We start from the raw sequence: 144,179 nt of genomic DNA, 5'->3' as shown, positions 1-144,179 counted from the left end.
GTCACCGCTTGCCCCCAACCTGGGCGCGCCCGGCGCAGCCGGGGAGGTCCCAAAGCCGCTGCCTTCGCTGCTGAGGGAGAGGCCGGCACGGTGCGCGTTTTAGCGGGCATGGATTTCGCGGGACAGATCCCGAGAAGCCGGTGGCACAGCTCCGCCCGGTTGCAGCCGGCCGGCCCTGCGTGGCTCTCGGGCCGGTGGCTCCGTCCCCGCTGTCACGCCGGCCGGTGGCGGCGGCCCCGGGCGCCCGAGCTGCGTGTCCGGAGAGAGCAGGGACCCCGGGGAGGATTGAGGTCGGTGTTGAAGCGCTTTCTCGGGCGGAAAATCCTCATGGTGTGGACACGTGCCGGTGAGGACATCATTCCCACTGGCACCGGGGAGGGGGCTTGGTGAGTGCTACCCGTGTCCCTAAGCCCTGGCGGGGAATGCTCCAGGACGGCTGCTCGCTCTCGTGTCTTTTGTGCGTGAGAGCACCGTGAGGAGAAGCAAAACTGGCCCTGATTTTAATCATACATCATTGCCCCTGTCTGCTGGGTCCATAAACTTCGCCTGCAGGCTGAAATAGCATTGACTCATCCTGAACTCTCTTCCAGTGGCTGGCTACTGAAGTGGAATCTGTCTGATCGACTTAATAAGAATGTACCACTGCACTAAATGACAAAAATTTGTTTTTTGCATGGCTGGGTTTTTGCAGTTGATGGCGTTTTGAGCTCTCCCTCCTGGAGGCAAATAAACCCCATAAATACTCTTATTCCTGACCTCATTAGTCAGATCCAGAGCGAACACAGCTTCGAACTGGTGTCTAGAGAGCTGCTTTAGATATTTCTAAACATGTTGGGAAGTGAGAAAACTCTGACCTGTGCACCTTGCAATAACAATGTAGGGTTCCTGCAAAGGACCAACAGTCTGGAAGACAAGGGCCGGATCGTGAGCTCCCTGAAGGAAAGGCGGTCCTCCAAGAGCCTGCTGGCATGTGAGAACAGCGAGAAGGAGTCCAGGTTCCGGCGCACCGAGACAGACTTCTCCAATTTGTATGCCAGAGGTAAACGCTCTTTGCAGCTTCTGTGTGCTCCAGCCCGGTCACGTCCCCTAGCAGTCTGCCCTTGCCTCCCCTGCAAGTGCAGCCGCCTTCAGACCGTGCTTTTGCTTGGCTGCTTTTGAGGGGAGCCGTGAGCGTGTTTGCTGAGGGCCGCACTGGCGATGTTTAAAAGTTTCCTGAAATGCACGTTTATATTCCTTGGGCTGATCCGCAGCTCAGCTCCAGCTGTTCCTCCGGGGTCACTCCAGAGCCAGCTCCCAGGAGGAGAGCAATTTCGTATTTTATTTCCTCCTCAATAGATCAGCAATGAAACGGTCTGTGATTTCTAGCTACGGGGAGGGTGGGGAAGAGAAATCAATCTTTTATTTTCTTTCTTTTTTTTTTTTTTTAATTTTTTTTCGGGGGAGGAAGCGGGCCAGGTGAAGGGCAGCTGCGGGGCTTTTGGCTCCCGGGGCTGCGCGCCCCGCCGTTCCCGCAGGTGACCGGGCTCGCCCTTCCCCACCTGGCGAGGGGCCCCGGGGCAGCGGCCGGTTTCGCCGTGCCCCGTCCCTCCCTTGGGAGGCTGAGTCCAGGTGCCGGGAGGGCTGCGGGCGGCCGGGGCTGCTTCATCTCTGCCTGTCGCTCCCAAAGCAGGCGCTGACGGCTGGTTTGCCCCGCAGATTTGCTGCCCGCCAAGAACGGCGAGGAGCAGACCATGCAGTTCCTGCTGGAGGTCGTGGACATCCTCCTCAACTACGTGAGGAAGACGTTTGACAGGTCCACCAAAGTGCTGGACTTCCACCACCCGCACCAGCTCCTGGAGGGCATGGAGGGCTTCAACCTGGAGCTCTCGGACAACCCCGAGTCCCTGGAGCAGATCCTGGTGGACTGCAGGGACACGCTCAAGTACGGGGTGAGGACAGGTAGGTTCTCGCACGGCTCCGGGGAGCCTCTGGGTGAGGAGAGCGGGCCCCGGGGGCTCGGCTCCAGCCGTGCGCCGCCCGGCCCCGGCGGCAGGGCTCGGTGCTGTTTGCAGAGCCCAGAAACAAGTTTTTAAGACGTAATCTTTTTCACTTGATGAAATGCGAGCTGTCTGTATCTCCGGGGAGCAATATCATTAGGTAAATGAGGGCATAAATGACGCCGAATTTGCAGTTTTTCTTCTTTATGTTCGCCAGACGTTTAATGAAAAAGAGACTGAAATCCTAGGAATCATCAATAAAGGAACCCTGTGGATTTCAGCCCATTACCCCGGGGCCCCGCCTATCCAGGCTCTTCCCAAGCAGCCGCCGATGGCCGCCTACAGCCGCGTCCCCTCAGGGCCGGGGCCGCTTCATGTCGGGCTCAGTGAGGGGCTTCGGCGGCAACAGCCCCGTGTGGGGCCGCCATGGCGGGAGGGCTGCCAGAGGGAGCTCGTTGCGGGGTGTGCGGGGGGGCCGATATAATCGACGGCGCCTGGCCGCGTTTGGGCTCCGCGCCCGTAGCGAAGGGACGCCTGTTTGCAGGCTGAGGCCAGCCGGGCGAAGCTCGCCCTGCCGGCAGCGGGGCCGCAGCCCGGCCCGCTCCGTGAGGGCGGTGAAATGGCGGATGAGCTGACGGGCCGGCAGGGCCCCAGCCGCAGCGAGGCCGTGGGCGAAGTCTGGGCCTCCTCGGCCCCCCGAGCCGAGGGGCGCTGCTGGGTTGGAAGGGGAGCTTTGGGGACAGCCGTGGGGTCGTGCTGAGCCGCTCTCAATTGTCTTTCAGGTCATCCGCGCTTTTTCAATCAGCTCTCCACAGGGCTGGACATCATTGGCTTGGCCGGGGAGTGGCTGACATCGACTGCTAACACAAACATGTAAGCGGTGTCTTGCCAGCTTCTGTGCCTCGTGCTGTGGTTAAAGGGGTTGTCATCTGTCACGATAGACATGCATTGTGATAGATCCGTAGTTATCAGCTTTAAATGCTGATTGGTGTATCTTCAATAAAAGTGTCACCCGTGACAGTAATACAGACCAAATAGTTACGTGAAGCTGAACAGTTTAATATTTCTGATAAATACAATGCAAATATCCGAGCACATGGTGAGTAAAATATGCTGATTCTAATATGCTATTAATATTCTGATTCTAATAGAAAGGATTTCTCTTCTCTTGGACTAGTCTTTATCTTTTCCATACATTTTTTTAAAGATTTGTCTATAGACTGAGTAATTCTGCATTTAGTAACAGTAGAATACAACATAAACAAAACTACTGCATTTTTTCCCGTTGGCTTCAGAGGTAAGACTTGGACCACCACCTTTTCCTGTGTATGTGCTGGTAAAGAAGTTACTTCTGTGTGGCTTCAAAAGGGTTAAAAATGTAATACTGGAAATTAGTTTAATGGTAATGAAGGAATTACCTACTCTAAGATTTGTTAAAGTAGTGTATAAAAAATAGTCAGAAAAAGTAAAAAATTACTTCTAGAACCTGTCAGTGAGAAAACTTCATTTTTTTTTTTACATCAGTAAATGATAGTAAAATGAAATGCTTCAGAAAAGTGAAAGATGTTATGCTGATTTTTTTGCAACTAAGTGTCATTTGTGAAGAAAACTTTTTCATGGTTTTTGTGTATTGATCTGCATATGTTCCAAAATGTGCTGGGACTCTAAATATTTGGCAGGTAACTGACTGCCTTCTGTTTTAGCCCTGTATTGGATGTGTTTTAACTGTAAAGCTACCTCTAGTCTGAGTAGTTTGTTGCTAATTGGCAGAACACAGGAAATGTATCTGCAGATCTGAAAATGAACAGTTTCTCCTGGTCCATCCATGAATAAATGGTTCATTAAGTATAGCTGATCGCTAGCAGCTCTGTGTAGATTAGGAGCTGTGCCTGTTTTGTGACATTAGCAGTAAAGAAAATTGCATAAGGTGCTCCAGCCAAAACCAACCCGCTCTTTACAATTATCATCTTTCCAATTAGTTTTGTTTGCTAAAAAATGCTGTAAGAGATTCAGATCTAAAAGCTGACTGGAAGAACAAACAAACAAACAAACAAAAAACCACAACAAACAGTAGCAGCATACATTTTAATGGTAAAACTAGTAGTGCAGGGTGCTTTTTTATTCCTTCCTAGGACCATAAATAAAAGCTAAAACAGTTCTGATTACATTTCTAAAATAAAATCTTGATTAAATGTTGGTCCTCTGTGACAAAAACATACTTTAAAGAGTGTCACTTTTTTGCAGGCTTCATTTCCGTTGACTGACTTAGTTATCCTAGCTTAGCTATCCTTTCATAATCAATGAAATTGCACAAATATAATAAGGCAAATCAGAATTCAACTCTGTGGCAGACTTTGATAATCTTATGAAATGTTACCATCATTATTAGAAACATCACACTTAGTTCTGTAAGAGTAACTCTTTTATGAAGTTGCTTTTGTCTTTCTTATTTTGGTTTTAAAGTTATATTTTTAAATAGCTAGTTCTGTAAAGCTAGTTTCTGATTCATTTGTACTTTAAACGTGAAGCTATCTTGAAAACACTTTTCTGCAAGTGTTAAAATTGAATCTGTTTGATGTTTATCAAATGCAAAATGGTATGTAGCTCTTTTTTCAGCAAACCAAGGTCAACATGATTTGCTTTAAAAGTAACACAGTAATTGCAAGTATAGTTGAAGCAAGATGTTTGTAAAATACAATTTAAAGAACTGACAAGGTTATTAACAATAGCCATACTTACTCTTCGAGCTCGGGGGAACATGCCACTTGTTCTGAGCGGTGTTCTGGCATGGAAGAGCAGGTTTTGACCTTTATCTGGAAACTGTTCTAACCTATTTCAGTTACACAACCATGTAACGTGACAGTAACACTGGATTGTGGTAGGGTATGTCTTCGATTTCCCATGTTTCTTTTCCCCCTATAAACACTATTTAAAATATACGCTTAGTGTACAGTTAGAAGAATACATATTTCCTTTCTCAAATGGATTTTGAGAAAACATCTGTATTTTCTAAAAAAAAAAAAATATATATTGTCATTAGGAAACGTTCCTTAAATGTCACTGTGAAGATGCTATATTAAATTAAACATAATAAACTTCCCACGTTGACTTGGAAATAATGTATCAACATGCTATTCATAGCTCCATCACTGAGCTTAAGGCTTTCTGGGTGGAATTTTCAGGAGCTGCTATTACTCACTTAGCTCTAGGGATCAGTAGTATGGGGAGCTCGCTCACCACACGGCAGCCAGCTGAGGTTAGAGAGCAATGATGCTGTCTGGAAGTTTGTTTTATGCCCGCTGTTAGCCAAGATGAGAGAACTATGTTGATAGTATTGGGTTTATGCATTTGTACATAAATATTCATATGCATATTTATGAAAAATTAACATATATAATCTAAAATGCTTTATATTTGTTCTCAGAATGCTTTTTTTTTTTTTTTAAATAAATATTGGCAAATGGGAACAGGGAAAGAACGCTTTGTCCTAATAAAAATGCTTCTGCCTTTAGTTGAGGGCAGAATTAAGCCAGTGCTACCCACTACCAAGATAAAACCATTATTTTATTCTTTTAGAGAAGACCTGAGATTCATGACTGTTTTAGTTAATTCATAGAAATACCTGTACAGGTTGGAACTGTATGGAAAAAAATCTAGTCAGGATTTTTTGTCAGGAGAATGGTTTTAAAGTAGGACAGTTCCTTATGGGCCAAACACATTTTCTACATTTTAGCAAAATTTTCAAAATCATTGAAGTTTAAAACAAGTTGGACTGACCTTGAGCAAGTTGTTATATTCGGAATCTTAGCCATCTTCTAATATAACTACTGTGGTCTTGTCATTTATAATCATCCACAGTTGTTTTTTTGACTTCTTTGTAAGCCTTTGGAGACTCAGAAAATAATTACATAATAAAATAAGTAAATTCTATTTTACTTGTTTTTCAGTAGAATTTAAAATTCCCATGTGATTTTTTTTTTTTTTTGAATACAAAAAAAAAAAAGCTTAATAGTGTATACTTTCTATACAAGCCATTGAGTCTTACAGGAAGTATGTAGGGATCAGTGTGCAAGATCTCAAAATAAAAATAAAAATGCATTTAAACTTCTGGAAAAAAAAATCATATTGACTTAAGTATGTCCTCTCTTAGGCTACACTGTTTTGTACACTGCTGAGTTCCTTTTGGCTTCTGTTGGACTTTCAGCCTAAATAAAGGTTGGAATATGTCTTAGACTTGCAGTATGTAAAAAAAGCACAAATCAAAATGAGCTGTCATGTTTTTGCTACTGAGGAGATTGCAGACACCAGCTAGTTTGTTAATTTTGTGTTTCTCTAATTATTGGAAGCACCCAAAATCCAGATCCATGTTCAGCTATTTCTGACAGTTCTGATGATGATCAAAGCAAAATAAGTAGTATTTTTGCTTCTCAAAATAGCAATGATAATAATAAGAAAAAAAATATGAAAGTTAATATTTTAAACTAAGCAGTGTAGATATAAGTAAAAGACAAGCTTTCAGGCATAGCCTGTCTCCTCAAGGTTTGCCATACCTATTATCAAAGTGTCATTTTAGTATTAAAGAAACAACGTACACATTCGTAAAATTGTACAAGTGGAAGGCATAAATGATCAGTCAGATCCAGTGTCAGGGTGTCATATTCTTGAAGATTCTGTTAAAAATCACAGATTAATTGTTTAGTTCCTTTCTGTTTCTGCCTTCACCTATCCCTCTCACCTCCACCCCCCCACCCCCTTTATTTATTTATTTATTTTTTGGTATACACAGCAAGCAGTTTATTTACAGCAGTAGCAATTTATCCAAAAAATGGTTGTATGGCTGTCACTTTCCATCCACAGAGCTATCTGTGACATCATGGCATACCAGACTATGCAATGTGTTTTGCCCTCATTAAATGGGTACAACAGTTGACTGCTGTCTTGTTTTTTTGTAATTGTTAATTAGAAAATCATCATTTATAATTACTCTTGACAGTTATTGATCACATGGTATTGTAGAAATAAGTTGTCCTTGGAGATCATCAACGGAATAAATCCACATAATTAATTGTATTTAGACTTTGAAGGCCTAGCTCAATACTTCTAATTATGGCTGTGGTTAGCTCAGTAAGTTCACAGTTTTCATAAGGAATTGGCACTTTGGGAGACAAATGTGTGACAGCACAGCAGTCCCTAGCACACTGATGATAAACATTAGGTCTCATGTTGGTTATAATAGAAAAGTTATTGATACTGCAGGTCTTTATTGACCAATATTTCACATTTTGTCTTCCTGAGGATTTGTGCTTGTGTAAAGTTTGCTATATCAGATGCTGCAGATTCCTTTTTTTTTTTTTATATGAATTGAGCATTTTCACATTTCTAGTTTTCAATTTAGACTGAGAATTGATTGTGTGTTTTGAAATCTATATTTATTTATTTATTTTATTTTGTTTGCTTTATCCATGTAGGTTCACATATGAAATTGCCCCTGTTTTTGTCCTCATGGAACAAATAACACTTCGGAAGATGAGAGAGATTATTGGATGGTCAAATAAAGATGGCGATGGAATATTCTCACCTGGTGGGTTTTTCTCGTGTTTTTGTTGGTTTACTAAAACTTAAAATATTCAAATAAACAGAAGCTGTGTCTGAATGTCCACGTTTTGCTTGAAATGTTTTCAAGACAAAATGACGGCAGAGTTTTAGAAGTATGAATTTCTCACCTGAAGTACATGCTTTGTTCAAACATCCCACAAAAAGAAGTTGAAAAAAAATATTTTTTATCTTTGGGCATGTCTGTCTATGATGGCTGACATTTTTAAAGCTTGATTATGAGCTCTGGCATGTAATTAGGCATTTAGACACCTTCTCTTGTGTGTCATTTCTGGAGGTAATGACCTGCAGAACCACAACTTCTCCTGACCAATTGTTCTTGAGAGCCTTAAGAAAAGGGACTGTTTGTCACTTTCTGGGCCATAATTTTCCCAGAAATCCAACTGGATTTTCAGAAGTATCATTCTGAAGACCAAGCCGAAGCGTCTTCCCATGAAAGCAGTATAAAAGCTGTTAGCAGTGTTAGAAAAGACTGGGAAACCATGTGGAAGCTGGGGCACCCAGCAGAACTCCAGATTTCTGGGTTTGTTGTTCAAGAGAAACCATCATGTTTCACAGGATGAAGGGCAAATTCCAGCTCCTTTTGGAATAGCCTACCTAAAATCCAGAAATGCACTCTTGCTTGGTCTCTAGTCCCACCTGCAAGAAAAATACAGATTTTGCCCAGTGTTCTAGTTGATGAAGAAGTACTATAGGAAGAAATTCCCCTAAACTTTATGGGTAAGATTCTTATTACTAAATCTTGTCTGCATTGTTCAACTGAGCTAGTTGTCCTGAGCTCCTTTTAGAAGAAAAGAAAGGGAAATAGATATTTTCTCTCAATTCACATTCTTTGAAAGTATCAAAATATTCTTTTAACTGACTATAAAGGAAACTTAGGATAACTACTTGAGCTGTAGAAAGCTACCTCTTAGCCATCTAGTTCTACATCTTCAATGAGACAGGATAAATCTATCCAGTATGTGAATTTTCTTCAGACCCAGAGAATTCAGTAACTTCCTGTTTTTCATGCTAACAAGAAGCTGTCATGCAAAAGCAGTGAAATGAAAACCGACCTTTTAGGAATGTGTTTCAAAATATTAGCAATTGAAAGAGATGATAGATTATCAGTATGGCTTTATAGAGCGTCTGTCCCTATGCTGTTTAGACATATGACCACATATTTCAGAGATTTGTTTTTTCATAGTTCACTGCCACTTTCACCGATAATCCAAGTGAGTCTTGTATGTCTTTGGTCTAATAAGATATTTTTTTTTCTCATCATCACTCTGAGTCTTCATTCATTTATTTGTTCATTCACAGGAGGAGCTATTTCCAACATGTACAGCATAATGGCTGCACGCTACAAATATTTCCCTGAAGTCAAAACCAAAGGCATGGCTGCAGTCCCTAAACTGGTTCTCTTTACCTCAGAACATGTGAGCTCAATACTCTGTTAACTAATTGATGTATATTGTGAAGACATTTCATTATTAAATGACTACTCCATTAAATGTGCATGGTTTCCTTCAGAGTCACTACTCAATAAAGAAAGCTGGAGCTGCACTTGGATTTGGAACAGACAACGTGATTTTGATAAAATGCAATGAAAGGTAGGATAGATGCTAATGTTTTGATATATTAAATATGTTCATCTGTTAAATTTCTTTTATTGTACTTAAGGACTGGTTCAATACAGTGTGTCAAGTTGCTAATGGCCTGTTGAGAAAATCCTATTAAATTATTTCAACTGTAGCTAGTATTTCTCTATGCACTCTTTAATTTTCTTTGTCTTTCTGTTTCTACAATAATTACAGAGGCAAAATAATACCAGCTGATTTGGAAGCAAAAATTTTGGAAGCGAAACAAAAGGTTTGCGTTTTAAAAAAACTAGTGCTTAAATATTTAGCTTAGTAAAATATATTACCTCTTCCTTTGAAGGCTGAGGGTTAACATTAAACAAACATATTATAATAATATAAATGCTATAATAACATTTTTTCAGCTGATTAATTATACACTTCTATATTGCTTAGGGAATTATCTTGCCATGGTTTCCATTTACTATTAAAAGTCTCTCTCTTTCTCTCTCTCTCTCTATCTCTCTCTCTATCTAACACACTTTTGACCCACATCTGTATTTTATGAATTTTTAAAATAATTTTCTGTTTGGAAATAGTATGAAAAAATACTAAAACACGAAACTAAAACTACTTTTATCCAAACCTTAAGGTTTAGTTAAAAACATCAAAAATTCTGTTGGATGTTAGTCCTAAAAATTCCTTTAGATTCCATGTGTGAAGCTGCAGGGTTAGTGACTATACCTAGCAAGTTTAATTTTTTGAAGCATTTATTATTATTTCTTAAATCAGAACAATGAAAAATCCATTAATTTTATATAAAACCACCAAAGTTAGAGGTATCAAGATTTTTCTTGATTTCTTATCTTCTTTATACTTGGAATTGTGGTTCACATTTATTTGACCTAACTCGAAATTGTCTCATTTTGATCTTATGGTTCTACATTTAATACTTTTGTTTCGGATGGCTTTGTTTTGCTCTATTCTGTTTGTCAGTAGATAAAGATTAAAGGAATAACTTCAAGCTTTCAAATCACAATTTACCACATTTAATTAATTTTCCTTTATATTTCTATAAAAGTCTAAGCTTTAGTTGACTATTGCTAGTGTGGTACTAGAACTTTTAAATCTCCTCACCAGAAAGAATTAGAGAAAATAATATTCTCTACCTTCTAACTAGTTAATTTTGTGGACTTACAGTGCAATAAAAACAGACAGTTCATTCCTACTTTGCAGTCAGTTTTTCAGTTTCTGTTGGTGCTTGTGTGTACTTTTCACTTGGGAAGAAAAACATTTTCAGACAGGAAAATGGGGTAGCAACATTTCTAAAATGGTTTTCATGGTTTTTGTTTGTTTTTGTTTATCTGAAAGAGGCTGGATTTTATAGTTAATACTGTTATTTTTATTGTAGGGATACATTCCTCTCTTTGTAAATGCAACCGCAGGCACAACAGTATATGGAGCCTTTGATCCAATACAGGAGATTGCAGATATATGTGAAAAATACAACCTCTGGCTCCATGTAGATGTAAGTAGCTTACTCACATGACGTTATTAAAGCAATATAGGATTTTAGTTTACACGTTTTGTCTTGATTTAAAATATTTAATATTAGAACCTGAGTAAATTAAAATATGTTAGGCTTTTCAAAACAACAAGTCTTCTCTTTTTATTCCTATCTCTTCCAGGCTGCTTGGGGAGGTGGACTCTTAATGTCCCGAAAGCATCGTCATAAATTGAATGGAATAGAAAGGTACTACACGCTCCGTATTAGTAATCCTGTTATTTAAGTAATTTTGTAAGGTATATGACACTTTACAAATTCATGAAAAGATTTAGACCTAGGAGTTCCATGTATAGGCTTTGGCATAGATGTTTCCACACCCAGTGTTGACAAGGCTGTAGTTTATAGAAGATGCCATATTCGTAGTACCATGGGTGTGTTTATTTCTAGACTTTCCCTGAAACTACTTTATCATAAAAGGCTGCCCATCTGAATAAAAATCAGAACAGTAATGAAGAACCAGAAACATAAGGTCTTTCCCATCACTGCAGGTATCAACTTCAAGGGAATCAAAAAAGGATTTGAAACAAACTCTACCTCTACTCAAACTCTTCCTTGAGCCAGCTGTGCTGCATGTGGGCACTGTATAAAGGTATAAAATAAGAGCAGTGAACAGAGTTCTTCATTAGATAGACTTTCCCAGTGGTGGTCATTTCATACTGTAAGTAAGAACAAGTACAGGATAAAAAACAATATATGGAAGGACTGGTAGGAAAAGTGCATGGACCTTTATGGCACAAAGTGGGATGTTGTAAGAGAACTCCAAAACAGCAGAACAGTATAAGCCTCTGCCCAGTCCAGTTTGCCACTCACTCATGTTATGTCAACATGTCTAATATGAGGTTAGTATTATAAAACAATTTCCTTAAGCTACACTGGTTTAGTCAAAGTAGTTTGGCACACCTCTTCTGCTGTGAGGTAAACCCAAAGGTGCTAACTCGGGTGGTAAGCTTAGTTAATTAGCAAATATTGAAAACAACAGGCCACGAAGCATGATATTATTTCTTTTCTAACAGCTTGTACTATCTTCAAACGTGCGATGGGGCTCACATGTACCATGTAATTGACTGTCACAGGCCCCAGCTGAGGTCTGTTGCTCACACTCAGGCAGACTTGGACTGCCCAGAGACATGGACATAGGAGGACTGGCATGCTGCCATGGGTACATAGCTTGGATTGCTTGCAGGAGGATAGCCTCTGGCTGTCTGACTGTGCAGAATAGAGAATGATGTTTTCATGTTAAAATAAACCAAATGCTTCTTTGGAATGCTACTTGAAATTGCCTTTGTTTGGAACCCTGAAAATTAAATGAATGTGCAAAACTGAAACCATAGCACTCTCAGAAGGAAACAAGCTGTTATATAAAGTTCCTGTTTCTTGACTACTCCATCTGAACTATTATTGAAGTTTTTAAAAAGATACTTGACTCCCAGAGTGCAATCTCTAAAGTGACACCAGCTGAGCTACTTAACCTGCTGGCTGCACTACCTAAGACTTAGAGGGAGGGTGAGCTGCCTAGGTGCAGCCCAGGCTGCCCTGTTGTTTTGGCCAATATGTGCTACTATCTAACCAAGCGCAGATGAAAATTGGAATTGTATCTGGGGTATTTGTGGAATCAGTCACCCTCAGACTTGGGTGAAGAAGTTGCGTTGAAGAGGAACTGTGGAACAGAGGAACCGTGGTTGTGTCTGTGTCTTCTGAGAGACAGGGGTGGAAGGAGGAAATCCCTTTGAACTTTCTTTAAACCAGATTGTGTTAACATCTGTATAGTCTGTGAAATGTCATTATATGGTTTCTTCTACTGGAACATGCAGTGAATCAAGAGGACGTTTGGTAATTAATAACTTGGGGTGAAGAGGTCAGTGGACATAGAATGGTGGTACATTTATTTTAGCATCATCATTAAACTGTCTAGGATGATATATTAAAATACAGAAAATCTTATCTGTTTGACAAGTAAATTAGGTGATCTTATGCATCCACTTGTGCTTACACATAAGGAGTTTTAACCTTTACGTGCAGAATGATAAGACTGTAAAGTTTTATAGCCTTTTAACAGTCCATAGACTTGACAAGATAGTATAGAAAAGGCCTCTTATGGCTCTACCTGGAGCAGCAGATAAGCATTAGAAGTGTATTTTGCTTTGCTTTATACTTTTCCAGCAGCTGTTTGGCAAAGAACTGAATTTTTTCAGTGCTTCATATTATTTTCCTTAATTCTTTGCCCCATCTGCTTGTTAGTACCTTGAATCAATAATAACCTGTCAGACTGTTTCTGGTAGGTTTGTTAGTGCTATTTCTAGAATTGGACACATCTGGGGATGAAGTTAGTATTTCAGCTACTCAGCATAGTCTGACATTAATTATCTGGTATTAATACTAATAGAAACTAAGCAGAAGTCTGATATTAAAGAGTTAATGCACATAAAATTCCTTTCCTGGATGATACAGCTGGGAAAGGAGACATCTGAGATAGTGTGATCTCCATAGTGAAATAAGCTGGTCAAAATCTCCATGCATTTCCAGCTACAAGCAGAAAACTAAAGAGACCACTCCAGGTTGAATTTTTGTTTTCCATACCTAGCTGAATGTATTTTTGTTTGTTTGTTTGCTTGTTTTGTTTGTAGAGCCAATTCAGTCACTTGGAATCCACACAAGATGATGGGAGTATTGTTGCAATGTTCCGCCATTCTGGTCCGGGAGAAGGTCTGTTTTATATTTAGTGATTATGCAGTTAAAAAAAAATGTAACTATCAAACCCTGATTTTCAAAAGAATATGGCAAAATCCATTTCATTTCAAAACTTCTTTTGGAAGGAATAATCATGTGGATTTATATTGTGTTTAGGAAATTTTTGTTTGTTCATTTTTCTTTTTGTCAAAGCTGTTGACAGTATGGGTCAGATACTCAGCTGCTGGATCTTTGCATATTTTAAGAACAACACTATAGCCATGCCAGTCTATTTCATCTGAGAATCTGTCCCTTTGTTCCCATGATATACTGAACATACAGCCTTGGTGTTAGTAATTGGTCACTGTCTAAACTGCTTACTTGAAAAGCAAGTATTTTACCTTCTGTGGTAATTTAAAAGTTTCTCAATTATGTTAAAAGCAAGCCACACTGCTTTATTAATTTTTAAAAACACATAATCTATATGTGTAAATACATACTATGTATTTTTAGGGCTTCCTTCTAGATTCTCTGTTGCCATCAATGCAAGACTGGTGTCTTATTTCTTTTAAGTTCTAAGTATTTTCTTTAGGTAATCAAAAAAAAGTCATGCCGTCTGTGGATAGGACTACTATTTTTTTTTCCTATTTTCTAACATGTCATTTGCTACTAGAAGATGTTTGTTGAGGAAGTGGTAGCAGTCTGTAGAGCAGAGGTGTAGATGTTGTAGGGTTCAGTTCTAGATCAGCCATTTGTTTTCCAGTTGACCCATCTCTAAACTGAACGTTTCCCATGAAGTGTTATACTCACCTTTATAAGGCATTTTGAGCTCTATTGGAGGGAAGCACTAGCCATTATTTAGTGGCATGCATGCTTATCATGCAAACTGTTGCAGGATTTTGGCAAAATTATTCTCTGTGGGGGAATTTTGATGGGTGTATTTGTGTTCATCAGCTAGAGCTGTGGTCTTTGACATTTTTAAAAGGACCACTAATATATTTTATAGAAGACGCAGACCGCTTTAGAAATGTTGCATATATAAACTCTGTGTAACATACAGGAATTTTCTCCTTTGTGTTTCTTTCAGAGATCCTTTTGTAGCCTGTAGATCTCCATTGGTCTGTAGACAATCATTTTAAAGGCTGCAATGCACTCCTTCCCATTGTTTGCTTATTTTAAAACGTTTCTAAGCAAAAAAATATCCAGTTTAGATTATCTGTGTTTATAGTTATCACTAATGCTAAGTATCATTAAGCTGGAAAATATATGAAGTTGGAGCCATAGATTTTTTTTTCTACAGTTTCTGTAGCTATATGCAGCACTGAGAAACCACAACTTTATTCTAGTGTATTAAGTTAATACATCAAATGTTTAAGTCTTAAAAACACAGCTTTACAATGTGAAGTGTACCAAATTAGTATTGGAAATTAAGAATCCAAATGCAGCTGAGGACGTTTTTTCAGTTGTGGATGTCTGGGTGTGTAAAACCGTATGACTTCTCAGGAACTGCTAAGGAAACCACCCTAGGTTATAAAATTGCATCTGTGGCTCATGTTCATAAAAGAAGGTCAGTATTTCATTATTTGGTTGTTTAAAGAACAATTCTTCTGTACATATTCGATATACAGTATATGTATTATTAATACATACAGATTCACACTTATGACATGTTTCATATATGTCCATGCCTTTCATTACAGGGTATACTTCAAGGCTGCAATCAAATGTGCGCAGGATATCTCTTCCAGCAAGATAAACAGTATGATGTATCCTATGACACTGGAGATAAGGCAATACAGTGTGGTCGACATGTGGACATTTTCAAATTCTGGTTGATGTGGAAAGCAAAGGTAAATAATAAAATCAGAGTTCAAATATCAGTAATTATTTATTTAATTTATAAGATTCATGTAATGGAAGGCTTTTTTAACACTTACATAATCACAGTTTCTAAACATATAGGTATATCTGAGAATTAAGTTAAAAAAAAGAACCATTCAACTTGTAGGACATTAGCCATCAATAGTTTGGATGGAAATAATAGGAAAGTTTTAAGTCACTTGCTCAGTGTAGTTCAGAAATAGTCTAGTTCAGAACTAGTAGTGTAGTTCAGTGTAGTTCAGAAATAGTAAGATAATTTTGATTTTCTTTTACTTATTCATTCATATAAAGGAGTATACTTATAAGAAAAAAGGTTTTTTGTTTAGTTTGTTTTTTTTTTTTTCATATTTTATTTGTTATCAATGCTCATCTACTTTTTCTGGGATTATGATCTTTCAAAAAATCCAATACTACAGAAGACCGGTAGGTAGACAGTGACTTTAAGCAAACAGGCTTTCGTTTTCTGACTTTTTAAAACGAAAAGTTCTAGCAAACTGTTTAGATAAATAAATTACTTCCCAGATCTTACCCTTTCAGTTGTGTTTCTGTTCCATGTTCATGGTCTTCAAGAAGAACTGGGATGCCAAGACACAGTATTTTTATATTTGAAAACTGAAAAAAATACTCTATTAAAAATACCAGAAGTCTTTGTTTTTATCATCATAAATATTCTTAAAAACAGAACAAAAGGAAATAGTGATTACAATTATGATATATTTAACTGCTTCTGTAGTGATTGATTAACTTTACTTTTAAATTACAACAGATAATTCTGCTAAATGATTTGTCCGAAGCCATTTAAGATTGAAGCCTGTCTGCAAAGTTGATTACATCAGGGAATGAAATATTACTATATAATTAATACTTTGTTTTTATAAAGGGTACAGTAGGATTTGAAAATCAGATCAACAAATGCCTGGAACTGGCAGAATATCTCTATACTAAAATCAAAAACAGAGAAGAATTTGAAATGGTTTTTGAAGGAGAGGTAAGTTTTCTTTCATTTAACCTATGTGTAGGAGCTAAATCCATATGGAATTCTGAAAACAGTCTTCACACCTCTCATAGTTCAACCCAGTTACACAGAACTGCTCTTATTTTCCGAAGAATTACATGACTATTGACATCTGGGGAGATTTTTTGGCCAATTACGTGTGGGTTTATATCACAGATGTCAGCTTTACCTCCTCTCTCTCTCCTCTCCAGAGGTCTTTTGAGTTTAGGGCATGAAGACTACCTTAAAGCAATCTATTAATTCTGAGATTCCAGGTGCTGCCATGTACATAACTGCAAATCTGTTTTTGCTGTGTTCTGTGGAAACTCCCAGTACTGTATAAACTCCTGCTTCATAGAATAGCATATCTGTTATCTCTTCATTTACTACAAAAAGGAAAATGGGGTTGACCTTGTAGGGAATTTGAAAAGCAGTTCCCCTTAAAACTGCATGAAGGTAGAAGACATTGACACTTAGCACCCTAAAATGTTGCAAATGGGATGATGTATAGGGATCTAAGATAGTAGATGCAAAAAGCAGTACTGTATTTATTTATTTTTTGGCATCCAAGTCTATGCTATAATATGCTAGCCCATAGAATGTCTGATTGATCTGTATTATTGTGTTTATCGATGTACGTGTTTGGTTATTCTTTTTGCAGCCAGAGCATACAAACGTATGTTTTTGGTATATTCCACCAAGTCTCAGGGGCATGCCAGACTGCGATGAGAGACGAGAAAAGTTACACAGGGTGAGACTTACGTTAAATGCAAAAATATACTCTGCTATTTCAACCCGAAGTATTGTGTTAATTCAAAACAATACGTCCATGTCTTGACATGTGTTCTAGATTCTGGGACATCAGTTTTCCAACTGCTTGTTATGACCTTGATATTTATTCACCTTTGTCTCCTGTTGGGGCTGGTCACATTTTCCCTATAGAACAACTCGGTTATTCATTGTTTTTTATTACTTCTGTGGTCCCAAAAGCATATAACAGTTTTTAAAAAGTAGCTAGGCACAAAAAAGGTCCCCATCCTGTTTGAACACCATATCAGCAAGAGAAAAGAAAGGGTAATTATTTGAAAGGGACAGGTAAAGGACATGAAAATCTGTGAGCTTTTTGTCAAGTTTTTATTTTGATTTTAAATGTTCTTGATTAGTAATGGGTGATTTTGTAATATTTAACTAATTACTGCATTTCAGTGAAAATGAATACCTTCTGAAAGACTTTGGGATTTTTTTTTTAAGAAATGACAAAGGGCAATGAGGGCATAGTACAAGCACCAGAAGAATTTCTCTGTTATATAGGACTTGAGGGAAGTGAAAGACATTAATTTTGTAAAAACATTTTTGACAGATAGAAGTGGAATGAAATAAATTAAGCAGACAAAAGAATGATTTTATAGTTGTAAAAATGAATTGCATTTTTTTTATGTGTGGAAAGGAAGAATGGGCCAAATTGGGAGGTTTTGTAGATACTGTTTTGTCTGCAACACACTGAGAAAGAGAATGGGAGAGAACAAAAATTCCTGGATCAACCCACTGATATGTTAAGTAAAGAAATTGCCAAAAGTGAGAGAAAAAAGGAAGATAGGTGAGATTGGGAATAAAGATGAAATGTTTGACTTGACCATGTTAAAGAACGTTATAAAGCATCCTACAAAACAGTTAAGAACCAGAAATCGGACCTTGGCTGGCAGACAGTAGAGCAGGAGACAGAACTGAACAGCAAAACTGCCCTACTCAATCCCAAATATTAAGATGGTTGGAACAGTATTCCTTATAAATTAAAGCGAGGAAGTCAGACTGAGGTAAATGTGCAGTATTGCAAGAATACTGGAAGATTTCCATGGCTTATGCTAGCAGAAAATATTCTTTATGACAGAGATCTTGTTGAAAAATTTCCACCATCTCCCTTATTGCCCTGCTAGCAAATTGGCCCTGAGAACAAATATATTTTCATGGAAAGTATCCAGGACCCTCAAAAAGTTGGTTCCAGAGTACCGGAGGTTTTTTGTTTGTTTGTTTGTTTGTTGGGGGGAGGGGGTGTGATAAAATTCTTTATGACAAAATCATCCATACCTCTTTTTTTTTTCCAAACACCGTAGCAGAACTGTGCACTTCCAGTACCTGTCATTTGAATATTCGTTGTTTGGGCTATAAGAATAGAAATTAATTAATCAGCATATAGAAATGATATGTACGCTAGATATATAAAAATATTACAGACTGAATACACTAGGATGCTAGTGTCTGTCTCATAATCAAAAGATTCCTTAAAAGGTGGATGTTATTGTTGTTGATTTTCCTTTACGTATCCAATCCTAAACACGCATGTGGTTTTTCAAGCTTTTGCTCTTGTATTGCCTTTTTGATCTGCCCATTTAATTTTTTTGTTTTGTTTTGTTTTCCCTGAATTAAGAAAGGTTGTGATATACAAAGAAAAGACATTAAAAAAAAATTGAAACTCTCTCTCTCTCATTTTAATTTCTAAAGGTGGCACCAAAAATCAAAGCACTGATGATGGAGTCAGGTACTACCATGGTTGGATATCAGCCACAGGGTGATAAAGTCAACTTCTTCCGAATGGTCATCTCAAATCCAGCAGCAACGAAGTCTGACATAGACTTCCTCATTGAGGAAATAGAGAGACTGGGGCAGGAGCTGTAGTGCAATGGTTCAGTTATTTATTTCTCTAATTCACTGTTTTCCAGTACTGGCTATTTTTTTAACCCAGTCCTGCAGAACACGTTTTAAGGAAATTCCCTTTCTGTAAGCTCCAATCTCCTAAGACATCATTAAACAGCAACAACAAGGTATAGGCTACTAAAACATACATGTATTGGTAGATCATTTTACTGAGGGAAAATGTATTATCTTGAAGTTGAAGTACTGTTGACTCTTACATTGGTCTTGTTTATTGTTGTCAGCAGGAAATTAGTAAGTACTAAAATAGAAAATTAAGAACTCTGCACAGTACATATGTACAGTATAAATATATATATAATTATATATATACATATATATACATATATATATATATATATAAAGTGGTTATAAAGTTAGACCTAAGCCACAGCATGTTTTCCACTTTAAGAGAAGTAAGTTTTCCTTCAACATCTAATGACGTGGATAATGTGCTACGGATTTTTTGCCAGGTAAAAATAGACATATAGAAACATTTCTAAAATGTAGATTCGTAGGAGCTAAAGAAAATGTATAACAGTATTAAATCTTATTGTTGGTGCTTCTCTTACATACAAAACAGCAATCTCCAACAGCACCTTTGAGTAAAATAGTTGTATTTCCCCTTTAGTGTCACATCAGGGGATAATCGTAGCAGAGTCATTGTAACAGGTATATTATTGCTGTATTTTTAGAGGTTAATTTGTGTAGATTGTGTATATTATTGTTAATTGACTTTGTGTAAAAGGATTTAAATGTAATAGTTTTACAGCAAGATAACTGTTGAATTGTAGGTATATGAAATATTTGCTTATTTATATGCAGAGATTTACCATGCTAAAGAGTTGTCTTGTATTTTCTTCCATTTGTAATGTATCCTATTTATATATTATTGAAGTTCTAAATAATGTTTATGGTATTTTAGTGTATTTGTGAGCCAAAGAAAAAATACAAAAATATTAGTTGACACTTTCATTTAAATCGTAGTGCCCTTAAAATAATAATTTACAGATAATTTTACTGATTAGAAAGAATTCTAACATTGTATATAGATTGTCAAATAATGAAATCCCCTTAATCTATTAGAATTTTCATTTTTATTTACTGTAATGTCAGAATGTCTGTTCAGTGTTCTGAATGCTTTTCTAGTGAATATTGGCTGCTAACCAAGGCCCCTGGTCTTGAGCTGTATTTCAGAACTGATCTGTATGACCATCCTAACTAAATTCTTTGGGAAGATTCCTGAAGGTCTATAGCATTTATATGGGAGTCTTAACCAGCACCATTCTTTTAGTGAAATTAAATTCACTATATAGTTGGAGCACATAAAATAAATAGAAACAAAATTCATCTCAGAATTTTTAAATACAGCTGGCTTGTTGCAACAATTTAAACTGGCCAGGCTTTTCAAAGTATAGACGCCATCTGCAGCTTGTTCAGTTTTAATCATTAGATAATCAATACTGCAAAGTGGAAAATTCCATACTGGAAGCAGAATAGTGGAACAAAATGAAAATTCAATAGTTCTCTGTCTACAGAATTACTGTCATGGTGATAAATGGAATATGCTGATTTCAAACCTCTTCATATATGATTCTATGTCCATTACCCATGCAAGTCAATTATTAGTTGGGTTTTCTTTTTTTTTGTTTGTTTTATTTTTCTCCAAATCAGTAATAAAATCTAATTATTTTAGAAATATTCAGTGAAATGCAGTCACACTATGCCATATTCACAGCTTCTCTCACCCTCTTCAGTTCTGTGGAAGGACAGACAGCTACAGGCAGCAGATACTTCCATCCTGCAGGTCCCACAGGTTGTCTTCTGAGGATGCTGTCTCCCATCTTCGGCTGGGTCAGAACAGGTAGAAAGAAGAATCTGTAAAATAAATATCACGTTATATAGCACAGCCTTTCCAACTTTTTGTAGGACTATTGTTCATCCCTTTCCCATAACATTCTGCAAAACCTTTTCTTGATATCATCCAAGTTAAATCTAAAATGATTTTAAATTTGTCACTGTCTTCTAAGTTTATGGTTATGACTTTCAAAAGATTATATACATCATTATGTTTAAGCCTTGAAACCCCTACTAATCCCAGCACTACAGTATTTCTTTAGTAGGTTCTATTCATCAAGATAGTGCAGTTGGTATCTTGCTTTTTTAATCTTAAACCATAACCTTCCTTAATTATAAGGCTGTTATCTTACTATGCCTTTACCAGTTAACATTTTTTGATGTAAACAGCTATGCTGTAAGATCTGAGGCCTGCCCCGCAGAAGCAGTGTGAATATTGACTTCAGTACCAACTTCCACAATATTGTTATTCTTTCTAGATATAAGCTATTCATCAAAACCTGAGGGCCTCTCACTTAATCTGTTTTTTAGGATTATAGAATGAAGTTTGTTTTGAAGGGAGAGCATTGTCACATTTCAGTTCAAAGGCTTCTGCCTGAAATCTGGTCTCCATCACAATTTTACTTTATCCAAAGTCCAGCTACAGAAGGTTGAGTCCTTACTTCTTCTGGTTTATGAGAAACAATATGAACTAGGATAATCAATGCAAATGCATTTAACTACTGACCTTACTTCACTAGGGTATTTTGCATCTTCCACACCAGCAGCACCATAATCATTGTGATATCTTCTACAAGTTCCTAGGTGAGAATTTCTAACTTCCTGCACCTCCTTTGTCAGGTTATTTCAGAAACAGTATTACAAAGCTGGAAGATCACAATTTACACTTAATCCTCTAACCTTAACATTTTAACCTCGTGGATTTTGTATCCAGATCATTGTCTTGATATGATAGTAACAATCTATGGTATTTGAAATTTTATATCCCCTAGAAGCATATAAACTAGGTAAAAAGAATTATCTGATATAACTGACTGCAAAACTGTAGGAAAGATTGTGATATGGTTTACTGGCATTCGTACGGCAAGGCTTGGACAGTCTGTTGATGTAGTCAGGAATAGATCTAGATCTCCTCAGCGCATATATTGTGTTTTGCTTACTAGAATTTCAGCTTCCTTATTTAGTGGTGTATCTTGCTTTTTGGAGGTAAGAAGCATCAGAGGTTTTAGCTGTTGCCATTGATGGCTTTTATACAGAGTGAAATAATAGAGCTCCTCCTGCTTGCCTGAGAAATGAGAAAGTTATCACAGAGGTGCTTTCTCTAAAGATTGGAGCTTTAAATCCATCTTCCTACACTCTGAATTTTATCTTGCCTTTCTGCAGTGTTGTCTTGACACAGGTGATACCTACAGGTTATTCTGTTTTTAGTTTAGTTTAGTTTGTTTGTTTCTTTTGGTGTGTGTGAAGTTTTTAATTCTAGTATCAGCTCCAGAGTGCTTCCCTATTACATGTACTGGCTTCCACATGCACAGGGCTCATATTAGTTTCTGACCTGGTTAGCTGATTTTAACAGAGCAATTATGGTCATCAGTAAGAAAACTCATCTGTGTTTGCTTATCAGGTAATTTTCATCTTGGTAATATGTTACAGCTTCTCAAACAAAAGCTTTCCTGGAATATTCCTGTTTTTTAATCCATACGCTATTAACCATGAGAGATCAGGAAGTATGGATATACAGAAGTGTTGACTAATTCAAAGCATTACAATTCCAGGTGAGTAACTTTGCTTTTCTGAGGTTTAAAATATAGCAATTTTATCGTTAAAATCACACTGACAATCACTGTAATTTGGCTGGGTGAATTCAGATCAAAGAAATAATAGACAAGGTTCTAGCTGAACATGTAGCTGCAGAGCTTATTAACTGAAGCAATTTTTATAGAAAAGACTGATCATTAGATGAAAATCAACAGCAGCTGTTGATTTTGAATGAGGAGAATTCTGGTTGTATTACTACAGGTACTTTTCTGGAGAAGATAGATTATATCACAGAATCACAGAATTTCTAGGTTGGAAGAGACCTCAAGATCATCGAGTCCAACCTCTGACCTAACACTAACAGTCCCCACTAAACCATATCCCTAAGCTCTACATCTAAACGTCTTTTGAAGACTTCCAGGGATGGTGACTCCACCACTTCCCTGGGCAGCCTGTTCCAATGCCTCACAACCCTTTCAGTGAAGAAGTTCTTCCTAACATCTAACCTAAAACTCCCCTGGCTCAACTTAAGCCCATTCCCCCTCGTCCTGTCACCAGGCACGTGGGAGAACAGGCCAACCCCCACCTTGCTACAGCCTCCCTTGAGGTACCTATAAAGAGCGATACCTGTATTACTACAGGTACTTTTCTGGAGAAGATAGATTATTTCATTCATTGCAGACAGAAAGAACCAGGGGCCTTGAGAGTAGCCCAGGATTTTAAAATAATTGAACGATGATTCATAATGTTTTTTGAATGGTGACAAATATGAAGAGATTTTTTAAACAGAATCTCTGTTTTGTGGTTAAAGAAATGTCGAAGTTATAAAGAAGATATGCAATGCAGTTTTAATTTTTCAATAAAAGTTGATCTTAAAACTGTCTTATTTGTCTCATATAATTTTTGTGAGCTCTTTTGTTTCCTTAAGAATATGAGACAAAAGCCATACATTATCCTTCACATAAAAAAGGCAAATTCTAAGGCCACTATTTAGTTTTAATTGTGAATTGAATGTCAGCTTGTACCAACACAGACTGAGGAAGAACCCCAAGCTCTGAACATTAATCTTTGAAGATGGTAGTTGAAATGTTAGTAATGTGTAAAAATGCTTTAAAAAGTATCTGTCTGTATGGTGTTTTGTGTGGTTTCTGAAATTCTCATCCAACTTATTCATAGAGAGGATCCAGGAAAGTGAAAAAAGAACTTTGGAATGGGTAAAAAAATGAGATCAAACTGTTCTAGTAAAAATAATGCTATGTAATATGTGATTATATTTATAAAATTTATATTCTTGTAATGCAGGTCTTACTTTCAGGAAGACTTGAATACATAGTTAATTTTGTGTGCTTTGCCATGCCACTGTTTGATCTCGGTGTTTATTTGCTAAGCATATTTAAATCTGCACACACTCAGAACTATGATGTTTTTATGCAATCAAAAAGTCCTCTTGACAGAAATAGGGCTTTTCTGTAATAAATAAATAAATAAATAAATAAATAAATAAATAAATAAGGATGGGACTAGGAGACTAGGATTAAAAGTGTTTTGAAAAGTATGTTTCAGCAGTTAAGTGCTTGTCTGACAAGTTACAGAGATGCCCCCACAAGAGGAGCCCCCACAGCGCCCCATGGCGACAACACTGTGAAATCAGTGCTATGGGATACTGGGTGACTGATTGCAAGTGTTGAAATTTTGCATAGCAGAAAATCTATGATTATTCTTATCATAGTTAGTCAGGCAGTGCAATTAAAACCGTCTTTCTTTGGATGAGGGTTCAGCCACTTTTGTAGTAAGCATTATAATGTGCAGTCTTTTACAGTGGAAATGTTGGCAACTTTACATTTGTGAGTCAAATAAATATGTTGCGTAAGAGTAATTAGGTGTACAAGGGAAGCTTAATCTTACTATCACAGAAGTCCACAGAAGAACTGTTGCTGATTGCATGAATCAATCTTACCCATTCCTGGAACTGAAAGACCATTTCAACAGAATGGAACCCTAAGTTTGAGGTAGAAAAATATACTGAAATTCTTATATTCTCTTAAATAAAAATAAAAAAATAAAATAATAATAATAAAAAAAAAAAACAGGGGTGGGGGATATGCATAATGCAATTGACATCAAACAAGTCCAGTGTGTTTTACATAGAGTCATATGTTTTAAAATACACCAGAAACTGAGTTTGAGCAGAAAATAGTTGAAAGGTAAAGTCTGTAAGAATGCATAACTTCAGGGAAATATTGTTTTGTTTATTTTTTCAAAGTCAGACTTAAATGAAGCATAATAATTACAAACTACAAGTCTTTTCCTGTGTAAACATAGTATGAATTAATGATTTTGTGGCAAAACTTGAATTACATAATACATGTGTATCAATCTATATATGCATGATGCATACATGATGTATGTATCCTGTATAACATGAAAAAGGTAATTAAAAATTTGGTTTCTAGACCATATTTTGGGGTAACCTGCCATTCTACTGTGGGAGTCAAAATATTTTAATTCTGTGTATACTAAATGTATTGGAAAATAAGAATAAATTCTGAATTCATAGAAGTATAAAAAGATTTTCTTTTCATGATGTAGACAAATTTTGTTTAATTACTGCCATGTGCATTTGTGCACTATCCATAGAAATGCCATTGATTTTTAGTAACATGTAACACAGATTTGATTTTGATTACTTTAGGGTAAGATGAGCATCCTGCAGGTGGGATGAGGTTTATTAAGAACTGTTTGTTTTTTTTTCCCAAGTTAAAAAAAATTATGCAGAAAAAAAAAAAAAAAAAAAAAGGGCATGAGAAAATTATATGCTGCAAAGACATTTTTTAAGTCCAGTCTCTTAGTGTAGCATGTAGATAACATAATGTAATGCACTAAAATAAAATAATGGAAAATGAATGTATATCTTTTGTGAGTATTAAGGAGATTTCTGCTTATGCAAAGGTTGTTTAATCAATAAAATAATCAATAAAATGTTAGGACATGAATGAGATTTGGTAGTTAGGTACAGGTCATTGATGTCAATAGAATCATATCTCCCTAAATTTCTTCTTTAGTGTTTTATAATTTGCAGATTGCGACAGTTATGCTTAGGGTGATGACAGATGAATCTGGAGTACTTCATCAAGAACTGGAATTAAGCTAGTGAAGAGGAAATGAGAAGATGAAGTATCAACAGAAAGCAAAGTCTAAAAGGATGGCTGCTCAACATGGAAGGATTGGGGTTTCACTGGAGCATTTGGGAGAACTGGACTTCTAAACAAAGCAGAATTAAATTTATGGTTAGAATAAAAGATAAGATGAAATTTTTAAGTAGACCAGTAAAGAAAGATAAACTTTCTGGTTCTCTGTTTTAATAGATTTATCTACCAAGGAAAAGTGGAGCATCATTTACTAATGTTGATAATAGAAAAATTAAAAGATAAGATAATGCATACCTTGATTTATTTTTGATGTTTATTAGGTAATATGTCCAAAATTCAGCATCTGAATGTAATTCTTTTAAGTTGGATAAGTATACTTTATATGTGTATTTGTGAGTGTATTTATATTCCTTGATATAGGACTTGTGCATGTATATAATATGTATCAGGAAAAAAAAAGTGTTGCATGATGTTGACCATTTTGTGGAACATCTGCAAAGATTCTTTAACATTAAACTAGTATATCATGAAGGAAGTAGTAAATTATTTTCCTTTACCTTTGAAAATGTGTGTGTGTATATGAATGATTAAATCTCTGTCGTGAATTTCTTAAATTATATGCTTTTTAACAGGATATTGTTCCTAGTCAATCTGAGAACAGTTGGTTTGAGCCAGGAACTACTGTGTGAAAATTTTTGACTTTTTTCTGTGCAGAAAACAGTTGTCCCACAGCAGTGTGAGAGAAAATATGTAACAGTATTACAGGTGATAGGAAGTAGAGAAAAACTAAGTTAAATGTTTCAAGAAAGCCTAGAAATGGACAGTAAAAGCAAAATGAACACATGTAAGTGCAATTACTTTAACTTAAACCTACAGAAGCCTTTTATCTGTGACTACAACATAAACTGATTTCAAATCCTATCCACTCAGTGTGATACGAACAATTCTCTGGATAATCCTGGCACATAAAGGAAACATACTTTAAAATAAGAAAAACTTGAATGTTATCTTTGACCTGGACAAATACAAGGTATATGAAAAGCAATGTGAGACAGGCAGAAGATAATTCTCACTCGGGGTCATGTTGGTCAGTTCTTATTAAGTATTCTAAAGATTGCACATATAAATTATGATTGCTGTTCAATATATTGCTTTATTAATTAGTGCTTTTCCTGGTCTCCAGAAAAAAAGCCATTAATCTCAATTGAGCTTCGTGCTTTACATTTGGGAAATCTGCCTGCAGGGTAGGACTGACATTTGTGGGAATAGGGCCAGACTGACCACTAGACTGTATAAAATGAACTTTTTCTTTCCATTACTTTGACTTTTTTATGATTCCCTGTTGCAATGTCTGGCCATAAGCATTCTTTAAAGAAAAGGACCTAAGTGACTGTGTCTGTTTCAGCTAATGCACTTTTCTGCTACACACATAGCGCTGCCAGTCACTAAATGTGGTACCATAGTTCTTGATTTTCCCAAGGAATATTGCTTCACAGGGCAATGGGGTGAGAGCTCCACATTCTGGGTGTGACACTGCTGAACCAAAGAACCATAGCTGCTTGGATTATAGCAGGATCTCCTGTATGTGGAAAATAGGACTTTTATTAATTCATTGTAACAATAACTTTTAATAATCCATGGTTTTATTTTGCTGGTAGGAATGCTGCCGCAATAATTTGGCGCATTTGTCTATATTGGTTGTTATATATACAAGTAATATATATATATTATACATATGTATATATTACAAGGAATATATACATACGCATATATACATATATATGCGTATGTATATATTCCTTGTAATATATACATATGTATAATATACGCATATATACAGATATGCGTATGTATATATTCCTTGTAACTTGTTATGTTATATTTCAGGGGTGTTATATTTCTTTATACTACTTTGCTTCATCTTCAGTTATTGCACATATTTTTCAATAGTTGTTTTTTTTTTTTTCTAATTCACTAGAAAAGAGTCAGATTTAGTTTCCCTGTTCTAAATGCCCCATATCAGTGAATTGTCTTTTTCGTTGTTGTTACTGCTTAGATGTAGTGAAACATAATTACTCTGTTGGTTAATTACCAGTTCTGCTATGTTACAGTATAATGCAATGGATATTCTCTTGTCTTCCAAAGGACATCAGGTCTTCTTTTTTTTTGCAAGATATAATGAGAAGTCAGATTGCTAATTTGTGACCTGGCTCCCTAGCAGTGAGAATTGTAATTGCCATCAGACAGCTCCCTCTGCTTTCCTGAGTGAGTACACACAGACTCTGATTGCAGCATTAGAGCTAGTGTTGCAGTTGAAAGAAAACACAACATTTCTTCCTTTTGAATACATCAACATCACTTTTAAGAGAGTAATCAGGCTAGTTATTTCTACAATTCTCCTTCCCCAAAAATCTATTTTATTTTTAATTTATTCCCAGAAATTCTGTGTCTGTAATGTAAATAATTACACATTGCTATTGTTGAACAACTTTGGAATATATGCTGATTTTCTATATATGATAGTTTTATAGTTGTACAAATACTGGTATACTGGAAGAAGTCCGGGATGTCTGAGGAATTTGGTGACTTTCTTTCACCCTGTAGCTCCATCCAGAGCTATATCCAGTAAGCTGACAAAGTCATCAAAAGAAGAAACTGAGATCACTGGGTTGTGCCATAGAGAGCTGGGTATTCAAGAAAATGTATATGACTCGAACTTAAAACAGGAATGCCTCTTCCTGTCTCATCTTTTAACAAAAACAATTAAAAAAGCTTCAGTGAACAAATGGCCTCTGCTTGGGACCTTTTCCTCACATTAGGGTTTATAAAGTACACTACTAATTCATCTATTTAAGTGAGCATAATTCATGTACAGCTATACATCTCTAGGCTTGCAACAGGTAAAGGTAAATAACGTTTTGTATATCCATCCATCTTCACAGCATTGCACATTGCAGATCCTTCCACTGAAAGGAAGGAGATCCTTACAAGTGCATGTATGAGTGTGCACGCACGTGCAGGGACACCTGTGAGTTTAGTGCAAGAAAGGTTTCTCTGACAGGCTACCAAACCAGCCTCCTATCTATGTTTGAATGGAAGTGGAGATGGGGTGGTTCTCCTGTTGTGAGAAAGCAAAACCAGCTCAGACACCCTGACCTTGGTGGGTGTCTCAGGTACAAATAAAAGGGGAAAGAGAGATAATGTGATCTGTGGTGATATACCAAAGAGTCCTATAGTGCCAAGCTGAGGACAACAGTCACACAGAGCTTTATTTTACTGTATTTTTCAACATAGTAAAATTGCCCAGTAGACAAAAGCAAGCATACAGCACATTTAAGACTGAATAATTTGCAAAGTAGTAAAGCATTAGAAGAAGCCAATAAATTACTTGATAACAGAATCTAGACTCTAAGTGACACTCATTACTTATAGTTTGAAATAAATACCAGTTTAAAGTATGTAGTTTTGTAAGAACACATTGAATGTATGTGAATAATTGCCTGTCACTAATTATTTATTTATATAATTTACTACGCACAGGATTTTTCCAGCAGTAATATTTTTCATTACATTTATAGGTGCTAGAAACACTTTTTAAATTTTTACCATCCACATCGCTCAGCAAAGGGGAACAGAGGAATTGTTCAGAAAGGTAAAGCTTTCTTTTACCCATGTTAAGCTATGTTTAACTATTTTAAATCATGTTCATTTGCTGATAGTGTGTATGCCTATCAAATTATGCTTTAATTTCCTAGGCTAAATAATGCAAGCTTTCTTACTGAAATCATTTGAAATGGCAAAAGGCAAATCAAAACCGTGGAAAACACATGAATAACTGTTGTAATGACTTACAGAAGCAACTGATGTGAGTTAACAGATTATTAGCCTCTCTCTTCTTGCTTTGTATCCAATGTGCAGTCTGAAATGCAGATTCAACAATCTGGGCAGCTGTTGGTCAGTTAAAATAAGCAGTATCAAGGATTCAGAAAAAATTGGGGCCCATTTCCTATCACACTATAAAACCAGGCTGTTATGCCTAGTTGTAAATGGGGTGTGAGATGTGGTAGGTTCTCTTCCACCAAAACCAACTCACACTTCCAATCTCTGTCTCTCACACACACATTTATAATTCAATTACTGTTTGAAAAGACTTTATAGCAAGTTATGCTGAATCTTCTCAAGGAGGATTGTGTGTATATATACATATGTCTCTATATCTGACTTTTTCCTAATACCTGGATTAGATATTCAATAAAAAGCAAATAAAACTACAGAATAGATCTAAAATATACATATATAAAATATATAAAATGTTAGAAAGAATTTAGAAGTCTTTTGGTTTTGCTTTCTTTAGTAATATGGTACAAATAACTTTTTAACTGCTTTATAAAATGAAGGTATTTATCATGCAATTCATACTTATCCATGCTCTAAAAAACACATTGTAATTATAACTAGTACTATGAGGTCTGTTTAATTTGTAGGTCCCTGGTCTCAGTAATGTCTTAGAAGATACAGCAGTTGAATTGCTTTTAGCTGGTTCAGTAATTGTTACAGTTGTTTTGCATTTGACTGTAATTGCTGGGATTTAGTGGGGTTGCTTTAAAAAACAACAAGGAAACCATCAACAAATGATAACGTTAACAATTTATGCAGTTAGGTTGTAATCTGTTGATGGCTGTCTAGCAGACTAAGACCTGACAGCATAAGTAAGGAGATAATACAGAACGTAAAAAAACAAACAAAAAGTAATTTCACCCTCACGTAATTCTGTTGTATTTCAGTGAAATTAAATGAAGAAAAACTAGGGACAAATTTAATGGACTAGGACAAGGTGTGCTATGGTTCCATGAGGAATGTGGTCACAGCAGGATAAACAGACATATGGGGGAGAATGAGCTGAGGGTGGCCACAGGAGATGCTCTGCATCTCTGCATCCCTCTAACTTCAGGTTCATATTTCATGGCTAAACATCCAACAGCTTTAACCTGCCAATCTTTGCTGCTGTGATACAGCTGCGCAGAATGGTAGGAGAATGGACATTTTAAAGTCTCAGCAAGACAGTAGTCAATTGTATTAGAGAGGGTGCAAGGAGTCAAAACAAGGTAAACAAGAAATGAACTAGGAATCTCCCATAAATCTTACAATGCATTTTTAACAGACAAAATTTGCTTATATAAAATGGAGATTTGCAATTTAAGTAATACCACTGCCTTTGATATTTTAATATGAAAAAATACTTTTCTGTAAAGTTTGCATACAGCCCCCACTAAGCAGATTTTGAGTTTCCCACTGGGCTCTCAGTAGTCATTAAAGAGAAGCGATAACTAGAGGGAAGGGCAGAAGGTGGAAAATAGCACACAGGCGCCTGGGTGAGGACAGAGCTCACATCAAGACCTGAATTTGAGAATTGCTCCCTGGCAGGCTATGACTGCCAGCCTGTGACTTCTTCAGCTCCTGCTGGATCAGGGCCTTAGCCTGCAATTTCTGACCCTTGCATTACTCCTTGTTCCTTTTCTAAACAGTTCTGTGGCTTCCCTTGAAACCAGTGGGTAAACTGCCATGTCCCCTTTTGTTTCCTGGCCACAGTAATTTCCTCCAGACTTCTGTTTGCTAGACTGATGTTGACTGCATTTTTCCCCTTCATGGTGACTTAAGTAGGAAAAATCCCAAATGATTATGTCTTTCATTTTCTTCAAGTTGCTTTGCTGTGTCCTTCTTGGAAGTTTCTCAGCCCAGACCCCTGTTCCAGTAGTGCCTGAGCTTAGGGTAACATCCTAGTTTGTGATGGGATCTAAAAGCCACGTGGAAAATCCCGTAGGGCACTGGCCCTGAGACCAAATCAAGGCAAGTTACTCAAAGGAATACACTAGGCAGGTGATGTCTGTGTTCCTGGAAACAGCTGCAAGATCTTCCAGAAACATCTTTGAAAGTCCTAGTTAATGCTTCGTTCATCAGTTACAACATGACAAAATGCTACCCCTACAAGTAGGAAGGAAGAAGCCCTCTAATGGTTAAGATGCAATCATTACTGAATTATCCTCACAATGTGTTGTAGCTTAAAAGCTAGTCAGTGCAGTCAGAGAAGTACTCTGGTCCCTGCAGGACTCAAATACCCCAGCTCTAATGATGATCTACCTTGAACAGCAAGAGAAGAGCCAGTGACCAAAGGAACAAAGGGGTAGCACCAGTCTTTCAGCTGGTACATTACACTAAGTCACCAATTCTGTTGATTTCACTGAAACCTGCAAATCTCATCTCAAAGTAAACAAAACCCATTCCAGCACATCCCAGTGGGACCCAGCTGGACTCACCAGCTCCCATCTCCCAAACTTTGTGTTTGCTGAGAAAAGCATTTGAGCAGGTGGTATTAGCAAGGATCGTTGAATCATTCTTATCAGCAGCATGGAAAAGCATTATTGTTTTGTGTCATTTGGCTTTCACTGTGGTGAATTCAGATGACAAACTACTCATTTGATGCTTAAGCTCAACACGTGTGTGACAGCCTCTGCTGCTGCCTTTAGGACACTGCAGGACATAGAGTGAGCTCCGTCTGTCTGCAGTGAAATGGAAAGCCCACATGAAATAAATGCCTATGCAGGGATATTGCATCTTATTTTGATAAGATGTACTTTGGATAAGTTGTACTTTGGTTTAAAATATTTAGCAGTGACATAGTTCTGACATATTTACTCTTTCTAAAACTCATTGGTTTTACTAATTCTCTCAGGAAGTCCTGTAGCATTTCCTCTTTGGAAACGGTGCCAAGAGCACTCGGGTAGCCTAGCCAGTGAAGGAAGAATTAACCTCAATTTCAGCCTTCAGCCACTTTCATTAGTACATGTGAGATACCACAAAGTCAACCTGCTGAGGAAAAAGGCAGGATAGTACATTGGGATGACACTGCTTTATGGCTAGGCTCATAGGATCTGCTTATATCCCAATACTTTTTTCCTAACCATTTCTTTATTTTTATTGTTTCCTCCAGGGGCAATTCTTAAAAAGAAAGATCCTCTGGCTGGCTTTAATAATTTTACCTGCAGCATATGCTATCAAGTAGCATTTTTATGAGGATTTTAAGGTAATGATTTGAGAAACGTTTGCATACAAGATTGCCACTCCCAGGGCATATATTGTATTATGTTACCAGTTTGTCTGATAGCATTCAAACTTCCAAATCTAATCTCCAAATAAATAAAGTAAGTTCACAAGGTCCCAGCAGAGGCATCCTGCTGTCGCAGTGATGTGATAAATAACAGTGAAAACTTAGTAGATCCTACTCTTGCTTAATGCTTCCCCCTCCTCACCCCCCCTCAAAAAAAAAAAAAAAAAAAAAAAAAAAGACTTGTGGAAGATAAAAGAATCCTTTCCCTTAAGGCTTGAAAGAAAAAAAGTTATCAGCTGCTGTGGCAGAAGAAAATAAATCACAAAAGACTTCCCAGGGCAAGAAAAGATAAAGGAGAAGAAGAAATTAAGATTTTTATTTTTCTGAAGGGAGCTTAAAGATAGCTTAAGAAATACACGGTTGTGGAAGCTTTCATAGAACATGTCAGGGATGAAAATAACTCAAAACATAACAAAGACTAAAAAGATCCTTTCCTGAGGCTAAGGCAGATGGCTTTCTCTGAGTTAGCAATGTATTGTTTCAAGCATGGCTGGAAAGAGGCTAATGGTGTTTAGTTTGTAGCTGTCCAAAAGATGGAGGAATGTGGCCTTCTGTGACTAATGAATGCTCGTAGGAGGGTTGTCAGAGAGCTGGAGCTCCATACTCAGGGAAGAGGAGTATTATGAACAGCACGTGTAGCCTATGTAGTCAAATCATCCCAGTGGTGCTGTCCTAGAGTGCTATTTGTCCTGCATAACCCAAATTCTCTGTGATAACATTTGTTTTCTTCCTTCTTTCTGTAAAGAGGGACCTTCTAGGTCCTACATATTTCTTCTCTCGTACTATTTGCCTGTCCCAGGCACAACAAAGTGGCAGAAGCCCAGCAGCAGCAGTCTGTGGGATATGAGAGCATGTGTATAAGTGGCTGTTGTGGACGATACCAGGTTCTAAAGGACACTGTTCTGCACTCAGGCAAACAGAAGAAAATGTCAGGGTTTCCCAGAGAGGCAACTTTCCTGTAATTGTGCCTCGGTCCATATGCCATTCCTGTTTCTTATGGCTTTTAGAGCTGCTCATGTGGTCTGAGAGCCAAAGCTGTGAAGACCTAATCTATAAAATGGGGATGGAACCATAACAGGGTTGTCTTTTGTTCCTGATACTGAATAATTATATTTGGCACTCCTGGTCAAGTCTGTCAAGCCAAGTGCAATTTATTTTCTTAATGTTTAGCATGTTTGCAATTACTCTTTAAGGCCTATAGTAAAGGTTTGGACTTTCTGCCAAGAAGGGCCTTGTGTTCAACCTTTGTGGCAGGTACAATAAATGGAGCGACATTCAGGATGGGACAGTAAAAGATTTAATACATGGTTCATTTTTGAGACCTCTTTAGCATAAGCCTTTCTCTTGTACTTCTTTCTTCCAGTAGAGTCTTCATCAATAGATGTTTGTAACATCTCTCAGCACAACCTAGCAGTTAAATAATACAATCAAGATGTATGTTAGTGTCTCTGTTCTGCTGCTGTTTTGTCTCGAAGAATAAACCTTGAGCTGGGAGACTCAGAAGTAGGGGTTTTGTTTGTTTATTTGTTTTTGTGCATACCTAAGCTTGTCATTTCTGTTTCATTCTCAACTCTCAATAAGGGTTGTTAGAAGCAAAGTGTGGCAGACTCCTTCATTTAAAATAAAAGAATTTAGAGCCCTTTATAGAACCGTAACTGGAATAGTACATACCACTGCAGAAAGTACTGGACAACCGAGACATACTCTAGAAGGGATTCTAGTGAGAAAAATCACTTCTTTTGTTTGATTTCTTATGTTTAGCAAAACAGGATTTAACTTGTTCTTGGTAAACAAAAAGGATTGCAGCAGCAAATCTTTGACTATCACCCAAGTCTCTTATTGTAAGCTATTTCTAAAACTCCTAATTTTTGGCTAACCACTTGGGTTGAAAATGACTGACAAATAGCCCATGTAAGTATCATGTAATGAAGTGGTTTAAAATTACTTAATTTATCCTCCATTATAATCCCTTCTTACACAACATCTCTAGCTACAGTACCTCTAAAGCCAGCTGCTATCTGCAGCTGAATAGTAGCAGACCTATTAAGCCTCTTAAATACTTGCATTCTAATTCCTAAATTGGGTGGCCAGAACCTTAGTCTGAGCAATTTGCTTCTATAATTAAGATTCTATCAATGTTTCTATTATAAACCCTCTTTTCAGCCCAATATAATTTAGAGAGACTTCTTTTCCGTTTTAACAGTGAAGCAAACCTATTGTCCATGATTTCATGTACACTGTGTTATTTCCTAGGTAATAATCAAGCAAATCTTTGAGACATTCTGACATTTTTCATTAACTCTGTGCCCTCTCTTTACAATTCATCAATGCATCTTTTATTGTAAGTATATGTATTTAAAGATTATTCTTCTCTGTTATGCCTGTTCTTAGTCATACCCTCCTTTGAAATGCTTACTGTTGTCCTTTGGGATAGAAATTGGGATCTGATTTTGCTATATGAAATGGGACAACAAACCAGAGTAAGGATTACAAGTTTAGAGGAATAACTTCTGAAGGCAGAGGACTGAGGGCATTCATTTCACCAAGCCCATTCCGAGATCAAAGCACACATTTTCAAATCTTTGTGGAAGCACAAGATGTCTATTTGGGGATTTCATCTGCTGTCTTCTATTCTTAAGTGAAACCACTGTGTCCACAGGAAGCAAGTAGAGGTTGTCAGACTATAAAAAGCTATTCTGTCAGAAACTGACTACTATAATACATTAATAGTCAAACCCATGCCCCTTACAAATTTATCTGAAAACTACTTGTCATTGTCCAACTCAAAGAAAACAGCTAGGGCTTCAACAGCTTTGGGAAAAAAAAGGCAGAGTTAATCCATATTACAGCCAATCACTTCTACTAGCCAAAGTAATTAAAGTTTTAGTTAATTTCCTGTGGTTTATTAATAGCACCTCTACAAATTAGTTCTGCTGAGTTTCTGGTTTCTGAAATAAAAGTCTCAATTCTGGACTCACTTCAGTTGAGGAAGAAGGCTGTAGATTACCTTTACAATCCCTCTCCCTCTGATCTGTTGATGGCATCTGCCGTCCTCAGAGCAAATTACAGCAGCCAGAGGAGCTGTTCCTGATGATAACCAGAGCATGACAACACTGACTACATCTCTAATATGTCCTCATGCCAGGAGCTCTGGGGGAAAAGCAGAGAGCAATTCTGCCAGCTATCTGCCACCCTACAGAGATGCAGTGTGCAGTCTGATCCTGCTGACACTGTGTCTCTTCCCTCCTCCTGACATAAGGAAGCTGCTGCATGTCACAGCATTTGCAAGTTTGAGTTTTCAGTTGAGGGATTATTAGCTCCAGCTCTTTCTCTGGGGGGGACAAGTCTTTCCTAATTATCTCACACAAACTGCTTCCCCTCCCTTGTGCAATGGTGTAAATCAGCAATAATGCGATGAAAATTGTTGGATTTTTTATAGTGGTAAAAAATGTCAAGAGGTCAAGACTTGGCTTTCTGAGTTCAGAGAGGTCTTCCTGTGCCTTGCTGAGCACAAAGGAGAGCAAGCCCTGCAGCATTGTCCCTGGGAAGACTGTGTCTGAGAGTAACCTGTCCAGCTAGTGCCTTCCTCGCTTGCATTTCATTCTCTTTTCAGCTGCATAGCAATTAACGACCATAAAAACAGCTCTAAAAAGCCCCACATTACTCCTGCATTTAATTAACTTTTAGAGCATCAGACCATAGTATTTAATCACAGCCTGTAAGGGGTTATTTGGACTGAAGCTCACTAACACTTGGCTTCCATTCAAAGGGATTCAATGCTAGTTCTCTTTACATTTCACACATGGTCTGCTCTTTTCACAACTGTCTCCAGTAGCAGGTCAAGCACAGGTTCTTCAGCCTCACGACTCTCACATTTGCACAAATGCTGACCATCCCTAGCTTACCTTTTTATTAGATAACCTCAGTCCCAAAACACCTACGGCTCCTAAACTAAGGCAGTGAATAGTGTATGTGAGTTCTAGTGCAGCCTAATGGATGGGTTTAAGGCTTCTCTGTGTCAGCAGGCTTTTAGCAGCCATTTGTGCAGCCTAGAGCTACTTTTCCAAGGAGCTGAAGGATCTGTGCTTTATGCCCTCTAGTAATGTGAAATTCTAAGCCAGGTGGATGCCTTCCAAGTGGCCATGGTTTGCTCCCTGCACTCTTGCAAAGGATATCAAATCTCCTTGAGCACTGCTAACAGATGAGTTGTTTTTAGACATACATCAGACTGTTTATGGCTCCTTCCTACCCCAGTCCTGCTATGCTGTGACTGGACTCAACAAGCAGATATGCTGACCTGCAGCTCCTTGTGCTGGGCAATACGTTTACAGCAGGAATGAATGAGGTTGATTAAGGGATAAAAGATATTATGACCAAGAGCTTTCTTGTGTCCCATCCTCTTCTCAGTCACTGGACAGATCTGTTTCTGCCTAAAACTGTCTCCTCTTAGTGTTTGATTACTGGGACAATCCCTTTTATTACCTTATCCACTGGAGATGCAGGCCTCCCCATAACTGGCAATATTCACTTAATTTAGTTTTAAAGGCACACATTAATTAAAATGATTTACCGATTCTTAATAATGCTTCAAAAGCTATAGTTCTGGTGTATTTGTGTATGTTTCACTTTAAGGACATTTCTGCAATAAATCATCATTTTCTGCTTGTCTTAGCCCCTGGATGCTTTGGGTCAAACCTGTTGGCTAGTGCTTTTTATTTCAGTAGCTCCCTTCCTGCTTCACATGCACTGGTTTCTCCATCCATCTTTATTCCTGTTTGCCCAGCACCAACAATACAGAAGGGATTAAGGAGGGAAAGTAAGCTGCTTTTCTTCAGCCACTGTATTTCCTGCTCTGCGGAGGGATGCTGGCCTGTGCTGAAAGCATTTGAAATACATCCTCTCCAAAGGTCAGCATGGCTGTCTCATCTGTTGGGAACTGGATTTTAGCCAAGAGCCTTAGCTGACAGTTTCAAGAAGGCCACTTCAACATCCGTCTCATGCAGACAATTGTATGCCGTCTCCAGACTAATAATTCATCATTTGCACATATGTGTTTCTTCTCCTTCATTATTTTACTAGCATATTAGAAGGGCTGTGATTTATTTGTTAAATTCATTATTATTCTTATCAAATGATGACATGTTGTTATCCAGGAAGATGCGCTTGCTATCTCACAACTAATTATGCCAATTAAGTTTTCATGATTCTACCACAAAGCACAGCTCATTAACTTTAATTACTTTTGAAATGCAGCTGCTGAGATACATACAGAAAGGAACAGGTAGCTTATATTGTTAGTTAATTTCTGCAGATGAAGTTTGTTGTCATTAGGTCTTAAGTGATACTTTCAGCCAATTTTGTTCCATATTTCCCATGTAGGCTTTGTGTCTTTTCACTTAAGAGGGTTTTAAATGTTCTTTTTCTTTACAGACTAGCCTTTCACTATAGAACGTTGGACCCAGACCAAAGATACTTCATCAGATAAATCTGTTTCAGTTGGTGTTTCAGTTCAGCCTTTAATGGGAGTCAGTGGACATCGACAAAGAACATCCTTCTTCACCAAAGCGGAACCAGCCCAAATGGAGTGACAGCATTTTGATGGAAACCTGAGATGCTGTGGTAAGGCTAATAATGTTCCTACAAAAAAGCATCTAAGGCCTTGCAGTAATGCATGTGGCTTACATCTCCAGACAGGTGCCAGGTTAATATTTCTCTTAAGGGGTGCACCACATGCAGGCATGAGACATTTACAGATCTCCTGAGGAAGAAGGAAACAGAATTTATTTGTGTCTGTGAGCATAAGACAAACTGACAATTAAAGCAGCAGCACCTACCAGCTCTTGGAGGACGTAGCATCCAAGCAGACTCACAGTCACAAAATCTCTGTTGCCTTGTTTCCCCACTAGCCCTGAGGTTTTACCCATGACACTGTGCCTGTTTTAACTGTGTAGTTTCTGAACTGATACAGCTTGGTGCATTTTTACAGTTTGGTGCATCTGTGCTGAGTGCCCCAGGAGAACTGGTCCAGATGGGACCAGCTGAAGCAAACCAAAAAGCTGATGTGCCATTTGCCTAGCTGTGAAGGGGTGGAGGTGTTGACAACCACTGATATGTAAAACCAGCACATGAAATATCAGCAAAGTCAAAGTCTAAAATAATGTGATAAACCCACAGGTTGAACACCCTGGATGATCAGTGTCAGAGCCAGCAGTTTGGGGCCTGGCTGGATCCAGAGCTCCTTTCAGGTTGCTCTGTGAAGATCACTTCATTACTCAGGCACGTCTGAGTTCCTCTGTCTGGTGAGAGTGTGACAGTGAAATGTGTCCCCAGCCAGTCAGTGCCAGAGCCTGGCTGTGTGACTGATCCATCCCGGGCCGGGAAGTGACTGAAGGAAGCAATAATAAAGGCTGAGAGAAAAGGGAATCAAAGCCTGGGCCTTTAGTGCTGAGAAGTGCAGAAATCTGCCGTGTTACAAATAACGTAACTGCAGAGAGGGCAGGAAAGTCCAGCGGGAGAGAGAACGGGGAGCTAGGATGCCAGCGAGCATGGCCAGCCTCTGCTGAGTGCGAGGCAGCAGCTGTCAACTGTCTGGCCACAGAGACAGCAAAGGAGGGGCTGGCATGGCAGAGGCAGCCGACCGGGAGGGCAGCACCTGCCTAGCATCTGCCTCGCGGGCACGGAACCCCTACGGGCAGTCCTCAAAACTGATGGCACCTGCCTAGCAACATAAGGGGCCGCTCTCCCAGCAGAGCACAGAAGAATGACCATGGGTGGCAGTTGGCCACCAGCTGCGGATCCCGTAGAAGCCTTTGGATAAAGGGAAGCGAACCAAAACCGCTGTGCTGGATGTCCTGTGATGCTGTCCATCATAATCCGCTAATAGCAAAAAAGAAAAGAATATGGCTGGGAACTTCTTCCAGAATTGAAATAGCGTATGTATGGAAGCAGGAAACGTGCTTCAGCTGGTAGCAGTCTTGGCCTCGTTTGGGTGACTTTTCCTTTATTGACTCATGGCGGTGTCACACCGTGCTGCGGTAAGTTTCTCGTTCCCTATGAAGCGCACAGCATTTCTTGTCAGACGCAGTTTAGTTACACATTACTTGCTTTGCCCTTTTGCTTTGTGCTGCTGCCTTTGGTGATCCGCGAGGTTAATTCTTCCTGTAACGAAGGGATTCCATCAGGACCTTCAGGATACCCAGGATCTTCAGCGCCGTGCCCCGGCCCCACGCCCAGCTCCGTGCATCGCTGCGGGCAGCGGCGGCCGCAGCGCTCCCCCCCCGGGCCGCCAGGGGGCGCCAGTGCAGGCGGGCGGCGCGCGGCCCCTCGTGGCCACCGTCCGGCCTCGCCCCCTCCTCCCGCTGCTGCCGCTCCCGGAGGCGGCGGCAGGGGGCGCTGTGGCGCTGTTCTCCCGGCCCCTCCCGGCCTGCCCCGCGCCGCCGGGCCCCGCCCCTGCCGAGGCGGGCGGGAGGAGCGGGTGCCACGTCCGTGGGGGCCTGCCCGGCCCTACCCGGCCCTGCCCGCAGCGCCCCGCACCGCGCGGCTCGGCTCGGCTCGGCTCGGCTCGGCTGCCCGCCCGCCCGCCGCCATGGGCGCCTCGCAGAGCGTCGACATCCCCGGCGGCGGCACCGAGGGCTACCACGTCCTGAGGGTGAGGGCCGCGGCGGGACGGGACGGGACGGGAGGGGAGGGGGCGGCCCGCGGCCGTTAGGGACAGGGCGGCCGTTAGGGCCCCGCCGCCTCGGCCCTGCGCGGGGGGCGCGGCGGCACCAAGGGGCGGCAGCGGCCGGGACCGGGCTCCCGCGGCACGGGGGCTCCCGGCGGGGCGGCGCCGCGGCCTGCGGGCGGCTCCGGGAGCGCCTCAGAGGGCTCTGGGGGGCTGGAGGCCAACGGCCGGCGCGAAGGCAGCGCACGGCGCCCTCGCGGCACCCTCCCGGCGGGGGCCGCTGCGGAGGGGCTGCTCCCGTGTGCGCCTGGTTTGACCGCCCCAGCTCCCGAGCAGGGCCGGCCCCGCGTTCCAGGCGTGTGGAGGAGCTGCAGAGCCGTGCCCGGCTGGGGCTGTTGGCGGAGAGCTGCAGCTGCGTGTGGGAGAGCAGAGGTCGTCTCCTAGGTGTTAAAATGTGGGGTGATGCTTTTGGAAAGCGAATGTTGGTATTCTGATAACACCCGTTCGTCTGCTAGAAAAGATGCCATATAAGCTGAAGTCGTGGCAGTCTGTTTCTCCTTTGTAATGTTACTAATGTATAAGAATCCATTTTGGTTTTTCCATTCCTCCACCAAATACCTTGTTTTAGGATAGCAGGTGAGAAAGGCGTGTTGTGGAAGACACTTATTCTTCAGTATGGGATAGCAGAAATGCCATCTTTTTACTCTCAGGGGCTGTAAAATAAGTGGTGTGCAGTTAGAATGTCAGCTCTGTCAGATTCAGCAGTTCATACGGTTTGGTCAGAGCTTGTTAGTAAACTGAGGTGCATCTCTTCTATGAAGTCTAATCCACTTTCTTTATTATAATTCTACTTGAATCTGGCAACTTTGTTTTCATTGAGGCACCTTCTGGTTGTAGTGGTTTTGCTGTGACTTGAGGTGGCAGTGTTTGATTACTGGTCTCTAACTATAAATGGTAGGTGCACGTTGAAGAAGTTGACTTGTGAGAGGACAGCCAGTTTTCCATTAAATGCAGGAAAGGACCGGCAGGCTGTTGCAAGCAGACTGATGTCTGTTTTTTAACTACTTTATCTTCCTGCTGAAGTCTTCAGATGCCATGACAATGAACCATTATTCTTCCTGTTGATAGGCATCTTAAATTGCACCATGATCGCAGCCTAATAGGAGGAAGGCCAGTGCTTATATTTAGTTAGGTTTGTAGATTCAAAGTTGAGAAGAGCTTTGGAGTGCTATAAAATTATAATTTGGAATGTTTAAATGTATGTGAGCAGAGTTTCCCAACGTAGTTTTCCCAAGCTGAGCCCTGCAGTTGGTGCTCTGTAGCAAGGTGCTCAGCGATGTTAAGCTCAGCTCCCGCTGCTGGAGGAGCTTGCGCAAATGCTTGGCCTGTCTGCGTGGCCCAGCCTCTGGCAGCGCGTTGAGCAGTGCTCCTGCTGTCTTCTACTTCATACTCGAGCTCAAACTTGAGTTCTGAGCGTGGTGTTTTGCTCATGTAAATCAGACTGGCAGGCCTGGGAGCCACGCAGAAGCTGCCCAGGCAGCTGCACATCACAGGTTTCTGACAGCGAGCCTTCCAGACCGCACCAACCGCCTCCCTGCGGGGCTGGGAGCAAGTGCCATTCCTGTCACTCCGAGCAGGACCAGGAGAACAGAGAGCAAGGGAATAATACAGACTTGTTAATCGTTAATTTCGCACATCTTTTCACTTTCCTTTAAAAGATTGAGTCTTTTTGGCAGCTCCTGCTAATATGCAATGCAGCATTGCTTTCATTGTGGGCATTTTATCAGTGCACTTGTAACAGGAAATATGAACCCTCCAGGACTGAAGTGTTGTAGAAGGAAAGCAATTTCATCACAGGCATCCTTGATGGGACAAGCTGCTGTGGACTGTGCTGTTGGGGTTCCTAGGCACTGAAATGTAGCTTTTTTTTTTTTTTTTTTTTTTTTTTTTTTTTTTTTTTAAATTAAGATGGAGATAAAGTTGCAGACTGTTTTGTTGCCATCGCCCCTTCACAGGTACACCTAATGATCTGTCCTGTGTTTTAATCAGTTCTTTAGAACATATTTTTATTTGTTATACATGCTTCTGCTGTTAGGCTTTCATTTACTGGGTTGTGTAATGTGCTGATAAATCTTGCTTTTAACTGCTGCCTCCCCAGCTGGTAGCGTGCACTGTTACTGAACTCTGGGGATTTTCACCATAGCTTCTTCTTACATTGGAAACAAATATACATCTTTTAACATACAATTACGTGGTGGAATAGGGCGACTGTCTGCCTCTGTGTATTCTCAGTAGACACTTATGTCTGCTCTTCAAATCAGACTGAAGTGTAATTTTGACAAACTTTCCTGTTTGGCATTACAAATGCAAAGCTGCTACTTTGTCCACGCTCCATTTGACAGTTTTTTTTCAAAAATAAGCAATACAAGAATTTTTATCTGCTAGAGATCTGTATGTTGCTGCGTCATATGCTGTTCTCACAAAAAGATAGTGAACGACTGTGCCTGAAGTGTAGATTTCTAACTTTTAATTAAATGCTTCAGTTTGTTGTAGTAGATATGCAAGTATGTAGCCATGAAGAGGATTCTTCTTTTCTAAAGGGGGCTGGGTTTTTAAATGCTCAATGTGAGTGCTCTGTTAAAAATAAAATTTGGTGCTGTGTGGAGGGAATCTGTTTTCTTATAAAAAGCTTATAAAGCTTTTTTTCTTAAAAGCTGGATGTTCGTAAGGAAATTCAATACAGTTATACTGTGTGATGTGTTATAATAGCTGACAAATAAAATTGGTTATAAGCCCTAACAGAGGAATTGCTCATAGACTATACATAATGAAGTTTTATTACCTATTACAGAGCATGCAGAAGAACTACAAAAAAAAAAAAAAAAAAAAAAAAAACTTTATTCAGCATTTTGTTGGTAATAAAGTAAATATTACTTAGGATTTCTTGTTTGAAAAATAAAATGCTTCGAAGCTTTTGCTCCCTAGAAGTTGTGTATTCAGTGCTCGCAGCCAAGCTCTAAAAGGTTTAAGCGGACACTAGTGTGACTTTCAAAAGTGCCAAGAGATTTCATCTGCTTTTGAGAATCGTGGCTTCCATGCCTAATTCCATGTGCATTGGAGGCTCAGGGCTTAAAATTGTGACCATTGTGTTGCTAAGCAGCCCTACTGTAATGTGTGAAATAAATCTATACTATGTAGTTACAGAGGGGTAGCGTTGAGTTTTTAGTGAGAAGAAATATTATGTATTTATGGAAAAAAAAAATCTTATTTGTTACATAGATTATTATTAGTGTCATGCCCTTGAAACTTTTTCCTTTCTTAATTCATGACAGTGAATTAAAAGTGAAACAGCGTGTCTGATGTATGTGCTCAGCAGCCCTGCTGTCTGGGTGCTGCCACCTCAGGAAGAAGCTGAGGGCCTGCAGCATTATATGAGGCTGGAAGGGTCATAAAGCCCTTTTCTACCATCTGACTTTCAGCATTCCTGATATTTTCTTTGCTTGCTCTTAAAAGCCTCTGGTGGCAGTGGTTCCACAGCTCTTCTTGGTAGTCTATTGTGCTGCTTTTCTGTACTCATGAAAGTCACAGCATTTACCCACAGGTGGCTGTAATTTACACGGCTGCAGTAACAGCTGGCTTGTAGGGAATTAGGCTTCCTAAGCAGCTGTGCATGGTATCTTGCCTGCACTTGCATCTGTTGTGAGTGGCAATACTTGACTTTTTTTTTTCCCCTCAGTCCTTACTCGATTACTGACTGACTTGGAAAATACAGGCAGAGAAGCACAAAGCGGGATTGCTCAGGAGGCCCAGAATTTATATACCTATAAATGGAACCTTTATTTCCATCACGAGCAGCAAGGTTTCTGTGCCCTCGTGTTTCCAAAGACCCCTAGTTACCCTTCATTGCTATAGTTCCTGATGAGAACCATGACCTGTGCTCGGAGCAGAAAGCTGTGCTGTGTGCGTGGCGCTGTGCAGGGTGGTGGATGGCTGGCTGGCTGAAAACGCGATGGCGCAGTGTGGGATCGCAGTGTGGGATCACAGCGTGGAGCTGTGTAGGGTCACTGCTGGTGTCACGCAGTGCTGAGCGTGTTGCTTCTTTGAGGGGAAGAGCTCTCACATGGAATGAGTACAGCACTTAGGGGTTTTGCTGGGACTGTCAGGCATGAAAACGCTTTCCCACCAGTGGCATCAGGCCCAAACAAGCTAGGGAAATACGAAACTTTGTGACTGAACCTGTACATCACAGGATGAGGACACGCGGTGACCGAAGGGGGGGTACAGGTACATGTGTTGGTGTGATTTATGCAGCTGTAAGAGCTTGATTACTTTCAGAGACAGCTTCCTGGCAGTTTCTGCAAGCTCTTTTACAAAGAGACCATGCAAAGATGTTCAGGGTTCAGATGGATATGCGGGAAAGTGTTCAACATCTAAAGATAATTTCTGCGAACTAATCGTTCAGAACTTGGGAGCTCTCACTGTGCCTTCATCAGTTTTGGGCAGACTGTAAGTAATGTACTTAGAATACCAAATCCATCCATTTCATGTGTCTGTGAGCCTGACATTGATAGATGCTGAGTATATGTAATTCTCATTTATTGTAGGTGCTCCTTCTAATTTTAAAAGATTACCTTACTGATTACAGGTCACTGTTAGTTGAAAAGGTTCAGGATGTCATCTATCATATGTGAGGTTGTGGTGGGAAGGATGTTGTGGCAGAGGGGTTGGGCTTTTTCTTCTTCTTTTAAGTAATGCATTTAGAAATGGAGGAGAATCTCTGAATAAAGAGCAGACCGTGTCAGGGCTGCTTTTGCAGCTGTTTGCTGGCTGACATCTGGCTTTTCATGATTTCACAGCCATGACGTGTATCTAGGTCTAACAATCTGGTACGTTATCTGAAGAAATGTATTGGATTGCTGGGTTTACTCATTTTTCTTGATGAGGTTTAAGATGACATTTTCTGACTTTACGAGTTCTCCCAATATTTTCTGAAACCATCTGCTGATTTTGTTTAGGTGGAAAGCCTTCCTGTCAGGCATATTAGAAAATACAAAATGTGAAATAGGTGGTGGAATGAGGGAGGGAGACCCTATAAAGCATTTTCTTGTCCCCTCCCTAAACTGAGCAACAAACAGCTTGTCCTTCATTAGCTACTAGAAGAACCACATCCAAGGAAAGGATGTGTTGAATAACTTGAGTATAGGAGAAACTTCAGGCCTGAGAATGCAATTATGGAACACGTCCATCGGAAACTGGAGTTCTTTACTGTTTTCATGAAATTGTTTGTTTAACCTTTCTTTGGTGGAAAAGCCTCGAGTACCTGACTTAGCAAGTAAATGCTCTCCACATTTGAGCAGAATAATCACCCAGCTTCTCTATTAAGCTAAAATTTCTGTTTGTGGATGCTGTTCTGAGGCTCTACGTTTTTGGAAGTTTTAATACCTAAAGTTAAAGATGAGCTCTGGGTACAGTTCACTGAAGTCAAAGCAACATGTCCTCAGTGTGCCCAGGCGTTTCTGTGCAATCGCGTCAGCGGGCCCACCATGTGGAGTATAGCTTGTACTCTCACCCCTGACCCGGTGCGCAGCTCGCTCTCTGACCCCTAGTGACTCTTGGTGAGAGGTATCTCAAACCCACAGACTGGCCTTATAGTGCGGGGCAGCCCCATGCTTCTGGCTTGTTGGGCTGTGCTGGTGAGTGAGAGCTGTGGTCCCATGCAGTTAATAGCTGGCACCTAGGATAATACCTTTCATTTCCAAGGAGCATGCAGGTGTCTTGAAGAAACACTTCTGTAGACACACATTAGGATCTCGTTGGAAATGGGGTTTTCTGTGATGTTATTTCTACCTCAGTTGTTTTTATTGCTTTGGCTGGCAGTGTCAGAATAGCGTCTAATTTGTACTTGTTGGCTGCTTTATCAAATTTTGACAGCAATTAATGAAACTACTGATTCCAAATTATTTTTTGTTAATGTTTTGATTGTGACACTAATATTCTAGGCTTCGGGTATCTGTTACAGAATGCTACCCACGAGTAATCTGCGTTTTTTCCAAGCCCTGACACTGTGATTGTGTCAGGCAGAGATAAATAGTCTAAGAGGCCATTTTCAGTAGTAATCTAACTTTTTTTCCATATTAGAATATTTTCTTTTAAATGAGTCATACTAAGAAAGCTGAATTCCTGCAGAATTAGATTGGTATTGAACAAACTACCAGATTTGTACCAGTTTTGTCAGATGGATTAACATGTAATATAAGAAACCACACTGTAAAGGATGATGCTTTTTAGAGCATTTGGAAGATGAATGTAGGATGTAAAAGAAAGCCAGCAAGTAAAATGAATCAATTGACAAGTAAAGATAGATATGCTTTGCTCCAAAGGCAGTAGGAAAAATCTGACAGCCATGTTGGAGTTTCTTTTGTCTATATTGGCAACGCATCTAACAGTGAAAAGCCAGCACTGGCAGAATATGTGTCTGAGTTGTTCCATTTGGAATTAAAAACATACTTTAAGATTCTGGGAGAAATGCATATCCAACACTTAAGCCTGTTCTAGTGGAGTGGTTGAATTATTTGAGCTGCCGTAGCTGCAACATTGCATCCTTCCCTTTTCTTGTGGCTTGCTGGTATGTTAATGAATCATAGCTTGTACACATGCCCTCTATTTCTCAGGAATGTCAACAGGTGATGTTTAATCATGAGATAACAACCTCTGCTTACGCAGATGTAACTCTCCTTTTCCTCTAATAAGTGTAAGATGAAAAGCAGGGCCCAGTGTTGGTAGTTAGGGTAAAGATGCTGCTTTTTAACAAACTTCTTCAGAATTTGTTATGCTTGCCCTTTGACCATCATGTCCTTTATTGAAATAAATGTCTGCAATTTAACTGCGGCAGCTGCTGAAGCAGTGTTTGTCCCAGTGATTGCTTAGTGTTGTCCTTCCTCAACAAAATATAAATTAGTGATCTTTATACGCTTTTTAAGGGAGGTACTGTTTTGATCCAAAAGATTATATTTGAACATACTAAAAATGGTATGTACAAATACCAGTAGCTTCTAGAACTACACATAGCACAACCAGAAATACAATTCTAATCTATAAACCAGCATTTGTACGCTGTTGCTGAACTCTTGTTTCATTTTCTGGTAGGTGCAAGAAAACTCACCGGGGCACAGGGCTGGATTGGAGCCGTTCTTTGATTTTATTGTGTCTATTAATGGTTCGAGACTGGTAAGTGTGCTGTTATTTTATAATACTGACTGAATACAAGCAACATGTTGGGAATCTTATTTCTATAGATAAACAATTGTATTTATTTAAATATATATATAATATTTATCCTTGGTCTAAAATTGGAATGCCTACCTACATCAGAAATCAATTTCCTTTACCTTATAACTGTAGTTGTATCAAAAATTATGCTGGAGAGTAAGAGTGCAGACAGACTCACTCTGTGCGACCATCTCTGCCAGCAGAAGGTAATACTAGCTGCTGACCCACCTCTAGCTGCTTGTGTGAGTGCCCCTCCAGTTCCATCTGTAAAACTGCTTGTGTGAGAACTTGTGAACTCATTTCAGTCAAAACAAGTTGGTTGAAAGAACTGTTGTCAAAGCTGTTAGTTGGGCAGGAACCATGTGAGAAAGTTTTCAAGCAGAGCTGTTGTGAGACAGCAAACCATCAGAGCAGTGGAAAAAAACAGCTGTGGGTAAACTCTGTCAGTGAAGCTGGTTCAAGAAAGACTCTGCAAAGCTGCAGGGCATATCTAAGAACATACGGAAAGAGCTCAGAGTGGGATGAGCTCTTTCTCTCTCCTGTGGAAATATCTGCTCTACTTTAAGTGATTTTGTTCTCTGGAAGCATGACAAGTAGGCCCTGTAGTTATTTCTTGAAACTTGCTGTTTCAAATCAGTTTTCTGGCATTCTTGTAATACAGATTTACTTGCAGAATTAAGAATTTGAATTGCACATTATGTCCTGCATGGGTTTTGAGTAAACAGGTCCATGTTTACATATCCTAAGATTCTACTACCTGAGGATTGTTAAACTAATCAGAGCAACATATATGTCCACATGCAAAACAGTGCTGCAATAAATGCTAAGCTGGAACTTGAAGTGGTGTAACTGAGCCTGTAACCAGGATGTCTGTGAGCAGTGCAGCTTGGCTTTGGTCCCATGTGGGGCTGGTACGTGGCTTCTGAATCTAGAGCTGGCTCGTTCAGGGGTGCCTCAGTCCCTGTCCTCTGCTCCCTCTTGCCAGAGAGGTGTTACCAATGTCTTCTTGCAAACATGGTCTCAGATGCTGTTGATATACTGGTCCTTAACAAAACAGTAACAAAACAAACAAACAAAAAAACCCACAAACTGATAGTTCCAAAAATGCTGTTGCTCTATGTTTTGGGTAACAAGTTACCCAAAAACAAGTTACTGGAGCTAGCTAGTATCAGTGCAAAAATTCTGTCATTAATTACTTGAATGTTGTAGGAATTGAATGTTTCTGATGTGAACTTTGTTAAAAGTACCAAGTTTATGAACGGGAAACAGGAATATCTCCATATTTAAATGTCAATTTCCTGTATATCATATCTTAGGTTTAATTGAAGTGTTTTTACATTTGGAATATATGATCTATTACTGGGAAACCACAGTTTTTCTCTGGAGGTGTATTACAGAATTGTGAAGGGACTGAAAGCTTGTTATGAAATAGCTGTAGAGATATATTCTGATAATGCCTAGTGTTTATAGGACTTCAGACATGCAACAGTGGTGCTATAGAACTGGATGTTCACCGTGTTCAACGCTAAATCAAGCTCTTCTTTGAACATTTACAGAATAAAGACAATGACACTCTCAAGGACCTGTTGAAAGCAAATGTTGAAAAACCTGTAAAAATGCTAGTGTACAGTAGCAAAACACTGGAGCTCAGAGAAACGTCAGTGACCCCCAGCAACATGTGGGGTGGACAGGGCCTGCTGGGGGTGAGCATTCGTTTCTGCAGCTTCGATGGGGCCAACGAAAACGTATGGCATGTATTGGTATGTACGGACTTCTGAGTATTTTTCTTACTGCAAAATATGTTGCTTACTGTTAATGGTTTTCAGTCTTTTTATAGAAAAGTAACTTGCGAGGGGGTATGCAAATTACGAGGTGAAATTGGTCTGTTTTCTGGTCATTGACTTTGTTTTTTGAAAGGCTTTTGAAGTAGAATTGTGTATGTTATCAAATCTCGTATCAGTGCTGTTGCACAGTATTCTGAACTCCTTGTGATGGTGTGTAATGAGACTGTCACCTCACTGCTGTTTTACTAGGTCAGTTTACTAGTTCCATTAACTGGATTTAAAACTTGACCAGTTTGTCTCACTCAAAACTTGTGTGAAGTGCATATGTAACTGTCCTGCTACTCCCTGTTATGTAATGTTTCATAACTTTCCATCTTAAAATCAGGAAGTGGAACCAAATTCTCCTGCTGCATTGGCTGGACTCAGACCTCACAGTGACTATATCATTGGAGCAGATACTGTTATGAATGAGGTGTGTACGTTTATATAAGTTTTATTTTTTTATATATATATATATATAAAATATATATATGTATGTACGTACGTAAGTAACACTGTGATTTTTTTCTGTTAAACTAGAAAACAGTACCTAGGCAGTTTGAAACATGCCGTATTCTGTCTGTTCACTGCTAATTAAAGTAACAATACCAAGAGGAAGGTGTTCTGGCATGTTGCCCCTGCACTGTGCTTAAATGCAATTCTGGAAATTAAAATTGCTTTTAAATATCTTTATGAAGTTAGATACAAACGTTTTGTCCTCTAATGTTAATATATCAAATAGCAGATTGAAGATCTGGGGTTGTCCCACATCTTCTGAGTGGTACCAGCAAAGCACTTCAAGTTGTCCTTGTGATAAAACAGCAGCACTGCAACAACTGCACCATGTAGCAATTTCCAGGTTCTGGTACAGAAAGTTGGGACGAGGAAGATAATCATTCTCATATCAAGTGATAAAATAAGGACAAAGGAGCCCTCATTCGTTATTATTCTTTTGCAGTCTGAAGATCTCTTCTCCCTTATTGAAACACATGAAACAAAGCCATTAAAACTTTATGTGTACAACACAGACACAGATAACTGTCGGGAAGTGGTGATTACTCCAAATTCTGCCTGGGGTGGAGAAGGCAGGTAAGAAAAAATACGTCATGGGAGCTGGGGCAACTTTCTTACTAGCAGTAGCCTAAAACCTGCTTCCTCAAGTTCCCTATAAAACCAGGAAAAGACTATTCTTATATCCAATGTGTTTCTGCTATAGTAAATTACATACATACTTGAAATTCAGATTTAGTTACTAATTGGGGAGATATATTTGCAGAGGAAATTAGCTAGTTCAAAAATGCACAGAGTGCAATGATTGCTTTCTGCATGAGACTTCAAATACTCATTAGGCTGTAGTATGTTCGTACAATATCGCGCTGTAACGGAACAGGACTGCGAACAACAGGCATGAGTTGAATGCCAAGGTGTATTCCTGATACAGCTGCTTGGTTCAAATAACAATAGAACTTGTGCTAAATATTTATTGCTGAAAGCTACAGTTGCCTTTCTATTGTCTCATAATGATTACTTCTTCATAGAAAATGAGGCAACATTTAGCTTTTTCCCGTAAACACAGATATTTGTATAGAACTTATCTTGAAACCTGTTGGCATCTTGGGTATTTCATGCATTTGCTTGCTATAGAGTTTGTAGTATAAAGTTGCTTTACTGACTTTTAAATGTTCATGTTTTAAAAGCCTAGGATGTGGCATTGGTTATGGGTATTTGCATAGGATACCTACACGCCCATTTGAGGAGGGAAAGAAAATCTCTCTCCCAGGACAGCTGCCTAGTGCATCTCTCAGTCCTCTCAAAGACGGCTTTACAGAGGTAAGTTGTATTCATTCCATTAGCTTTGTAAAATGGATTTTTTTTTTCTACTTTTACTTGTTCTTGTGAAAACAAACCCTAATGATGCAACTTTTCTTTTGGAAAGGTTCAGCTGTCATCAGTTAATCCCTCACCGGCGTTACCCCCTGGGCCAGCAGGACTTGAACAGAGTCTCTCTGGACTTTCTATTAGTTCACCCTCAACTACTGTCAGTAATGTTCTCAGTACAGGTTAGTGTGGAAGTAACTAACTTCTGAAATGCATAGGTATATTGGCTTTTTTGTTTGACTCACAGGTGTTTGCATGTATTTAATAAAAGGGAGAAGAAAGACTCTTCCCCAAACCTCTGTCTTCCCAAAACCTTACTTAACAACAAATGCTAGATCATTGTACTAGTTATATTCTCTTTAACACAAGCATAATGCAAGTACTGCTCACAAAAGATGTAACTTCTATAAGAAATGCGTGTTATTTTAAATAATGATTTTCTTCGTCAGTGTTGTGTGGTTATTTAAGGCACGTACTCCCTTGAAGAAGGGAGCTGAAGTGTTCTATGCTTAAAATTAGTGTTGTTTTCCTGTATACTCCACCAGGTGTTCCAACAGTTCCATTATTACCACCACAAGTCAGTCAGTCCCTTACTTCCGTGCCACCAGTTAATCCAGCAAGTACATTACCAGGTGAGTAGGTAACATTTAAAACATTTCTGAAACAAAGGAGAAAGCGAAGAGTCTTTTTTTCCACCCTTCTTCTGGGGCTACAGGATATAGCTTTGTACAGCTTAGGCATTTCATATCAGAACATTTTTATACAATCTCTGCAATGTTTGGAGCTTTTTTTTTTATATAGACCCACCGTACACATGGTTCTAGCGCAGAGGACTGAGTTAGCAAGAAAGCTGATAATCATCTACCTTTCAGACCCCCCTGCACAGTAGCATTCTAGATTTCTATGGAAGGTATTAGGTGTGCTTGCAACACTTCTTGATTTGATACATCGCTAGTTGCCATACGTCATAAACAGTATGGTGCAAAATACTTTGGCTAGCAGCTTCAGAGTTCCTGTTTGTTCTTTTCATTCAGACATGAAGACAGAAAAAAAGATCAGGGAAGGCATACATTGCCTGTTCCTACATTCCTTTCACCTATTAAAAATTCAATTTTAGGAGACTCCTTTTTAATGCTCAGCTTGATTGTTCCTCTTAGTATAAGCAGACGGATAACAGTATAGAACTATATGTTGCAGTTACTGTTTCTGAATTATTTACCAACTAAACCCTGTATAATAAAAGCAATAGTCTGTCTCCAAAGTAGTGTATGTTATTTCCTGGTAACAGTGTTTTGAGCACTAGTGCTCCAGAGTAGCAGGTAAGATAAGTTTTGTATGGGATTTTGCCATGTAATTGATGCACTGGTACAGGACTCAGTCATGCACTCCAAAACACTGAAGGAACTGTGTTCTTGTTTTGTAGGCTGTAAGAAAAGTAGATAAAGGTTTTAAGTAATGCATGGAGGTATGGTCTGTAACATAGGAAATATTATGTAGGGGAGCTAAGTGCTTGCATACAAGAGCAGGGAACTTTTAATCTTGTACTCCATAGCTAAAATAGTAAACCACTAAGTTTAGCTTCTGTTAATATCTTCTCCTTTCCTGCATCCATAACCCCTCTCTCCAAACAGCTGCAAATACGAATTTTTATTCCAATTTGTTCTCAGAATAGTACTGTAGCCTTTTTTAAAGTTATTAGAATACTGCACTACAACTTCACTAGTATGAACATGCAAATTTTAAGCCTTAAATATATAGGAGGTTTAAAATTTGAGTGAATTTGTGCGAAGTTCAGATTTTTTTCAGATTAAAAAAAACTCAGTTGCTTGAAAAAACAAGTTGCTTGAACTGAAAGCTCTGACTCAGATGATGTCGGCCTTTGTGGCTAATAAATTCTCAGATAGGTAAAGAAAGATGTTTTTTCATCAAAATTTGTGTACAGTTGCCTGCTTTTAGACTCTCTGCCTCCTCTCCCTGTTGCTACTGTAATATTAGCAATTTATCTCAGAATTAGACTTCCTTGAACTAACTATAAAGTAGGAAGAAAGCCATTGTATCAGAAATACAGCTCGTCTAAGACAGGAGAATCAGGAGGGGAAAGATGTTTTACAGCAAACACAATAATGAAAGGCCATGTGTTATGTTCATTGTATGTTTGTATTGTATTTTTAGTCCTTCCTGACCTTGAAAGTTACTGTTTTGCCTTTTCTATATATTTTTGTGTTTAACTTCAATTATAAACTGAATAGAAAAGACTAAGAATAGTATTTCCGATTCTTAATACTGTTGTGGTTTTTTTTTCCTGTACTTCATATTATTATGATCTTCTGACATTCAAGCTAGGAATGGAAGGCTTCTGGTATAGTGCTGCAGTGAAAAAACTTTTCATAAAAAGCTGAACTTTGAAATTAAATAATGTTTATTCCTTGAAATAAGATTCTGTTTTCCTCAGGAAAATGTGAAAGATTGAGATTGTGTATTTACTAGTCCTATTTTCCTGCAGTTGGTAACTTTTTTTCATTGTGTAACTTGAAGTTGAAAGTCAAGTGAATTTGTATTTTTGTATGTAAAGATGATAATCAAGATGTAAAGCAATATGAAACAACTTCAAATAATAAGATCCCAGAGATGGGGGAAAAAAAAAGCTTGAAATTTTCAACTGTCATTTTTCCACTCTCCTCTCAGGTCTGATGCCGTTACCAGCAGGGCTTCCCAACCTGACTGATCTGTCCAAACTTAATTTACCAGCACCACACATTGTTTCAGAAATCATACAGCCTGGTAAGTGCTTCTGCAAACTGAAACACTGTAATAGCAGGTCTCTCCTTGATGATCTTTGACACTCTCATTTAGAACCATCTGGTGGAGTCCTAAAGAGGATAAATTGAATGTTTGCTGGAGATGGGAGTTGACATTAGTGCCCAGATTGGGTAGGCAAGGAATATGTTTTGAGATAAACTAATTCTAAGCTTGTGTCTGTGTTTAGTTGTTTCATCTCATATTACCTGATTTATAACCCCAGGAGAGATTGTCCTGTGCCAAGAAATAATGTAGTTTTACGGGTGGAAGAAAATATGAGGTGCTCCCTTGTTTGCCGGACAAGGAGATTGAAGAACCCTGATTGAATGCCAGAAGTACCAACTAATGCTAGATTTATAGTTTTGAATAAAATAAAACCGCTGAAGATACATATGGAACAAGCAAAAAGAAATGGAAAGCTTACATGGAATAAGGTTCTTGTTAGTTTTTTGTTTCTGGCAGCTTAAGTGAAAGCCAGAAAAATCTAATCATCAGTATTAATGCGTTAAAGTCCTAGTCCTCTGGGGAGGTGGAAACAAACTTGAGTTTATTCTGATTCTTTGTCTCCAAAATATATTGGGCTTTGAAACTCGTCTGCCGAATCAGTACTGCAGGTATATTGTGCTCACGCTCCTCTTGGAGAAGAGGTAGCCATTTGAAATTAAATAGAGGATTAGAGAAGGGGAAGGTTTTAAACTAACACAGAATCTATCCAGATCTGTGATACATAGCAGCTCACTGCTTTTGTTCTTTTTTTTTTTAGGTTTGCCAACTCTTCCGCCTCTGAATCTAATGGGAATAACACCTCTATCGATGCCACCAAAATGTGTTCCCCTGCTTCCTTTGGTCACAGAGGTTTCTACAGTGCCTACAGATTTGCTTCCCTCCATGACTCAAGCTGGAAGCTTTTCCGTTGACCCTGGCACTACTGTAAACGTAGAACAGACCTCTGCACTCACCTTGGATAGCGCTACCCCAACTTCTAAGGCGACTATTGTTGACAAATCAAGTGAATCCTTGGCTGTCAATGAGAAAACATCTGGCATCACAGATACACAAGCTTCTGAATCATAACTCCAGATCGCTCTGTTGGATTGGCTTGGTATTTATTTAGCCATGGGATACATATTTGAAGAGCAAACTATCATTAATTTCATACTAGTTTGTACTTAATCTTTAGGAATCCTGTAAATAATATGGAGGTATAATAAAAATAAAGGGAATTTATAAAGTGTGCTTGGTGGGTGGGGAGGAAGAGTACTGGTACTTAGCCAAAAAAAAAAAAAAAATTCAAGGTGGTAAATAGAATTCCACTGCCAAACTCGGAGGTATATGTTTTTAATATAGGCTGATAGCCTTAGTCTGCTAGGCCTCTCCTTGCTTATTATTAGCAACTTTTGCTTCTGATAGAAATGAAGCAGTTCTTGCGTGTGACATTTACATACCATAGTTCTTGTCTTTGCGAGTATCTTGTTACTACAGTGGGGATGAGAATGTTTAGTCTGAATTGTAAATTTTAACAGTGCAAAACTTCCACCTAAAGGTATTTCTATTAAAGTTGCTGAGTGACCTGTTAACTGACATCTTGTTATTCAGCTTGTACACAAATCTTTATTTTGAGCTCTTGAGAGATGCTCAAGCCATGTTTTGTGACTGCTGCTGCGTTGTTTCACACGCCCACTGTAAAATGGCATTTGGAAGGGAATGCAGGAAATGTTAAATGTAGCACACAATTTGGCACTTCATGACTACTGTAAGACAAATTAATGGATTAAGCATACATACAGCAATAAATTCCTGGAATTTTATCCCATGTGACAAAATAGCACGTTTATTTGCTTAATGCTGAAATTCTTGCAACTGTTCTGAGCTTAACTCTCTCAAGCACAAGGGCTCATGTCCAGAGGAACAGATCTAAGAGGGGAATGCCAGACTTCCTAGTAGAGGCAGGGTCAGTAGAACTGGCTAGATCTGTTGTAGCAACGAGTCATGAAATCTGCCTGCAAATGTTTCAAACTTTTTTTTTTAAATTGATGTTCAGGATGAAAATTACAGATTAACTGTAGACTTACATGTATATAACCTGGTATGTGTGCTGTATGTACTCCAGGTGATAGTGCTTGAGCTCCAGGTGTCAGGTGCAACTGATATGGAAAGCTCTTCTACACTGCTCCAGTCCTTGTATGCTACTGGGATTTCATTTGTGTTTGCTACAAATATGTTCAAACTTCGGGAGTATCATCAGCAAGCTGGAGCCCAAGTCTGTCTCCACAGCCACATAATCCCTTTCAGCAACGCAGTGTGCCTGCTCACTGCTTGGAATACTAGGTGCATCTAATTGCTTATTGTAACAATTCAAAGAATTAGTTCAAGTGGAAGCCTTATCTAATACCTGCTGTCCTGCCTTATCTTTATCACTTAAGTATTTGTCTTTTTTTTTTTTTTTTTTTTTGGCCCGCTACTGCATGTTTCCTCATCAGCTGTTACACCTTTAAAGGTCTGTCAAATACCACAAAACCTTTACTTTTTCACACTGTGAGCAGTTTATTTTCTTAACTGCTTGGAGTCTTCTCTGCCTTGGTAAGTACAGGGCTCGCTGCTTGTCAGAAATGTATTTACTTTTGTAAATCCAGTATCACATACCTCAGAATTAAACCTTGGAATGAGAATAAGGATATTCCCTCTTTTCTTTACTGTATATAAAGAAAGTCTGTTGGTATTGAGCTTCAAAAAGCCTTACAGGTCTAACAGTCCTTCCTGTAAATTTACAACCTTCCCAGCTACAGTCCTCATCATTATTTTCCTTCTTTAACCCAAGAGCAGTAAAAATAGGTTTGTCACGTACCAAATTTAGAGCAATTGTTACCAGGATTGTAATTACTGATTGTAATCAGATGCCTTTTTGATTGTTCTTATAGGATGGCACAATGTCCTTTCAGAGTAATAGCTGAGATTAGCTGGTATGTTTCTGTGCTTTCCAACTGCAAGCTGCAAACTTTCATAGTTGTGCAGTTGTCTCTAATAGCAGAAAAAAATAGAATGCTTAATCTGAAGTCGTGCACTTCTGTTACTTAAAGCAATGAAGAAGAGACCTTAATGTATCCAGTGTCCTGATGGGTGTGAGTGGTGGAAGAAAGGCAGTTCTGCTGAAGACAACACAGTTTCAAACTTGGAGATGATTCAGTGGTGCAGAATTTAAGCTCTAATCTCCCAGCTAATAAATTCAAAGTGCGAATCAAAAACATGTCACTTACAAGTAAGGACCAGAACCCCTAATATTGTACTTTATCCTTGTGGTTTGATTTCCTTAGCTTGGTTTAGGGAAATCATGGCTTAATCACTTCATGGCAAGGATCTTTAGTGACTTTTTTCCCCCTTTAAAAGAGTAAGCAGGAAGAAAGACTGAAGATACATGAAGGGACTGACAGCTAGTCTAACCTTGTTTCCATGAGTTCATACATTCAGCTGTTAATGAACAGTTATGAATAAGCACGCTAGCTTTATTTTAAACATCAACATACGGAGTTCTTCCTGTGCTGACAGGAGACAAGAAGGTGGACATACCAAGAATCTCTTAAGTCCTGCATATAATTAAGAATGATTAATGTGTATATGACTTACTGGAAGATGGAAGGATTTTCCTGTTCCACAAAAGGCTGCAGTGGTGTTCAGTGGTTCAGCTGTTTTTTTGGGTGCAGAGCATCTCTATGGCTCTGCTTGAGAAACCACAAGCACATGTCAAAGAGGTGCATTCTGCAGCTTGAGGCTCTGCTGCGGCTCCAGGAGACAGCTGCTGAGCATACAAAGTCGAGATGCAAGCGTGGATAAAGCGTTAATGATGATGAATGCTTTGAAGCTTTAGTGTGGTCGTATAATGGGCTCTTTCTAACCGACGGCCATTTTTTTAAGCAACCCTGTCAAACATTAAATCTCACTGTCATGGTTGGAGCTCCAGCGTGTTGCCAGGAAATAGCTGTGCAGTGCCACGAGATGGCGTGCAATAGTTTATTTTTGCTGAATTTGCAAGATTAGGCTTCTTAATGATGGTGTTATCTTTTTTTTCTTTCCCCTTAAGCAGCAGCAACTGTATTCAAATGGATGCCAGCTGGATGCTGTATGATAGTACTTTGAGGAATCACAGATAACTGTAAAACCAACTGATTGAAGGCAGGAATGGGCTGAGCTTAAGCTATTCCTAAAATCCAGAATTTTGCTGGCAGCTTGTCAAGCTAAGCAAGGGGCAGGATCAAAGTTTGTTCTGAAGAAAACAGATCCTTACAGACAAGACTCATTTTAGATAGTGCAATGCTGAAGGAGAAGCCTGGGTAATATCTGCAGCCTCTCCATGATGTAAGTGCTGATTATGGAATTAAATTTAAGGGGCAGGATAAGGATCGCTGATGTTTGATCATGATGACTTGTCTTCCTCAATTATACACCAGGCTTTGTCTGTACTAGTCAAACAAATGTTGACAATCCCTCCCTACCATGGAGGCCTCACTGGCATCGAGCTCAGTTTTTGTTCGTCAGTTGGAGCTGGGCACCTAGAATCTGTTTCGCTCTAGGTTTGAATCCTGTAATGGGTGTAGGCAAAAACTACACCACAAAGTATTTCTGCATTTGTAATTGTTTATAGTTTTTAAGTAATTCGTGCTTTGTCATTGTGCTCTGTACGTTCTCCAGAGCATTGCTAATGACATGTATTTGTACAGCCCTGTGCTGGGCCTTCTAGTAAAAGCAAAAATTCTTTGTGATTTGCCTACACCATCTGTGATGGAAACTGTTTTTTAGCTGTAGTATGAGGAGCCAACACTCACCATAGCACTTTTTTTTTTTAAAGTGAATTATTTAAGATGCAAAAATGATCTCAAAAAACTGCTCACTTAATCAAACATAATAAAACTTCATTTACCACAGGTGATTCTTCAACAGTTCTGCCCACCCCATCACCTGCCCCAGACAGAGAGATAAAGCTCCATAAAAGTTAGAGCATAGATATTTATAACATGTCAAGTTGCTAAGAGCTTTGCAGAAAGGAGCAGTAAGCTTAGTAAGGAATAAATACATCCTTTACCAGAAGCCTCAACTCACGTTTATCCATAGGCCTTGTGAACACATTCAGTTGACAGTGTACAGCTAGCGCATTGGGATTTCACTCTGAGGGCCAAGTGGTGTTTCTTAGGAATATCTCTTGCATGTTAGTTCAGTTGCACGCTAATACCAAGGTGGTGTTTTTGTGATATACTTGGCATGAGCAACTGCATCAAGACTAGTAATTCAAAGGCCACAGCCTGGGCCCAGTCAGAACTGGCATGTGGAGGCCTGCTCTGGTCGAGAAAGGTTTGGTGGGGTTCATGTTTTGTTATCTTATTCCTTGGCAAGAGTCCTCATCGTTGTTCCTCAGCAGGAGAATACAGTCCCATCTCTGTCTGTTGGCCACACACCTGCCTCTCCACTGTCCCTTCGTACACCTGCAAAGGCAGAATTTTGCCCTGAGAGAAGGCTGCAAAGGTGATTATGCTGCAGTTACAAGCCGAGTATCGGCCTACCAAATAGTCAAGTTCTCAGCCTTGGAACTTTTATCCTACAGGATCAGAAGATAAGGTTTTTCCTTTGTTGTGCAATGTAGTATTACTTTCTCAGCACAGTTTCCTGTATTTGTTGGGCTCAGCTAATCCTTAAAAGCTGCATTCCGATGTTGCTCAGCTCACCCACAAGAGAGCTTCAGAGAAACCACAGAGGTCAGACTCACCTTGGGCAACCTATGGTAACAGTGAAAGCCACTTCTGCCAACAAAACAACCCATTTTAATAACAGTTCTCATGTCCAAGAGCTGTTTGCTCTTTGCAGGCAAGTGGTTGCAAATTCATACACTTTGTTCATGGAATTTGCAGCTTATAGGTGGGCTATGAAACCCCAGCAGAAACTATGAAACGCAACATAAGTTGTGAACCTAAGCTTCAAAGCCTGCATTTGACATAGGCTTGCTGGTGAGGTAAGAAGACAATGAAGATAAATCAAGATTGCACTGCAAGGACCCTTTCTCCACTACTAGTCATCAGTAAAAGCCATGTAGAGCTGCAGGCTTTATGTTTGACTGCGGTGTTGGAACTATTGGGGTCGGGGGGGGTTGGCTTTTCTGGACTTTCTGGTGCGCTGCAAGGACACTTAAAGCACTGCCTAGGATGAAGCTCCTCGAAGCCGTCTCTTCCCACTCACTGCAATCAAGCACCTTCCTCTGCTGGCAGATTTCATGAACAAACAGCTCCTTTCACTCTTCTTGCTCCTTAGACGAATGTTAGCCACAAATAGCCAAGTATCTTAAACAAACACCACTACATTCTCACCTGCTATTAGAGAAACAGCTTCAATTTCTCCATGCTGCAACGTGTGTGCCGCGTGTCGCACAGCTAGGTCAGTAGCTGAGATTAGCAGCGTCCACCCTGCTACCATCTCTACCTTATCCTTCAAGCTGACTTCCCAAGAAATTCTATTTTCTGAATGTTCAGAATAGTCATTAAAAACAAACGCTTCAGACCTCCCATCGTGGAGTTTCTACATACCCATGGAGATGTGCACTGATAGGGGCTGGCATGTACCATCAGGCAATGCTTACAGAATTTAAAGAAAAGATCTGGGAAATCAAGCTAACAGAGGAATAGCACAGCTTGTTTAAGAAACATAAAAATTTGGAAGCAAATGTTGACATTTTTATAAACAGAGGCTCAGTTTTAACAGTCAGTAGACACTAGTCAAGCTTAATCAACTATGATGCTAAAAGCTAGACTTGTAAGAAAAGATACGAGAAGTTATTTCACAACGCTGTTTATGCCTTAAGGTGGGCTTGTGTTCACACAAAACAGGGAACAGAACAAATGAGGTCCCAGGCAGTGACACTGGTTTCCTAAGGCTCAGACGTCTGACATCAGGAGATGTTTTTGTACATATAAACAGTACTTGGATAAAATCCTGTTAGAAAGCAACTACAACTGCTAAGAAAATAGAAACCAACTGGAAGTCTGTGTGTTGCCAAATAACATGCTGGGCACTCAAAATGGCTTTTTAAAAACTCAAAATGACTTTTTAAAAAAATTGTAATACTGTTAATACCTTTTGTTTAAAGGTTACATTTTTATTTGGAATGTATTTCTTATCCATCTTACAAGCAACACCTGGTCAGAGAGAAGGGAAAAAAAAAGGTCTCTGGGAAGTACCTGTTTAATAATGAAAAGGAACATACTGTTCCTAACCCACTTCTTGACCATTTTCCTTCCTAGCAACAAAAAAAGTAATAAAAATAACATCCTTCTGGATTGCATTGTGCTTCTGAATATTTTTAGCTTTAAACTACATGTCACAAAGGAGTAGGAAGACTTTGAGGAATTTGGGGTGAGACAGCTAGAACCTTGAAGAATTGAGCCAAATATTTTTGAGATGCTTGTTGGGAACTACCATCCCTCACTCACACAGAGGCACACTAGCATGGCCTTACCTGGCATGTTCAGATTGCTGGAGCTCAGGCTAAGCGTGGTCTGCTCCAGGAACTCACCAGCCAGCGGCAGTGCTTGCTCCAGCCTTGGCCAACTCATCGCCATCTCTCAGTATGTACACCAACAGCCCCGTCTGCAAAGGATGTGCTGCCTAAGCGGCTGCTGACAGAGGTAATATTGTAGGGTAAGGCCTGAGGGCATCTCAGATGCTTGTCTTCTTCATCTTCCACTCCCATTTTTTTCTTTCCTTATTCACCTAAAGGCTGTGTCTTTTCTGGGTGGTGCCATGCACTAGCACTCAGAAAGGGTAGCACAGGCTTGCTAAAAAAAGTGTTAGGTGTGTAGGAAGAGGTAGACACTGAAAGCGACCTATTAAAGGGCAGGGAAGTCAGATGGCTTTGTTAATCAATGCGTTTGGACAACCTGCTTGGCTCCTCCACAGAGCAGAGGGGTCCTACTGTCACCTCTTGCCTCGAACTCCTCAAATGCTGTCCTCCCAGGGAGAGCCAAGGCTTTCTGAACTTCTCAGGCCCCAGCAGAAAGAAACAGATGCTGGCACCAACATCCGCTGCCTGATGGCCTGCAAGCCCTGGTCACCCCCTCTGCAGAGCTCTGTGGCTGGGGTAGAAGCAGCGGGCCAGCCCGAGGGAGGGCCATGAGCCAGCCAGTGGGAGAGCACCCACAGACACTGCTCTGTGCCCGACACCCGAGGCACCCCCAAGGCACAGAAGTGGTTTTCAAGAGGCAGGCTGCAATAGCAGCTCGCTTGCTCTCACACCTGTGTTGCCTGTTAGAGCAGAGACACTGTGCTCTCTTCAAGGAGAACTCTTCAAAAGTATTAAGAGTAATAGAAAGCTGTTCTTATCACATACTGGGCTAAACATGGGCAACCTCTGCTCTGGGCTGTCATGCTGAGAACAGCCCGGGAGCGCACACAGTGCGGTTCAAGTGCAAGACCTTTGCTTCTAGCCCCACGTCCTGTGCAAGGGGGAGTTTTGCTGCTTATCCAGCAGGTGTGCTTCACTAGAGAAGGGCAGGCAACATGACCTGTATATAGCTCACTAAAAAAAGAAAAAAAAAGGAAAAAAAAAAAAAACAAACAGTAGGAATGTGCTTTGTGAATTCAAACTGATTAGGCAACTAGTAACTGATGCCCTCAGCTCCCTTCCGCAGCTGTCTGCGAGCGCTGTGCCATTGGTGCCTTTCCAGGTCCCCCAGCAGCCAGGGAGGCAGAGCTGGTGCTTGCCATTTCACCCACCCTTGGCAGGAACCAAAACAGCTGTTTAATCCTGCCAGTGGGGCTCCCCAGCAGTTAAGCTAAGATGGTTTAAAAAATAATGTGATTGAAAATTATGTTTAGGGCAGCAGAAGGCAAAGATAGATTTTAAAATTTGGTAAGACGTAAGTCACCAAAACTTTTGAGAGCCGTAGGGCTTTTCTTCATAGCCACAGGCAGACAGGAACTCCGCTTCACAGCTAAGTCAGAGAGAAACCTTCCTGGAAAAGGGCATCTTTTTAGCTGGGCTGAAAAAAGAGCCAAGTGGTTGCAGCTCTGGCTGCTCACAAGCCGAGCACCTGTGCTGGCTGCTGCTCTCACTTCTTCGGGTCACCAGTGGCATCTCTCATCGCTGTTCAGCCACAGGGCGGTGTTAAGTGCTTGAGCACTCAGACTAGAAATGTGAAAAAGCAGCACGAGCAGACATGCCATTCTGTGAAATGTATATGCAGATGAAGACATTTATTTTGAGGAGGAACAACTTCTGAAATGATCTGCTCCCCTAGAAAGCTAAAACCGTGCTGACAGAGCAGCACAGCTAGGCAGTGATAAAGGGGAAGGACAGCTGTAAGTCTCACCTCCTGGAACAGCAGCACAGACCCAAGCGGTCCAAGGAGGCTGCCTTAAAAAGATGGAGGGGCATTTACTACAGGTGGTGTGGTCAGCGTGGTCCCTTGAACCTAAGCAAAGGGAACTTTAGACCAAATACTTGTAATAATTCCTATGTCTCAGATTAATCTGCAGAACCATCTTAGCAGGGAAGTGTTTAAATCCCCTTTCAAGAATGACAAAACAAAGTCTTGGGTTCAGCAACCCAAAGAACAAGTCTGTGCTGAATTACTGGAGCAAGATGAAAAACAATTGCTGTTTTGTGGGATTCATCTTGCTCTGCCCTCTTCATATCCAACAGAGTCTGCTCACAGCCACTGCAGTGCTCCTCTTTGAACTGGTTTGGCTCAGTGGGTGGACAGGCATTTAGTTAGCAGTGGTCACTGCAGGGAGGAGGGGCTGGAGACTCCTTATTCCACAAGCAGTTGCTGAGAACCGATTCCAGCTGGCTGCAAGCACTCCCACCAGGATGTGAGGCACATCCAGTCTGCACTGAATGAACGGTGGTCCTGAGCACCCGTCAGCAGGTAAACACAAGCACCTGGCACTGAGATGTATGGAGACATAGTCATTAATGTGCCACCTCACCCGAGAGAGCTGATTTTGCTGCAGTTTGCAGCAACAGATGTAAAAGAAGGACTACACCCTCCAAAAATCTGAGTGCATTTGAGGCAGTAAGACATAATAAAAAGGAGCCTGAAGCCAATCAAAGACACAACTGAAAAGTGAAGTGGGACATAGGTAAAAATAGACTGCTCCGAGAGCTGATTTTATCGCTGCTCAAAAACCAACAGCTACCTGCAGCAGGAGGGGGCTGGACTTTTTTGTGGCCTAGACAAAGCCAGCAGAGGAATGGCTGCAACAGGCAGAGCTGTAGCAGAGGCTGCTGCTCTAGCTGCGGGCTTGCCACTAAGGCCAGGCAAGATCAGCGGGATCTTCCGCTCTGACCAGCTGCGGGATGGCAGCCACCAAACGCCACCAGGAGTTCCTGTGCCAGCTCCACATTTCTGGATGAGCTGGAGGATATTTCAAGGCAGAAACCTCAGCTGATGGTGGTGGATATTCACCTACCACTATTAAAACTCTTCCCATATTTGCCTCACTAGAAATAGGAGGTGAGCCTTTCCTCTCCATTACGGCCTTTGTAATCCTGTGTGAAATGGCATTTTTCAAGGGCATGCTGCATGAGGAGTGCCTCGCTTGAGTGTTGGCCACACATTCACAGGTGTCTTTGCTGTCGGTTATTGATGCTATCAAGAAAGCTGCAACCCTTAAAAGGCTTCCAGCTGAATTTACGCTCCAGGCCAGGTACTTTCTCACTGCAGGGTAACTTTTACCATCAGATTTCACTGGAACAAGATGGCTTTAAAACTAGGAAAAAATGAATGAGGAAATCAGTGATACCAATTATACACCAAATGAAGATAAGCCCCTCTGTCTCATTAGCACTGTTTAATTATGCTTGGATTTAAATTCTAAATATAGCTCATGAGAATTCACAAGGGCAAGCGTTTGCTTCCACTGTTGTAATTCTCCCCATATCTAACACTCCTCTCGCCTGTAAGATCAACAGTTTTAAGGACCTGTCTGCTTGAGTCGTAAGTAAATAAGATGCTGACACCCCACCCCTTTCTCAGCAGTGACAAATGTTGTTAGGCAACATCTTATCTCTGATATTTGCACTGCAGTGAGCATCCAAAGGTCTCAGCTGACTTCTCAGCTTCCCGTGGCGGGTCTGTGCGGACACGTGGGGAGGGCCCTGCCTCAGCAGCTGTGTTCGTAACGAGGCAGAGGCAGCACACTGCCAACACGCATGTGTGTGTGTATTACCGCTTGGATATCTATCTCGTTAGATCTCTAGATGCAAAGCACCAAATAACAACGGCATTTGGCCTGAGTTTGCCAGAGTTTGATGTATTCCTCCCTGCTCTTAGTTGCACATTTGACCCAATCCATCCCTCTTTGGGATTAACTTTAATTTCTTTACAAGTTCATCCACAGAAACCTGGCAATAAATATTTCCATTTGCCTCAGTCCATTTACTAGTAGATTTCTGCAGGATGCTAGGTACCCCCCTAAATTTGTGTCTTCCACCAAGGCTACAGCTAACAAAGAGAGGAGAGCAAGTCCCCTACTCCCCGTGGAAAATGCCCCTGGTGCCAGTTCTCTTCACCCCCTGAGGACGCCTGCTCTGAGACTGTGCGCATTGTACCTGTCCAAAATAGAAATGGGGGAATTCCTCCAGTCCAAGATGTGTGGGGTTTAGAAAAGCGTTTCTGTGCCAGCCAATGCTGAAAGGAGGGAATGGGGCAGGACAGCATGGACAAGAGAAACTAACACCTTTTTCCACTTCCACATCTAGTTAGAAATTCTTAGCCTTAAGAAGCCCCATCCAGAAAGACAAAGATTTCTAAAATACCGTCACCATTTTTAAGAGCTCAGAGAGTGCAAACATGCTGCCGAGCATGGCAGCAGTCTTTGCTCATTCTTTGTTGGTGGCTTATGACTTGGAAACACGATGTGTTAGTCTAACCCTACATAAATCCCACAGACTGAGTGAGAATTTTACTGCCCATGTAACTACAAGTTCAGTGCACTTAGGAAAACATCGTGCATGTGCGTACTGGACTGGCACACATCTGCCAGAACTGTACTTGCTGAGTCACTGCGCACAAAGGCGCCCGGCGCTCAGTGTGGGCACAGCCCTGATGTCTGAGGAGCGTAAATGTAGCTGCGCTATCAGATGCTCAAATCCAGGCAAACCCTACAGGAGTAATCGCTGCTGCGCCCATGGGATACGGACTAATTACAACACTGGGTTCTTCCTGCATTAGTTCAGTCAGGAAACACTTTATAAGAGAGTGAGTTTTTGTTACTGCTGCTCTCTGGAGATAACTGCAGAGATGGCTCTGTGCGCTTCAATGCTGGTAGAGCCTGGATGGCTGTGGTGGTTGCTGTGATCTTGGTTGTTTCCTGGAAATATTGGTTCTTCACAACCCTCAGCAGACAGCGCAGACCAGCATGGGCTATGTGCTAACAGTCTTCTTACATGCTAAAAAAAGCACTGCTTTGGTCAAGCATTTGTGTGACCGCACAGAAGAAGCACTGAACTAGGCAGCTACGCAAGCCACCTGCGGGCGGTGGCGTCGGCTCCCAGGGGGCTCCTCCACCTCCTGCCAGGCTGTGCCTGCTGCTGCCGACCCTGGGTGCTGCTGGCTGCCTGTCAGGTGAGAGGTAAGCTGCTCCCACTCCCTTGCACTCCTCTTAAAACAACTGGCTTGGATCAGTGAATGAAGCTATTATGCCACCCGCGAGGGTAGGATTAATGGCTGTCGTGTGGAGGAAGTCTCTTTGTTCCAAGCCCTGGCTGAAAAGTTTCCTCCCCGTCAAACCGAGCAAAGACCTACAGACAGCACTGAAAGCGGGCTCTAATCTCTGCAGTTTAGAGGGATGTAATGCAAACATGAAAGAGTGTAACTGCTGGATACCACTCGTTGTTGTAATGAGAACATGCCCTCGGGGTTTATGACAAACAAATTCCAGTTGCTTTATTGCATTGTGTTTGAATTTCCCCCTGTCGTTTCAGCTGGATACAGCACACTGTGGGACCATGACTGGAGAAGGAAGTTACTTGTGCAACCACGGAGGGAAGGGAAGGGGACCGCAGGAGAAAATCGCCTCCAAGATGTCCACGCAGTGAAAACATTTGAGAACAGCCGCCTGGCAGCTGCCTTCCAGGGCCGAGTCCTCCCAGGGGCACGATCCCAGCCTGGGCGCTGGCTGCTCACTGCTGGCTACTCACCAGGCTGCCAGCGGCAGGGCTTGGGGACACCGGCTGCGAGAGGGGCTCCTCCCGGGGACACCACGCTCAGGTGCTGGGTGCCCGCACCTGCGTGGGTCTGGCTGAGAGGGAACCCGGCCAAAAAGTGTGCAGAAAGACCGAGAGCAGCACACGTCTCACACGCTCTGCCACTCAGACCAGCAGCTATAAAATAGCATCTCCCTGTGCACTACAAATGAGTGCAAGGCATGTCTAACGTGACACCACAGCCTGATGGAATTAACTTCTGTGAAGCACTCAGGTAATTTTCACATTAAATATTTGTCTGGGGTCAAAAATACAAAAAAAATCTTTCAGGGTAAAAGGCTATTTAGTTGCCTTAAAATACAGCAGAATGCTATTAGGGTTACTAACTAGTACATTATGATCTTAAAGTAAAAAACTCTCTTGCATATCGTATGTTGCAGCAGCTATCACTGTCTATCACCTTATTAGAAATTAATTTAGAACTACAAGCTCCTATCATTAATGTACTTTTATCACTACAATATCCTATGAATAGCACGTTAGAAATTGTAAGCAGTGACCATCACAAGGAAATGTGTAACTTGAGAATGATAAATGTGGTACTTCAAAGGGAGTCTGAGTTGTGATTTTGTCATTTCATATGATAAGAACGGCAGTCTGTACTAAGAATAAACTCCAGAACACAGACAAAGAGCTGAATTACAATATTTCCAGCCATTTTCAGTTACAAATCCATTATGTGAATCTTGCTTCAAACTTTTAGGTATTAATCAATGACTTTTATAGAGTCATCATTATGGTACCTGAATACCTAAAATTCCCAAGTTTCTTAATGAGAGTCTGGGGTTAACACCAGAATGGAGAAGACAAAACTCAGAATTGTCACAGTTAAGTATGAAGTTCTTTTAAATGATACCTCAAACAGAAGTCACACTTCAATCCTGCTTTGATCCTTATTTTAAGACTAATGCTCCAAGTCAGAGGGATTATATAAACCATCAAATTTCTCTCCACCTTTGTTCCACAACATTCCTCCCCGCTTTACACAAGCTGTAAGAGAAACAGTTTTCTCTCAGTATTTGCTGAACCAATAGCTAGCCAAGCATAGCCGAATACTAGCAAATACCGATACAGGATGCCAAGTTCTAAGAAAATCAGTCACTAGCATTTAAATCCTCTGCCTGCAAGAGGGAAGGCAGGCCTGGTCCAACATCCCAAAGGGACGAGCAATCCTGACGGCTCAGTCCCAGCATCTGCCGCTCTGCTATTCCCATGCCCAAGCTGTATGTCTCAGCCTCTGATTCTGGCCGGGGAGGGGTGCAGGCAGGTAAGATGCAAACAGGTGGGGAGCACCTGAGTGCAGCAGCTTGCTTTGCCACTTAGAGGACACCAGGTGCTTCTCCTCTGCCCGGGCTGCTGGCACAGACCTCTGGTGCAAATCTCCAGTGGCACCTCCCAGTCTTTGGGGCGAGGTTTGGTTTGGCTGATGCTGATTTATGAGCAGCACAGCGCGCATACAGTTGTGGTGGCCCAGGCACCATTGCTTTCCCCCATGTGCTCTGGCGTTGCTTTCTGTACAGCTGAATAAGGAACAACATGAGAAACTTTGCCAGTAGCTGTTACAGCGATTCAGCTGGTAGCCACCCAGTACATGGTGGCTGTCTGAACACATCATGGGCACACAGGTTAGCTAAGTGAGCGCAGCTGAAGCTCCTTTTCAGTCACACCACCTGTCTGGAGCCCTACCTAGCTGACGCCCGGTGCTTTTCCCCAGTTTCAAATAGGAACAGCTCAGAGCGGCTTTTCTCTGTGCCCTGGCTGTACTGCTCCCTAGAACAGCACTGGCAAAATCCCTTGCAACCTAAGCAATTGCTTGCAATACAAGTGGGAAAAAATATGATGTGATTCACTGAATAAAAAATAATGATTTAAAAAAAAAAAAAACCACAAAACAGAGGCTGTCACATCACTGCCTGATGTTAACAGGGGACATCAGAGCACACCCCAAACAGGAAAGCTTTCCTGGTGTAATTCAGCTGAATTCCTCACAGCAGTCTCTAAGCTCAGTGGTCTCTGAGCTAAGGAGAAAAAAATTGTAATTTTTTATAGTTTTCACCATTAGGACCATGTTTTGTTTAACTTGCCACCTGTATCTTGATGTGTTACTTTTACCTGTAAACTAAGGCATTAATGTAAGGGGAAGAGGGTGAGATTCATTAAAAACACAGGAATTGGGACAGATAATAAAGGATGTGAGAATAATTCTTCTATTTTATGTAGCTGGGTTTTCTTAATTGTATGATATGACAATAACCTTTACAACATGCTGATTTGTTAGGCTGGAATGGGTTTAGGCTCAGTAATAAAACTGTCCTGACATGTGACAGCTCTAAAAAGACAATTTATGAGCTCAGACTCAGCACTGCATATTGCCTTATGTAACCCAACAAGCAACATGAGGATTTAATGGTATCATATAAACAGACATGACTCACCATTTAACCAATGGAATACGATGCTCTAAATTCATTATAGGCAAGTCCTTATGCACGGTTTGCCAATTAGTATGTTATTTACCTGGCTTTTCAATAGAAAGGCACGAAGGGAAGGTATTCCAGTACTCGAATCAGCTCTGCCAGCTGCCACTGAGCCGCAGCTGTAAGCCTGAAAAGAACCATTTGTGCACTCGTTAGGATGATTATTTTTGTCAAGAAGAAAGTTTTCCATTATGCAAATGTACGAAGCTGTACAATAACTCTTCATGGAGCTGTTTAGAGGGACAAACCTTGGAGAATAAAAGAAGCTGCAACTTCTTGCTAAGTCAGCCCCACGTATGTGATCACTTGGCAGGCCCTGTTCCTCTGTCATGCTCAGCCCAAGGGCAGATCAGATAGACACTGGGGAGCATAGGGGAACATGTTTTACTTCTTTGAATCCTTTAAGTCGATGTAATTCCTGTTGTTTTTAGCGATAACTGCTGTTCTAGCAATGAAGTCAAGCAAAACCCTCCTGGATCTGCTCACGCATGCACAAAGCAGCACAGCTCTCGGTGCTCTGTCCAGCCAAGCTCTCACTGACGCTGACAGGGAGTCAGTTCCCTCTTCCAGCTTTCCTTTCCAGGCCTCAGAAAGCACGAGCATGTCCCAACAGGTAAGTCAGAACAAGGCCTCTCATCTGTCTTTGTCTTGCAGTGAGAACTCTTCTGGAAGAACTCCTGGGATATGAATAGGAAAGGGCTCCTATTGCAAAATATATCCCTGGCTATTCAAACAGCATTTCTCAAGGCCCTGCACACATCTCACCTCTACTACAGTGATTCTTACAGGAGCCTTCACAATCCATCCAACTACTAACCACAGCATGTTTCAGGAATGCATCCTCAATAAGTCATGGAATATGGCAGCATGGCAACATGCCTGGACATGTTGCCATGCTGCCATACTCCTGGAGCATGGCACTAGCTTTCTCAGGCTTCTGTTGGCTTTATTATTTATTTATGTGTTCATTAAATCCATATGCTCATTTGCATATTTAAACATAACAGGGTCTCAGCCTCTGCAAAGCCCCAGTTCCCACTGTTCCATTGCAGTTTGCAAACAGTGTATAAGTTTAGGTTAAAAGGAATTTGGTCAATAGGAAGCACATAGGGCTAGATCCTACCTGAGTACTACAATCTGTAACATCATCTTTGTACATAAACTACATGCAAGACATGGGCTTGCAGATGTCTATGACACTTAGCTACTGAATCATAAAAAAAAAACAAAAAAAAAAACAAAAAAAAAACAACCCTATGCTTGTCCATACAGCTGACGTATTTACCACAAGTTACTGCCTATCAAAGAACTGCTTACAATTGATTATTTTAACTACTGTAGTTTTCTGTTAGTGAAAAACATTTAGAACAGGCTGATTTGAGAGTGCATAAAGACTCCTTTTGTTCTGTCCTCAACTATAAATAGTTTAGCATTTGATCATCAAAAACGAACTATGACATTGATTCAGCAAGGTACTGACAGGCACTGCAGCACTGGACGTCTCTTTGAGCTATAGATGTTCTCAGATCTTACTGAAGTCCCTGGCTCTGCTGAGGACTCCCTTCTGGTCTCAGTGAGGGGAGCAGTTATGCCACCCCGTGTGCCCCAGTGCTGAAAGTAACAAGAATACACATCCAGAGGCCATGTGCAAAACCGATCCGAGCCTGGTGTATGAGCAGAATTACTCCCATGAGTAATAGCAAACACAAAGGTGATATATCCAGGGACTGCTGATGTTTTATGCTGAAAAGACATTTGTCAATCTACAGGAACAGCACTGGGCTCAGGGCTCAGGAGGCAGGATTCTCTGCCTGGGAAATGCTTGTTTCAGTAGACCACAGAGCCACATGCTGCTTAACATCGTGGCCCAGCTTCCACACAAAGGCAGGCAAACACCTTCCTTTACTAGCTGACCTGCTGGTCTGATGGTAGCACATCCTCTGAGGCTACAGCAAATGTTTTGATCTCCATCACTTTTTAGAACAGAAAGTCCTCGTGTGTTTTAACAATGAACGGAAGACAGCCACAGGTTTGCACAAATGGATTCTGAATTAAAACATCATGTAATTTCTTAATGATACCTGATTAGCTCTAGAAACACTAGATATAAAATGAGATTTCTAGGGAAAACCTTTTCCTTTCATTTACACACAGAATTTTACTGGTTCGTGAAGCATAGCACAATAAAAAGATCACAGGGTGACTCACTCTATTACTTACACCTTAAGAATAATAGAAAAAATTAATTTCTTCAACAGCAGGAGTTTTACCGACATTCTTTTAGGAGTTGAATATGTGACATAAATAATGGAAGAGCCTCACTTGTTCAGAGGATAATAGTCTTAACTCCAGAGAACGCTCAAAAAACCTGCATTCAGTTCAAAGTGAAATACATGGGGACTGCACAGAAAGCAAAGCAGATGTTCGACACAAATCCTTCATCATTTAACTCCATGGAAAAGTAGATCAAGGCAATTTGCTCACCCAAGTACAAGAGACAGGCCAAGAGAAAAGGTTCACCTTCAGAAGTTACTCTACTAACATTCCTAATTAATAAAACTAAGAAAGTTGCAAGCCACTCTTAGGTGAGCAAGTCTGAACTCAAAATCAGCACTCGGTTAAACATTCATGTTTCTGCCCCAAACAAAAGGGTTATTTTGGGTCATTTCTCTCACCCACAGCCAAGTAAGCAAGCACAGCACCTAACTTGAGTATTAAAAGGCCTTTGGGCTAGTGCAAAACAGCAACTTTGCTGAGGCAGGACAGACATCAGGCAATTATTAGAGCATTTCAGATTTTTTACAAACTGAATCCTGTTTTGGAGTAGATGTTTCCAGCCCCTCAGGTATCACTCTGAGGCACATACAACAACAAACACCTGAAAGCTGGAAACAGGCAGTTTGAAATCTTTTTATGTTTGTATCACTAACTGTTCATTCTGTTAAAATAGCAATAAACAATTTATATGCTGCTTCTAATGGTACCTTATGGTCACATAGTTGCTTAGGCTGCAATCTATCCTTTCAAGTAGTCAAAATCTATTACCAAACTAATTTTTGGCCTTGAAGTCTTACATTAAAAACACAATAACCAGGAAACTGAGAAAAAACAAACAAACAAACAAACAAAAAAATAATCATCTGCATATATATTAGCAGCATGACAGGGAACTGTTCTTCACAGCATACATAGGACAGAAACTAATAGGCCTAATAAGCAGCAAGAAAAAGGTTATGAAGAAAAGATGGAGTTTCCTGGTGGGGTACTCTCCACTGACAGCTATCATTAAGAATTGGGTAGACAAATTTGTCAGGATGTACCTCAGAGAGTTTTTCAGGTCCCTTGCCTGGTCTGTGTTGAGGCCCACACAGCCCTGCTGCCCGTGCCTCCTGGCCGTCCAGGCAGCCGGCATGTGGCACCGGGCTTGTCAGCCATGTTGTGCTCCCTCAGTCAGTCTGTGGTGACAGGAACATGGCACTGCTGGTACTGGCCTTCAGGGAGCCGGCCTCAGGAGGGCTGTTTATGGCCCGAAGTCCATGACAGGATAATGCTGGGACTACAAAAATGTGGCATACCCGGGCCTGGTGACTGAGCACAGACATGGTGGTCTGGGAGGCCTAACAGAAAGTGGGCCTGCAACAGTGAAACACCCTCAGTCCCACATAGCAAGACACCACTAGTTTATGAAACCAGTCTCTCTCTTCTGACAGCAGTTGATACACAAATAAAGTATCTTTGAAAATACAACAGCAAGTGAGAGAACAAAGTGTTTTAGGCACTGACATTGGAAGCCTCCAAATTTTGCATCTGTCCCAGCTCCTGACACCCTGCCCAGGCCTCCCCACCAGACAGCCCCCCTGGGCACCCTTTCCAACAAAATTACCTGTTTTTGGAGTAGACCAGCAAGTCCCAGGGCCCTCTGAGGAGAAATAAATGTCCCAGAGACACCCACCATTTTGGTGGCTGCCACTTCCCCCAGCAGCAGTTCAACAAAATGGCGGCAGCTGCCACCTGGCCTGGTGGGCATGGTGGGCCTTGTGCCCTGGCAGGAGCAGATTTGTCCCCAGCAGAGCTGCAGCTGGGAGCAGAGCTGGAGCAGAGCACCAGCGGGGCCCTGTACACACTCCCCAGACACAATGTGCCCCAACCTGACTGGCTGAGAGAGCTGCACAGGCTGGGGGAGATAGGTGTGGCCTGCAGATACAGGTCTGCCCTCAGCACCCTGCTCAGGGCCGCTCAGCCCACAATAGTGCAACAGGGAAGGAAAGTCTTCAAGTAATTTAAATTGTACTCCTCAGCTTGTGGGCAGGGGAGACACAAGACGTAAAGCCCGGTGGCACTGACATGGGTTGGTTATAAACAGCGATTCCTTCTTGCTCTCCTGCCTTAGATTTGCGTTTTCCCATAATCATGGAGATGGCAAAGTAGGATCAGGATCTCCTGGGATGTCTCAAGACTCAAGGCATATTTTCTTTTTCCGGGTCTCAAAACACCACCTAGCCAGTCATCCACTTGAATTCCCAGCTTCCATGCAGGGTCCCAGCAGTGCCCTGCACCCCCCACCAAGCTGCGTGGCACGGGCGGCGGCACTGTGCCTCACACACCCGTGACTCGCATACTGAGAGGGCTGGTGGCTTTGTGGGCTTTTGAAAGCTTTTCTAATTATGCAGCAGTTTGCTCATAGCTGCGGTGTGTGTGGTCAATAGCACTTGGGCAGCTGGCCAGCAACACAACACCCTTCCCATCTTCTTGCTAGAGTTAAAAGCACTTTTCTGAAAATTCAAGTATTAACTAGCCTCTCGGAAAGCTGCATCTATCAACAGCCAGCATAGACCAAGTTAAGGGTGAATAATGTTCCACAGTAAGATTTGAACAATTTCAGTACAAACACAAATAGAATAGTGCCAAAACATGGTTGTTTTAAAGAAACAAGCCAACCATTGTTAACTGCGGCTGCAACGACCTGTAGGACTATAATCATAGTTAAAAATGCAGAATTTCTCTTGCAGTCACTTCTGTTTCATACATGGGTGTTTATACAGTATAGCAACATAGGCTTTTAGCATCTTTCAGTAAATGTAGACATTTTGAAGTATTTGTGAGTATAAAAGAAAATAAACCTTTTAATTCCAAGACTCAATAATTCAATAAAAACTGATGAAGTTTAACTTAATTCCTCATCTACCTGATGCTACATCAGTGGTGTGTTTAGGAAATACAGCAGTGGATGGTGTGTGATGAAATCAGTAAAATACACATGAAATATAGACTAAATTACTAATACCATGGACTACCTAAAGCGGATCAGCGTTTCTTGACAACCTGCAGTAATTCAGGCCTTTAGATTCGGCCTCAGGGGTACTTCTATCCCAAACACAAATTGCCAAATCTTAGGCATTGAAGACTCTAACTTGGACATCTTCTTGTGATCAAAGAGTGACTCTACATGGGAATACAAAACTTTTATTGATGGTATTGTACACAAACACGACTGTGTTCTTTGGAGGCAAAAATCTTGCAACTTTCTTTCAAAAGATGAGATGGTGACTCTTCTTTCATTTATTTCTATGGGGAAACTTACTAAATACGACTGCTTAGATTTCAGAAGTATGTACTTGTCAAGCTGGAGTGTCATGTATTCAGCCACAACAGGCTATATTCCCAGATGCTAACAAGAAAAACAAGTCTGCACGTACAATGCATAATCTCCCTTATCTTTAGGTAGCTATACAATTTTTAGTTACTTAAGCAGTTCTCTAACATACTGCTGAACTTCAATAAACTAGATGTTACCACAATACATTCCAGTTAAATAAATATACAGTTAACACAATCCTTCATTTTTCCTTAGGCAAAATAGTCTTTGATTTAACTTCTGAGATTGACACATGCAGAGTAAGAAGTAATGAAATCTCACATAAGTGTGCAGCTATAGCACATTTCCTGAACCCTGCACTTTGACAATGCAGCAAAAGACTCCTTGGTTTCACCCTGTAGATGATGAAAAGGGTGCAGTCCCAGCACTCCGGTGTAATGTGAAGGCAGTACATGTCATTGAGTCTAACTTTATCCTATGGTTAAAAAAATCCATAAAGACCTACTGAAATACTTGACATTGTTTTTGTGAGGTCTAGTCAATGAAATAATGCATTGGTTACTTCATTATGACAGATGCCTGAAGTTTTATGGAATTCTCCCCTTTCAGCCCTAACATTACTTGAATGAATTATTCTATTATTAGCCCTTTGTAATTGAAGAGAGCCTGCTTTTAATAGCTAAACGTAGCTCAGTGATATGGTAAACCGATTTGCCCTTTGTTGAAATGCAAAAACATACAATGAAAACCTTGAAATTTCAACTGTCATTGTTTATTACTGTTTTGGCTACATTCTCTACAATTTCAGCAGCATCTTAAAGAGACAGTTAATGTTTCTTTATATACAATGAAAACAAAATGGCTTGCAACATCAGAAACAAGAGCAACAGTTTAACTGTACAATACTAAATGAAAACCTGTGGTAATACAGCCTCCTTTTTCTGAAACATGGACAAAATTACATATAGGTATTCAGCATCCAGAATGGGACAGTAAAAAGAATAGCAAATGGGAGAGAGATATGCTGTTCTGAAAAATAAATTTCTACCATACAAGGCAGTTAGAAAATGTTTCACATTTTAAAATATCTGTACAAGCCACAAGAAACATTTCCTTGTTGATAGGAACTTTCAGAAATAGAGAATAGCCATGAGCAACTTCTACATCTAGTATTGATGCGCTCGACAGGTTAAGAGCGCAATAAACTGACTTAAAGAACTGTACTGTATATTGCCAACACAGATCTGTTTTACATGCCTTGATTGTTAACAAATTACCTACTCAGTCTCTCTATAACGTACAGTTGACTTGCACCTTAAGGAGGTCATTTGATTCTTTTGCGAAAGTAAAAGCAACATCGTTTAGCAGCAATTAAAAGCGCTTTGAGGGAGACTTAAAAAAAATACAATATCCAATTAGAAAAAGCCATACTTTAAACATTTGTACAGGAATAAGTTGCTGAAATTTAACTGAAAATGTGACATCTGTACAACAATTTACAATAGAGCTAGAAGGGAATTTATCATTATTCCTGCATAGAACATTATACATGACCTGTTTGCATTTGGTTTCATACTGTTGCTTGCTTTTATCAGAGGCCTGGAAAAATTTCACAAGTTTCAATACCACAGCAAGTATAGTATTTTTAGAAAACTGAGTCTATTTCAAAATTAGCAACCTATCTGAGAAATAAGTACCGGGAATTCCCTATCACCTTCCAATCAAAATTCTGTGAAAGAACAACACATTTTTGGAGGTACAAGCCTGAGCTGCCAAATAAAAATACTATAATTTTATCTGAAGAATCCGATATAGAACATAGCTTTGACCTTCCTGCACTTCTTACTTTGGTTTCAAAAGATCAATGTCTTGGATACATGGCAGTTTGTTTAGTTTATAACCAGGCACAGATTTTTCTCCTGTGTTTTTAAATTTGCTCATTACCTTCTTTTCTTTTTTAATTTAAATAATGAAAAACTACCCTTCCTGTTAGAACTTTCCAGTATCAACCAAATGTACTTTAAGTATTAAAAAGATTATTTACAATGTTCCCCAGAAAAAAACTAAAAACCTTTTCTTCAGTCTTAAACACAGTATACCTGTTAGTGTGCAACAGGCAGTGTCATCCTTCAATGTTTAAAGGTTATTCTCTGAAGGGTACATTTATTCACAGTCCATGATCCATTCCAATCATACAAATGACACTATGTAGGAGGACTTCTGTCTGAAAACACAGTTATCAAACTTGTCCTGCGTAAAAACACTCAAATGCTCTCAAGCTCAAGTCTGCATCTGGAAACTACACAAAGGTATCATGCCATTCCTCAAATGGAGAAATTTCAGTACGAAATAATGCTTGAAGTAGGTGGTGTAGGGGATGCTGCTAGCCCAGTCATATGCAAGTTTCCTGAAGAATTTGATCTCCTCATATGAGGCAGAAGATAAGGATCATTAGCCAGCTGATGGACATCAAATCTATCTTCTTTTCGGTATGCTAAGCAGCGTCTGATAAAGGCCTAGAAAAGGAATATAAAAAATTACAATACCATTCCAAATAATTACATCTGCTTACAAGCAAAGAAACATGTCCTCACAGATAAACTAGTTTTGAATATTATCTTTTGTTCTTACATAATTCAGTTCAAAGACAGCCTAACATTTCACTACTGAATCCAATGAAAAACAGAGTATGTTGCAGCAGAAAAAAAAAAGCCTAATTGGCTTAAAATAATCACACTTCAAATATGTATTTCCATGTTCAGACAAAAAAAACAGGAACTACATTTACAAGTAAAATGTTAGCAGCTCACACAGTGAGAATTCTGCATGTGTTATCCCTGAACAGCTTAGTTAAAGCTAAAAGCAAATGTCAGAGGATTGAAAAAGTATAAAGGAGCTCCACAGAACTTCTTAAACCATTCAGCAATGCAGTAGATGAAGACTAGATGGAAGATGCAGGACAAAACTTCAGTGCTTTAGCTTGCCCTTGGAAAAAGGCATTTTCGTGCGCCATGACTGAATACAGCAAAAATGTGAATTTTGACAGCGGTTGTTGCCACATTCAATTGGTATTAAATAACCAATAGAATATTTATGAAATCAGTACCTAGCTGGAACTTCTCTGCGAGAGAACACTCAATTCTATATTTTAAACCAGATGAATTGAAAAAAATCTTCTAGTTTCAAGAATGCTCTTGAGACGATATACTATCCTTCATGTAGGCCCATACAATGTCAGTCAATTATTTTACGATGAAAGTTTCTGTCAAGTCTCATGTCTAGTACACACAGAACATTCAGTCACTTGGGAACTTGGGCTTCAACATTTAATGATAGAAAATCCTTTTTATTGCTACAGAACTGATTAGCACATCATTACTTAATTTAGAACTTAATTGAAAAGAATTACATATCTTTTCTCGATAAATCTGTTCAGTTGTTTGTTCTTCGCTCCAATTAAAACTTGATGATTAAAGGAAAACTCATCTCTCATATATGTTCCAAAGAATCCTGATAGAATTTACTTCAAGCACTTCCATATCCAGCATGAATAAGTTAAAAAATAAAAATCATACACATCTTAACATATATTCACACATTCTTGGACATTATGGATTTTAATCAATCGCTTCTTAATTAATCCCTATCAAATGAGCTGTTAACAATTACTTGCAAGGTTCTCAGGTTAACATTTTGTTTCTAAAATTTTCATAGAATACTTAACACTTCTGTGGCACTGCAGGTATTACTGTAATGTAAAGCAGAACACTGTACAAAATAAGAAAAAGTGACAAGGATCAAAGGACAGTCTGAAAAATCTGTGTCATTTCAGATTCCATATTTATTTAATACCCATATTTTCCAAATCAAAATTTCAGTTTAGAAGTTGTTCTTTTCCAACTACAAGGCCTATAAATCCAAGAGACAATTTAGATTCTGCACAGTCATCATGAACAGTTCAAATTTACAAGTCGGTCTGAAATTGTTTTATAGTATTTCCACCAGAGATTAAACATTTCCCTCTCTTTTACAGCTATCATGACAGTGTTAATAAACTTTAAATGTTCTCTACTTTTACTCTTTTTTTCAAACAAACAGAACATGGAACACAAAGGATGTAAAATAAGTCATTAATTCTATGAGAACCATGCTGAATTGTCTAGTTTCTCCTGACATCCTCTACAAAAGCACTACTAATAACAAAAAATGCAGAGTTAAAAGACAGAGATGTAAGCCACTAGGATGTAATGGTATCAGTTATACTATGCTTGTCTGTCACTTACAACTGTGTTGTAAGAGACACGAGGTGAAAAAACTTCCCAAAAGTGAAATCAATCAATCAAAAAAAAAAAAAAAAAATCAACCAAAAACCAAACAAAACACGCACACACAAACACAGGAAAAACTAGTTCTTCAAACAAATTTTCACAATCCTAACTTCAACTCGAACTACTTCTAGAAAATATATTAATCATAAACATACCACAATTTTTAATAATAGGTTTATGAACTGAAATGACCTATTATTTTGGGAAACCTACCTCATCTAGAGCTGTGTTTTCGTTCGGTTTAATCTTGAGAAGCTGAATTATCTTAACATCCCTAAATTCTTTGCAGCTTGTGTCCCAAACCATAGTATTATATCTATTATAATATATATATATATAAAAAATACTAATCTGGCTTTTTTTTTTTTTAATTCTTTTTTTGTTTTCTTCCCCTCCCAATGAAAGAATCACTTTTGCATATGTCCACTAGTTTTTTAGAAATCAGGACAGTTTTACAAACAACTCATATATAATGCTTTACTCCGTATTCACAGAATTGGGTTTGTTATAGATACTCACGGTAGCCGTTTTGGAAAACATATTAATCTGTTCTTTTAATGGCTAGTCTGTACATATGAGTTTGATACTACAAATTTTTCAAAACAAAAATATTATCAAATACAGAAAATATTGCCATCCATACTGTTAAGGCTGTTCAACTATTTATTTAATTAGTCTTCTTTCTCAAATCATCATTGAAATATTTTTAATTGCAAGATTTTGTGTTTCTAAACTCAGATTTAAGTTGGTATACACATACTATGACCTTTCAAGGGGAAGAATGTTGGCAGGCACACTCTCCAGGTATTCAGTAGTCAAATAATTCTTTAAGCCAGTAAGGCTGGGGAGAATAAACATTCACTATTTTCAGAAAGAGCTTTCTACTATTTGCAGAAGTATTTCTTAAGAACTTTTAGTGAGACAGTTAAGGTCCTCTGCAAAAAAGCAAAGCAGGTGATTTTAGAGAATGTCTACTTCACAAGAAAAAATTGGATTGTAAGGTCTTGCTTTCAAGACAAAATGTTAAGAATTCTTAAAATAAGTTTGATGAAATTAAAACATGAAAATATTAGTTCTCCAGTATAGTTTGCTATATATTTAATTACTGTACCCCAGAGCATTCTTTACTTAAGAGCGGTGTTATAGCTGAATCCTCAAAAATAAGTGACAGGTTTTAACCGTTACCCTGCAATTGTATGAAACCTTACCTTGGCTTCATTGCTTACAACAGGTTTGACAGGGAACTGAACTTCTGTGGCTTTTAATATTGTATTTTCTTGTAAGATATCTTGCTGTGATTGATTATGGCCAAATGGCTGAAAAATAAGCACAGGATTTTCTGCATGAATATCCAACTATTTTGATTCATAAATATTTATACCACAGTAAGTTGTTACAGTGGTTATATAAATTTCTAACCATTTCTAAAATTAAAAAGTTCAAGTCAAAATTTTCTACATTTCTTAGAATATTAATGCATGCCAGATAAAACTACAAGTCATTTTCTGTATAGATTCACATCTTTATAACCGTTGTTCAAAGTCTACTGGAAACAGCCATTTTACACTAAAGCTTTAAGATTTTCAAGCAATGTTTTCCTTACCTTTCTACCATAAAGACACTGGAAAAAGATTACTCCAACTGACCATACATCAACCTTATTAGAAATCTTTGGTGGCTCTTTGCCAACTACAAAACACTCTGGAGGCAAGTACCTGAAAAACAAAGTATGTGCCTAAATGTCAGCAAGTACATGTATGCAATCACTAGAACTTGTTCAAATATCAGATTCTACAAATGCTTCATATACCACCTCTGATTTTTTGACAACTGTACAGTTACCTTATGATCTCATTCCAACACTTCACACACCCTTCAGAACTGATGTTACAATTTTTTGCATAGTCTTTCAAACAGAGGGCCTATTCTTTACCTAAACCACTAATCATCATTTGTTTTTCAAGTATTGGGATCCTACGTTAAATATATGCCTTCTTCCTCTTTCAGCATGAGAAAAAATGAAAGCTATACAGGGCATATTACAGCAAGGCCTGCGTAGGAATCATAGCTAACATACATGTGGCTTCAAAGATACTTTACCTAAGTTTTCAGTAAGAATGATGACATTAATCAGAGAGGTATATGGTAGACAAAGGTCACTTACTTCCATTCTTACAATCTGCATGAAGCCATATTAAAAAGGCTGAAAGTTGAGTAAGTTCCTATGCCATCTCTGAATTAGGAAAGAACTAGTGAAATGGATTCTCCTTTAAAAAACAAATAAATCTTCCAAATTATCAAGCTGAGGGCAGTTAAATATTAATGACTGTAATATTCAAAATTTAAAAATGCTTAAAAACCTATTACAACAATTACAGACCAAACATTCTTTCATCAACAGCATGTAAGTTTTTAGAAAAAATCTTGAAGGAATGGTTGTGAAAATGGAAATAAGCAGAAAGATGAGACAAGAATGCAACATGAATATGAACTTCACACAACATCACAAAATCTATTCTGGAATACTAGTGTGCAATTCTGATTGTAACATTAAAAGAAGATGGTCTTGAATTGATTCAAGTGCAGAGAAAAACTAATGAGATGATCTGAAGATGGAAAGCCTCCAACTCAGAGAAAAACCAAAGAATATAAAAACACAATAGAGCAATTACTCTATCAGGAAGGGAAACAACCTATTTCAGAGGAGAACACTGTTGGTGCAGGAACAAACAAGTATAAACTGGCTACAAGTAAACACAGGCTGTAAATTAGAAGATTAGGTTTCTAATTATCATAAAACTGAGGTTACAGAACAGACTTCAAATCAGATTACTGGGGACAAAGCACTAAATTCAATACAAACGACTAAGTTTACAGAATATATTATGTGACCTGACTACTTGGAAGGAGAGGTAACTGGACCCAATGACTGAAAGTATTTCCCAGTACTATACTACTAAATTTGTGTGATTGGTTTTACACATACAGATTCCCACATCTAACTCACTCAAAACTTTCCTTAACGAAGATTTTGGGCTCATAAAAAGTGATTCATCACAAATCCATAATGCTCAAAGACCATTTTTGATCTCCCAGTTCACAGCATTGCCAGTGCATGTGTTATTTTAGATGAAATCCAACAGACAAAATTTTTGAATCGTGTTCCTACAGTTAAATACTTAACGTTAAAGTAGGTGGAATATTAAGGAAAATAGCAAAACAGTGTAACACTTCCAAAATGCTTTAACTTAAATAATTGTCTTTTCACAGCACATACACATTTTAGTTACTGAACAAGTATGCGTTTTTTTTCCTAAAAATTCTGAAGGAAAATAGAAAAAATGTTATGTACAACTTTCAAATATGGGAAAAATGCAATATTAAAGAGGAACGACACTGGCTTCTCTGTTTACAGTTAGGTTTCAGCTTCAGACTGTATTCTTGCTACAGGCAGAAACAAGGAGAAAAAGAGCAAATGAATTCACAAACTAATAACATGGTCTATGTAGGCTTTCTACTTCAGTCACCCTGACACAACCACCATGCACTCAGGCCCAAAGAGCTACTGTGCCAAAAAAGAAGGTGCATCTTCAGAAAGTGAATTCAAACAACAGCTTTTCTGTAAGCAACAAAATGTTTTTTTTTGTCATTCCTATTCTCTAGGCAGCTCCAAAATTTCAGGTTTTGGGATAAGCATGTGGGTACACAGAAAACAAGTCACAGCTGCTGAGCTCTCATTAACCTTTAGGATGAAAGAGTAAATGCTCTTTTGTCCTAAGGACATTACCTTCTGGTAATCCCTGCTCTAAGATTTCCAAAGACTAAGCACCCACACTTAATCATCACAGCTCTGTCAAACGTCTTCAACCACCTGCAGCCAAAGATTAAACACCTGCTTCTTCTGGAAAACCATATTATCAATCACAGAGATCTTTTCCACATTGTATATATACTTACGGCATCATCCTGTCTTATTTGAGAATATCAAGATCCACTGTACTGCGTAAGAATCTTTGTCACCCATGTGAGTATTTTTAATCCTAGCTATCTATAGGAATTAGCTATGAAACCATTTCTTAAGTCTGAACAATGACCCAGAGTCTGAACAATAAAATCAAACCAGGCATTACCAATAAGTTCCTGCTCCCTGGGAAGTTAAATCCATTCCATCCACACCGTAGCTATCATCATCCATTATTTTGGACAGACCAAAATCAGTAATTTTTATTTCTCCACACGCTGTTCCATCTACAAGAAGGATATTACCTAAACAGGGGGAGGAAAAAAAGTTGTTTCACTTTTTTATAAAGCTCAAAAAAAAAAGCTATCAGAATGCTTAATTTTTAAAACTACACTCAATTCTCAGGAACATTCAACTTAATGAGGGGTCAGTGACAACTTTACATCATTTGTATATTCTCAGGTCTAGACTGACTTGACTATGACACATTTTAGTGCAGTCTCAAGAACTCTCTATGTTATCATCATCATCTGAAATGGCTCCCTCAACCGGGAGCTAGCTGGACACCGAGGAAACAGCAAAGTGTAGCAGTATACTAGTCATAATGAAGTTGCATATTTTTCTGTGCAAAACAAATCCTACCCTACACATTTCAGGGTTTGCGTATGACACAAAATAGTGCCAAAACATTATTGTAATAATGTGCTAAGAATCTAACTCCATGTGTTAGAGTTGTACAGCAATTTCTTGACACAGAAGTTATTTGATGAGGTTCCTCTAAAAAGAGAACAAAAAATAAGGAGACTAAGAATACATTTGGTACAATGCCATAATATGAAATCTATTATTCCATAATAGAAATCTATACGAACAACTTACTACATAGTAGCAAGCAAACAGCCTGGCACTACTAGACCCAACGTTAAAAAAAAAAAAAAAAAAAAAAAAAAAGTTCCGTAAAGTCCTGGTTGGAAATGCTTATCCTCAGCTGCAGAAAGTGATTACTTGTTTTAATCCTTTACAGGCTAAGAAATACATAAGGGAAAAATTATTTACAAATCAGCATTACACCATGATCAGACAGGACTGAGCCAATTAATGATCTTATCTGCTTACATTGTAAATGCTTATGTACGTATCTATGTGGTCTATGATTTTTTCCTACAAAGTGAAATCAAAATAATACAAGGGAGAAAAGTTATTACAGACATTTTTCTAAAGAAAAGGCATTTGATTTTTACAATAAAATCAGAAAGAGAAATACCCGTTTTTCAGTTGACTAAAATAAACCTGATACACAGAAGATAATTTTGGTATTTTCAATCATGAATTACAAATAAAATAAGGATAAAAAAGGGGCTGACATTTTCAATTTTATCATTCCTCATTTACCTGGTTTAAGATCATAGTGTATAATAGGGGGCTTGATCTCATTGAGATACCGTAGTGCATTTACTATTTGCATTACAATGGACCTAGCTTCCTTCTCTGACATCAATTTATGTTGCTTGAGATAGAAATCCAAGTCATTGCCTTCACAGTATTCTAACACCGTGCAAAACCTAGGGCAGAATTTAGAGAGACAAAATTAAATGATGTATCAAACTACAAGATCAGAGATATGACAACCTAGTTTGATATGGACAAGCTTAACAACGGCTGCCTGAATATTAAACTATATGAGTGAAATCGTTAGTAAAACACAAGGCATAACCATTAGCTTATGAAACCTGACATCAATCAGAACATTCATATTCACCAAACAGGAAAATGCTTCCCTACTAAAGAGAGAGATAAAGTATGAAAAACAAAACAAAACAAACAGAAAACCCCTACCAACCCAACTCACACTTATTTATGCAGTCATATGTCTCTGTAGAAAAGATATATTCATTATTGTGACACAAAATTTCATGCCCAGTGACCATTGGCCACACTTAGGCTACCAAGGCTCCTGATGGTATCTAGTCTTGGAAACTTAAGCTACAGCATTTCTGGGCTGCCCTCCAGCAGCCCTTGCTCTGCCCAAAAGCATTACAACACTGTATATTCCCTTTCATCCTCTGAACACCCTGTAGAGTTTGCTAGTCAGGTGTTACAAAACGGTGTTTACATCACTTTATAGAAGGTCTGCAATATTTATCCGATACAAAATTCTGAAACTCATGTTGTTTTTTCATTTGTTGTTTTTGTTTGTTTTTTGACATCACCCTAAGAAAACCCTAAACATTTTGGCTGAAAGCAAGAACATATTCTTTTTGTTCAAATATTCTTCATTTCTGTTTATACAAAGTAACAATCCTTGTCAATTTTTAGGAAATACTTATTTCATGTACGTACGTATCTGTATCCAAGGAGAAGTAGTCATATAGTTTAACTATCCGGGGGTGATCCAGTTCTTTGTGTATTCTATACTCTCTGCAGGCATGTCTAAAAGAAGATGGATACATTAATCTTCCACAATCAATAAAACGCTATTCAATTTAACATATGAAGCGTAAGTCATTAATATTTACTTGTGGTAGTTTTCTTTCTTTTCATCTCTCCAGCTTTTGTTAAGCTGGTGAATCTTCACAGCAGCATATCTTTGTTCATAAAGATCAAAAGCCTAAAAAAGAAACCCACAAATATGGGAAAGTTATAACCAAAAATAACACCCAACAGAAAGGAAAAAAACTGTCACGTAATTCTCATGTCTACTGTAATGCTAATTCCTTCCACGCATTAATAAAGGAGTTTGTTCAACCTCTGTTTAAAGAGTACACCACCATGTTAAAATCTTCCTGTTTATTCATATCCCTCAACACCCCTCTGCCCCACTCCCCAAATTTCAATGTACAAAAATATATGACTCAAACATTAGGTTTAGCAGACTAAACACACTCTACCTTGTACACTTCACTGAAGCCACCTCGGCCAAGTAAGTGGAGTAACAAATACCGTTCATTCAACGTGGGGTGATCTTTAAACCTTGAAAGAAAAAATAATAATTTAATTCTGTTTAAGGTACACAGTCATAGCCTAAAATTTAAATCTCTTAGTATTACTTCTCAAGCAGCTCAAACAGAACTTCTCTATTAGTGATACCTAACATGCTGAATAATATTTCACTATGTGCAACTTTATAGAACTATACAACGCAGTCAATTTCAGTACCTGCCGACTACTCAGCAAACAACTGCTATCGCAACACCATCATCAAATCACACCATTCTGACAAACTTTTGTCATTTTTTATTTTTTATGAAGATAAGAAAAACACCCTTAACCCACTCACTGTAAACACTGTTCTTGTGATGAGTCAGAGAAAATACTATTCTGCATTGTCTTTTTTTTTTTTTTTTTTTTTTTTTTTGAAACTAAACCACTGCCTATCAACAACAGTGATCATTGTCAATGTCAGCAACAGTAATAACAGTCGAGTCTGCATTCTCTCCATAGCATGAGTTCTGCTTCTAGGCTGTCTGAAAAATCAGAAGTGAGCAAAGAATTTCAGAACATTTTCCAACCTTTCAATCCGTTCATTTATCCTTTGCTAATAAATATGCCCAGAAACCCTCTAACAGTAATATTCTAAACACAGGTGAATATTGCTTTGCAACCTGTATCACTAGAGGGCTGCTGTTCTCTTCCCTATCATCCTACATGTATCCTGCTGAAATCCCAAACTCTTCCTCTACATAAAGGTTAATGAGATGGGAACCAAGGACTCTCTGCTCGCTGTGCCAAATTTGTTAGATGTCAGCTTTCGTTTTCTGGAACAGATAAGGAAGATATACTTCCTTATTTTACACATATACATGTGTGTATATATATGTATATATAAATTGACTTTATACAAGGCTGAGAAGTTAGAAAATAACCAACAGTAGCACACAAGAAAACATACCAAAGACTGAGTATCTGCACATACTCTTATCAAAAGCAGGAAGGAAAAATGCCTTCCAAATGCAAAATGATGCTGAAAGATACAGAAAAGGACCACACTCTCTGCTAAAACATGAAGATGACAAAACAAATCTCTCCATACAGTCATCCAGAGTCTGACTGCTCATGTTTGCAACACAGGGAAGAAAAAAAAATAGTGAAGGATTCAGAGAGAGATGATAATAACTGCTGGAACTCTTTGGGGGTTTGTTAGATGAAAACACATTTCTTATCAGCTTCCAAAATCCTAGTAAGCTGAGCTGGTGACTTGATTGTCTTTCTACAACAAACGGGATTTCAGAGTTTACACTTTTGAAATATGGATTTTTAGTAAAGCTCTTCAGAGATAAAAGAAACTAGGTAAATATTTAGGTAATATTAGGTAAGATTTTATGAATTCTAGTAGTAAATGACATGAACAAAACAAATGTTTGCAAGTCTCTTCACTCACAGTGACAGGTGACCTCACAGGGTCATAGACCTCACAAAGCCTGATAGGCTCTATAATTCTATCACATTTTCAGTACAATGATGAGATACCTATACTCCTAAATCTAGAGCCAGCTGCTAATTAAACTGCATTGAAAACCTTAAGGAAGGTTAATACATATTTGAATGTTAAAGTTTTGATTCTTTTTAAAAATCATAAATAATAAGCAACACATTCAGTACAGATTAAATAAATTTAGAGGTATAATAATTATGAGAGTGATGTTATGTGATCAGTAACCCATTTCTTCAAACCACTCTTGAAAATTTTAAATTAATGTTTTCTTGGTCCTTCTATGACATCTATGCCTCTAGTAGGACCAGTAGCGAGAACCTTTCCACCTCCCCCCTCCACTGCTGCCTCTGCTAACCCTGTGTGGCTCTCCATGACTCAGAACCAGCACCCTGCTGGTAGCCCCGGCATCTCACAAGCTCTCAGCCCAGACAGGGAAGCCTTAACCTCTACCCTCCACTTTTTCTATTCTCCCAGTGTAGTTGTAACATAGAAGTTTACTCATCTTTTTTCTGGGCAATACAAAATTTCCTACATTCTGTTGTTAAGCCTGGGACCCCAAACAGATAAGTTTGCAGAATCCTTCATGTTTGGGAGGCTTAAGGGGGGACATGCATGCGTAGAGTGATGTGAAGGGGAAGGCTTCAACAAGAAAGAGGGCTCAGCCTCAGACCCCAGGTGGAAGTTGAAAACCCGGCAGGATTTGTGTCAGGACCCAAAGGCCACTTCACTTCAGAACCCACTCTTATCAAGTGGCTGAGACCCAAGTAATATTAGGAAAAGACAGCAGGGGCTGCAGACCTAAATGACTTCCCCATTGCTTCTGTCTTCTGTATTACACTTGTAAGTTGCAGCTTGGCTACCTGGCAAATATTCAGGTCTAACTCTGCCACTTCTCCCTCCCCCAACCAAAACCCCCAAAAATATGAAAACTAAGTAGAAAGCTTTTAATTTTTTATCACAAAGTATGCCAACATTGACTGGAAAAAGAAGTAAAGGTGCTTGTCCGTGTCCTGTAACTGTTTTCAAGGGGGACTAATTTGGGCACATTTTGTCCCTGTCCTTCCTACGCAATGTTTACACGGACACACAACCTGATCATTTTTGCTGTGGTATTTATTCCTTCTTGTTGAATTATTTTTTTTAAACTTCTTATGCCAACATTGAGGATTAACAGTGGTTAGCATTTTAGCATTTAACATGCAAAAAACCACGTTTATTTTTATTTTGTTGTAGGACATTTATTTTCAAAAGGAAATATTCTGCCACCAAAGTGTAAGCATCAACACCCATTATTTTTCATAACCAAAACAATGTCACAACATCAATTTAGCTATCAATTAGCACTATAGCCACATGGTAACAAAATTTTTCTGTATTCCCTGAGGGTATGGGGACCATTACAACAGCAGAAAACAATTTCATGTCTTGTCGCTTTAATGTTCAGAAATCTTACTGTATATATAAATCTACTGTGTCTAAAAAGCAAAAATTAAAGCCCTCAAGTCCTAAGGCTACTGTTCCATAAACATTTACTAGTGCAGAAAGAAACAAGCCCAGTCCTGCTATTTCCTTCCCCATGGCTGCTCATTCCACCCTTGTGTTGCCCTCTCTCCTCATGGCAGCATAAGCATTTGTGCAATGGGGGGCAAAGAACTAGGCCAGGAGTTTGATTGATATGGTGTTAAAATTAATCCAGAAAAAGAAACCACAGGAGCTGGAAATTTAACTTGGATCAACTTCCAGCATCTGTTCCCTACAGAAATGCTATTGCTAGCATGTGAAAAGAAAAAGGGCAAGTGCATAAGGAAACAGTAGATAGGCAGAACTGGTTTCTTTCAAGCAACAGTGCCAGCTTTAACTGCTGGTGGAACTGTGGTGTTAATGTTTGTATTCTCCACCATGGAAAACACACTTACTTTATTACTTATGTAATTACTTTGGAATCTACATAGTTAAAGCAAATTTTAAACGTCAATTCAACGTTATGATAAATTGCCATGCAAGCTGAAGTACAGAGTAACATTTAACTGAACTCAAAATACTTTGCATTTATCTTTTTACTATCAGGTACCTGTGCAATATGTAAATTACAGTGCAATAAAACTAAAACTAATTTTAACTGCATCATAAAATCTCTGCTCTGACATCAAACCTCCCCACCATTTTCTTGCATTACTGTCAGCTAAGGAAATTGCATTAGGTTCCCTTACAAGATTTTTTATTTAACCTAGTAACATGAAAAGTCTTGAAAGTTTTAACTTTCTTGCATTATAATCTGTGTGTGTGTGTTATTTCCTGCATATTCAATAAAACTGTTAACTTAAAAACTGGCAACCTTTCTATTTGGCAAAGTTTAAATGATTTAAATATATATATATATATATATTCAAAGAAAAAATGTATCAACCTGCTTCTTTCTTATAGGTAAAATTGGATGTTAGCTCATTATATTAAAAGTAGACATGCAAAATTAAGACATTAGGTCTCTTACTGTGAGTTATCCTCATTATTTATTCTTTTCAGTTCTCTTATGTGAAGATTTCTAACTCTTTCCAAACGTTCAAGTTCTGCTTGTATTTCAGCTTCCTCCTGAAAATGAAAAGAATGAAGTATAAAAGCTCATTTACTCCCCATTTGAAAAGGATATTTTTACCCCTGCATCAATACTAGTGGTAATAGAGGAACATAACATTATAAAACCCTGCTGAACTGGAAGCACTGTTTTTCTCTTAAAGCCTGAAAAATTCAGAGAGATAAGGCAAAAGACTGTTTCAAGGAACCTTCTGTCCATGAACCCACAGGTAATGGGATGTTCATAGTTTTGTTCTGCACTGTAGGGATGCTATTCAAAATGAGAGGCAGCTGGGTTTTGTACCTCAGCCAAGGAGAGAAATTATCTGGGAAGCGGTCTGAAATTGATGTACAATGAAGAAAAAATTGAGATATGTGCAGTTACAGATTTTGTACAAACTGGCAGATTAAGAAAAGATGTCTGAAATATTTTGAGGCTGAAGCACAAACCAAAAAAAAAAGAATAAATCATTACAGCAGAAGTGCTCTAAAGGTGTTGATATAAAACACCAAAACCAAGCTAATTTCGAAAGATTTTTTCATTTCTATCTTGTTAAAATTACAAATGCAGAACATGTGTTGCCTAAAATTTCAAATGCAATTTCTAAAGTACATACACCTAGGACATTCCCTAATCCTGGCACTTAGAATTATGTCATTTTTATGCTACGTATCAAACAGCACTGAAATATCTATTCAGATTTTCAGATTCTCCCTGCCTCCAAAAACGTAAAGAATGCACAGTGCCTAATTTGTGTAAACCAGCATATTTATACTTGAAGCAAAAAACATATACTCATTGAAACACACTGTAGAAAGTGTTGCATTTATTTCAGAGTTAGTACCTATAGGACCTGAAAGTTTGGAAAATAAAAAAGAGACAAAATTAGTCTGTACATGAAAGCTAATAATTATGGAATTATTCTAGCTGAAAAGGAGAAAGAAGGCCTTGCATTTGATATGTTTTTTTTTGTTTTGTTTTTCCCAGCAGTGCCTGTGGAAGCAGCGCCCCACACCATCTCTTGTTATTTTGGCACAGCTATTTGTACATGGTGAACCAGACTGGAAAACTAATCAATCTCTTCTTTAAAAGTAAAAAAAATAAAAAAAATAAATTGCAAGCCTTGCAAAAAAACATTTATTTTTTGAAAGAAGCTAGATCAGTTTTCTGATCCAATTTATATTGTAACTTCACATTCTGGCAGTGCTGGTGAAGGCAACAGGGCAACAAGTCATGGCATAAGGGAATAGAGGTGTAAGTCAGCACAGGGGAGATAAAATACTTTAAAGATGGTATTTCCAAAAACTGTACATCGTAAAACCTTATCCTGAAACAACAACTGTATTTATATAACCTAGAACATACATTAATTAAATGAGTAAATTCAGAAAGATTTCAGTTAATATCCTGAATCCCTCCTGTGATAACCTAAGGGAAAAACAAACAAACAAACAAAAAAATACCACACCATCATCATCCCAAACAAGACATTAGATGAACCTCAATTCAAATAAAGAAACTCAAATCCCTTATAATTTAAAATTTGGACTAAATAACACTAATCTGAGAGCAAATCGAGGTGTATCATTTGTTTTTCCTAATGTGTACTGTCACGTGTTTTTTTGTTTGTTTATATAATGTTAAACTTTTTCATATTTAGATTCATCCTTGCAGTTCTCCATTAAATATCCTGAAATGATATGCAGTTCCTCATAACCCATTAGTCTTCTATAAAGAATTCAAGCCCTTCTCCCCCCCCAGAAAAAGGCCACACACTTACACATACACAATTGTCTATGTTCTTCCCAAAGGCTGACAAAATAACACACATCAGTTATGCCTCTTTTGGGCTTTTTTGTTCATATATTATGCAATTCAGTGGTTCTCAAAACGTGGTTCATAGGCCAATGTTAGTCCAAAGAGAACTGGCTGGTTGCATTGTTTCCAGCTGTTATTTAGGACACTCAGGCTGTGAATACCTTTAAGCAAGAATGAACCAGCTTAGCTGCCTCAGGTCAGTGCTATATAAAAGGAAGTGAGAAAACAAGAGCCTCTCTCCAGGACCAAAGCTTCTAGTTGGAAAAGAATTTCCTGGGGAGCAGAAGGAAAAAGAGAACTGGTGGTGGCAGCATGTACAGGGCACCAAAAATAAGAGCACCAGGAAAGCATCTGGAGAGTAAAAAGGAAGAGGAGCAGACAGCAAAACAGCATATGCAGAAGGAAAGAATAAATGTAACCAGCAATGAAGCACTAGGGAATATATCCATGTACAAAGATAAAAATATTTTTCTTTGTTAACAACAAAATCTGTATCACCCATAAGAATTAAAATGCAATAATGTATTTTTATTATTATTTTCAGATTTATTCAAACTTGGTTTCTAAGAAATCGTATTTATTTCCCCTCTGGCATTCAGTCAAGTAATTTTTTTTTCTTATACAGAGCATACTTTAGCATTGATGCTATAGGTGAAATACAATTTGGGGATTAAACAAATTTGGAACAGCTTCTTTTATTAGTCACTCGAAATTTCCAATAGATTTCAAAATAGTTAAAGCATGGAAAAGAATACAAAATTTCCTAACAGAATTTCATATGAAGCTGGTGCTATTTCTACAGCATTAACAGTGAAGGGCAAACTGGGCAGTCTACATTGTAGGGCCAACAAGTTTGTATGCAAATTCCTTACCACAGATTCAAGTATTTCATATTCTTTGATTAACAGTATCAGTGTTTTCACATGGTGGCCCAGCTCCGTTTAATCACAGTAGGATTTGTAACAGGTTATTTGTACAACTGAAGAGAACAAGCCAGAAACAGACTCTTGCCATGTTTCAAGGGGAAAAACACAATGACCTGTTTTGATGAAACATCTCAATAGCTACTGCTCAGCAGATAAAGTATCTGTCTACTCAAACTGAATTATCTCTAGAGTTTCATTTATTTCTACATTTTAGTGTTACTTTCCTTCCACACTTGTTGAGATATTTCTGCCTTCTTCAACAGTCACTCCTTTTCAAAGGCTATTCTTCAAAAGCCTTACTTGAATAAGCAATAGCTTGTTAATATCGTAACTACTTCATTACACAGATTTATTAGAATGGATTTAATAAAAAAGCAGTACTAGATTTTTTTCAGAAGTCAGGAACTGGAATAAAGTATCTGTCAGCACATATCATTTAAGAGGCAAAGAGGAGGTTTTCCATAAAACTAGGAAAATTCTATTCTCTCTTACTACAGGTAATATGCTAACTGGTAACAACTGAAATGTATACTGTAGATAATCAAAACATGTTATTTATTCAGAACTACCGTGTCCCATACATTGGATCTTTTTAAAGATTAAAAACAAATGTAAAAAGGCTACATAACAGATTTGGTTGACTCCACATTCTCAACTCTAAAACGAGATCAGTAGTGGCAGTTACATCTCTGTTACAAGGATTCACTATTATTCCCTTGTACTCCCAATGCTTATGGCAAGGAAGCCCTCTCCTTATTTTAATAGTACTAGTCTTCATGGTTCACGACATGCCCCCAGAATGTTAAAAAACAGACCATATACATACCTTTTTGAGATGTCCTAATCGAAGTTTGAAAATTTCTTCCTGTTCGTGATACTCTGCTAGAGTCAAACTGAAAAAAAACCAAAACAAAACAAAACCAAAAAAACTTATTTACTATTCTTACTTAAATGCTACAGTAAGCAGAGCATCTTATGCTAATTATTTATAACCATGGTATCAAAAGGTACATTTTTATGAAAAGGTACATTTTTGAACCATTTGAACACCTTTGTTTGTAATTTCAGAGTGAAAACATACCTACAGAATGCCTTTGTCTGGTGTTCTGGAACATTAACTGCCTCTCCCAATAGACTCTAGCTGTTCTCCCAGACAGCCTGTTAGATTACCTGGATGCATTCTAAATCATCTCACCGCCCTAGTATTTCAGCTGATGCTTCATTGCTTGGTTCTCAACTCTAACATGTAATGCACCAAGAGATGGAGATACAGAAACTAACTGGATGAGATTTGTAACAGTAGATTTTTGATCCACAATTTAGAAAATGTAGTGCTAATCCACAGATTCCAAGTTCATTAACACTACATTTTGCATGAGACCATAAATTCAGTTTTGAATTGGCATACAACTCTTCATCTTGTTCTCTCTTCATCTTCCTTTCAGATAAGATTCCTGGTTACAATTAATTCAAAGGTCCCTCACTGTCTGTGGGCTTTCTAGGAGAGGTCTGTTAGCACCCAGAGGATCCAGACTGCTCATATGGACGAGTAACTAAGAAACATACTAACTGACTACACGCAGCATCCATCTCACTAACAACAAACATGCAGAACAGAACCGCTTAGGAATCACAAAGAAAGAAAACAAAGACACTTCAACTTCCAGGGAAGAAACCATACGTATATGATGAAGGGGGACAAGAGATTGGGGTGGGGAAGAAAAAGTATGGCTTTTACACAAATCCCTACAAATACAGGCACAAAACTAATGCTGGATGGCATACACATTTTACTTTGCCAAGATCTATTATTTGCATTATCCAAAGCTAAAGATAATAGCATAGTATGTTTTCATCAAGTCCACATTTTACTAGGTTGAATTATCAACTGTCCTGGGAAGATAAGTTATACAAATGTATAGAAAACACTCCAAGTCAGGTGAAAAAAGCACCCATGATCATGTCCTGTCCAGTTTAGAAAGAAGCCATCCTTTATTTTAAGGAGCGTCACACCAAATTACCCTGCATCTTTCTTCCCCACTGGAATGAAAAGCAGCCATGTATCCCAACCAACCAAAATCTACAAACATGCTGAAGGCAATGGAATGAGGAAATTCACCTCTCTCCAGGAAAGTCAGAAAATCTCTCAAAGCCGTACTTTCGAACTGAACATTTATATTGTTTTCCTGACAAAATTTCCTCTGGGGAGAAGAGGAGGCATTACAGCAAATGTGAAAGGGAGCGTCTCAATAGCACAGGAAAGCTGGCAAGGCATTCCACATATAGTCCGAATGACAGCAAGAAACCTAAGAAAACAACATGCTAATTCCTGCTCTAATGATAGACCTATCAAGGACAGCATCAAGGCCAAGCTAGACAACTCACAGTAGCATCCCTGACATGTTTCCAATATTTCTACTTGAACAGCAAACTACTTGAACATGGAATAAGCTCTCAAAGAATGAATGTCAATGTGAATGAGGTTGAGTATTATTTCTTTCCAAATTCCTATGTGCAGTATAAATCACAGGTCTGTGCACTTATTTCCAGAAATGCAGATTTTGTAATGTTTGTCTCTCTCAGGTAGAATAATTTTTAGGTGGCTTAGCAAAGCCGAATCACAAGTAAAACACACTGAAAATACAAAGTGTATATCACGAAACTTTCCGGAATTTTCACTGAACACTGAAAGCACTAAAACCAAAGATCCCCTGAAAAAATAACACAATATAGGATTTTTTTTATTATTATTATCATTATTATTATTTTTTTTTTTTAATTAAACCTCAGCTCTCTAAGTAGAGTTATGACAAAGTGCTTGGACAGCTCGAACACTTATTGCCTTCCAAAAAGTTTTTAAACAGCCCTCGAGCTCAGAGCACAAGTTAGAGGTCATATTGAAAACATTAAGATTCAAAGTCACTTTTTCCATGTGCCCATGCTATATCCCAATAAGTTACTGTTTTCTATTTTTCTATTTTCTTACAAATCTAATTTTATTAGAGACACAGCATGATTCACAGCAATTTGAAATTGTCGTTACTGACCATAGCATCTTGTAGGAAGGCATATAAAATGCTCAACTATACACAGACACAGTCGCTTTGGATTTTGTTAGGTTACTTATGAAAAACAAGACTTTATTCTTTCATATTCAGAAATATGTGTTTAAAAAAGCAGGGGTTAATTACTTTTTATCTTTATATATACTTTGCCTACATACTGCTGAATTAGCACATAACAGATAGTACAAAGACATGCACGTTGTCTGTTTTCTGGCCACAGGCCACCAGCCCACTGCACAGGCTGAAAACACCCAGACCAGAGTGCTTTCCACCACCTCCCACTTATGTCTACCCTCTGCCTTCTGCAGGCTGGTATCACACTGGAAGCCCCTTCTGACAGCAGAAGTCAACTACAAGATGCCATCATCCTGCAGAAGGAGCTACTCCTCCACGACCCAAGAAACACAGGACTCATCAGGCACGGAGGACGAAGATGAGAAGCGCACAGGAGAGATGGAGGCCAGCAACAGGCTGCTACCAGCCACTAAGTGCACTGAAATGGAAAATCAGGGCATGTAGAGGCATGGCATGCCATATTTATTTGTCACTGGAAGAAAGCAGACAGCCTTCCTGGTCTGAGAGGTTTGGTACCATGATTTAAACATTTATTTTATTAGCAAAAATGAGCTTTCCAGTAGCTTAATGATGTTTTCATAGGCTAATTTATAAGACTTCGACACAGTATGCACAAGTAGACCTAACCAACCTCTGCACTTCTTCCTCAGAAGTTAGGACAAAACCTTTTTTCTGTGACCAAAACATTCTTACCAGTGGGTACCGACAACACACACTTACACAAAAACAAAATGGCCAAATGCTTCTTGGTTGTCATGACAATTAAGCCTGGCACATTTACAACAATCTCTCCTCCCACCTTTTCCCAGTTGAAAAATCGTTCTGGATACACATTAACGGCAGAACGCTGACATGCCCCAAAACAGCAATTTGCACATCCAGTACAAGCTCTTGGTTACAATTTTTGAAGTGTTCCTTTTTTGGGTCAAAACTTATTCAAGTTCCTAGAATTTCTACAAAGATGGTCAGTGAACGCTGACCGATTCAAGCCTTCCATGAGGTCTTTCTGCCATGTCCCACTTCCATTGTTCCCATGTCTGCCTTAGAAAGAGACTGCCTCAGGAAAAGAGCTGTTGTCACTTGTCCTGTAAAGCCCAGACACATTGTTGGCACTTCAATTTGAAAAAGTTTCTGAAAATATTTTTATTTGTTCCATACAGAACAGAATGCTCCCTCTAACTGATGCATTTGTTCAGCTACATTAACAAACTTTGCCAGCTCTCTCTGCTCTTCTTTTTCAAATTACGTACAGCGACAAGGACCCATGCAGACTCTCATGGACTAACTGGGTGAGCAGAGAAAGAGGCAGCTGGGAATTAAGTACAACCAACATGGCTGAAGCTGGAGAGGAAGGACTACACCACCCACACTACATAAAATGCTGCTTCTAGAATCAATAGCCTGGTAAAAAATTAAGACCTACTTCCAAAAATTTGGGACCAGTGTTATCATCCCTGAAGTCACCAGGAATTTGGAATGGATTTTTTAAACAGACTTTTCCAGGACTATGAAGGCTACCCCTATTTCAAACACATTTTTATTCTTGAAATACATTTCAATTTATCACTTTCACATAGGACTAATAAAGTTACTTCGTTCGGTAGAAAGGTGATCTCACAAAACTGAAACTACTTTTTAGTTTTGGTTGGGGCCACAAAACACAGAATGAATGTTGGAAAATCAGAATGGTGTTTAAATAACACAGAAGTCTTTACACCAAAATCACCTTTCACTCAGGGTAATGACAGATGGCCGCTTTGCACTGAAGTTACCCATACAAAAGACTTTGCTTTTACATTTTTATCAGAGAACATGGTATATCCAGCTAAACTAAAACACTTTTGTTAAGAATACCTTCAGGCAACACCTTAAATCAGTTTCAAAACAGTTAACCACTGTTTTCAGAAAAGTCTTCAATAACATTGCTTGTTACAAAGCTATAGATCATTTTCTCTTGTCAATACCTGCAGCTGGAGACATCTTCTAAAGCAAACGGTGTTAGGAAGGTAGACACTTGTTGCTAACAACAGTTAGCAAGATGTTTGTTTGTTTGAAAAAGATTTGCCTGATCAGTTGCATGTATGTTGTGCTGATTTACTACTGGCTTAGTTCATTAATCCCAGCAGCTCTGTATTTTCCCTAGCTTCATATAAACAGAACATCTTCCATTTGGCTATACTAATTAAGATCATTACTTTCAACGTAACACAGGAACAGTGATAAGCACGATGTAATAGGAGGGAATCACATATAGCAGATGACAAATTCACTCTAAAGTGGAAGAGCAGAATGAGTAATTGTTTTATCAAGGTACACAAGGCATATTTAATTCTGTACTGAGACGCAAAAAGGAATCAACACACAGCACTACTCTATAAAATTGTAACAAATCATAAATACAAATATTTTTAACACCCTTTCAAGTAAAGGCCTAAGAGGATGATGTGGCTTAATGATTCTGTGATCTCAGGACATACTAATAACCTTCTCAAAGGTTTGAAATAAAATTTGTAAGCTTATCATAAAGGTGAGCTATCTTGTATCTTGATTATGTTATGTTCAAATTAGGATACTTCAAGGCAAAAGCAGTTTCAATAACAGTTTATTAGACACAAAAGGGCAATTCTGATTTTTCTCTTGGCAATTCTACAACCAGCAAGCATTTTCACGTGCTGTTTAACACAACTGGCTAAGCCGAATTAAATGAAAATTTGATTTTTATTTATTTATTTTTTTAGTAATTTTGAAATAATTTGAAACTGCGTAACACCAAAAGCTATTCAGAAGTCTATTACCAGGAATTCACCTTGACCTACCTAATAATTAGGCCACGTCTTCTGTATTTTTCCCCAAAGTAAATATTTTATCATCTCCTAAAGTAGCATTAAGTTTATGGAAATTTAACATGAAGGATAACATGGCCAAATGCACCTTTCTGGTATACAAATAAATAGTACTAAATCGTAATTGTTGGGTTTTCAAACTTCATAAAAAACACAACTTCTATGACAATGATAAATGGAAAAAGTGACACAGAATTCCCTGCACAAATACAAGAAATGGGAACTACAGACTTCCCACTACTACCATTTTGTTATTTATGTTTATTTCTATTTCCTAGTGAATACAATGTTATGTACTGTCACATCATGTAGAAAAAAATAGCTGCTACATATGGAAGGCATCTAAAACAAAAATCTGGTTTGCATATTTGAAAATAAATTTTTATATTTATATTATCAGCTCCTGAAAGGTGGAAAACACTATTATGAACTTTCACTATTAATGGGGAACCTTAAAGGTGGTCTCTACACAAGAAAATGCCCCACATACAATCTAGAGCATTAACATCAGTCCATCAACCATAAACGTACTACTCTCTTGCTGATGGGGTACACATTCAAAGCAAAGATCTTTTTTCCTGATTACTTTGAAAGTAAGAATTGGTTAGAGCCACATTGACTCAAATGTTCTGAAAATATTGCTTGGATGCCCATCCTAGTAATTCATAATCTCATTATCAACTGAAAAAAAGCCTTTGCCTTCTCTTACTATGAAATATACAGAGACTTGCATAAGAAGCATATACTGTATAAGAACACAATGATTATATACAGGCAAAGATAACATACCTGTAAATTAAAATTAAAAGTGAATTAAAAGTTCTGTAATTTTTCATTCCTTAAACGTTACTTTTAATAACAAGAGATATCACATTCAAACAAAAAAGTTATTTTTAACAGGACAGTAATCTTTGCCATACTACTCAGAAGTATTATGTTCCAAAAAGAAGTGTACGCACTAAGTATTGCTAAAGGATCAAATTGAGTGAACACTCTTCAGCTCTCTGCCAAAAAACGAGTAGCACTAATCAATATTTGCTTATATTGCCTTACTATTATATTTTGATATTTTTGTCACAGCCAAACAATTTCACAATGTGATCTTTAAGAATGATATATTATGCAAAATATGTGCAGCTGTCTTCAAACTGATGGTCAAAACATATGATTTTGTAGATGTAACCAAAGGAATTTAGAAGTTCCCTTCCTTCGAGGTATAAATTACCACCTCCAACAAATGACAGGTGACGTGATGATGTGCAACACACTTAGGCTACTTCTGCAAAGAGAAATATTAACTTACTAGTCTTTTTAAACCTACTTATTTACTTTTTATTTAAAAAAAAAAAATACACCATCAGCTGCAGCCTCTCAGCATCAAGGGCAGTAACTAGTATCTGTAAAAAGCAACTTCTCAAAATACTCAATTAAATGTCAAGAACACATCTGCCTGTGCCCTGGATGGTACCACTTCTGTTTGGAGGAAAAAAAAAAAAAACAACAAAACTTAAAGAACTGAAAATTCAATTTTTATGTGTAAATGACAATAAATTTCCAGTGTCAATATGTGAAATAGATCAGTAACCATAATAGACAGCTGAACTCAGGATCTGCATTCAGAAGGGGGAAAAAGTTTTTTTGTTGTTGTTGTTTTGTTGGTTTTTTTTTTCAGACACATTTTCAAATACTAAGGCAAAAAAAAGCTTTTTCTGTCAGATAAAGACTGATAAATAAAAAAATAAATAAAATTATCTCTAACGGAAGAAGAGGTTCCTAAATCAATGTGGACAAATAACAGTTCAACAGAAATCAGTAACATTGCACGAGTGAGAAATCAGAATAAGGACTCCTCTGGATTATGAAAAAGAAGGAACATTGCGTAAATACAGAACAGGCCTTTCTCTGGTGACTACCAAAAATAAATTGGGCAATTGTACGGCATCTTCATAGGCAGTGGTGCAAATTTCCCTAACATCAGCAAGTCCTCAGTAAGAATATAGCTGCTGAATATACTGAGTGTCTTTTTATGCTGTTATTTGAATGGAACTCACACAGACAATATCTGAGAATTTATGTAAAAGACTGATTGAAATGTTAAACTTACAGCTGTGGTAAATTGGGTCTAACAAAGGGATCGTTTTCTGCCCCATTCACAGCTTTATTTTTCCTCTGCTTGGGTTCAGAATTGGCAGATGGTGCCTGAGAATTATTTGTAGTTGGAGGCTTTCGCTTGGCCAGGAGCTTTCTTTGCCTTTCAATGTCTTCCCTTTGTTGATTCACCCATTCTTGCTGCCTGTAAACCCCAAAAAAAGCTTTATTAAAGTTTCATCATTTTACATTTTTAAAGAACTATCTTTTAAATTGATGAAGTTAAGATTTTTTAATAAAATTTACTGTATATCTGAAATTGTTTCTTAGGAAAAATAACTATGATTCTTTACTAGGTGGAAGATTTTTCCAGAAGTTTTGTCACAATTTAATTTTGAAGTAGTTTTTTTGTTTGAAGTATTTTTTGTTGTTGTTGCAGTTTGTTTATTTAAAAGTATTATACATTATTCCTGCACTGAAAAGAAAAATGCACCTGAGCTAGTAGATACCTTGTTTTATACTGCCAAAAGAAAAGCAGCAGAGTCAATAGGAAGTAGCTGATTTTTAGAGGCCAAATACTGAATTTGATCTGACCATGATAAACAAATCATCCGTTTCGTTTTATGACAATTACGGCTTTTATGCAAACCACATACACAGATTGTCTTTAAAAAAAAAAAAAAAAAAAAATCAACATCCTATGCAATCACATAATGCTAAGACTACACAATCCCTTCAAAAACTAAAATCTTGGTGAGTTACTCAAATATATAGATCCAAAGAGTGAATCAGACTCGTTACCAATATATATCTTTTGATGCGCTGCATAATTACTTTACCACCATCTCCAATTGTCTCCCAGGCTGCTCTTCCTTGGCCCCATCTCTGCTGCAAGACTTGTTGCAGCAGCTCACTTCCAGCTGGCTGCCTTCCTCCATCCATTTGGGCTAGACTATCTAAGGCTGCCAGATTTGTCCCTCATCTTTCATTGCAATGAGGAGCTCATTGCCTGAAAAAGCTGCTACAACCATGCACATGCAGAACACCTATGTGACCAATGAGAACTTCACAGACTTCATCCATCCCAATGATCCCCAGCTAGCTGCTTGAAAAAAAATCACAGATTTAGTTTCCCAGCTCTTTCTACTAGCTAAGCTGAACAATTACATTCTGCTCAATTAGTACATTCACATTGTTTTGTAAAGACAGTTAAAATCAAGTGAATCCGAATCATCTTCCAAAGACATCCAGCCATAGCGTTCTCTCAGCTGGTTAAGGGAGTCCTGTACTGTATCCTCAGTCTTCAAAAGGCAAAGCAAAATATAATGTATGAAAAACTGCTCTAATCCTAGAATCTCAGTAATAAAAAAAATCCACTAGAGGGAACTAACAATTACTGAGAATTTTAAGAATATTGCATTGACTAACTTCACAAGATTTTGAAATGCAAAGCCATCTGTCCACTGTTCAGTAAATGAAGCACCATGACGAACTGTTGTAAAATGCCCCAGGCGTAATCTGTCTTGCATGCTCTTCTCTCTGCTTGCCAGCTTTTCTTGTGTGCTCTAAGAAAACAAAATATATTCACATTTAGTAATACTAAAATATTCAAAAAGTCACTAAAGTACTCAGCTTTTTTTCCCCCAACAGCTTTCTAAGGGAGAGGAAAAATTACAGTAGATGAAAAAAATCCTTTATTACTTTGCTCCTTTTATTCCCACTTCTGCAGAGCTCATCTGCACTTTTCAGAATTGGTACTGATGATATTTATACACCAAAAAAATGAGTTAGACTTAGTTTCTGTACGAAGTTTACTTGTCTTCATAATTAATAAAACATTTTATTTGTAAACGCAGCAGAACTAACAGAGTGTCAGCATCATTTAAGTGTATAATTAAGACTATGCCTGTACATGTCTATTATATTAAACAAACCTGTTTAGATATTAGAAGTGTATCTATTTGCGTTGACCTGGAAACTCCCTTGACAGGATATCTGATTTACTACTTGTACCAAAGTGACTGGGTTCAAGAATCGCTAGGTAGGAACGCACTGTAGGTAGGTTTCTTCTTGGGCCTATGGCCCAATACCACATAGTGAGAAGTTGATGGAATGAAGGACTGTTGTGTTAACAGACTTCCAGACTGAAGAGGAGGCCAGCATGGCGTGCCTATGTGATATTCTTGGTATGAAGCTGCTCACCTAGCAGCATAGATGATGCATCTTTTCCTTCTATTCCCCTCACGCTGGAATTTAAAAAGGACTGAAATAATTTATTTATGATATGCTAGCAAGGAAATTCCTCCTAAAAATCTACAAGATCAGGTTGCAACCTTCTATCTGACAACAGCATCTAGCAGCTGGTGTTAGGGAACAGACTCGGCTATTTACCTTAAAAAATTTATATCCTGATTTTTAATAAAATGATTTTCTATTCACTTTTTGTTAGTTATTCTTTTAATAAGACGATTTTAAAGAAGAGGAAGGGAAACAAGGTATCCTTGTCTTTTAAGGAAAAGTGCTGCTAGTTCAAATATAATTGGCATTACATTTGAAATAGACATTTCTTTCAAAGTAGTATGAAGGCAGCAAATGGTCATCTTCATGTCCTTGCTTCCATTAATTCTGAGATAGCATTTATTATTTTACATCAAAAATTATCTCAGCCACATATACATCTCACAAAGATTATCTGTCTCTTCTCCACAACAGAGTAAGTTCAAGAAATGTTTTAACCCACTTAAAATCTTAAATTTTATCCAGAAAATTAGTTGCATCCTAAATTATTATCTTTAATGATGTGTTATACCTGAATTACTCGTGATGGGGGGAAAAAAGTTTTAAAAAGCAAAATTTTTCACAATCTGAAAAAGGCTCAACATTTCGTTTTGATACTCAGACTTAAAAAAGAATGCATACTTCCAGATAGAGACCATGCATACGAAGTTTTCGTCTCAGGGATTCATTTGAAAAAGTTACAGAAAAATTAAAACTAAGGAATCATAATGGAGTTCTACAACACTTAGTTTTTATCACAAACATTGTAAAAACAGTAAACTTACCTTTTCAATTAGAAGCTTCTTGCTCATTGAAATACATTTGTTTAACCTTTCTTTGTATTTTTCAAGTAGCTTTTGTTGTTCATCTATTTGTCTTCTAAGATCACAGTTAGCCTAATATAAAAAAGTATTAAAAAATAGTGTTTCATTATTTCTTTTATCAGCAGTCAGAGAAAACAAAGTTATCTACTTTCAACATATGTATCTTCTTTCACATGACTGAAGTAAGCACATACATAAATATTCAAAAGTATTCAAAAAAAACTGATTTCTGCATATTAGGATAGATCTGTGAAGGATGCTTTTCTTCCTATTGGAAAAATAGGAATGAACTTGAATGAAACTTCATTTAAGAACATTATTTCCTTTACACTGAGCCACATTCTGTAATACAGAGCATTCAGCCTGTATTTATTTTCTTTCTATAAAAGCATTGTGCTGATTGCTTTTACAGTCCTCCAGTATTAAACTGAAAATTTAATTTAGCTCCAGATCCTTTGTATATTGTTACTGAAATAATGCAAAATTCTAGTGTGTCATATGAAATCAAGCTTTTATCATTGTGAATTTTCATTGTGAGAAAATTCAACTGAGTAGAAAGCATACTAAGTTCCCTATATTCCTATTATATTATATTCATCTTATTGCCGTAGAAAAACACACCAATGTTATCTTGTTTAAATGGACCTTTTTTCTTTATTTTTTTTTCCTGCTTTTTGGAGATTAGCTTTTTATGTCACATACTATAGAACTGTGCTAAAACAGGCACCCAAGAAGCCTATAAGTACAATTTTATGTCTTGTTTCATGGATAAATGTGTGTTTGCACACATATAAATACTGAACAGACTATGACTTGTGAACGGAGTACTTTTTGTTTCATTAGTATGCAGTTTAAATACATCATAATACCTCTCCAACCCTACTTTCAGGAGCACAAGCATTAAGACTCCTGTATCTCTAAAGATGTCTTAAACTACAGGATAGTATAAGTTTCTTATGAAAGAGTTAGTGTCTGTAACAGTTTGTCACAATCACCTCCATTTTGAAACTGCAAACAGCTGCCCCATTGATGACTGCTGTTCACAACTAAGACAAAATCTATTATATGAAATTATGTAACTTAAGGAATTAAGTAACTGCTTGCTAAACAGCGTCAACCATTTTTGTAACTTCAGACAGTCTATAAATGTATTTAATAATTAGTAAGCTGTAATACGGAAGCAGAAAAAAACCTTCTGCATTTATTTTATAAGCTTCTCAGATTTTTCAGAAAAAAAAAATATATATATATTTAACTTTTTCATTTAGAGTAACTTTGAAAAACACCAATTATTCGAACATTTAAAATATTTGCTAAGAATTCACTGCTTGTTGTGAATAGATATCTTTACCTAGTGCTGTCTACAATGTCTAACACTGTAGATTTCTTTACCTAACACTAACAATGTCTAATACTTACCCTGAGTAAGTCATCTATACGACCTTCTTTCTTTTCCAAGTCTTGATTTTTATTACTTTCTAGTGCAGCTAATTTCAACATTGTGAGATCAGTCTGAAAAGAACATTTTGAAATATTTAACCATTTTCTTTAACAATTACAGCATTATTTTTCTCATGTTGGTTATATTGAGAAATAAGCTACTTCAGCAACATTTAAGCAGTCCAGCACATATTATTTTAATGAATTTTGGAAATGACGTGGAAGGTTCACATTCAAAGCTACTTTCTCCTATCATTAGGAAGGCTGGAAGCAGTTGAGACAAAACCACTAACAGTGTGAAAATATTTCATCACCAATTGACAAGTTATTGTTCACAAATAAGCATATAAAGCAGGACAAGAATGTAGATGTCAACTAATTACTCCAAGTCCTCTGTATTTAGTCAACAGGTGAAGTAGCCTTGTTCTAACTAACTTGTGAAAGAGAACAAATCACATTAGAAATGGCAGAGAAGATAAAACAGGTGCTATCGGTTTTTAAAAGTCCTGACAGGAACTATATCACATTTTGATTAACAGCTCATTTTTCTTTCTCAATACTTTATTTGAACAGTAATATGACAACAGCAGGTGCCGCCCTAAATATTATCTGAAAGAGAAGCCTCCCCTTCTAAGATCATGCAACAGCTAAGAACTTTTATAAAAGCATGCCAGCACATTGTCATCTAATACTGGAAGCAGAACACAATACAAAACTAATCTGAAAGATTTAAACTATAAGCTGCTGAACTTGAAATCATTTAAGAGTTCTAAAACAGTTGAAAGACAAATAAATAAACATGAGTTTTCTATAGTCTGAATTGATACAGGATAGCTCTACTCCAAAGTGCTTACCTGAGTAATTTTAAAAGATAACTGCTTTGGTTGCGTGATAGGGTGGTCCCCAAAAGCTAATGAAGTAGGAGAAGGACTATTCTGTCGAACCTGGAATGCATGAAAACAAAGATTTTTTAGATATAACTGTAATATTCAATTATGAACATAACCTTGTTTACAACTCATAGCAGGAAAATCATACCGAACAGAGAAATATGGTACCTTTACTACACAAGGTACCCTGCATCAAGAACTACCACTATGCTGTTATACATCACTTTTATTCTAGAAAGGATGCAATATATTCTCTGAGAAAACTATGACTGTCACTCCTGGGAAACAGACTGAAAGATTTAAGACAATACAAGATTGACATAAGGCAATGCTAATCTTCCAGAGATTTATTTTTCTGCTTCTAAGCATTTGCAACTCAAAATAATAAGAGTTATTTTCAGAGAGGTTATTTCCCATGGGAGAACCTGAAAGGGGAAGCTAGTGCTGATCAGAACACAAATTCTGTTACTGAATACTTCCCCAAGCCCACTAGATTGTATGAATGAGACAGTTTTCAAGCCAAATTCCACAATCTTTATTATTCTCCATACTGTTCGCAAGAATAAAAGGATGTCTGAAATTGAAAGTATGTGGAATAAAACCAGGGTCTACCAACAGAAAAAATAAACCCTTTCTGTAATTGACAGAAGCTGTTTGGCCATTTAGGCATATGCATGTGATTCTAACACTAAAATCATGCATATGAGGGGAAAAAAAATTATTGTGACTAATGAAGATAATTATAAAAAGATACAGGCAAAGTATTTATCGATTATTTTAAAACTCATGATTTATCAAAAGCTCAGCATTCAAGTCCTAAGACAGGAGTTCATTTTCCTTGTAATTAATGAAAATACTCATTTTTGTTTGAGGCTTATGAGTAAGTGTCAGTAAAACATTTTAAGATTTTTATAACAGTTCACATAATTACCTTGTACTTTGTATTGGTTTTAGAAAAAAAGTCCCACTGTTAAAAGTTTAGTTCTAGAAAATTTTAGTTTTAACATTTAACTTATTTTTTTTATTATTTTTGCTGTTTAGAGAATTAATTCATTCCTTTGAAAAAATTTCCTTTATATACAGATTTTTTTTTCTAGTTATGCTACTTTTAGACCATTAAACTATCTCCAGCAGTCATGAAGTTCACAAACTTACAGAAGAAGGGGCGGAATGTGAATTCTGAGGAGATCGGATTGCAGGAGGTACACCTCGAACTGGACTAGAGCCGTTTCCACCTTGGTACTGAAGAGAAGATATGACCCTCAAATCAGTCAAGCTTTTTGATTAAAATATATTATACAAACACTGAATGACACAGCTCATCTGTAGAAAGAATTTGTAATCTAGATTGCATTACTCATGTTACTGTAGCCTTTGGTCATCAAAAGTGTGAAAGAAAATGTTTTTTGCCTTTTAACTCAGGCTGCACCACAAAACCACTACAGCTCTACTTCAAGGCTTAACACAAATTTACATTTAAAAAAAAAAAAGTGCATCATCTGAAGAAAAGCTAGAGTTTCTTATATCTAATATTTTCATGCAAAACTTGAATTAGGGTAGGCTACTAAGTACAATGCAATGTTGTGCTGTCACTGTAGTTTGGGAATCCTCCTGAGTTCACAAGTACCATCTAAAATTGCTTTCAACAAAAAAAGTAACCTAAAAAAAAACTATAAAAAATCTTACCTCAAAATAGTCACTAATCTTGTGACCACGTCCCCCAATACTCTTTCCTGAAACAAATGCATGAGAATAAATATATTATTTATAAATATCTTACATTTTTACCTGTACAGTAATTATTGCAAAGTTTAACACGTTAATTCCTTTTCTTTGATGTGTTAATATGTGCTCTCCCCGTGCAGATAATTAAGGGACTGGCCACAACAAACAGATTTGCACATTCCATTCATTGAGAAATCAGACATGAAGTCACACTTCAATTCTAAACCTGATTTAGTACAGACTTAGCTGTGAGTCTAGACCTCTTCTTCGTAACAGGAAACTCATCTCTCATTCTACAGATGAAACCATTAGCACCAAGTCCCTCCCCTTTTCAAACCCTACCTCAAAGTTCACCCACATCCAAAATACCAAATTAACCTATCAATAATGCTTCAGGTGAGTTGCCCACATGTTCAGCCCAAGGATTTCCCTAAGTGCCAGAAACAGCGTGGGCATGGAAGATGACAAGTATTTCCATTCCTCACAGTATGATTAATAATCAGCTATGTCACAGCGTTCACTAGGGAGATAGAGCAGAAAAAGGGAATAGAATTTCTTTTATCATAATCAGTATCAAGACTTCAGAAGAATCAACTGGAACTCTTTGACACGAGTGACCCAACCCATATGCGACATTCCAGAGATGTCACCAAGGCTATATCCAATGGCATAAATACTCTCCTCTATTATGCTTTAAGATAAAACTGAAAACTGGTCAGACTACCTGTTAGGAGATATCTTGTATGTATACCGCTGTTCAAATTTTTTTTCTTTACAGAAAGGATTTTTTGCAATAAATTAGGAGATCATTAACCATAGGTCCGAAGTTACATCTCTGCCCTTTTTAAGCAAAGACTTTCAAACTTTCCTATCGCTTCAGCCCTCAACACCTCTTACTAGTCCAACATGCCTCTGTATTGGCATTGATGCATAGTTTTTTGTCACTAACAGTCACCATGAAGAAACAGAAACATTTGGCAGCATTCTCTGTGTTAAGACTTTTACCAGAAATGTTTAGATAAAACCGTTCAAAGACCTATAATAGCATAGAGCTAACTCCTCCAGAAGTTACCCATTTTGCATACATATAACTAGTTATCCTGGTATTTACCTACCAGGTAATTCTGCTAGATTTCTCCATGCTTAATTCCTATATATCACTTTATCAAGTTAAAATTTGCTCTCATCTAGATAAATCAGAAAGACTGCTTTTTTTTTTTTTTTGGTAGAGAAAGTCTACTCTACGTCATGTTACATAACTGCACTGATGAAATACATCAACTTATTTTGGCACAGCCAATTCCATGTAGATTCACACTGATTTTAACCTACTTTCTAATTACCTCCATATTCTAAGAACTACTTTTATTCAACATTTATGGATTATTTTGTATGTTATGGAAGTCAAAATCCTAGGTATGCTGTAGACAAGAGCTTGTTCTTCATTTTTCATTGTAATAGTTGAATTTGCTATGCTTCAACTCTACGACTCCAATATTCTGCAGTTTCCTAGGACAGTTCTTTACGAATGCTGCAGTTCAGACTACTCAGTTTCACTGCTGCTGACAGTAAAATAGTAATTATTAAACATTATAATCATGTTATAATTTATGCCAAAAAGTTATAAAATTTCTATCATCTCTAATTTCAACTCCTACTGGTAGCAGGAAGGATGAGCTACTAGAACAATGGAAATAGGAAATCTCATTCAAGTTCTTTGAACAAACCAGGTCTCTATGAAGTAACACTTACAAAGAAATTCATTTTAGTCAAACCACATAATTCTTCAACTAATAGTATGTTGCATCATGAAGCCCTCCAGATATGGAGCACATTGAGTATGAATCTGAAATAGCATTTCTTAGCTTAGAAACAAAAAGAATCTAATGCAGATGTTATCATAACTAGTTCTTCTCCTCTTTTGATTAATTTTTGTCTTGAAATTAAATTTCCACCATTTCCTCCCCTCAAAAGTCACATTAGAGAGAGGAACAACAATAACCATGCTTTGTAAACACTGAATGGAAAGTTTGTTTCATCCTGAGTGTCATCCACCCCTCTACAGCACTATACTGTACACACTGTAAGGAAGAATAGAATTCAATCATTTTTAAATATACCTCAAAACTAAGCAATCACATATTATAATCAGTAAACCATTTTTCTCCTTATGTACTGAAGAGAAATAGAAACCACAAAGGTATTTTTGATGAAAAGAACTGCTACGATTTTAAAACTACACAGCATGCCATCACAGCTGCAACTTACACGCAGAGCAGTGCACAATTCTTACAGGCTATTATCAACACGGCTCAAGTTTTACTTGCCTGTCCCTTCCAGTGGCAGATAAATTTTCAGTGGGGTGGGAAGATGCGTAGTTTATCATCCAAAAACCAAGACTCGTCTTACGCAAGCAAAAATGCAGAATTTTTAAGTCTATAATTTGATCGAATGTATAAAATAACCATATAATTCATGTACAGTTTAGTTTACCTTGGCTGCTTTCACTCTGAGTGTCTGCTTTTCTTTTCCTTCCTCTAGAAGGTTCTGACTGTTTCTTCTCTGGAGTCTACAAAGAACAAAAACAATGTGATCCAACAACTCTATTCACTTATGTCACTGCTACAGCATTGTGAGATAAGCTAAAATCTTACGGTACAAAATATCTCAGACTAAATTTGCCATCAGTGATGAGATGCTTCATTCTTTTATGATACCAATATTTCATCATTTCACCAAGTTTGTGAATAATTTTGTGCTTAAAGCATTATTTTCCAACATAGCAAACGTCATAATTCAAATCTCAAACCTATCACTAAAAGCATTTCGAGTATGTTTCAGTTCCAAGAACTTCACATGGGTACCTTCAAACATTTTCTGCAAAAATCCCAAAACATATATTGTGGCAAAGAACCACTTGAGGTTACTTGTGATGTATAGAAAATTATCAGCCTACAAGTGGAAAGTCAGGACAAGAAAGCTCTAACTTCCTTATCTATAGCATATACTGTTTATAGGCAATCATTTTTTGGATAGCTTCACAAAACCACCTTTGGAAGCTTTACAATTATAACCACCATATTAGCAGGCTACAAATTAAGTTCAAATCACATATATGTATTAAACATTATATGAAATAAACTCTTCCAACTAAAATCTGTGCACTTTACAATGCTATTGTACACTAGCCAACTGAACAACACGGACTCCTGAAAACGGAGTTAGCTTACGATGACATGATTCTAAAAGCAGAAAGTGTACCTCAGAAATATTATTTTAATCATTTGCAATTGCTGTCAGGTAAATAGTTGGCATTAAGCTCTCTCTCCATATAACTGGATTGAAACTATTTAGCCACGCACTTTCATCCTATTCGCATTTTTCAGCTTTTAATTTTGCAGTTATCCTTCTAATGTAGTCAGTTTTACCTACCATATCAAGCCAAAAAAACTTGTTTACAAGCTAATTAACGCTTAAGCATTTAAAATTCTCCCTGAAGAAAATTAGTTTCCAACTGCAGCGACTGATGTCTTCTATTTAAAAACCAGACATTCAAACAGGTTTATACATGTAGTTTTAAAACTAAAACTCAAGTAATTCATAAATGTCTATTTCCTCAAGCTCTTCTGATTTCTTTCAACATTTAATTTAACTTCCCGAACTAGAAAGTATTAGCATACTAATGAGGTTACTAATGAGGTTACCCAACAAGGTCATGATCATCCTTTTCTAAACATGATATTTGCATGGCAATGTACAGTGTGCATCTATCACTAGCAAATGTTCTCCAAAATCCTTTCTAATGGATGGAATCATATAAATTACAAGAAACCAAAGTCTAATGGGACTGAGGCGTATCCTCCCAGTAAACAACAACTCATGCTGCTTTCAATCACTTCAGAAGGATTTACCTATAGCCAAGATTCAGATTAAAATCCTGCTATTTCATAGGCAAGAAAATACTTTGGAAGTTACACAAAGTTAGCTTTTGAAGCTATGCTAAAGTTACCCACAGCTTGGCATATTAGCAGAGCCTTGACCATCATGGCCTTGATCCTAGCTTGCTTCTCAATTCTAATGTGGTTCCCCTCAGTCTTTTCTTCATATATTTATACTTTTAAATCTTGGCTTTTTAACATCCTCTTTTATGAAATAAAGATTTTAAGCACCAACTCTCAACTAATCAATCTCCTTAAAAAAAAAAGGAGAAGAATTTCTATATATTTTATGTATAGCTAAATATTTTCTACCATTATTGCAAAAACTGGTAACAATGTAACTAAGGAAGTAATTTCTGTAGGAAAAAGTGTGTAATAAAATCAGATTTTTTTTTGTCTCAACACTGACATCGCCAGTGTGCCTTTTGTTTTTTAACTGTTATTATTTTTCATTTGCACAATGAATGAGGTGAGTTTTGCGTAAGTACTTTCTTTTAAATCTTACACCCCCCCCCCGAAAGCTTTATAGCTATACACAAATAAATACAGCAGTGCTGTTTTTCTCAGCAGCACATAATGAATTCCAATTAGATCAAACCTTCAGTTATTTCTGAAATTACATTTATAATGAGGGTTCTGTATTATTGGGAACTGAAGCAACTGAAAAGCTACAAGCAAGCAGAGCAAAACATTTAAATAACTAATCAAACTGGACAAATAAAGCCACAGACAAGGCTTTCCTACTTTAAATAATTCATTATCTACAGAAAACAGAAAATAGTAGTTATAATTAAAAGAACTTATTTGTAATCAAAACAAGGAGTAGTAATCCACTTTAACAAGGAATGGTGGAGAGCACCAAAAATACTGGAAAACTAACAGAAGCACTTGTTCACAATCTGAGGTAGTCAACTTAGGATTTATCCCAACTATAAACAGCTAATACACACAGTTACAACACTAAATTAAGAAATATGCACCATACCAACAAAGCATTTAATAAAATAGTAGCAATATATAAGTTTAAAAAGAAACTGAAATACAGGTCTGGGTATTGAAGAGCCAGTTAACATTTATTGCTCAGAATGCTGAACTGAATACAAAATAAATTTTGGTTTCAAGTTATTTTGCAGTTCAAAGTTTACTTTGTAAAGTATGTCTACTAAAACTATTATCCAAGACGCTTTCATCAGTCAAAAAAAAAAAAAAAAAAAAAAAGGTAATTCTTACAGTTGTTTTTTCTGCACCCATTGTGGAGGAAAAAAAAAAAAAGAAAAATTGACACACCAGGAAAATGAAAAATTTCCACTTGTGTGGAAAACTAAGTGAGAATGTTTTTTCTTTTTTTTTTTTGTTAGTAACTTAGCAATGAAAGTACAATATGATTACACGAATGTACCATGTACCACCATGTTTACTAAGAAGCTGCCATTCTTGCTACAAATTCATTTCAACGTTTCTGAGATTCGCATTTCTACATTTTTCTCTCAACAGCTGTTGTAATACAGCAGTTCTTTCTCAACACATCAAGTGAAGGTACTGCTTCCCATATGAGCAAGTCTTTGTATTTCTATACTACCTTCCACAACAGGAATTCTCTATTATGAAACCTTCATTGTCACACCATAAAAAGACACCTTGCTTCTGGTATTAAAGTGTACTTTCCATAGGACTACAGCACATCAGAAACAGATGTTTTTAGAGTTCTGTTCTTAAAATAACTTGTTAACGTATTTGGTATTACAATTAAAATTTAATTTAAGTGAATACAACTGACAACTTCTGAAAATGAGTCAAGAAACCATATTTCATTATTCAATGTCATTAAGACTGAACTTTCAGAAAACACAAATTTGCAATACTGAACTGCTCGGTACAGAGACCATTTAAAAATACTTATATTTCAGATTTCAAGTATTAGAATATATATAATGTATATAGAGATATATATTGGAATATACAGTATGTATTCCTACCCAGAAGTATAGCTTGAGGTTAAAACACTGTGCAGTGAAAAAGTAGATTGGACTATCAGATTTACATGACTTGGAAAAAAACATTTTGCCTCTGCATCCCACGTGTCCAGCTGTGAAATGATACTCTACTACACCAAATATTACAAATATATTTTCAAAGTCTCAGCCAAACCTTAGTCAAAGTTTATCTGTGCCGATGAAAAGCATTACTACTTATTCAAAAAAAAGTTAGCAAAGTATTTAAGCATTTTCAGCACCAAAAGCTGTAGTATTTATCCTCATTGCATGACTAGATAGGTAAACCAGAAGAAACTAGTAAACAAAATCTAGTTTTGTGACTAAAAGCCAAAGAACAGTACTTTTTAGTAATGCATGCTTTCTCCTATCCAGATGTGTATTTTGTATTTTACTTTAAAAGCCAAGTGGAATATAAATTATGACTTGTAAGCATTAAAATTTCTAGGTAATAATAAATACGCCCAGTATACTTACCTCTGATTCTTTATCGCTTAAAGATCCCAAACTTCCAAAACTGTGATTCGAACTTTCATTATTTGTTGAGGCCTACCAAGAAAAATACAATACCCAATATTACATACACATTTATAAAACAGCTAGTCCTTTATTATCACTCGCAGTTATAAAAAGTAACAGTGATCAAATTTCATGCATGTAAAGAAAAAATGATTAACTGTAAGAGTCCTTGTAATATCCCTGGGATAAGAAACGTGATGGGTGTATGTTTTGACATGGTTCTCTATTTTAGTTTCTTTTAAGCCAAGTAAAACAAAAAACGACTAAAATATCAAAATTGTTTCAGTCTCATTTGGAAATAGCAAAACATTAAATGAGAAACCGTACAAAATGATTCCAACAAATGTGCTTATACACCCAATATTGCTGAAAGTGTTGGAAGCTACTAATAATTTTAATTTTCAAAATAAATGATGTCTTAGTTTTCTCCAAGACAGGCACTAGGCTATTGTAGAGAGAGTTCCTTAATCCATTCAACAGCAAAAATACAAGCTACTGACAATATCATTGTACATTTTTACAACAAAATATATCCTCTATTACGACAAATTTAGACTAGTGGAGCAAAAAAATAAAAAAACTGAAATAGTTTCAAATTACAGTATTTATTCTTTTTCTAAGGCTGATTTATTCAAAGATCTTTTGAACAAAGAATGACAAGGACATTCTATTGAAAGAGTCTGCTCCATATTCACTTACGAAAAACTGTTAATATAAGTTGAGCTTTTTTTTTAATAAAAAAAATGTTATAATGCTAGATTATTCTCTTTTTCCATATAGGAAGGCAGAACAAATACTTTGAAGTAAAACAACTATTCTGAAGGCACACACTCAGCTTGCTTCAAAGCATTAAATTCCAGCGCTGCATCCGTTTGCAGGACAGTATAGATCTGTGACATCTTCTGAATAACTAGATCACGTCTGAATTAAGATTTCTAGAAAAACACCACTAAAAACACACACACAAAAAATGGTTTGCCCCCCTAAAACAGTCTCTAGTTTAAAAATGCCTATATGTACATGTTCTTTGTGATCTTTCAGTATCTGGTCATCAGGGTCAAATGACTCAAAATGGAGTAACCCTGTTTAGGCAACAGTATTGCAGAAAACAGTCTTGGAAATTGAAGTAAGTTTGAATAGGATTTGTTATAAAGATAGATTTATTTTGCAGATGTGTTAACTGAAGGGTAATATATAACATCTGGAAGGTAATTAAGCCATACTATTTAATGTTCATAAGGTTTTCACTGAAGTGTTATATCTTGGTTTTAACATAAATGGACGGATTGCAAAAAGTGTATAATGAAAGTACATAAAATTGATATAAATGCCTGGAAAAGCTGAAGGAATAGGGCTTTGCTAATCTACATATATATCAGTCTTCCAACAAGTTTAATTTTGGAAACATAGGTCACACATGACTCTGTGAGTCTATTTCACACAAAACAGTTAAATAATTGGCCATCTGCAGAAGAGACAGCTCCATTTAAATATTGGGAAAAACTTCCACCTCTGATCACAGGTACACTAGAACAAAACCATGAAAAAGCCTGTATAACTCCATTCTTCGGTGTTTTTAAGAACAATTCAATGTTCATATGGTCATAGATCATTTCAGGATAAACAATCCTAACTTAAACCAAAATCACCAACTAACAATGATTTTTCTGAGACCCTACTACATTCCAGTACTTTTACAAGTAAATAGCATGGACAATATATAAGTGAGACACTATAAGATAACATTTCAAAGACAGCAGATCTGAGTAACCTGCTCTTAGAACTTACTTTAGCTCCAACACTGCAACTTCCAGTACTCCCAGTGCTGCCACTTACTACTCCTGTGAATCTTGCCTCTAACAGTTCCTGTCTTCTTGGGTCCAGGCTATGAAGCTCATCCATTGCTCCTAAAAATAAAATAAAATAAATTATATTCCCTAAAAAGCTTGCTTGCAGTGAAGTATTTTACAAAAAAGCCAAAAATGTCACTGGTCTATGCAAAGATAGTATTTATGCCACCGACTTGTCAATGTTTCACCATCTGTTACTTAGTAACAAATTAACTCAATGAATTCTAGAAATTTTGGGTAAACTTCCATGTATCAGAATATCCTTGTCAATTTTGGTGAAAACTAAAATCTGTTAGAGGCGTGTAAGAGTCATGGAGCCTGCAGTGTGTGATACGCCAACTAGGTAACTATTTATAGCTATAAAAAAAAAAAAAAAAAAGGAAAAAAAAAACAAACTAGCAACAAGAGCAAAATATTTTCCAGCATAAAACCTCCCGATTCAGCAAATCCCCTTGATCACTGTATTATTTAAATTGTTTAGACTATCACAATATCAATATCCAAGTCAAGTAAAAATCACAGGAAAAAGGGAAAATGAGGACATAAACCATAGTCCGCAGCACACACAAGGAAATGTGGTATTATTTGGAAGGCAGACAATCAAGAAGCAGGATCAGCAATGTGTAAGGAGCCAGGAGTAAGCAGAGACCCTTGTACAGGTGGTGCCTCCTACAAATGCTGCTAGGAGGAGGTAAAGCAGTGCTCCTGGCATCAGGAGGGGAAGGAAGATAGGGGGAAGTGGGGGAATAAAAGGAGCTTCTGATGAGCTCAGCCTACACGAGCATGTGTAGCACGAGCATGATGTGCAGCTTTCTAATTTGTATTTAAATCACTTACGACTGTTTAATCAGTCTTGAAGATCATGTAGACAAATAGCCTTCTGTATTTACACAAACTGTGTTCTTTGTTTTTGTCTTTTCAACTACTTGAACATTCAGTTTATCTTCAAATTGGAAACATTTCAGTTGCTTTATTTTAAATAAGTTATTTAATGCCAAAGTCTTTATGAAGTATTTTAGTGACATATCCCTCTAGTACCTCACAAAATGTTGTAGCCTTATTTTTTCAACTAAAATACAACTTACCAACTTTGTGCTTTTCAATCCCACAGGACAACACACACTGTCAGAAAAGTAGTACAAAAAGGACTGAAAGTAATAACCATGTACGTTCAAATGGCACTATTAAAAAAAGGTTTTGGAATTCTCTTTTCATGCAAACTACAAATTTCATAAATCCTACTGCTGCTAACAAGATAAACAAAACCTATAGTTTTAAAAATATACTCACAGCCTTCTTGAACTAGCTTCATTCCTACCTCTGAAAGCCAATTCACCAACTCAAAGCTCAAGCACTTAATTGAGGCGTATTTATAATGATGCTAAATGACAGACTGGCATTCCTACCAACTGCTGCTACTCAAACGTCCACTATCTTCCAAAAAAAAAAAAATAAACCAAAACCAAACAACAACAACAAACTCAAAGATTACCTAAACGATTACAGTGAGCCCTAAAAAGCAACTTCTCTTTATTTCTTGTAATCACTACCAGATTTTGCAAAGCTTCTTTTGGTCATTTAAGAAAATAAAAAATAACCAACCAACACTACCCAGTTGCTGTATATTTTGACAGGGTGGGGGGTGGGTTCTTCTGCAGCAATTTAGCTTTCAGAACCCTACACAGCCTCTAGTATAAAAGTCCTAGTATAATGTCCTGTGAAGGACTTCCGTTTGCCAGAACTCTTCTGAGAAGTCCAAACGTCTCAGATAACTTCTTTAGCAACTGGTTATGTCAAAAGTCAGAATTATAAACTCAGAGAAATTGCAAGCTTTTGCATGGCATTCAGTATCCTCAGTCATATCGTATTTCTACCTTACCAAAACAGAGATGTAAGAAATCAGTGGATTCTCCACAGTAGTTTGAATTTTTCACAACTGGTAACCAGAAAATAATTAAGTGCAACAACACCTGTACACCAGGCCTCAAATGCCCAAATATATGAATACTTGCAGAGATATGACAATTTGACCAAACATTTGCTCACACCTCAGTATAAATGACATTTTAGGAGAAAGTTTAGCAGGAAGCTTCTGCTCTAAGCCTTAACCTACGACAAACTGGATCTTTTGGGACACACACATACTATGATCTCTACCATGAACACTGCTAGACTACAGAGCAGAGCTGCAGACGGAAACACAAAGGCCTGACAGATCAGACAAGTTTCTTTCCTACTAAATATGGAATCAGGTTCCAAGCCTCAATCTTTACCTTCGACTCCCTTATTACCCTGAATGGACACTTGTTATCTGGCAATCAATTACAGCTTCCAGATGAAGAAAGATCAACAGCTTCACACATTGTCAGCCTTCTACAATGAAGATAAAGTTCATTATGCAGAAGCTAGATTCTTCTGAGAACAACCCTTAAGATTACACTGAAGCCCCCTCCCCTGAATTCAAGGTTGGCACAAACCACCTTTCACTTAAGTGAAAGGCATACTGGTTTGGTCTGGTTTCTTCAGCAGTCTTATATGCATATAGCTTTTAATTCCAAAACAAAATACTTCAGCAGGGAGACTTATCTATTGAAGAGAAGACGACAGTTCAACAATAGCCCAAATGTAAATAGAATTTTCTAATGTACTCCCTGTAGACACTCAGGTATTATGGTAATACGCATGGTGTGAGATTCATGTCCAACATTTGGTTTTGGAACACTTCACATTAACATTGATTATATCACCACCATGTATTCTCTTCACTGACAGTAGCATGCTTAAGATCAATAGAGCTAACTAATACCTAGCTAAAAGAGACTCGGGGGGGGGGGGGGGGGGGGGAGGGGGAATGGTACATATTTCAAATGGTAAGAAAAGCAGCCTGGAAAACTTTTTTTTTTTTTTTTTAAATAGAAGTTCCAATAAAAGTATCAAACAATCTCTGGAACTAGAAACATCAAGATTTAGCATGGTAACTGCACTGCAATGTAGTTCTTAAAGTCTTTAAGTAACTTTATTTCAAATTGGAATATCCTAAAATATATTTATCCCACTGTGTTGATGCTCTAATAATTTAACTTCTTAACAACTGAGCATGACACCATGTCATACACATGCACCGGCAGATAAAACGAAAGCTTTACAGATTTTTTAATTCTTGCAGTCTCATAAAAAATGCTACACAACTGATTTCCTTGAAAGTCTTACCAACATGAAGATGCATCTCATCTCTGCATCCACATGTACTTCCTTTTGAACTATGCTTTGGTCTCACTTGGGAAACAAAACCAAACAAAAGCAACAAAATACATACTCAGCTTCTTTCTTCTCTCTCATCCTTCTGAAATTCTTGGCCTTCCTTACTGCAGAAGCAGCCAGAAAGGACTTTCTCATTCTCCAGGAAAATAAGGTAATCAAGCTAACATTCTGCCTCCAAGAAAATGAAGTATTTGGTACAGTGACAAGTACAAGTCACGTTGATCCAGTTCTCTTCTTCTAAATAGTAGAACTTTCTATTTATTACAGCTTATACTTTATTTATGGCTCAGCAATAAAGCAACTCAGAACAAGCAGTCAGTGAAGGAGCATGTCTTTAAATTGTAACTGTAAGCATGTGAAAAAGCAAGGCAAATCAACATACAGTAAAAACATCACACTGTATGGACTGAATGCAAGTTTCCTAATTTTTAGGTTAGAAAAATATCTGTTCCATTTAAAATAGAACATTTAGGCTGTGGAATTGAGAAATGATTTAAAAAAAAAAAAAAAAAAAAAAAGTTGACCTGTGCTGCTAAATCTTTCTTCGACAGCATGTTTTGGGGAATCACAGAAAACAGCATTGGAGACAGCCTTGAAAACTACTAATGTGTTAAGAAAACAAGTTGAGGTGCTAGTATGATGGCATCAAGCCAACCAGCAGTAATTTGAGAAGGAAGAATTCAATTCCAAGATAGCAGCACAAACACAGCCCACCCTCAGTAGGCTTTGAAGTACATCACCATCCAAGGTGAGCTACAACCCCAAGGCCACAGGCATTCAAGTTCTAGGGCCTTTGGAGTCAAAAAGGTCCCATCCAACCTAAACCACCAGTCAACAGGACAACAGAATACAATCTGAGATTTACAACAGAAAAACCTCAAATTATACATACCTCCTAACAATAGTCACATAGCCAAAATCTATAGGACATTGTTTACTAAGACCCTAGGCTTGCAGCACTTACTTAATACTTAACAAAAACAGCCACAGATCAGCCATGACAACGCATAACCTGGAAATTTAGAAATCCCTGTAATCACTGGCTTTTCCAGAGCATTAACTTTTATATAGGAGACCATAAATATTGGGTAGATTATACTATAACTTCCACAAAGGCGACTTGAAAAAGTAGAGTACTACATTCAAGCTACAATGAAGATTTTCAAGTCAAAGGGTAGCAGTAGAAACAGTAGAATAGGGAAAAAAATACATCCTGATGTTCAAGTGAAACTAACCTTTTGAAAAGATTGCAAGTGATAGGAAATTCCTAATGAATACTTATCTAAACCTAGGGTCAGGAAAGAACAGAACCTACTTCATTGATCAAGAGTCATTTTAAATGCGTAGTGAAAACAGCATTCCTCAGTCCCTCAGCTGGTAACATCAAAGCCCGCAATAGGGAAGAAGACCTATGATAACAGTTTTTCTTACTCAAGTTATCCTCTGCCTCTGTTTACTAACAGACTTCTTACCACTGATAAGGTGCCTAGGTGAACTTAATACACTTAATATTCTTTTATTTCACAAAGCAATCCTCTTGAAATGAGAAGAACTGTACTTTTAGAAGAGCAACCTAAATAACATACAAGATGTGACTTCAGTAAGACAACTCATTCCATACCTCAAGTTGTGTTATTCATGTCTGCTGATTTTTCCACATGGGTTCCAATGAGTAACAACCTGAACTAGATGGTACCCTTACTTTTTCAAAATTCAGCGACATAAAGCAACAATTTTGCCTGAAAATTACGGACTTTAAACAGCATTCCTAAAAGCACTGCTTGAAAATGCAACTGAAATTCAAGTAAGCAAGTGTTTTGTCTCTCGTTCCTTTACAGATTTACAGTTAACTTCAAACAAACTTCAGACTTCTCTGACTTTATAGCTTAGCCCTTCACCTAGCCAAAAGATTTTGAAACTACTCAGGTACTTTAAAATGGGGATAATGTTCAAAAGAATGCAGGCAAGTGAAACATAACTACTGCTTATCCGAGTTGTGGTTGGGGGGGAGGAGGTGTTTTAAGAAGGGAAAGAGGACGCTTTATTTAGGAAAAATGCTGCATAATTAGCAGGCAGATAGATCAGACTTTAGTCCATATAAAACCTGTAGGAAGTAAAAAAAAAAAAAAAAAAAAAAAAAAAATAACTGAAAAACTTTGGTCTTAAAGAACATAAATACAGTAAATCTAACAAATAAGAAAAAAATATTCCCTATAAACATCAGAAGATAGCTGTTTTTTTGTTTGTTTTTGACAAATGTAATTTGAAAATCCACTTCCAAAGTACTTTTATAAAGACTTTTGTCTGCTGGTTACAGTTGTATGATTGTTGGATGCAATCTTGTTAAAATACAAAGTAAAAAACCACACCAAAACACATTCTTCTGAAGGGGAGAAAAAGCCCCTACAACTTCTGATTTCCCTTGAACTAAAGAGTTGATAAGGAAGAACAGATGGTTAGGGTTACATGCATTCTTATGTTCAACATTAATTCTCCTGGTGCTGTAAGGTCAGGAAGATATTCTGTGTACTTCCTCTCCAAACTCCAAGATGCAATCTATTTCTTTTTCAGAGTCTTTTTTGAAGTCTGTCCCCCCCAAATGGCCATAGATTTTTTTTTTTTTGAATGCTATTTGGAGGTTATTTCACTTTTTCCAACAGCTCACCAGCCCAGAGCTGCCAGATAGATAAGCCATTTTCTGCAAATCATTCTCCAGCAGAAATCAATTCTTTAATGCTAAAAAATTCAAACAATCTTTAGACTTCATCTATATGCTGCCAGTTTTTGGATTTCAATTGTCTGGCCAACAAGCTGAAAAAGTGAATTAGAGAGAAATGTTCCTGAGTGAACCTCCACAAACATTTTAAAGAAAGAATTATGAAGAAACCACTTGGCCCAAATCCATCCAGATCAGCTAGGAGGAATTTGTGGGTAACAACCCAAGGATCTTCCCACCTTTCAGCTAGGTACCGTATTCTAAGGATCCCTTAGCTGTTATGTGTCTCATCAGACGGCTGTAGGCAGCTGAGGCAGAGATGGATTTACAAGTTGCTTATCAAAGCCTTCATTTTGGCTATGAACCAACAATACACACTCATGTGTGTGGGCACATGCCACAAGGATGGAAACTCAATGGCTCATGCAAAGCTCAGAGAATGATTCATACAACAAAACGGACAATAACTCCCCAAGGGTCTATTCTGCTGTCAGTGGGGCTGAACTGGTCATGTAACTATGTCCAAGGCAAGCCAGTGACAGACACCTCCTTTCTAAGCCCCTCTGGTTCTATCCCCTGCAAGTACTACCGAATTGCCCAAAAGCCATACACGACTCAAGAGCAACACGCTGGCCCCCTGAAGCAACCAAAAGCTCTTATTTCTGAGTGACAGCATCTTGGCTACATACTGCATAAAAGCAATTGGGCTTTCCTTCAGCGCCATGGGCAACAAATCTATTGCACCAGTGTAAGCACAACATGTGCAGCACAGTACCTATGAAAGATAAGCACTAATGTAGGCAAGAGAAATACTTGAAAGAAGAAAAACAGCTGGTTGAGCACCTTTAAAAATTATATTTCAAACCTGAGAATATACAACATGTATGTCTATGACATCTTCTAAGACTGAAGTACAATTGATGATGCTGATGGGTTTGAAAGCTTCCAAAGCTTTTTTGCAATATTCACTTGAAACAATGGCATGCCACATCTCATTCCAATCCTGTTCATTATGCAGAAAACAAGATTCAACACTTAATTTGACACAAGTCCTTACAATAGATAAGTCTTTAGCCAGACTTTTCTTTATGCTACCTTTTCTTGCAGGAATTTGTCATAGAACATTTTTTTTCCCCACTTTGCCCCTGAAATTACTACATCATTATTTTTGCATTTTTTTTCTTATCTTAATGATAGGAGTTGACAAGCACAGAATAATTTTTAACAATAAGATATAACATAGAACATTCAACATTGCACCCACCCAACCATTTCCCAAGCTTCTAATACAACTCCACTTGCACCACGTACAGGAAGCGTTAGCATAGCAAATAACGCTATGAGCAACAGAACCACGACAAGGTCCTTCCTGAGTCTGTTGAATAAAGTTTAGCTTGATGAACAAAGGGAAAACGACAACTGAAAGAACATACGGTGTATTACTAAATCTTGAAATCCTTTACCTTCGAATGGTCAAACCTCAAGAGTGGTAAAGAGGCTACCTTTTGAAAATAGGTATCGCCATATTTTCCCCTCTCCTTTACAGTCCTTAACTAGAGAAAAACCGAATTCAACAGATCAGTTCATGGTCATATTAACAGAAGTACCTGCTGTGCCCAAAGAGCAGAACACTCCACTTGGACAAAGAACTTGCCCAAGATCCTTGTCCATGTCCAGTAATCTCTTCTAGACTTAAAAACAATATTGTGCTAGGGAAAAGCTGAGTGTATGTCCTGTGTTGAAACCCCAAATCTTTTCCCATCTTGAAGACCCTCCTGTATCAAACAAAACAGGCACTAAATAATAATATACTCCAAAGAAAAGTATTATCAGTGAATAACAACCCTCCTGGATATGTCCTACTTAAAAAGACTTACTCTGAACTCATACAACTAAGAGCTTAAATAGTAAAATATCTGCTAAAAACAGACTTCCTGTGTTGTTGGCTACAATACTGTATGCAGAAAAAGACTGACGAAGAACTGAGCACTCTGAACATCTACAAACTAGGTTGGTGATATCCCAAATATGTTATTTACAGGGAATAGTATCTATTCTTTTGAAACTTGTTGCTATTTAATGTTGAGTGCTGTATTTTGCCATATTTTTTGAAATCCAGATTACTCACCTGCAATTGTTCTTTGGATTACTTTTGATTACCAAAAGTGATCAAAGAGCAGGTTCTGACTCAACAGGATGACTGATGGCTTTTGAACATCACTACCTTCTACCACTTCATAGTGAACTGTCAGATCCCGTGTATATAAAAGAAACAAGAAAGCTTAACAGTATTCACTGACCATTTTCTATTGGTCACAGCTGATGACAGTGATACCTGAGAGCAAGTTACCTGACTATTTCACTCTCGCTGTCCAAACTACTACTCTAAGCATTTAGTCCATTTAGAACAAATGCATGTGTTATTCAGTATCTGTACATCTTCAATAAAGCTCTTTTTTAATGACAGCATCTGAACATCTGCTACAGTGACAGAATAATCAGAAGTACAAAGCACTCATTTAAAGTGCTTTTAATAAAGTTTTGTTCAAGACAACTGTTTGGGCTGGCAGCAGCTGGGTAAGGAACTAGCACACCCTCCTGGCATTTCTGGTCATCTCTCACCACTATAATAATCTGTGACTGCATGAACATGATACTACACTTTCTAGAGTCTCCTTTAAAGCCTTAAGCAATCATCTCTAGGTTCCAGGCAACTTCCTCTTGGAAATGGAAAACTTCACTGTAAGGTCAAAAGCAGTAACTTTCATTTCTTTAGAGTTAATGACAACATTTTGGTTAAAGAAAAAAATACACTGAAGATATTGTTTCTATGGATGTATTCTATCAAGTTAGAAGAAAGATTAGAAGAAAATATGACAGCACCACTTAGGGTTTATTGGTTTTGTTGTTCTTGTTGTTTAAGTCTTCTGGAGATGCTTGGTGAATCAAAAAGTTAAAAAGTCCACATACTGCCCCCATAGGACAATAGAACAGTTTTGGTATATTGCACTGCAGTATATAAGTACACCAGTAAAGAAATAAACAATACACAGAGAAGTTTATGCATACTATTCCCCTATAAGTTAGAAAAAGCCTATTTGCATTTTACAGAAAGAGACTAAGGTTTTGGCCAAAGTTATGGTAAGACATCTGTGGCAGAAACACTAAAAGACTATTTCTAGGTAGCACACATCTGCCTTGAACACAACATTATGTCAAGAGAGAGAAAAAACAATACTGCCTGGGCCAAACACATGCAGGTGACATGCTGTCTGCCCGTCTCTACCAGCTCCCTTCTCATCTCTATGCAGAGGAATCTGCAGCAATTACTGCTGCTCCCAGACAGCGCTATAAAGGGTATCCAGACAGAAAGACAGAAGCAGAATTTGCCCTCTTCAGCTTCATTTGCAGCAAAAAAAACAGATGCTCCCTGTCCCCTTTGGGGAACAGGCAGCAGGCAGGGAGAAGCAAGCTGCAAGTTTATGGGTCGCTTGTTGGTAACACTGACTAACAGGTCACAGGATAACACGAGTTTTGTGATACACCAAAAAAGCGCATCACACTTTCAACAAAAGCTCACTTCTTTCCATCCCCCTCTATTTCTATGTTGAAAAGCACTAAAAGCCCGGAGCAGTCATGAAGAAGAAACATCTACCTAGAGAAATACTAGGAAGTACAGCACATTTCATTTGCTGCATTCAGTTATAAGGAAACAAACCAGGAGCCCTAAATGCTTGAGCCCATGAAATGGCTGTTCTGCAAGAATTTAAAATGGCACAGGCCTTTTGTACATATCAAAAATAAACAGCAGCTTCTGCTATCTAAGGAAGGAGTGGAAAGGAAGTTAAAAGCAGAGGTCACCTACCAAGCAGGAAGGGAGAGCAGTGCCCCTCCCCGCAGCATTTTTCTGCCTCTCTTGCTCACTCCACAGAAAAAGTGAGCCATGAAGGAACAAACAAACCACACACCTTTTCCCCAAATAAATTTGTCTGGAAGTTATCCATAGGGTAAAAAGGTGGCCATAAAAAACAATTTCATAGAATCTCGTACTTCCCAGTTTCAACACAAGTCATCTGGTATTTGAAAGCTGTATCTGTGGCAATAGGAGCGTGTTTCAGTTGTTAATTCCCCAAACTTCCTAATCGCCTTACTTCTGTAGCTCCTACTACCACTTCTGCCCTTGTGATCTCCAAACTTCTCCGGCACGGTCACCTCCCCTCCCCTCACTGCTCCCACCTGCACTGCTACAGGCGAGCCTCACGCTGCTAGTGAGAAATCAAACAAGTCCTTCCAACTACATTCACCTATTTCTTTCATAACATTGGGATCGACCAATTTCAACCCCCATATACTTATGTATCAGGCTACAGTTTCACAGCAAACATGTAGAAAAGAAATTATCAAGCCTCTAAGATTAAAGAGGGACAGTCGACTCACCTCTGACTGTAACCACAAGCCTCATAAACCATTTTGGCTTTTCAGCAACGCTATTTTAAGAAAAATGGTCTTAACCTCACATCAACACTGTTAATTTTTCCTTTTGAAATACCTGTACAGTGCACAGCACATAAAACACTAGAAACTGAAACAAACAAAATTTACATCAAGAGTTTTGACAAGCTTGCTGAGAAAACAGCACGACACCAGGCAGCTCATGCAACGATGGCTCCGTCCCCCTGTGCTGAGTAAGGCCATGCCAACTGCGTGACTGATTGCTGTTTGTCTCTTGTAGGCACCCTGTCTAGAGGCTAGGTGGTGCTCAAAGAATCAGGCAACTAGATATGTTCCTCTTTTTCTGTTCTTTTCTTTTCCTTTATTTTTTCTTTTAATTTACTCAAGCAGCCGTCTCTAACTGACAAGAGAATCCAAGCTTTTGCTGAATACAGCAAGAAATTCACTTCCTCAATGCCCCTTGTAAGGAGGAGTGTCTCAGAACACAGCTCCAAATAAATTACATACATACACCAATACATTACTGACTACACCTACATTTTCCTAAGACCTTGCAGCATTACTTCCATCTTACAGAGATGAAAAAAAAAAGTCTAGTATGAAATCACACATGAATCAGTGAAAAATCAAGTTCAGGGCTAAAAGAAAAAATGTTTTAATTTCTAATTCAGCACCCACCCAGTTCACAGACAAAGAAACATCATATGTAATCATTTGTCAGAAATCTGGTTTTAGTCTTGCTCAGCATCATCATTAAAGAAATCTGCATTACAGCTGTTTCTCCTATCTAGTACTTTGCCTAATTTTAAACCAGCTTTCTTTTCTGCTATACTATCACTTTCATTCATTTAAGTTTTAGAACAAAGAAAGAAAGGATTCTCATTCTTTTCAGCACGGCTCTTTCCTGAGGACTGCCCATCTTGCATGCTGAATAAAGAACGGACCTCATGGAACAACGCCTGTGATCACTTGGATTAAGTTTTGTAACATCAGTGCAGTTAAAGCCCCAAGAACAACCAGGAGTTAGGAAAGAGCAGCTCTTAGTCTTCGATGTGGCAAATAAAACATACATATTCAAGACACTAGTAAAAACGTGTAATTAATAACATCCACCATGTAGAAAGACCTGAAAACACAGCTGCATAGTACTTGTAGCACTACAGAACTAACCGCACTTACTTTAAAGGATGATGTCATTACACTGGCTTCTGAGGACCACAGCAAGCATAACTTAAGAACAAGTGTGACCCAAGCTCTTCTCCCCAGCCAACAAGAGAGAAAGCAGGAGTTCTCCTTCACAGACCTCAGGAGTTCTCCTTCACAGAGCTCAGGCAAGGGAGGACCACGAAGATCCTCGGATGGCTGAAGTAAGCTTCCCAGAGCCTCCTCCTTACAGGTGACTTGACAGAGACAGACCAGTTTGTGCTACCAGGAGCAAATGGCTGGTGAATTGGGATGCATTTCACCCAGCATATGTTTAACCCTTCTGGTTCTACAACCCTGATGCTGGAGGTAACTACACCCCAAGTTGACCGCATCAAGGATACTTTAAAAAACAGAATGAATCCAGCATTAAGTCTGAAACAGACTGGGAGAGGAGGCAGGGCCACGCCAGGCACACCCTGACAGCCCCAGCAGGCCAGCGCCTGCGCGTACAGGCACTGGGCACCCCTCACACCCGTTCCCTTCCCTGGCAACATGGCCTCAGAGAGGAAAAGTCTGAGGATGACTAAACTTTAACAGTGAATGAAATTCACTAACCCCAAACCCATCAGGAGCAAGAAAGTTTCATTGGCAGTGTTCTGGGGATGAGGGTAGGCAAGCCAGCAGCAGCCCGTGCCATCCCGCCTGGCACCCGCATAGCACCAGCACCAGGGGCACCGCTGCGCCAAAACGCTCAGGCAAATTTCTGAGTGTGGGGGGCACGTGCTGATGCAAGTGACTGAGTACGCTGTGCAGGTCTGGGTAGAACTTAAAAAAATAACACAGCAGTTGAGTCTCTGATGACACTAATTTCAATCCTTAACAGCTACTCACACTACGTATTCTGCTAGTTACTTGAATCACTGATTCAGTCTTCGCTTACTACTTTCACGTAAGATAGTTTTCTGATTACAAGCTAACATTATTAGTTGTGCTAACAATTATTTATCAAATGGGAGAATTCCTACTAGAAATGTTTTATTTTTGTCAGGAACACTCTTCCACACACCTCCACACAGCTGGATGCAGAAACCAGTAGATTCAACCAGTCAATGGATGTAACAAAAAGCAATCGTAATGACCTGTCTTAACTTGTAGTCTAAAAAAACACAAGGAATTTCCATTATTAAAGACTGAAATGCTAAGAGGATCTGTTATTGCCAAAAAAACACAAACCTCCCTTTGGACCTCTATCCGCTATGACCTTAGAAGTGTGTTTCATCTTCTGCTGGGCGGCACGCCGCAGGACGCTGGGGAGAAGCTCCTGGGAGGCCCTCCCCCTGAAGCCGCGTGTCCCCGAGCGTCCCCTCAGGTTGTGCCTGAGTGCTGGGTGTGCTGTGCTGGTGGTGCCGCTGCCGCAGCAGCCACCTCTTCCCTTTGCAAAGCGAAGTCCTCCTGGCAAAACCAGCACAGAGGCAGCTTCTGCTCCTCAGCCATCACGGTATGGGACAAATACGAAGGCCGAGCACGCGGTTGTCAGTTCAAAGAGGAAAATTAAAGTTCACAGAAGCTGAGAGGAAGCAGAGCAAGCTGATGGCACAGGAGGTCACGCTTGTGGCCAAGTGCTGTTAAGAAAGGGAAACCAGTGGTGGGAAGGCACAGCCTCAGGGACCCAGCTGGGGAAAGCGTGTCACTCTCTGTGCAGAGTGGGACGCGGGTGCACCAGCAGCACACAGGCAGATCCTGCACCTTCTGGCAGAGTCCCTGATATTGTTGCCTGACACCCTGCCTTCCTTCGGTATGACGGAACCGATGGTACACCAATGATGATCACAACAACATGACAGCCGGCACAGTCCCCCTCTCCCTCTCTTTTTGGTATAAACAAATGAAGAAGGAAGATTTAAGAAAAACGCTGGGAAGGTGGTGTCAGATGCTGGCAGGGACCAGTGCCTGTTATTTGCGCTTCTCTAGAACAGCAAAACAAGCAAAGGGCTCAGAGAACAGCACGCTGCGATTTAGTCAGGAGAACAAATCAGGTCAGCTTTCAATCACACAACAAGGAAAAAAATCACTATTAAGGTCATTTACTGGAAACTGTTTTGCCATCACAGCTTCGATATTTCGTTCCCAAATTAAGATATATGTTGAAAAGATAACAAGTGGACAAAAAAAAAAAAAACACAAGAAATATAATACTAATGTAATATACAAACAGACAATATTTTTCTTTCAGCTTGACATGTTTTTATTCCTCTGGTCGAAAGCAAACAGCAATCTATAAAAAACTAAAACTCAAGTACAGTAAAACTAGTACTATTAATCTAGCAACCAAATTTTGTATTATCTGCAACACTCACCAGCAGGTTTAGCAAAATGGTGTATTTGAAATCACAAAACAAGTTTTGAAGAAGTACATAATAAGAGACAACATGATTTTAGAACATTCTTACTAGAAAGTGACCAAAGTTCGAGTAAGCTTGATGTGTTCATGAGACTGCTATGGCGGATGGAGAGTCCTAACAACAACAGGATTCCAAATGACCAAACAGCTCATGGAGACTTCACACACGTATTTTGTGTACACAAAAAAGCAAGTGTGTGCATGCATGATGCATAAAATTGACTGTTCCTTAATATTAACCACTTGGATGCTCTGGATGTGACAGCATAGGCCTGAAAAAAAGTATGGATGCGGAATACAAAATACCATCTGACAAGGTAGCAAAGACAATGGTATACTGGTGTTATCCATCTTAGGCATTATTAGCATCATAATCATTTAATAATACCATTTAATTAAAAAATGTAACATGCAATCAGATTATACAAGTTGAGATAAATCAAACAAACAGTTTGATTTCAAACTCATAAAATAACATGCACAGAAAAAAAAGTGCTTTTTTGGCATTTAATTTAAAAATTCTAAACCCTTATCTTCAGGAATTACTTCTATTGGCACCCTATATTAATGTTAAAATACAAAAATCCAACTCCTTAAGGTGGCCTTCAAAATACTAAATACAAAGGTACTATAATAACGATTTCTCCACTTTATTCAAAGTTAGATCTTGTGGATAACTTGCAAGATAACTTTTTTAATACAGTTCAGTACCATGAATAGACCTACTGAAACTAAAGCTTAACACTAATATTCAAAAAGTTTCTAAAATATCTACCAAAGACACACCAACCACTCCCCAGAATACACCCTGCTCAAGGAATAACTGACTTGCAAAAGAAACTTAAAAAAAAAAAAAAAAAGGCAAAACAAAGCAAAACCCTAGTGATAAGTACTAATCAACCCATTTCAATAAAATAATCCATAACCACCAACACCAAAACTAAACCCAAAAAACAACTTAATGAAGGCACATCACCTATACCACCGCCATCATCACGATTATCCTCTCACTACAGTACAGGCTCTCACCTCACTGGTGAAGGGCACACACCAGGGGTAAAATGGCTGGGAAAAGAAAGTAGGACACTTTCCTGGATACACCTTAAAAAAGTGAAAGCACACAGAAGGGATTCTTTCCTGAAAAAAATAATTAGACAAAATCTTGAGAAAGCAAAGATGCATTTTAAAGCATTTTGATCTTTTCTCTCCCATAAAATCTAAGTTTCTACTATCTACTGAAGACTTGTCATAACCCACATCTCTTGTGAAAATACTGAGAAGACTACCCTTTTGCAGAGTTCTAATAAATACACATACTTAGCACAATCTCCTTGTTTTGAGCCTTCCAGAATGACCCACTTTGGTTTAAGCAGCATTGTTTTGATGCTTTCAATATGTTTTGCTGTGTGTTTTTTCTGTTTTTGTTCCCCCTTTTATTGCACACATGAAGAAAGCTGAGCTGGTACTTCATCATGCTGAACTTCTCCCACTCCTTCCTGCATTTACCTTTCATGAAAGGCTAAAGCTTAGAGTTTGACTGAATTTTCATTTGAAAAAATATATATTTTTTTAAATAAATACAGAAGTGAGCAAGGTTTAGGACAGAATGATTGAAGTTCTTTTTCTGAGAACAAGATGGTAAAAAACAAGTATGACTAGAAGATCAATGTGCACTGGTTATAAAGTTAATTTAAGGAATGTGCTAGCAATGACACTATGCTATGTGACAAATGCATTACTGTATTTCCAACTGATTTAAGCACATTTTACACCACCTCGTTTCCAATAAATTTCCTCTTTAAATGCTTTATTTCACAACTCTTTCATACACTAAAGATATGCTTGGACTTCGTATGTTTTCTTATTCAATTAATTCTCAGTGACCAATGCACAGAAAGGATTGGATTATCAGAAGATCCAAGTGGAGATTTTATGGTCTTTGGGAATGATCTTAAAAAGGTCAATCACTACAGAACACAAGGTATTATAAATAAGCAATTAATCTCATTAATATATGTAGCATTTTGATACAATTACTCCAATGAAAAGTTATCCTAAATAAGGGACATCATACTGCAATACGCACAACGCTGAATGGAAAGAAAGAGGTTACTTGAAACATATTTCTTCATTGAACAGCATATAACGTTGAACACTATCTTCCCAATACCGTATTTGAACTAAGACAAAACGTGATTATTTTCTACCAAGCCACAAAGTTTAGTTCAAAGGACATCAGCTGTAGGATTAGTTGCCATCATATAATTCTGCCATTCCTCTTCAGATAAGGCACAAAAGGAAGGCAAAAGAAAAGTATGGGGAACATTATGAAAGATACCAAAGAATTTTTACTTTGAAAAAATTTCAGAACTTCTGTAACATCTTTTTATACAACTTTTAATATAACTGTTAAAAACAGATCATTACCCATCAAGACTAGAAGCATTTGCTAATAAAAACCTCCAGCAACCAAAATAAAATTACACTTTCTAAACAATTGCTTTAGTTATAATTGTCTGTAAGTTAATTTTAAAAGACATGGTTCTACTAATGTTAAAGCATATTATTAATAACATGGGGATTTTGTTTTCAATTGTTTTATAATAAATACACCAACTTATTAAAGGATGCTTCTTCTCCCATCACCTTCACTAGGAATAAACTAAGAAATAAAGACTGAAATCTCCCTGGGGACCCAAATAGCTACAAAAAGGGTATTAGGGCACAAAACCAACCAACCAACCAACCAAAAAAAATAACCAAACAAACAAAAAACACCTGCAAACGTTGGCTGAAACACAGCTGCAAAGTTTAGGACAAAACTGTGGAACTGATGGGAATGCAGTTTTAACTACAAAGCAGCATTTATCAAATGCAGGTATACAGTGCACAGGCCTATTCAGTCTTAGCCACAGGGGTGCAAGAAAGACATACTAGAAATCTTACTTGTGGCATCACCTGAGTCTGTCTCCCTACAAACAAGAGCTCCCATCATTCAGTGGTGGAAGAAGAAACACGAAATGCCTCTGTTATTATATCCAGGTGATCCCAAGAGCATCAGAAACTCATTGAGTGAAGTCCAGGACCATGATCTGAATTATATTATTTCAGACATATACAAGTTAAAAAAAAAAAAAAAAAAAGAACATTTACTTGTACGTTTAACATTACTTTCCAATTTATTGCTCTTATACATATCATTCAAAAGGTCTATGACTTACCAAAAAATAAATAAAGCGTAAGCTACCAGAATCCACAGCTGCAGGACACGGTGCTTGAAGCATCTACATGTTATGAGCTGAGGGTACAGGCATAAAACTAGGTAAGTATCTAAAAGGTTAGGCGTACATGGTATCATACAATAGATCTCTCTCTAAAGGCATCAAGATTTCCTGCTCTTCCTCAAAAGAGACATTTTGCTTCATTTTCTCTTACAGGTATAGCTGTATTAGAAGTCCAAAGAAAGGGAATGCAGTACTTGCAAATCTCCAAGTAATTACAGTCAGGCTTCATTTCCTCTAAAAGGCACTCTGGAATTTCTTGCCACCATCCCAATCTCTTAAACCCTGAAGTACGGAGTGCTTTGTTCATAAGGACATTACAAAGCACAGTGGCCTTTAAGTTTCCACCCACTTAAAGCTGTGCAGATATGATGAGGCAAGAGCCATTTCTTAATGCTCCCGCTGCTACCTCTCAGCAAGTGGAGGCAGCCTGGGGGAATACCGACCATCTCCCTTGATGTTCAGTTTCACATAAAAGCTCCTGTAAATGAAGTTCCGTATTCCAAAGCTACCAGATTCCCATCACAGTCTTGTAATCATCTAACCACCCCTAACTTTCATTCCAAATCTTTTGAGGATACTTGTCAGCCTCGGAGCCTCCCCACCTAAAGTTAAGAAGGCCTTTGGAGTATAGGATGTGTTACTTTTCTTATTTCTGTATTTTAAAAATAACCCCTGGTGTTAAACATTTCAGCTTAATTTTGAATGGTAATTTATGGCGAGGCTTCATGTTTATGACCTATTAAATTCACACAGGTGAAAAACACATGTGAAGAGCATAAACCTTATTGCTGTGACGGTGACAGCACCACGCTGCTGGCAGGTGCCCACACACAGCCCGGACGGGAGGGCCAAAGCCCTGAGCAACCTAGGCCTGCAGCCGCTCCTGCTGTTTTCACCTGCTCAGCTCCTTCAGTTCAGCAGCCAGTTCGCTCAGAACCAAAAGAGCAACCGACAATTCAGGAAGCAGAAGTCTTGATTTCTCTCCCAAACAAAGGAACGGCGACTGGGTATGATCAGTTAACTTGAAATCTTGAAAGGCGCAGTGGCCAGAAACAACTAACTCATTTCACAAACTACAGACGATTCCACTTCTGTTTAATCTGCTTTAAACGCAAAACGCACTCGGATGTGTTTGTTTCTTCTTATGTATCTAGCACAATTAGGATTTGTTTTATTTAGCTAATAAAGTTAGCTAAAAGCTATCTAAAGCATAGGGAATTATGTTTCTTAAACACCAAGAATCTAGGCTGCGTAACCACTTAAGTAAACGCATATAGATGCGCCCCCCCCCCCGCCTAGCAAGAAGCGTGATCAAATTAGACCAATTAGAATCAACTTTTCTTTGGGAAAAATAATTAAGCACAAATGCAAATAAAATTAAAAACAATTATTTAATCAGGATTTCCTGCTTGCTGATTTAAGCCATGATTAAAATTAGTAATATAATCACTGATTTCAGTCAACCCTCCCAGCGCGGACCCACCCCAGCAGCCGCCCACCATCAGCCTCCAGCACGCCCAGCCCCAGCCGAGCCCTCCTGCCCTTGCTCCTGGGGCACACTTGGGCTGCTCTTCTTTTAAAGCTTTCAAACACTCACGTTTTTGCCACCTACCGCGTCTGCCCCTGGGAACGGCTGGTTGCCCCGGTTTTCCCGCTGGCATCTTCTGAAGCTCTGCTTGGGAAGGAAAGAAAGGAGGAAGACCTCCAGCAAGAGGCTCCTCAGGAAGGACACAGAACCTGGGCTTCTACCCCAAACTGAGTACCTCAATATGGACTGAGTCAAGACGAAAGGACATGGATCCAAAATACTTTCTGATGCTCACTAGCCCTTCTCCACTGCTGCAGAACTCAGTCCTTAAACACTGAAGACAGAAGTGCAGTGCCCGTCCCTTGCTATCTTTAGCAACCATTAGAAGTTTTTCAGTTACAAGCCCACCCGAGAAAACAGACTGTATTTTGAAGGCCAGTTTCTGTTTAACGGCTACCCTTGAGTCACCATCGGGACCTCCATGGAACTGCCCCACCAACACATTCTAAACAGAAAAGAAAAAGTAATTATTTTTCTTCCCCTACCCAACTTTAATTTCTACTTAGAGCAATCCAGCAACCCTAATTTCCCTCTTCCTCTTCCACAGCCAAAACACACCAAGCCAATGAAAAAGAAGCTCATAAAGACTGTAAAGACAAAACTTTTTCCCTGGTATACTTTTAGGTTTTAGTGGAGCCACAGTTCAGGAAATATTCTACTTCATAAACATATAGTATTTACTAAGTTCAACTCCAGCATTTACTTGTGCAAAAATTTCAGCGTGGGGGCAATATTTTTAGTGTTGGAGTAATCTGGATCAGGAACAAGTAGTACTTCAAAATGCCACCTTCAGTCAAACACACACAAAGTAGAGACAACTATTTAAGCCAGTCATGTCTCCGTAATCTCCTTTCTTCAGGTAGTAAAACAGAGCTCACTGACCATGGACATACAACAGTCTTTTCCAGGAGCACTTAAAATAGTATTTTACAACCATTTAGAAGAAAATCCAAGGTAGTAACAACAATAACTGCAGAACAAAATTATTACAAAGAAGCAAGCTTATTTCAGCTTGCTAAAGAAAAATTTTACTTGCTGAAAAAAAATACAGAAAAAAATCAGAGAAATAACATGCTTCTTATCTGAATGGAGGTAATAACAAATAAATACAGCCTATCCTTAAAGATATCGATTCTCTCTCCATTTAAAATGGAATAGGTTAATGGGAAAGTCCATTCTAGGCAAGTTAAAACAGAATTAAAACAAAACAATCACACAAACATTAATTTGCTTTATTCTCTGCAACACTTGCCTTTCAGAAAACCAGATTCAAACAAGTGCCCATATTAAAAAGGTCTTTTTCCACTTCTCACTTGGGTACACTATAAAATCTCGTAAGAATTTGGCATTAGCTCAGTGTAAGAAACACATCTGCAACAGAAACAGCAGTAATATCACAAGCTAGAATCTGTGCATTACCAGTGGAACAACATTAAGCCTTACACAACACCTGCTGTAGCCAGCCTAAATACGATTGATGTGTTTATGCCATGTAGATATACACCCATCACCTTCAACAGCAAATGCTCCCATTCTTCTTTATTCCCACATTTACCGGCCAAATCCGTAAGATTCTCAAAGCTCTACATCTACAATTAAACAGTAAGAAACGGCAATAAACAAACTTACTGAGAGCTTACTGGTTAAGGAAATAAAACAGTTGAGTTTTTACACTATAAAAAACAAAAACAAAAAAACATGCAAGTTTTAATATAATAAGGTAGGTTTCATGCACATGTACTAACACTATATCACTATACGAAGCACTTGTGACACAAACCCGTACCTACAAACATTTGCTAAGCTGGAAACTTGAAGAACAAAAACCTGTATGTCTATGCTCAGATGGACAACTACCATCGTATTTTAGGTAACAATGAATACAAATACTATACATTAATCAAATTAAGAAATAATTATCACCAAAGTTCGCTACACATACAACATTAGTCCTTCAAACAGTGCTTAATAAATAATGAGGTTATTTACCCTATTGTCATCATATGTTAACTTGGGTTCAAATTCTAAAAGTGCACCTTCACGTTCCTGCCATGGCAATTCAGAGATGTGTTTGGTGGTGTTCTGCTTTTAACAGCAGTCTTCAGAGTCAGAAGCACACAAAACAACCTGCAAAGCTCCATGCCTGACTACCAGTCACTGGGGCTCTGCCTCAGCCCCTGAAGAGGAACTATTCCAAGATACTCACACATCCCTCCCCAGACTTCTTCCCTCTGCCTTGTCATCCCCCATTTACAAAACAGCGCTCTTCAACTCACCAGTTTGGTCTCCTTATGGGCACTCTCCTTATAGGCAGCCACAAAGCAGTCAACAGTCAAGAAACTTATGTGGCACGAGATCTAGCTATCCGATCACATATGTTATTTAAAATAACAAACAGTTATCGTAAATTCCCTATAGCCCATATTGTATGGCTTTTGAACAAGAGACCAAATATACCACATATAAGTTACTGACATATAAAATAATTGATATAACTATGGGAATTTAGATACTGAATGGAGAGGGAAACATGAGACAGTTCTGGTATAGTAAAAGTGTATGGCTACCATTGTACTTAAGTCCAGTTCAATATTTTCATTTTGAAACCCCAAAAACCTAAGTCAAATCCGCATAGCTATGCCATGATGCCCCTGTAAGTCAAGACATGAGAAGATAACACCTGATGAATTATAATGAAGTATTGCTACAATATTGTAACACACTTCAGAAGAGATTAATTATTTTCTTTAATTTCACCCTGTATTTCCTAAGTAGTCCCTTTTCAATACTGACAAGGTACTATATTTACAATTAAAAAACAAAACAACAACAATAATAAAAAAAACATCTTTGGGTGACAGTTTTATATATGTCAGAGGTTTGTTTGTTTCTGCTTTCTCAATATTAGTGGCTCAAAGAATGCTTTCAGGACTTCCTAAATCAGGGTGCTGGGGGTTTCTGTTCTCAATAAATTTTTAGAAGATGGTGAGAGCCATGCGGGCAGGTACCAAGTCCTCACAGCGGTGAGGCCTGTGTTCGTGAGGTCAAGGAGTGGGGCTGGGTCCCACAGATCCAACAGCAAGACCAGGACCAGGCCCCAGACCCAGCGAGAGCATGGCTCAGAGCTTGCCCAGGCTTACGGCCTCACACACCACTGCCGACATGTCCATGACCTCCGGCAGCACCGCAAGGGCTCGTCAGTCCAGACCACGTGGGCATACAAACTCCTATGAACACACCACACCGCGTTTCAAACATTGTGAGCTCCTTAGTTCGGTCTGCCATGATTCTTGCATGCACACAAGCCAGTGTCTGTGAACGCACTGACATGCCCCTATTTGATGGCCTATTGCTTTCATGCATGATGCTTCACTGTAAAATACATGTATATGAATGAAGTAAGGTGTGCTGCTAACATCCCGCCAGTTTAAACAGAAATTGTAGATCCAAGCACTGCTGATAGCCTACACCGATTCTCAAGCATAACTACCTACCTCTGCCACATAATCATCACAACACAGGAACGCTATGCAAATAAAAGTACATTATAATACCAAGCACATACCAGGGCTATCATTACTCTGTAACCCCTGAATCTGAACTACACGATGTAAACCATCGGGCCCAGGAAAATCCAACTGCATGAGTTGTGAGAAAAAAATAAAAATCATCATCGTCACCTTAAAAAATTAATTTCACAACACTGTTTTTCTATGCCTAGATAACACACTCAATGAATGCCGGTTTTCTTTAGAATAAATAACATATATAAATTATACATAAATACAAATATATATATATATATATGTATATGTATGTAATACTGCAATAATCATTTCAGGCTTGTATGCCAGGCATCTGAAATACATTCAAAAATACCTCACATATGCACACTATATGAATATTATATGCACACTCATTCATAACAAGCATTGCGACAGTGATGAAACCTACTCTCCATAAAGTTAAAATCAACTGCATATTCAGCTGGCGGTGGCTGCTTTTGAGAGCATCAGCTTTCGAGAGCACAGGAGCACAAAATGCCTGCCACTTTACTCAGCATCTTTAACATATACGGTAATCCCTCTCCAGGTACTTTCTAGAGCATTTCATGTCAATCTACCTGGAGGAGCGTGTGCAGAAGTGACAGAGAGTGACACAAATCTGACAACTACTGGCATGGAAAATGGAGAACCACGTCCTACATTACGCGTTTTCAGGATAGCAGATCCCCGTTACCAAGTCCTTAAATTGCTTATCAACAACAACAACAACAAAAGCTACAGGAAGACTTGAAAAACAAAGACTCCCCCTTCTCGCTATCATTTCTATTTAAAGTTAGCAAGTTTCCTGCTTAGGCAGCGACATTTTGCAGACGTTAGAAGAAAAGCTATACGGAATTCGTTAAACCGGGGCAAATCAAGTAAAATTATACAACTGTTTAGTATGCAAGTATCTGTGTATAAAAGTTCTCCTCCGCCACCAGCCGACATTCAGCAAGTAGTTATTTTAGCTGAAAGCTCCGAGCCGTTCACCAGCTGTATAACTGCTACATCTTGTGGCAATCCATCTCAATGCACGCAGGAAAAAACAGACAATAAACGAAACGGAATAGAAAGGGGACTTGTTTGCTCGTAACCTTCATACAGATATTCCCTGCAAACACCCACAACACCCCGCTCTGGCTGTCGGTGTAACACAAGAGGGGAGGAGCAGGGGAGGGAGGAGAAAAATATTATCATCTAAGACGTGATGGAGGAAAGGAGAAAGTTGCAGTCATTCCGTGGTGGCCGTAAGGTGCCCTGTCACCTCGGGCCGCAAAAGCAGCCGCTCCCGAGGGCGTCTTCGTGCTAGGGACAAACGCTGCGATTTCGGTCCCTCTCTCTGCCCCACCTCCATGCTGCCAAAAGTGCCCGACTCCTTCCATCCAGCAACAACGGCCGCATCCACCAGCACCTCCGGCGCGCCGCTGGAGGAGGAGGAGGATAAGGAGGAGGAGGAGGAGGGGAAGCCGCTGTCGGGGAGGACGCGGCGAGCGGCCGCCCGAGGAGAGCCGCCGCGGGAGCAGAGGCGAGCGCCCGCCGCGGGAGGACGGCCGGGAGCGGAGCCGGCCGCAGGGGCACCGAGGAGGCGCCGAGGAGCAGCGGCGGCGGCGGGCGGGGGCGGCGCGGCCCCGCTCGCCCGAGGCTCCCCGCGGCGCCGCCGGGCCCAGGGCTGACCCCGCGCCGCCGCCGCCGCCTCTCCCCGCCAGCCCGGGACCGGCCTCCGGCGGCGGTCGCCGGGCCCCTCCCCGAGGGCCGGGCCCCCCGCGCAGCCCCGCGGCGCGCCGGTTACCTTCCTTGGGCGGCCTGCCGGGCGGCGCGCCGTGGAGCTGGGAGGCCGCCGCCGCCGCGGAGCAGCCCTGCAGGCTCGGTGGGGACGTGGAGAGCCGGGACCAAGATGGCGGCCCCTCCAAACTTCCACTGCTACTTTGGACACTCATCAAGCTACTTTCCTGGAGCCCGGCAGCCGCCGGGGGCGGCGGGGGAGGCGGCGCGGCGGGGGGACACCCAGCGCCGCGCTCATGGCCGGGGGGCCGGCCCGACACCGGCGCGACGAGGCCGCCGGCGGGGCGAGGGCTCCGGAGGCAGGCGGGGCGCGGGAGGGACGGGGCGCGGGGCCGGCGCAACCTGCCCGCACCTCTGCACTGCGTCGCCGCCGCCGCCGCCGAGCAGCCGCCTGTGTGCGAGCCTAACCTTCCCCGCCGCCGCCGCCGCCGGGGAGGGGAGGGGAGGGCGCAGGCGGGGAGGGGTCATGCGCAAACACGAGCGCTGCCGAGCGAGCGCCGCGCTCCGCCGGCGCCCAGCCGAGCCGCGCCGAGCCCAGCCCAGCCCCAGCCGCCCAGCGAGCGGCGCCCCCCGCGCACGCACCTGCCCCGGCCCGGCCCCAGGCGGCCGCTCGGCCCCGGCCCCGGCCCCGCCGCCCCCGCCCCCGGCCGCCGCCCCCGCTGCCCCCCGTGCCTGCGGCGCCGGGGCCGGGGCCGGCTCCCCCGAGGCCGCGCCGCTCATGCCGCCGGGGCGCGGAGCCGAGAGCCCGGCCCGCGGGCGCCGCCGGCAGGGAGCGCCGCTCCTCGGCGCGGGGCGGGCACGCGGAGTCCGCGCCGGGGGAGCCGGCGGCAGCGGCGAGAAGCGGGGGCCGCGGGGAGCAGCAGCAGGAGCAGGGGGAGGCGCCGCTCGCGCATCGCCCCCGCCCGGCCCGGCCCTGCCACCCGCACCCCTGCCCGCAGGACGGCTGCGGGGCGGGCGGAGCTGCGCCGGAGCCCCGCGCTCACCGCTTCCTTCCCCACAAGTAACGGCGTTTTGAGCGGGAATGGGAGAGGCGTGATAAAGTCAGGGCTGGAACAAAGCCTTTTAACTGCTGAGTGCAACTTGTGCACGGAACTGGCTTTGAGTACTTCGAAGTGTCCCAGCGCGCAGATTTATTGCGTTCTGCATACAGCGTAAGTATCTGCATCTGCTGGACACGGCACTCGTGGTGCGGTGCCATGTGGAGACATCCTGGCCCTCCACTCAGCCGCCTGCCTTCCCCTCTGTTCGAGAGCAACAAGCACGGATCACTAGCGGGGGGTTGCAGATCCCTGCACAAGGCAGATACTACCCTTTTTTTTTTTCTCTTCCTTAGTGGCATCTGTCAAATTATCTAAGATCTTCACCTCCCACAAGTATACAGCATAACTGCAAGTTTCTTAGCAATTTGGTATTAACCTGAAGTAAAAATTAGTACGTTTACTTGCTAAGCAAGTCTGTTCCAGGACATATACTTAGCAACAGCTATACTTTTTTTGTGGGTATGGCGAAGTGATCTAATACTTCAACCGTGACTTGCTTCTTAACAGCTTGATACAGGACTTCTCAGGCTTCACCTAAGCAAATTACGCCAGGAAATGGCTAGTACTTAGACATGAAGTAAAGCCATGCTAGTTCACTCTGACTGCAATATTAATATTTATCAGTTAGCATAGAAATTTCTTGCAAGGTTAAAACCAAAACATACTCATGATCCCCCAGTCCATACCATAGCATAAGTGAACATGTACCTCATTTCCTGAGGAGTACATCCTGCTCTAGCGTGCCATTGTTAAATCTGCCAAGTAAGAAACAGTCAGTTAAATTAGCTCAGTGACTTTGTTATATTTATTTGCATCACTTAACACAAAGCCCGCTACCTTTACAAAAGCAGACATAACAAGCATTCTTTCTGCCCCTTTTGCTTTGCAGAAATGGGTACCAGTCCCAAAATGCAGCTTGAGGTCTACTGGGTTCTGTAGATTTGGGATCTAGTTTTCATAATACAGAACAGTATCTCTTGTTTTTCTGAGCTGTTGATGAAGATCGAAAGCGGAGCATGAATTATATGGACCATCTCCAGATAAGGTGATCTGCTTGACTTTAAAATGCATGGAGCTGACATATTTCCCCTTCATATTTCACAGAAAACCTACTTTCTTAATGTGTCTTAACACAGATTTTAGGTATCCCTTTACTTGTAAAGCCACATTGCTTCAGTGCTATCACTTAAATGGTACCTTTTAGATTTTTCCAAACATACTCTAAAATACTTACCATATTATATAGCATCATAAATGTGCATAATGCTTCTCAGTCATTGGCAATACTCTGCCTTCATTTTGCAGTAAAACTTTATGGTCCAGTGGCCCGATGGATAACCTCTCACAGTGGAGAGCAGTCAGCTCTGTGTTACCCACCCAAAATATTGAAAACCAACTCTAGCCCTAATAGTACTGAAGAAGTATTACACATTCTTTTATATTTTTTTTAAATAATAAATATATGATTTTTATATTCAGTCTTTTTCCTTACCTTCTAGTGTTCAGGAGTGGGATAGCCTGCTATCATGATTCCCTGTGATACGCAGGAAACACACCACATATCATTGACATCCAGCATAACCTGAGGCAGTAGAAATGGGGAAATCCCTGTTCAGTGGGATTGCACTGAATAGAAATTAAGAAGGTGCCACATACCTGCCTGCATACAAGGGATAGCTTGATTCCAAGCTAAGGCCGAGGAATCTCATTTAGTTTTGCTGTGTGAGAAAGAAGGACCTCAAAATCCAAATAAGAACAGAAAGGAGTGAAATAGCCTGTGTGC

General features: G+C 38.9%; 3 protein-coding genes across 4 annotated transcripts in view; 2 read left to right on the top strand and 1 right to left on the bottom strand.

The window, feature by feature from the left end:
- Nucleotides 1-19,732, top strand: part of GAD1 (glutamate decarboxylase 1) — a 24,532-nt gene extending 4,800 nt beyond the window's left edge. Inside the window, exons 3-16 of the mRNA XM_032190307.1 lie at nt 881-1,039; nt 1,696-1,938; nt 2,759-2,849; nt 7,445-7,557; nt 8,892-9,007; nt 9,102-9,181; nt 9,386-9,440; nt 10,560-10,676; nt 10,837-10,901; nt 13,340-13,418; nt 15,083-15,232; nt 16,144-16,251; nt 16,919-17,008; nt 18,757-19,732. Coding sequence (XP_032046198.1) covers nt 881-1,039; nt 1,696-1,938; nt 2,759-2,849; nt 7,445-7,557; nt 8,892-9,007; nt 9,102-9,181; nt 9,386-9,440; nt 10,560-10,676; nt 10,837-10,901; nt 13,340-13,418; nt 15,083-15,232; nt 16,144-16,251; nt 16,919-17,008; nt 18,757-18,930 — 1,640 coding nt within the window. The 3' untranslated portion in view covers nt 18,931-19,732. The remainder of the gene's footprint in view (nt 1-880; nt 1,040-1,695; nt 1,939-2,758; nt 2,850-7,444; nt 7,558-8,891; nt 9,008-9,101; nt 9,182-9,385; nt 9,441-10,559; nt 10,677-10,836; nt 10,902-13,339; nt 13,419-15,082; nt 15,233-16,143; nt 16,252-16,918; nt 17,009-18,756) is intronic.
- A 20,601-nt stretch (nt 19,733-40,333) lies between these two features.
- On the top strand, nt 40,334-56,121 carry GORASP2 (golgi reassembly stacking protein 2). Its single transcript, XM_032190351.1, has 10 exons — nt 40,334-40,519; nt 47,681-47,761; nt 49,360-49,563; nt 49,973-50,059; nt 50,585-50,715; nt 51,324-51,456; nt 51,563-51,686; nt 52,050-52,136; nt 54,190-54,285; nt 55,067-56,121. Exons 1-10 carry the CDS (start codon nt 40,457-40,459, stop codon nt 55,375-55,377), a joined length of 1,317 nt encoding a protein of 438 aa, XP_032046242.1. The 5' UTR covers nt 40,334-40,456; the 3' UTR covers nt 55,378-56,121.
- A 21,501-nt stretch (nt 56,122-77,622) lies between these two features.
- Nucleotides 77,623-141,618, bottom strand: TLK1 (tousled like kinase 1). Of its 2 annotated transcripts, XM_032189752.1 has the most exons (23): nt 136,054-137,011; nt 134,379-134,455; nt 134,104-134,249; nt 117,120-117,238; nt 115,290-115,361; nt 111,377-111,452; nt 108,845-108,891; nt 108,314-108,400; nt 107,123-107,212; nt 106,248-106,340; nt 104,790-104,900; nt 103,156-103,292; nt 101,744-101,932; nt 94,483-94,549; nt 90,832-90,929; nt 86,797-86,878; nt 86,425-86,516; nt 86,249-86,338; nt 85,301-85,470; nt 84,078-84,213; nt 81,551-81,662; nt 81,156-81,263; nt 77,623-78,135 (listed from the first exon to the last, which is right to left on the bottom strand). In XM_032189752.1, exons 3-23 carry the CDS (start codon nt 134,150-134,152, stop codon nt 77,959-77,961), a joined length of 2,202 nt encoding a protein of 733 aa, XP_032045643.1. In that variant the 5' UTR covers nt 134,153-134,249; nt 134,379-134,455; nt 136,054-137,011; the 3' UTR covers nt 77,623-77,958. The 2 variants fall into 2 exon arrangements, with proteins under 2 accessions (XP_032045643.1, XP_032045642.1); XM_032189751.1 differs by lacking the exons at nt 134,104-134,249; nt 134,379-134,455; nt 136,054-137,011 and adding an exon at nt 141,364-141,618.
- Nucleotides 141,619-144,179: the final 2,561 nt, after the last annotated feature.

The sequence above is a fragment of the Aythya fuligula genome, chromosome 6, assembly GCF_009819795.1.
Source record: "Aythya fuligula isolate bAytFul2 chromosome 6, bAytFul2.pri, whole genome shotgun sequence".
NCBI lineage: Eukaryota > Metazoa > Chordata > Aves > Anseriformes > Anatidae > Aythya > Aythya fuligula.
The sequence above is the reverse complement of the archived record's forward strand: the minus strand, read 5'-3'. Positions and strand labels throughout refer to the sequence as shown.

Bases quoted from the DNA above. Each gene is read 5' to 3' on its own strand.
- TLK1 (XM_032189751.1), bottom strand. From the start codon at position 141,511: ATGAGTGTCCAAAGTAGCAGTGGAAGTTTGGAGGGGCCGCCATCTTGG. The intron at 108,401-108,844 runs GTAAGATTTTTT...TCTTCTCTTCAG, and splicing joins AGATTAGTGACTATTTTGAG to TACCAAGGTGGAAACGGCTC. The intron at 81,663-84,077 runs GTAATGCCTGGT...TTTGTTTTTCAG, and splicing joins CAGGGAGCAGGAACTTATTG to GTACTTGCCTCCAGAGTGTT.
- GORASP2 (XM_032190351.1), top strand. From the start codon at position 40,457: ATGGGCGCCTCGCAGAGCGTCGACATCCCCGGCGGCGGCACCGAGGGC. The intron at 40,520-47,680 runs GTGAGGGCCGCG...ATTTTCTGGTAG, and splicing joins AGGGCTACCACGTCCTGAGG to GTGCAAGAAAACTCACCGGG. The intron at 52,137-54,189 runs GTGAGTAGGTAA...CTCTCCTCTCAG, and splicing joins TCCAGCAAGTACATTACCAG to GTCTGATGCCGTTACCAGCA.